Source organism: Muscardinus avellanarius (genome assembly GCF_963383645.1).
Source record: "Muscardinus avellanarius genome assembly, chromosome: 13".
Classification (NCBI taxonomy): Eukaryota; Metazoa; Chordata; class Mammalia; order Rodentia; family Gliridae; genus Muscardinus; species Muscardinus avellanarius.
In genome coordinates, this window is record NC_137799.1 from 8776560 (window position 1) to 8881765 (window position 105206).

The 105206-nt window shown below is 49.0% G+C and overlaps 1 protein-coding gene across 4 annotated transcripts; it reads right to left on the reverse strand.

Moving 5' to 3' along the window:
- Positions 1 to 280: 280 nt before the first annotated feature.
- On the reverse strand, positions 281 to 78402 carry STXBP1 (syntaxin binding protein 1; the record flags this gene model as incomplete). Of its 4 annotated transcripts, none has more annotated exons than XM_080708437.1 (19): positions 281 to 363; positions 8411 to 8565; positions 10786 to 10871; positions 13894 to 13995; positions 16375 to 16484; positions 17302 to 17440; positions 19693 to 19773; positions 20412 to 20477; positions 23394 to 23454; positions 25042 to 25149; positions 26509 to 26639; positions 27488 to 27572; positions 30464 to 30612; positions 32866 to 32960; positions 33956 to 34034; positions 35583 to 35659; positions 37344 to 37425; positions 39034 to 39083; positions 78366 to 78402. In XM_080708437.1, the coding sequence occupies 19 exons, from the start codon at positions 78400 to 78402 to the stop codon at positions 281 to 283; spliced, it is 1776 nt and encodes a 591-aa protein (XP_080564563.1). The 4 variants fall into 4 exon arrangements, with proteins under 4 accessions (XP_080564563.1, XP_080564562.1, XP_080564561.1 ...); XM_080708436.1 differs by having other exon boundaries at positions 32866 to 32969; XM_080708435.1 differs by lacking the exon at positions 281 to 363 and adding an exon at positions 6675 to 6784 and having other exon boundaries at positions 32866 to 32969.
- Between the last annotated feature and the right edge of the window lie 26804 nt (positions 78403 to 105206).

Sequence of the window (105206 nt, forward strand, 5' to 3'; positions counted from 1 at the left end):
ATCATAAATAACGGGGAGGAGTCCACTTGTTCCAAAGAGTCCAAAAACTTCTGCAGCGTGTCACTCGGACATGAACTTCTCCTTGTAGGATACATATATAAGATGCTCTTTTTATAAAACACAATGCATTATTCTCTTTTGCTTCAAACGAGAAGAGGGCGTCATTACACACGGGAACGCAGGCGGCGAAGGCCAGCCAGGGCGTGCAGGGCTGGGAGACGGTAAAGTGACAGGCGTCAGGCCGGGGGAGCTTCGGGCGCTGTGGGAGGGGCGGCTTATTTTAACTGCTTATTTCTTCATCTGTTTTATTCAGTTTCTTCAGCGTGTCCAGCAGTTTCTGTGGGGTGAGAATGTGCGTGGACCCTGGGGGAGGCAGAGAGGTCAGTGAGCTGCGACCCTGGCCTCCAGTGGTTTCCCTTCTGCCTTCCCCGTCTGTGCCTGTTCTCCTCCCCACCCAGGTCTGGATCCAGTGGAGCGGGCTGGGGCTCGGGCTAGGGCGGGGGACCTGGGCCCCTGTCACAACAAGCCTGGAGACAGGGCTGTGGCTAAACAAAACACACCCTGGGCTCTGGCAGGCCCCAGGCTGTCACAGGAGCAAGCACGGCACCATCAGAGCCCAGTGCCACCTGCCGGGTGATGGGGTGGCTTCTCCTCTCTCGCGCTCAGGGGAAGTCAGGGAGAAAACTTTCAGGGAGAAGTTTTCAGGGGCCAGGGGAAAGGTTAAGAATGGGGCCCCTGATGGTAGAGGACCGTGTGTAGAGAGAGTGGTGGCTGGCAGGGAGGCGGGGGTGGCCGAGCCCCTGGGACCCCCTGACTGCACTGCCCAGGTGCTGGGACCTCAGGTGTGCGAGGGAAAGGGCGGGGACCTGAGGCCTTACCTTGCAGAGACCGCGCATTGTAAGAGGTTAGAAATGCTTGCAAAAGTTTAAGCTAATGGAATTAGATATATTTCTAGTGCAAAAGTAAAAAAATAAGAAATAAAAAACATGAAGAAGGCCTCTTTCATAAGGAGAGAGAGATCTAGTAAGTACAGTAAAAATGATGCATGGACCGTGTGGTTTGGACATGGACTGAACCAAACAGAACGGCAGTGACGGGCGGCGTGTGAGCAGGAGGCCTGCACGCATGCAGCAGCGAACTCCAAAGAAAGATCCTGGTGGGCGAGAACTGAACAAAAGATCCGTGCTTGAAAATGTGCCTCCCTGGAGGCCTGGGCGAGGCCTGGCCCTGTGGGAGAGGGAGCAAACACCCCACGCCAGATTTGCATCCAAGGGCGGGCAAAAGGCAGCATGGCTGGCTTGCCGGGCGCGACTCCAGCACCAGGGTCCTGTGCCCTGCCGGCTACTTGCTTGGCTGACCTGGGGCCTTCGTGGCCCGTCCAAACCTGCAGGAAACGTGCCACACCCTCTCTGGTGTGAGAGGTGTCTTCCACTATTCCGTGGTCTGCAGATCAAGCCCGTCCTCCCGCTCCTTGGCCTCTCCCCAGGGCTGCCCAGCCTGCCTTGGCCCCTGCGCTCTCCCTGCAGACCTGAGGCTCCTCAGCAGGTGTGATGCAGGGCTCAGGAGCACACTCCCTCCTTACACCAGTCCTCCCCCAGAGGCCCGCTCGCTTCTGTGAGCTTACCAGTCATCCTACTAATCCTGAAGGAGCTCCCAGGCTGCCCTACCAATGAGAGCAAAGGACACAGGTGTGCCCCAAGTCCTACAGCATGAGCCACTGCAGACCAGGGCCTTCCGGACCCCGAGACAGCTGTGGGCACGGACACTGAATGTCAGCCTCCGCATATGGAGGGTGGGCCGAGTGGGAAGAGTGCCGGTGCCACAGAACAAGGGCCCAAGCCTGCTCCCAGCTCCCCACTGGGTTCCAGGAAACAAGGAGGCAGACTGGACCTCCAGGACAAGTCTAGGGGCTCCTCTGATCAGATGCCTATTCCAAAGTGTTCCCCAGCTTTTTACATGCAAATTCAGGATTTGCAGGAAGCCAAATAGAGGTTGAAGAGTCTATGCTCTAGAAGTTTCTATTATCTGATCACTGACCATTTGGTATTCCGGGTCTTGACTGAAGAACAATGTAGGTGTGAACCTTGGGGACAGCAGTGAGGCTTCTAGGACCCTCAGCCACAGGCGTGTGTTGGGTCTCTACTCACACCTGATTCGTGTGTGGCACTGGGGATTGAACCCAGGGGCATTCTACTTCTGAGCTACACCTCCAGCCCTATGTTATTTTTATTTCAAAACAGGGTCTCACTAAGTTGATGAGTCTCACTACTTATTCAGCCTGTCCTCGAACTTCAGATCCTCAGCCTCCCAAGTACCGGGATTATAAGCATGCACCACCGCACCTGGAACTTGGTTTCTTTAAAAAGAGCAGGCTGAGCCGGGCGTGGTGGCGCACACTTGTAATCCCAGCATCCGGAAGGCTGAGACCGGAGGATCACGGTTCGTGGACAGCCTCAGCTACTTAGTGAGGCCCTCTGCAACTCAGTGAGACCCGGTTTCAAAATAAAGAATAAAAAAAAAATAGGGCAGGGGGTGTAGCCCAGAGGTTGAATGCCCCTGGGTTCCAGACCCGCAAAAAAAAAAAAAAAAAAAAAAAAAGAGTAGGCTGGTTGGTATAAATCCAAATCATGTGAAAGCTGGTTCTTGACACCTGATAATCTGTCTTGTTTTAATGGTGTCGATCAAACTTTCCACCACTAGAAACACTGCGCGCCGAGCCGGGCAAGTCCACAGCCACACCGCGCAGGCGCTTTCATTCTAAACACACAGGGGCTGGCCATGGCGCGCTCCAGAAGAGGACAGCGGCAGGGGCTCCGCTGCCCTGCGGGGCCCTCCTACTCCACACAGATGGATGATGATGAGGTGGGAGCCGTGGTCTCCAAAAGTGAGCTGTATGCCTACCCTTAACCCGCTCTTCCCTTCCCCTCGGCTCCCAAACCCAAATGGCTAGCTAGACATTTTCAAAGCCCTGGGCCAGACACAGCAAGCTCTGGGAGGACAAAATCCTTTGCTGTCCATGGAGAGAATATGGACACCAACGCTGGCTGATCCAGTTGTCCCTGAGTGGGCTGGAACAGATCCACCGACAGAATGCCCAGGAGGCGCCTGACAATGTGCGTGTGTGTGTGTGTGTGTGTGTGTCTGTGTGTGTGTGTGTCTGTGTGTGTGGTACTGGGGGTTGAACCCAGGTGCATTCTACCTCCGAGTCACACCCCTAGCCTTATTCTTTATGTTAAAACAGGGTCTCACTAAGTTGTGCGGGGCCTCAGTAAGTAGCGGAGGCTGACCTTGAGCCCACAAGCCTCCTGTCTCAGCCTCCCAAGCACTAGGGTTACAAGCGTGCGCCACCACGTCCGACTCAGTGTGCGTTTTTAAAGAGCCAGCTGAGCTTCGTGAAGAGCCGGGTCTGGGTCAGTGACCGGCCCACCCGTCCAAGGTGGCAAGGGAGAAGGCCAGAGGGCGGAGGGCTTGCTCAGGGTGGGCTGGGCACGGTGGGGCTCTTGGCCTCTCAATTCTGGGCACGCTGGGGCTTCTAGGAGGGGAGGGGTTGTTCAGTGATGCTTCCCAGCAGCTGGCTCTGAGCACAGATCCAAACTGAGTCCACCAGACAGGAAACTGACCTGCCCCCAATCTGGAATAAAGCAAAATATGCAAACACAAGGTTTCCTCGCAAGGGGCACGTGCCGCAAAGGAGAGCCAAGCCAGCCTACTTCCCTCCCTCGCCTGCCTAACAGTCTCTCCCACAGTCCCTTGAAATTTGTTTTTAGTCTAATCAACAAAAGAGGTTAACATCTACACAAGACGCATCACCTCACAGACAATTTGGAGGCATGGCTGGAGGAGACCAAGACAAGGCTTGGTGGAGTCTGGGCTCCAGCCGTCCACACTGGCTCCCTTTGCCCAAGACTCGGGGGAGCTGCCTGGTGACAGGACAGAGAGGGGCCGGTGGACAGAGCAAGGCACTGCACCCACAGGCTCCCACTCACGGCTGGGCAGGACTCTTCTCTTAAAGACAAGCTGCTACACAACCGATACTGAGGAGAAGGCTCAAGACGGTCTGCGCCGTTCTACCCCTCAGTCACGGGGGCCTCACCAGGAGGCCAGGCCAGAGTTCCGTCTGCTCCCTGACCTTGCTGGAGTGACAACTCGCCTCAACCGGGCTCCGGAGAACCCAAAGCTGCTCTGCAACTACTTCAGAAACCGAGAATATACAACTAAGGTCTATTCCTTCTTTCTCTTTCTCTCTCTCTGTGTTGGCAGGGCCCCTGGGACACTGCTGATCGAATATAAAATAAAGGAAAAGGCTCTGCAAAGGAGAGCTTCTTTGGAAGCAGGCAGCCCCAGAATGAACACGAGCAGGGGCCCTTGGAATGCAAGTCTTCCAGCCCCGCAGTGACCTCTGTCACTATAGTCTTGCCTGAACATCTGTGTCCTCCTACAAGTCTTCAGTACGTCATACAGCAAACGCTACCCACCTACCTCCAAATGCACACACAGCCACATCTCTGATTTTTTTTTTTTTTTTTTTTTTGGTGCTGGGGATTGAGTCTAGAGGCGGGCTACCCCCGAAGAATTACAACCCAGCTTTTTTTACTTTTTGTTTTTAAACAGGGTCTCACCAAGTTCTGAGAGTCTCACTAAGTTGCTGAGGCTGGCCTCAAACCTGTGACTCTCCCGTCTCAGCCTCCCAAGTACTGGAATTATAGATGTGCACTACGAGGCCTGCATCAGAGGTTTTTGATTTAACGGCCTATCAAGGTGCCTTTAAGGAATGATTTTGTTCCTGCCTTTATGACAGAGCACCATTTCTTTATATAAGAAATATATTCTGAAATTATCTAGCCAAAGTTCCAATGGGTCATTCCCCTGAGATTCACCAGAGAGAACCAGATGTACTGGTTCAAAGCATTGATCTGCACTGCTGGATTGTAGGCTGTCAGAGCTCAAAAGGGCCTCGGGGTGCCACACTACAGCCTCCCTGTGCTTGCATGCTGTGGCCCAGAGAGTAGGGGTGACTTTCTAGGTCACACAGGTGTTCACAGAGGAGCAGGGCTAGAGTCCAGGCCTGGCTCCAAGTCCAGACCTCTCTCCACTGCTTAGAGGAGCTCTTACTCCATGATTCACAGGGCCACGTCTCAGCTGAGGGCAAAGGAGAGTTTTCCGTGTCCATCATTAATGTTATACAAGGTCAGGTACCCGCAAGGTAGCCCCATGACAAAGCTGAGGAGTTACTAATGCTGTGATGGGGGGCTTCCCATCGGCCTCCACTTACACACCACAGTGAAGGTGAGAGAGGGCAAGGAGTGGGAGTGATGCCAACAAAAGGGGCATTGTTACCAAACAGACAAGGGCCTCCTGGGGAGCGAGCCAGCATCTGGGAGAGAGATGGTGCTCTTAAAAGCTAAACAGAAGCCGGGCGTGGTGGCGCACGCTTGTAATCCCTGTGCTTGGGAGGCGGAGACAGGAGGATCGCACTGGTTTGGAGCCAGCCGTGCTGGCTTAAGCGACCCTGTTTCCAAATAAAAAATATAAAATATGTCTGGGAGTGTAGCCCGGAGGTAGAAGGGCTTCCAGAAACTCCAGTACCACACACACACACACACACACACACAAACACACACACAAAAAAAGCTAAACAGAATAAAGAATGTGTTTCTCAGCTGGGCGTGGTGGCACACGCTTGTAATTCCAGCATTCGGGAGGCTGAGACAGGAGGATCATGGTTCGAGGACAGCCTCAGCTACATAGTGAGGCCCTCTGCAACTCAGTGAGACCCTGATCAAAATAAAGGATGAAAAATAGGTCTGGGTGTGTAGCTCTGAGGTAGAATGCCCCTGGGCTCCATCCCCAGTACTGGGGGAAAAAAACTGGGTTTCTCCAGAAAGGTTCTAGACCTTACCAAGAGACTTGAAAGGAAGAGAGGTGTGATTCCTGACTGGAAAGATCTGCGGGAGCATTAAAAGCAATCTCCTAGCAAGGAATGACTAGTGCGCAGGACAGGAGCGAGAGCGCCTGTCGCGAGGCCTGGAGTCCCCGGCCACAGTGGGCGGTGGCCGGCCACCCCTTGGAGCTGGTCCCTTGGGAAGCGCCTGTCCTAGGAGTGTCTTCACAAGTCGGCCTCTGACCTGGAGTCTCCGTGCCGGCTGCCGGCTGAGCCTCTTTCCCTGCAGGGCATCACGGATCCCCACGGCTGCCCTCTGGCTGTGCCTTCCCCTGCCTGTCCCGCAGCCTCCTCTCAAGATCCTGAGCCACGCCCCACCAGGCTGCTGAGCGTCCCTGTGGCTGCCCACTAGCTCACTCCTGGGCGGGCAGGCTCGGGCAGCTGCCTCTTCCGGCTACCTCTCAGCCACTGTCACTGTGGTTTAACCCCTGGCTGCAGCTGTCTGGCTGCACAGCGTGTCACCCAAGGCCGTTGTGAGCTGGCGGGTGGCGCCCGCAGGGTTCAGGGCAGGGCCCAGAGGGCAGCACTGGACACATTTTCAATCGGTATTGAGAACTGCAAGCATTTTCTTGTTAAAAGAAAAAAAAAAAAAAAAAAAAAGAAACTCAAAAAGAAAAAAAAAAAAAGAAAGAAAAGAAAAAGAAAAAGAGTGACGGAATAATCAAAGAAAACCCTTCAGAGCGGAAGAGTTTCTTTTCTGTAATAAGCTGCTTTTACTTTGTTTCTTTGGCTCTCACTCCATTGTTGGAGCCTGATCCTCAAAAGATACCCTAGAGGACTCCCTGAAGTCGGGGTGTCTCAGGTCCATGAGAAATTTGGTGGGAGTAAGAATATGAGTAGAACCTGTGGGAGAACAGAGGCCAGCTGACTGCTTGAACAGAGGAACGTTACAGGAACATGCCAACGCGGGCCTACCCTTTACGCAGCCAATGAGGCGTGAGGAAGCGAGACACACGCGCACGGCACACACAAGCGCATGCGCACACGTGGCAGGGCGGCAGGGCGTGGGCATGCACGAGCCGGTGAGGCCACACAGCGGACGTCGGCTGCGGCGCGAGGCTCCTCTAGGAACCTACATGGGCAGCGTTCTCCTCTCCCAGGTTTCCACCTCCCCACCCGGAGCTCAAGGCAGGTCTGAAAGGAAGAGGACATCTACAGCCCGAGCCTGGCTGTGACAGCCTCTGTCCAGGAGAGCTGTGTTTGAGCTCAGAATGACCCACACATCCATGCAACACTTAGGCAAGCGGCACACAGAAAGCAGTCACCGAGGCCTACACCACACAAAGGGAGACAGTTATGGGAGCACCGGTGACCAGACGCGAGGCCCGAGGGTGAGGAGGACGTGCACTCTCCCCATGGCGTGGTGGGAGGGGCTGGCAGCCCCATCCATCCTGATGACCCAGGAGCGCCACACGGGTGGCTTGGGGTGCTCTGGCTGGGCCGTCCCTGGCTGGGATAGTAACTTGACCGTAGTGGGCATCTACGGGTGGAGGCCAGACAGCCTTCCCGGCTGGGCAGCCCTGGCCTCGCCTGCAGCAGTGCACATGGAAACGGCCTGTGAAGCTGCCTCAGACCCTAGAGTGTACTTCCATTTGGGTGCACTGCACAGCTCTTTTCCAAAGGGAGACAGAGCCCCGGGCCCAAGTCTTGCTCCGTGTGGATGTGTTCCCACTGTGGCGGAGCCTGGCCAGGGCGGTACATGTGATGCTCCTGCCAGTAAGTGTCAAGAGGGACCTCTGGACAGGTGCAACCCCATTCATTAAGGGCAAGATGGGACAAAAGGAGGGCGTCTGGAGGAAGCCTCTATCTCAGCCCACTCTCCCCTCCAGGTCTAGGAGCAGCAGCAGCTCCCGAGCCATGAAGGAGGAGGCTCCCGCTGTGTAAGAGCTGCCACGTGAGCTTCTCTTTTGGAAACTAACATGAAACGCTAGAAAGGGTCCTGCAGAATAGAAAGGGTAGCAACTGGTTGGGGACCCAGCCATCAGGCTGGTGGGTCTCAGGCTGATTTACTCACACTGTCCAGCACCCCAGCAGGTGGTGGGATGACTCCCGGCAGGCTGCAGAGCGCCTGGGGCGCGAGGCCCGATGCTGGGACATGTAGCTTCCATCCCAAGGCCTAGCTGCAAGTGTGGGTTGGAGGCCTGCCTTGCTGGGTAAGGGAAGGGTAGCCCGCAGAGGCTGCCACTCACTCAAGCTGGCCCCATCTGATGCAGCCTGGGGCAAGTGTGAGCCTGAGCCTGCGGGCCTCTATGAGCAGGGCCTGCCCGCCTCGTGACGCTGCCTCTCAGTGAAACACAAGGGCAGGCGTGAGGAAAGCCCTTCGCCCCTTTAGCTTCTGCCGCCCACATCTATCTCAGACCGAGTGCTGCGGGGCAGTGGAGGGCCCGAGACAGAATGCGACACCAAAGCGTGGGATGGAGTCGCAGTGCGGGAGGCAGCTCCCTCCTCCTGGGCACGTGCACCACTCACCTATCAGCACCTCCCACTTGCCGTTAGCCTGCGTCACCTCGTATGCGCAGCGCATCTCATTCAGGCTCACGCCCCCGAGGATGAAAATGATGAGGCGGGGGCCGCTGCGGTACTCCCCTGGGGCCTTATTCTTGTGCCAGTGCCCATAGCGGGCGCTGAGAGAGAACGAGAGAGATCAGTTAATGTCTGTCTGCACTTTACTTTTCAATGTAAGTTTAAGAGTCGTCTGTTATTTATTTATAGTTATTGATTCATTCACTTATGTATTTATTGCAGTACTGGGGATGGAACCCAGGGGAAGTCAACCACTGAGTGATACCCCCAGCCCTATTTTTTATTCTTTATTTTGAAACAAGGTCTCACTGAGTTGCAAAGGGCCTCACTAAGTAGCTTTGGCTGGCTGTGAACCGCGATCCTCCTGTCTCAGCCTCCCAAATGTTGGGATTACAAGTGCCATCACACCCGGCTATATTTATTTTTTGCAGTCCTGGGGATAAAACCCAGGGCCTTGCACACAGTAGGCGAGAGCGGTGACACTCACACATTCCCGGCCCGTGTGTCTGCGCTTAGTGTTTAGTGGCTATGTATACATTAGTTCCTACACCTGTGCCCAGAATAGAATCGACGTTTAGTCAGTGCTGGCTGAACGGACTGTGCTGAGTTTCTAAGCCATGTGTCTGGAGGGGAGTCGTCACGGGTGCCCTGCTGTGACCTTGTCGCTCTCCTAGAAGCATACAGGGCTCAGGATGTCGTGTGTCAGGAGCAGCTGCTGCCTCCGTCTTGATGCTTGTGCCGGTGTCACCCCAGAACACAGGTGTGCCTGAGCTTGTCGCCCGCTGCCAGTGAGCGGCGATGAGCCCCAGGGCAGCCAGGCTGCGCATGGATCCCCGAGCAAACACGTACAGTGCAGCTTTGTGCGCGGGGGCCTCTGCATCGTGTCCCCAGAGAGAGACAGCCCTTGCCCATCAAGAGCTGCTGTTTAACAGGGTGTGTGAGAGAGAAGATGGCCTGAACTGTGTTTGCCGGAGAAGGGCTCAGTGGTGGTGGTGCATGCTTGTAATCCCAGGACTTGGGAGGCTGAGACAGGAGGATTGTGCAGGTTCAAAGCCAGCCTCAGCTACTTAGTGAGGCTCTCTGTAACATAGTGAGACCCTGTTTCCAAATAAAATATAAAATAGGTCTGGGAGTATACTCCCAAGGTAGAAAGCCCTTGGGTTCCATCCCCAGTACCACACACACACACACACACACACACACACACACACACACACAATAAATAAAATTAAAAGTGAGAGAGAGAGGGAAGGGCTCAGTGCCTGGGGACAAGCTTGGGGGCCATGTCCAGGCCTCACTGGGGAGTCCATTTCTCATGGTCTTGTCCCTGAGTAGGGACTGGACCTGCTGTCCTCGACCAGCCTGGTTATAGTACTACTTGGGAGTTTGCAGTGTACTCCAAGTTTGGAAATAAATATGTTATCTCTGCTGCCATCAGAGGGGGTGCAATGCCAAGAGTGCCACCCGCGGGCCTCTGACCGAGGCCTGGCAAGCCTAACGGGAGACAAAGGGGCCTGAGAGGATGGGCGGGAGGGGCAGGAGGACGAGCACTGCACAGACACCCCATACTGTTTACCCATGTGTCGGCTGGTGGATTGTCTCCACACTTGAGCTGCTAGAATACCGGTGTATGGTTTTAAACAGAGTAGGCAGGGAAAAATCTGAGGTAACCCTTAAGACCTCAGAAGCTGGCATGGTGGCTCATGCTTATAATCTCAGTACTTGGGAGGCTGAGAAAGAAGAATCACAGGTTCACAGCCAGCCTCAGCTACTTAGTGAGGCCCTCCCCAAATTAGTGAGACTATGTTTTAAAATAAAGAATAAAAAACAGGGCTGAGGTTGTAGGTCAAAGGTAGAATACCCCTGGATCCAATCCTCAGTGACACACACACACACACACACACACACACAGGCTCGGCGACTTGGTAAGACCCTCTTTTCAGGGTTGGGGGTGTTGCTTGGAGGTAGAATGCCCTACGTACAATCCCCAACACCACAAAAAAAAAAAAAAAAGATCTGATGGAACTAAGAGGCAGGCTGTTCAGATAAATCTGGCTGCAGCTGATGTCAAGCAAAGGGAAAGAAAGGGCAAAGGCCCTGAGGCAGGAGCGGGCTGGCTGGTCCAAGGGCAAGCAGGATGATGGACTGAGGAAGGGAGTGTGTGGGTGGGCCGGCAAAGCGGGTGGTCGAGGTGGGGCCCGGTGGCCTGTGGCCGTGATGGGGGCCTCAGGAGGGTCCCCATGGGTCACACTGGCTCAGGCGAGGACGGCCCCATAGCTGACATTCAGCCAGACTCCCGCCCCGTGCCCACAGCGACCCACCTGACAGCGGTGGTGCTAAAGGAGGCAGAGGAGCGGGTGGAGATGTACGGGTAGTGCTTGGTGTCCAGCTTGTCCTCGATAGTGTCCTGAGGAGAAGGAAGATGGAGATCAGGCCTGCCATCTGTTTGGAGAGGGCGATGGAACCAGAGCAGCCCACACCAAGAGTAGAAGCCGGGCTCGTAGCGCCCAGGGCTCCCCCGATTGCTGCCACCGCCAGGGCCGCCTGCGCTGACGTGGGCCTGGAAGTCTGCTTTTTGAGTGTAAAAAGCAAAAGAGCACTAACTTTTCTTGTTTCTCTTCCAATATGCCCTCTTTCATCATCTTTCTGAGGTTACACATGTTGGATTCTGTCCACTGAATTCCTGATATAGGACACCAGCCTGGTGGAGATGAGATGTGGGCAGTCTCCCCTGAGATCTGTTTTGGTTTTGGTGGTGCTGGGGGTAAACCCAGGTACCTTCTACCTCTGAGCTATACCCCCAGCCCTATTTTTTACTTTTAGTTTTAAACAGGGTCTTGGTAAGTTCCTGAGAGCCTCATTAAGTTGAAGAGACTGTACTTGAACCTGCAATCCTCTGTCTTAGCCTCCCAAGTGCTGGGATTACAGGCATGCGCACCGCACCCAGCTTTTCCTAAGGTTTTTCAAGAGTCTAATTATCTGGTGGATGCCGGGCGTGGTGGTGCATGCTTGTAATCCCCGCACTTGGGAGGTGGAGACAGGAGGATCGCGCTGGTTCTCGCTGGCTTAAGAGACCCTGTTTCCAAATTAAAAAATATAAAAATAGGTCTGGGAGTGTAGCCCAGAGGTAGAAGGGCTTCCAGGAACCCCAGTACCACCAAAAAACAAAAAAAAAAACAAAAAAAAACCAGCCGGGCGTGGTGGCGCACGCTTGTAATCCCTGCGCTTGGGAGGCAGAGACAGGAGGATCGTGCAGGTTCGAAGCCAGTCGCGCGTGCTGGCTTAGGAGACCCTGTTTCCAAAAAATGTAAAAATAGGTCTGGGAGTGTAGCCCGGAGGTAGAAGGGCTTCCAGGAACCTCAGTACCACCAAAAAAAAGAAAGAAAGAAAGAAAGAAAGAAAGAAAGAAAGAAAGAAAGAAAGAAAGAAAGAAAGAAAGAAAGAAAATTATCTGGTGGGTGGGTTCCAGCTGTCCACTTCCCATGGCCTGGAAATCCAAATCCACCATCTGAAGCCTGGGTGGGGCAGAGAACAAGGAGGGCTGAGATGGGCTGACTTCACCTGCTCCACCAGGACAAGACATGTTATTGGTTTCTGGATGTTTCCTCTCCACCCATCCTTTTGGTTTGTGAGTTTTAAAAACTTGCTTTAAAAAATAAAGCGAGCTGGGAGTGGTGGCGCACACTTGTAATCCCCGCGCTTGGGAGGCTAAGACAGGAGGGCTGCACAGGTCCGAAGCCAGCCTCAGCTACTTAGTGAGGCTCTCGGCAACTTAGTGAGACCCTGTTTCCAAATAAAGTATAAAATAGGTCTGAAGTATACCCCTGGGTTTATCCCCCCCAGTACCACAAATAAATAAATAATAGAAAGTGAAAAGCCAGGCATGTTGGCCCATGTCTGTAATCCCTTTACTTGGGAAGGGAGACAGGAGGATCACAGGTTCAAGAACAGCCTCAGCAATTAGTGAGAATTTTTATCAATCTAGCAAGAACCTATTTCCAAATAAATAAAATCGGGCTTGGGGTGTAGCTTGAAAGTAGAATGCTTCTGGGTTCAATCCCCAGTAACACACACACAATAGGAAGCAAGGAGCCAGGTGTGGTACACGGTTACAACCCCAGTACTTGGGAGGCTGAGACAGGATTGAAAGTTCATGGCCAGTCTCAGCTACTTAGTGAGGCCCTCTGCAACTTAGTGAAACCATTTCAAAATAAAGAATAAAAAATAGGGATGGGGGGTGTAGTTCAGGGGTAGAATGCCCCTGGGTTCAATCCCCAGTTCTGCAAAAAAAAAAAAAAAAAAAAAAAAGAAGCCGACTCACTCTGCATTTAAAACATTGCTTTTAACATTAACTCAGCAGAATACCTGGGCTGCTATAAATTAATGAAGGGATCCTGGGCAAGTCCCTTCGTTCTCTGGACCCTTGTTTAGTTTTCCTGTTGGGTGCAGAAGTGGAACAGATTATCTCTGAATCCCCACCCCAAAGATCTAGCGCTGCAGGACTCTGCAGGTTTTCTTCCTGCTGTGAGAGAAGGGGGTGACAGCACAGCCGGCTGCGGGCAAGGCTCCGTGTCAGAGGACACGCCACGGCAGTCAAGGCGACAGGATAATCATAGGAGACGATGACCCCAAACTCTGAGCAGCACAGGTACCTGTAAGTTTCTCTGAAACTGAGCGTGGCAACACACGCTTGTAATACCAGTACTGTAAGGCTAAAACAGGAGGATTGCAGGTTTGAGGACAGCCTTAGTAACTTAGTGAGACCCTTAGCAACCTAGGGAGACTGTTTCAAACGAAAAAATAAAAAGGAGGTATAGCTAGGAGGTAGAGTGCCTCTGGTTCAAGCCCCAGTACCCCCGCCCCACTCATGCACACAAAGAAGTTGTTCCCATGTCGTGTGCCTCAAGATTCAGAGGAGGCCTTGGCCTGGTGCTGGGTGGCCACACAGGTGCAGCAGCACATGGACACTGTGGGCCTTGTGGGGAGGCGTCCCAGAGATGGGACGAGCTAGAACAGCAGAGCAGAGGTCTGGCTTGCTGTCACATGGAGGCTCTGGGACGGGAGCAGAGGGGGAAGGGCACGGCAGGGCGGGCTGCAGCCACTCTCTGAGGACCCTCCACACCCGGCTGAGGCATGGCACGCGGCAGTGTCCCCAGTGGAACCCAAGCGCCTCATCTGACCGTGGAGGTGCTGCTGTGGGCCTGGCTCCTGTGGATGTGCGCCTCTGAGCGGCTTTGTCCTGAGACAGGAGCAGCAAATGGCTCTTGGGATCTACACCTGGTCTACACCCAGCAGTCTCACGGTTCAGCTGAGGTGCACCAGGGGCTGGCAGCTCTGGAGGACTGGAGGCTAACCCTCAAGGGAAACCCAGGGGCATCACTGCCACCTGAGCAGGGAATGCTGGGGTACCGGGCGGGCCTGTCGCTCACCTCCATGATGTCCTTAATAATCGGGGTCCACCGTGAAAGCTGGTAGGTCTGCTCGCTGATGCGCTCCTTCCGCTCCGGCTTGCTCCTGCGGCGCAGTGTGGACTAAACGCAAGCACAGGCTAGGTCAGACTCTGAGTGAGCAGCCTCTCAGGCCTCAGTGACCTCTGCTGGCTCCTGGAAAGTCTCTCAAGCTCCCTTCAGAGTCGGCATTAGCAAACAGTGGTGAGGGAGGAAGTTCCCCCAGAATAGCCTCAAATGTGCTCCTTTTAGGAACCTGCAGCAAATGTGGCTCTTTGGAGTCAAGAAAAATGGCAAATGGGTCAAACAGATAAATGCCACTTAAAAAAAAAAAAACAGGTAAGGCCATGCATGGTGGCACACATTAGTAATCCCAGCATTCGGGAGGCTGAGACAGGAGGATCATGGTTTGCGGCCAGCCTCAGCTACTTAGGTCCCTTGTAACTCAGTGAGACCTGGTTTCAAAATAAAGAATAGAAAATAGGGCTGGGGATATAGCTCAGAGGTAGAATGCCCCTGGGTTCCATCCCCAGTACCGCAATAAATAAATAAATAAAAATAAAGATTAAGCCGGGCGTGGTGGTGCATGCTTATAATCCCCACGCTTGGGAGGCTGAGACAGGAGGATCACGCAAGTTTGAAGCCAGCCTCGGCTACTTAGTGAGGGTCTCAGCAACTTAGTGAGACCCTGTTTCCAAATAAAATATAAAATAGGTCTGGGAGTATAGCTCGGAGGTAGAAAGCCTCTGGGTTCCACCCCCAGTACCACCACAAAAAAAAAAAAAAAAAAAAAAAAAAAAGATTAAAAATAAAAAAAACCCAGGTAAGCTGGGCTGGGCATGGTGGTGCACGCTTGTAATTCTAGTACTCAGGAGGCTGAGACAGGACGATCGCAGCTTCACAGCCAGCCTCAGGTACTAAGTGAGGGCCCTCCACAACTTAATTTCAAAATAAAAGAATAATAGGGCTGGGAGTGTAGCTAAGAGGTAGAATACCTCTGAGTTCCATCTTCAGTACCCCCCCTCACACACACAAATATCCAGGTAGTTAAAAAAAAATTTGCTTCCCAGCATTTGGGAGGTCGAGACAGGAGGATCATGGTTTGTGGACAGCCTCAGCTACTAAGTGATGCCCTTTGCAACTCAGTGAGACCCTGTTTCAAAATAAAGAATAAAAAAATAGGGCTGGGGGTGTAGTTCAGAGGTAGAATGCCCCTAAGTTCTATCCTCAGTACTGAAAAAAAAAAAGTTTGCTATTACAGGAGAAAATTCTACTTTGGATATGACTTGGCGTTTTGTTTCATTTCAGTAGCATGGGTTACACTGACTGAGTCACCCAGTGCCATTTTGATCCCTCTGTGAACAAGGGTCTCAGAATGCCAGACCTGCTGGCTGCAGGCTTATGAGGCAGCGACGCGCCAAAGCCTGTCTGACACTCCAGTTCCTCTGCAGCTCTAGGCCTCTTAGCCCGTCCCACAGGCTGGCCGCCTAGAGGTGGAAAGCACAGTGGGACTCCTACAAGAGGGCTCGTTCTGAAGGATCCTGGGGGACCCCGCCCAGCTTCTCTCACAGCACAGCCGTGGCCAGGGGCCACCTGGACAACTCGCCTCACTCGGCTCTTGGCTGACCCCAGTGCTAGGATGGGGTGACAGAGAGCCGGCCTGAAAAGGCAGCCTTCTGATCCTCATGGGAGATGCTGAGTCCAAGGTATCAAAAGCTAAGGCCAGATGGGCTTTGAGATACAATGGGTGAAAGCAGGGTGCCTCCCGTCTTGGTTCTGCGCAGAGACGCTCAGCTAAGTGCAGCTCTTGGAAATGCAAGTCTATTTCCTGACTTTGCACCTTTATACCTTTATCACTCTGATTTTTTTTTTTTTTTTGGTGGTATTGGGGTTCCTGGAAGCCCTTCTACCTCTGGGCTACACTCCCAGACCTATCTTTATATTTTGATTTGGAAACAGGGTCTCTTAAGTCTGTGAGGCTGGCTTTGAACCAGCGCGACCCTCATGTCTTCGCCTCCCAAGCGCAGGGATTACAAGCATGCGCCACCACGCCCGGAGAAATAGGGTCTCTTAGGCCAGGGAGGCTGGCTTCAAACCTATGCAATCCTCCTGTCTCCGTCTCCCAAGTGCAGGGATTATAAGCGTGTGCCATCACGCCTGGCCAGCCCTATTTTTTAATTCTTTATTTTCAAACTGGGTCTCATTAAGTTGTAGAGAGCCTCACTAAGTAGCTGAGGCTGGCCGTGACCCTGCGATCCTTTTGTCTTGGGCTTCCAAGTACTGGGATCACAGGTGTGCATTACCACACCCAGATCATATCTCTCTGATTTTATCTGCTCTCTTTTGATGCTGAGTGTGGGTATGTGAGTGTATCATGAGAGGCCACCCATCAGTTAGGACAGAAGTAGATAGGCCAAGCCAGCCCACTGCCTGCCTCTCCCCCTCTGCGAAGCAGGCCCTTACATCCGTGACGATGGGCACGCCAAGGTGGGCCATGTTGGTGATGATCTCGCTGTCCTCTGGGGGGATCTGGGCATGCTGGATCAGCTTGTTCAGGTTTTCCTCGGTGATGCCTGGGAGCAAGAGACACCGGTCACTCACCCGACCGCTGCCCAACACCACACTCAGGAGCCCAGCCAGCTGCTTCCCTCGCCCTGCTCAGGGCTAACCTCAACTTGAGACAGGAAAAAAAAAATTCCAGTTCCTCCTGGGCCACTCTGCCCTGAGTGAGGACATTCAGACGCTGCCCCCTCATGGCCTGTACCTCCATACATCCTGGCCTCTCGGCAGCCCAACCCCAGCCTGCATCAAAGTCAAATTGAACCAGAGGGTCTTATTACCCATCTTTTGCACAACGGACACTTCTGAGTGACTGTGGTAGATAAAAATCAATTCTTTAAAGGCAGAGATTATAAATGTAATAAAAATTAAAAATATAGGTAGAGGTTGGGGGTGGTGGCACACACCTGTAACCTCAGTAGCTGGCAGGCTGAGACAGGACTGCAGGTTGGAGGACAGCCTCAGCAACATAATGAGACTGTCAGCAACCTAGTGAGGCTGTTTCAGAAACAAAATATAAAAAGGTCTGGGGGTCTTGCTCAGAGGTAGAACAGCCCTGGGTTCAATCCCTAGTTCCCCAGTACCAAAACCAAAACCAAAACCAAAGCAGACAGAGCTCTAGGAAACTGCTATAGAGCGCCCAGCCCCTCTATGTCACCCACGCTCCTTACTTCCTGGTTACTGAGATACTCAGCCCAAGCTGCAGCTGATCTGGCTACAGTACATTCTAGCCTGGGTCTGCTCCCCCTTCCCCTGTCCATATCTTCTGAACCACTTCTCCACTTGTTCTCCGCTCTCAGCACATCCCCTTCTATGCCACACCCTGCCTACCATTCTTCAAGAAGATGTAGAGGAGGATGATTCGGATTTTGTCGTAAGTGCTGACGTTGGCGTCCAGCAGGATGGGGACGATGGCCCTCATGGGGTCCTTGATCTTCTCCCCCTCGGCGTCAGTGCCCATCGCCAGGTCCTGAGGAAACACAGCTCACTGCTCCTTCTTTCTTTCTTTTTTTTTTTCACTACTGGGGATGGAACCCAGGGGCATTCTACCTCTGAGCTACACCCCCAGCCCTTTTTAGTCTTTATTTTGAAACAAGGTCTCACTGAGTTGCAAAGGGCCTCACTAAGTAGCTGAGACTGTCCTCCTGTCTCAGCGGGGATGACGCTGGGATCACAAGCGTGCGCCACCACGCCCGGCTTTCGCTGCTCTTATTTCCAGTAACATTCTAGACAAGGGCAGCTCTTAGAAGCTTTGCAGCATGGCTGGGCAGGCTGTGAGCAGGTCTCCCCGCACAGTGCACTGCGATTGGCATTGGTATCACCAGCACCACTTTCAACAGCCTCAGTGACAGCACACGAAAGCCCAGTTTCTCCTTCCAAAACTGGAAACCCCACTGATTCGCCACCTGTGTCAAGGTGGGCTGTCCCCTGCAGGTGAGCACCTGCACGCCCGTGCACGTGACGCACGTGCACGGTCAGGGCCCTTTAAAGGGATGCACTCCCCATCCAGGAAAGCTCTGGCATGTTAAGGTGCCTCTGCGTGGCTAGATCTTTCCGCTCCACTTCCCCTGGCATGGAAGGACATGTCTTTTGAGTTTTAACTACTGTAGGGGTTTAACCTCTGTTTTTAATCTTCCTACCATTTTTTCAAGAGTGAGAGAAGAAAGGGGGGTCCCAAACCTGCAAGTCCAAACTCAGGGAGATGGAAGAGAGCGGGGCTGACAAAAAGGCTGGAGGTGAAAGAGGCTGAAAGTGAGCAGTCCACTGCCCCTGCACCGCACGCGAGACACAGCCAGAGAGCGGCACGCTGCCCCAGCAAACCAAGAGCCATCTGCCCCAGGTCTGAGAGCCACAACTTCCTCTGTAGCTCTTAGGAGGCTGTCTGAGGTTCATTTTCTTAAGATCCAGGAGTCCATAGGAATGCTGACCCAGGGTGTCCCAGGCGGGTCTGAGGAAGGCTGGACGGCCCTTGCCGGTCCTCTCACCTCCACCCCACCCCAGCCTCGACGGATGCCTTCCAGCAGGACCCTGCCAGCCCTGGAAAGTGCAACTAGTTCAACAACACCTCTGGGCACTTCTGAAAAAATCTGAAGCCTCCAAAGATTAATCCCCAACGGCACCTTTACTGACCTGGGTAGAACCTGCTTTCTGGATGGCTGAGCTCTTTGGGGGTGGACATGCCAAGGTCATCCAAGAAATGGATGGTTATAGGAGGGTTACTTCTTGTAAAACAGATACCAACATAGGATGGATAAGGCTTGCAAAACTAAGTTGAGCCTGGCACATCAATCCAGAGGGTTTCAACTGTAGCTTCACACTGAGAACCTGAGTTGGTATTTTTCTGTGAAAAGAGACTTCCAGCTGAGGCTTCAGAATCTTCTGATGTCCCCTCTCTCTTCCCTTCAAAGTCGACACACAGGGGCTGGGGATATGGCTCAGTGGTAGAGCACTTGCCTAGCATGTGTGCCGGCCTGAGTTTGATCCCAGCAACTCAAAGGAGAGAGGGAGAGAGACTGACACACAGGGTTTGGGGGTGTAGCTCAGTAGTAAAGCGTGTGCTTCGCTCTGGATTCAATCCTTAGCACCACCACAAAAGGAAAAAAAACGGTCACATAGTTTAGTAATGTGACGCTTAAAGAACAGAGGGCCAGGTTTAGGCCTCCTCTATATAATACCTCTGAAAAGTGTGTCAGGACTGTGATTTCCTTTGTGCAAATGAGGAAAATAAAGCAGAGAGAAATCTGCACACTGAGCAAGCCAGAAACAAAGCCAGAGCTCAAATTCCAGCTCTCTGCTCCAGGCCCAGCCGTGCTCCGTGAGGCTGCGGGAGTGCTCCTGACCTGCTTCCGCACCGGCCTCTCTCAGCTCAGGCCTCCAAAGCCAGTCTGCCACAGCAGGAGGAAAACATTCATACGATAAAATTCAGCTGGCCCTGGCAGTAAGGCTCAGAACTGCCTATGACTCTCTTCAGCCATTTCGGGGAAGGCGGCCTATGGAAAGGGCCAGGCATGCAAACCCAAATGCACAGCACTCCAGACCAACCGTCCCTACCATCGGGGCAGAACCGCATTGGCCCCGCGCTGAGACCACAGGAAGCTGCAGGATCTCCACCGCTATTTCCTACGACTCTGCAGGATGTTCAAAGCCAAATGTTAAAAATCGGCTGGGTGAATGTGCGTGGTGGAAGACCTGCTGTGCAGAGAGAGAAGGAGCGAGCCCTACCTGCTCCACTCGGCAGAGTTTGTCTACTGTGCCCTGGTAGTGCTTCATGCAGTCCTCAGCAAGGTGCAGGTGGGTCGAATACTAGGAAAAAGCACAGGTGAGTCGGTGATTCCTACACGCACCGCACTGTGCTAGGCGCTACGGTGGCTCGCCTTACCCACACAATAAAGCGAGCACACAGACATCACAAGTAGAAGGCGTCACATGTCAGGAGACACGGTAAAGCCACGTTCTTAAAAAGTTGAAGGAAGGAGAAATGCTCTGGGAGAGTGGAGGTTTTCCAAGGTGTGCAGAGCTTGGACCCGCCCCTCAGTGGGGAGCTTGATTCCCCTCTCCTGCGTGTGGGCGGAGCCTGGAGACTCCTCGGAAGTGATGTGTGTGATGTTCCAGATCAGGCACAGAGGCCTCTCAGACCACTCACTCTGGGGGAAGCCAAAGGCCCCCAAGCACAGGGCTTTAAAGGCCAGCGTGGCAAGACACTGCGACACCCCCACCACAGTGGGGGAGCAGGAGGAATAAAGGAAGAGACAGAGGTAGAGGAAAAAGAAGGAATAGGAGACAGTTGTCTATCCCAGCCTTTCTTTCCTTTTTTTTCCTAATAAAAATCAAAAGATGTCTAAAAATCTGTAGATTTCAATTAATTGATGAGAAAATTCTCTGGGGAATTTTTTGCAGAGGAATTTTTTTTGGTTCAAATAGATTATTTTGGAGACCCATACCTTGCTGAGCTCTTTCTGGTACTGGGGCATCTTCTTCAGCATCTGGGACAAGTCCCGCATGGTGGTCTGTGAGGGAAAGGAGAGCACACGGTGTCACTCCAGCGGCCCCGATCTACACAGGGCTTTGCAAGGGTGGTGGGGCGGCCAGGAGAGCAGCCACACTAGACTTCCCACGCGCACGCTCTGATGCTCAGAGGGACTCTGCTAAACACAAGATCACACGTATTTAGATTTCTAGGCCTCTGGCTCAAAAAAATTATCGGTCAAAATGTCATGGCTACTGTACAAGTAGGACACTAAACACTAGAGTCTAGCAGTTATGATTGGCTTTGTTTGTTTTTTAGAGGATATCTCACTATGTTGCCAAGGTTGGTCTCAAACTCTTGGGCTCAAGTAACCCTCCTGCCTCTGATCCCCAAATAGCTGGGATTACAGGTGTGTCCACTGTGCCTGGCTTCAACCAGTTATGTTTTATTCTATGTTTACTGGATTAGGAGGTTGAGAAGCCAGATGTGGTAGTACACAACTATGGTCACAACTATTTGGAAGGGATTGGCTGAGGCAGGAGGATCATAATTAGAGGCCAGATTGAGTAACATAGTAAGACCCCATCTCAAAAAGAAAAAAAGAAAAACAAAAAACCAAGAGACTGTTTATCTATTCACTGCTTCTCTGCATACTCAGCCCAAGCACTCTTGACATCAAGTCTGCTCTTCGCCTGCAGCTGCCTAGACAGGTGGGATGCAGGGAGGTCAGAGATGGTGGGAGGCTGCACTCTGACAGGTGAGTTGGGGCTGTATTTTTTTTGTGTGTGTGGTACTGGGGGTGAAACCCAGAGGCTTTCTACCTCCGGGCTATACTCCCAGACCTATTTTATATTTTATTTGGAAACAGGGTCTCACTAAGTTGCTGAGAGCCTCACTAAGTAGCTGAGGCTGGCTTCGAACCTGTGCAATCCTCCTGTTTCAGTCTCCCAAGTGCGGGGATTACAAGCATGCACCACCACGCCCAGCAAGGGGCTGTATATTTTTTAACCATAGCACCCACCTAATCTCTCCTATTTATTCAACAACAACAACAAAAAAATTTTTTTTTTTTTTTGGCAGTACTGGGGATGGAACCTAGGGGCATTCTACCTCAGAACTATACCCCCAACCCAATTTTTTTTTTTTTTGGTGGTACTGGGGTTCCTGGAAGCCCTTCTACCTTCGGGCTACACTCCCAGACATATTTTTACTTTTTTTTTTATTTTGGAAACAGGGTCTCCTAAGCCAGGACACTCAGCTGGCTTCGAACTGGTGCGATCCTCCTGTCTCTGCCTCCCAAGCGCAGGGATTACAAGCGTGAGCCACCACGCCCGGCGGCCCAATTTTTTATTCTTTGTTTTGAAACAGGGTCTCTCTGAGTTGTAGAGGGCCTCACTAAGTAGCTAAGGCTGGCCACAAACCACAATCCTCCTGTCTCAGCTTCCCAAATGCTGAGATTACAAGCATGTTCCACCACACTTGGCTTCCAACAAAATTTTATTGGATTACCACTACACACCAGGTGCTATCAGGTGGATCTTCATGAAGCGAGCCAGGAAAGTTTCCCTGAGCCCAAAGCCAGGTAAGACTCAAGGCCAGAGGGCTCTTGCACGTCTGGAGTAAGAAAGTGGGGCCAAGCTGGGTGTGGTTAGGCATGCCTGTGATCCTAGTACTTGGGAGGTTCTTAGCAGTTGCTAAGTGAAAGCCTGTTTAAAAAAAAAAAAAAGTGGTAGTGGTGCTTGGGGTATAGGTCAGAGGTAGAATCCTCCTGGGCTCAATCCCCAGTAACACACACACACACACACACACACACACACACACACACACACACACATGGGGCAAGGACGTGAGAAGCGGAAAGGAGACAGAGAGGCCTGAGGCCCTGGCCTAGGAGTACATGGCCACCAAAAGGTAAAACTTTATTCTAAGGGGAACCAGGAGGCACTAAATAGTTGTAAAAGAGAAATAGAAAGAGACATAACCAGAGCCACACTTCGGTGAATCCCCTCCCTCAAATACGATGGGGATGCCACCTCTGACCAGGTAACAGGCCTTATAAGTCAGGCTATGAATTAGAGTTCCAACACAAGCTAAAAAAAAAATCTCATGGAAGTTGGGCATGGTGGTACACACTTGTAATACCAGTATTTTGGAAGCTAAGACAGGAAGATCATAGGTTCAAAGCCTTGGCAACTTTGCAAGGCTCTCAGTAACATAGTGAGACCCTGTTTCCAAGTAAGAAATAAAATTGGGCTGGGGGTGTAGGTTGGAGGTAGAATGCCTCTGGGTTTAATCGCAGTACCAAAAAAAAAAAAAAAAAAAAGAAAGAAAAAGAAAAAAAAGTCTCATGGCTCTTCTGTTTTAAAATGAACTAAAATAGCCAGGCATGTTGACACATGCCTGTAATCCCTGTACTTGGGAAACAAGACAGAAGGATCACAGGTTCAAGGCCAGCCTCAGCAAGTAGTGAGACTTGCATCAACCTAGTGAGACTCTGTTTCAAAAATAAGAAATAGCCATGGTGGTGGCGCATGCTTGTAATTTTAGTACTTGGGAGGCTGACACAGGAGGATCCGGATTCGTGGCCAGTCTCAGTTACTTAGTGAGGCCCTCTGCAACTTAGTGAGACCCTGTTTCAGAATAAAGAATAAAATTGGGCTGGAGATATAGCTCAGAGGTAATATGTCTCTGAATTCAATCTTCAGTACCACAAAAAAATAAAGTTGGGCTTGGAGTGTAGCTCAAAAGAGAGAGAGAGAAAGAGAAAAGAATTAAATTAAGATCCCAGACAGTGAATATTATTTCTCTAAGTAACAACAAAAGGCAGCTCTATCAACATAAAGAAACAGCTGCAGTTAAAAACATCAACTGGAGAGAGAAGAGGCTAGCCAGCCCCTGGAGCTCCCGAGAGCAGCGGGGTGGTTTCCAGGGCACTGGAGCACTGGCACGCACTTACCTTTTCTCCAGTATTCATCCTCTTGCTAGAAGAAAAGTCTTTGAGAGACCGGGTGACTTCCCTGGGAAATGGAAGGAAGCACATGTCATGCGCTAGCTTCCTTTAGAGTTTGTGGCAGCTTTCCTGCCTCTGAGGCAAGCATTGACAGTGTTTTCTAAGTGAAGAGAGATACACTGTTTTTCTCTTTCTTTTTTTCTTCTTTTTTTTTTTTTTTTTTTTTTTTTTGCAGTACTGGGGATGGAACCCAGGGGCATTCTACCTTCAAGCTACACCCCCAGCCTTATTTTTTATTCTTTATTTTGAAACAGGGTCTCACTAAGTTGCAAAGGGCCTCACTAAGTAGCTGAGGCTGTCCGTGAACCTCGATTCTCCTGTATCAGCCTCCCAAATGCTGGGATTACAAGTGTGCACCACGACGCCCAGCTGAGATACACTGCTTTTTATGAATATTTAAACCAGTGGTCTTGGTGTACTAGTGTACCAGGTGTTTCAAAGGGCAAAGAAGAAAATATCAAAGCTGTGTGTGAAAGCCCTGGACTGTCATCCCAACTACTCCTGAGACCGAGGCAGGAAGATGGAAAATTCTAGTCCAGCCTAGGTGACTTAGCAAGGCCTTATCTCAAAATAAAATAAAATGGCTGGGATATAGCTCAGTGGTAGAGTGTCCCTAGGTTCAATCCCCAGTACTATAAATAAGGAAGGGAGGGAGGGAGGGAGGGAGGGAGGGGCAGCTGTGGCAGAGAACTTGCCTAGCATAGGTTCAATCCCTAGTACCACACTGAGAAAGGGAAAGAAACCGCCTATTCATGTTTATCACACTCTTTTCAAATGTGTTTGAATATACATAATTAGACATATTTATGCTTGAAACACACACACATATATATTTGTTGAAAATATACATATGAGTGTACTAAAATGTACTGTCAATTCATAAGCAAATTTAATTTCTAGATACATGGGTCAATATTTTTAAGGTTGAGTGGTCGAAAAGGTTGGGAGATCGTTACTCTAAAGAGAGAACTACTAAGGTGAGTGCTGTCTCACTCCTCTGTGTGAACTTCCTCAGGATGTCACCAAGGCTATGTGGCAGAATGTGTCTTTGTAGAAAAGCAGACCAGTTACCTAGAGTTTAAAGGTCTTATAACACTGTTTAAATATTAGAAACATTCCAAAACATTTTCAGAGCAAGATACCTTTCTGTACAGACATCAGCTCTTGCTCAGAAACCACAGGCAAGCAGGGGGGCCCGCATGCCAGCTCTGTAAAAAGACAGATGGAACCGCATGCAGTGGTGCCCGGCTCTTCCAATGGAATGAACCGGCTTCCAATGTTTAATGTTTACTAAGCATTTTTTCTGCTGCGCGTGGTGGTGCACGCTTGTGATCCCAGTACTTGAGAAGTTGAGACAGGAGGAGCACAGGTCGAGAATAGCCTCAGCAAGTAATGAGATTCTCAACAATCTAGCAAGACCCTGTTTGGAAATAAAAATAAGAAATAAGGCTGGGGGTATAGTTCGGCAGTAGAATGCCCCTGTGTTCAAAATCCCTAGTACCACAAAAATAAGTAATTAAATAAATAAATAAGTAAAGAAGGGAGGGAGGGAGGGAGGGAGGGAGGATGAGTGGCGGGCAGGGCAGGCTCTTACTGGGACACCTCCGCGATGTGCTTGTGGCGCAGTGTTATCCACAGGTCGTCGTCCTCGTCCAGGAGCACTTCCTTCACCCGCGCCTCTCCAATGCCGCTCGTCTCATACCTGCAGAGGAGATGGGACTCGGGTGGCACCGCTGTCCACACAGTGCTCACCGACCCCTTGGTTTCTATGACAACAGCAAATACTCCTCGGCTGCCAGGTGAGCCTGTGACTCACGACGCAGCCGTCATCCGAGGTGCCAGTCAGGTCAGCTGGGGCCGTGGGAAAATGAGCTACAGTTTCTCAGGCAGAGACTCAGCCCTCTAAGCAAAGTCGATAAGCTAAAGCTTGATTTAATTTTCCAGGTCTGTCTCATATGAGCTCCTCAGAGCCACCTGGTTCAGGATGTGAGGTTGGGTTTCATGAGGGTTTAGTTACTTAGAGGAAAAAGGCAAAGCTCTCTGTGTGTCCTGCTCTGGAAAGGGCTAGGACATCATCCCCAACGTGTGGCACCTAGATGGTTCCAGCATCTACCTTCAGGAGGCCCTTGGTGTATTATTGTTTGGTGAGAAATAATGGGTGGCCGAAGGAAGCAAAAATTATAGGTATTAAAAGGGACAGGAGAGGCTGAGATAGGAGGAACATAGGTTCAAGGCCGGCCTCAGCAACTTAGGGAAACCTTGTTTCAAAATAAAAAATAAGGCCAGGCATGGTGACGCACACTTGTAATCCCAGCACTTGGGAGGCTGAGACAGGAGGATCACACAGGTTCGAAGCCAGCCTCAGCTACTCAGTGAGGCTCTCAGCAACTTAGTGAGACCCTGTTTCCAAATAAAATATAAAATAGGTCTAGGAGTATAGTCCAGAGGTAGAAAAGCCCCTGGGTTCCACCCTCAGTACCACAAAATAAATAAATAAATAAAAAATAAATAAATAAATAAATGAATGTAAGTAAGTAATAAAAGGGCTGGGGTCTAGCTCAGAAATAGAATGCCCTTACATTCAATCCCCAGTACCAGCCCAGCATGGTGGCACATGCTTGTATCCCAGTACTTGGGAGGCTGCGACAGGAGGGTCGCAAGTTCTCAGCCAACCTCAGCTACTTAGTTTTAAAATGACCCAACAATGGGGGAGGTAAGCAAATTTAATTTTTCAAAATTAAATTTTTGAAAAATTTAATTTTCAAAACAAAGAATAAACAAAGATTAAAAAATGTTTCAAAACAAAGAATAAAAAATAGAGCTGAGGGTGGAGATTGGAGGTAAAATGCGCCTGGGTTCTATCCCCAGTACCAAAAAAAAAAAAAAAAAAAAATCTCCAGTACTGAAAAGAAAGCAAGAGAGAGTGAGCGAGAGAGCAAGAGTGACTAGAGCAAGGCATCCGCTTGTCCTAGAATCATAGCGCCCTTTTTCTTAAGTGAGAGACACTCTCAGTTCATTTGCAAAGCTGCCATCACTCTGCAGTCTGTAGTGCTACACTTACTTGTAAACATCATTTTCAATGGGCAGCAGGTCATAACTCATGGCCTGAAAAGTCAACTCATGAAGCACAGGGGAGCTGGGGTCGAAGCCGCGATCCAGAATCAGGAGCTGCGAGCGGGCCTTGTCTGGGCCCTGGGAGGAAACAAGGAGACACTTGAAAGGCCACGGAGACAGCTCTCCAGCTAGCAGCTTCTCCAACTAGCAGAGCCCCCCTGGCAAAGAAGAGGGCGCTGGGGAGCAAACCTACTGAAACAGCACCCAGAAGTCTGTTTACTGCTTGATAAGGACACAGATAAATCCCAGGCGAGGCTCCAATGTTTGTCTCATAAGGAAGGCCCTTTGAAGTGGACCTGAAATTGTAGCTGGGGCGGAAGGGAGCTTACTTAGAACACCACCCAGGTTCAGCTACCAATAGGTAAACAACCGACCAGCCTAGGACTGAGGGGCTCCCAGCACCCGGAACTTTCCATTTCAAATCCAAATAGTGACGGAATACGTCTGTATCTTTTTTCTTTTGGCAGGGGCTATGAGGATCCAACCAGGGTCTTGCACATGGTAAGCATGTTCCCTCGCACCGAGCCAGGCCCCAGCCCTGCACTTTGATTGCAGTGGTGGTTACACAAATCAATGCATGTGTTGAAACTGCACGGAACCGTTCACACACAGGGCCCATGCAAGAACTAGTGACATCTGAGTGAGTTCTCAAGGTGGCACCAACGTCAACTTTCTGTCTTCGCTAGTGTCCCACTGGGGGCGTCCCTGCATGAGGGGCAGTCAGTGCTAAGGCTGGGGGAGTGGCAGCAAACAAGCTGCTCACCTTGGCTACGGCGGTCCCAAGGGCTCAGCCATTTCCCTAGAGGCAGGAAGCACAGCCTCCACATCTGCTGCGTGGGGCAAGAGGACTGCCAGGTCCCTGGGACTGTCACGCAGTCACTGTGGTCACTTTGTGAGAGGACCTCACAGCCCAAGCACAGACTTACCTCCCCCATTGTTGGGTCGTCAGCTTTGTAGGCATCGAGCTTGTCCTGGATTAGCTGGGCCAGCAAGGCATTGTCCTTGTACTCCCTGACAAAGGAGGAACAAAGCGGTGAGCCGCTCTGCACCCAAACCATGCAGTGGCCCCCCGCAGCACAGTGTGGGGAGGGTCACAGGAGACACGAGCAGTGTCGGCACTAGGTATTTCACAAGAAGAATATGATTACAAGCCGGGCGTGGTGGCGCACGCTTGTGATCCCAGTACTTGGGAGGCCGAGACAGGAGGATCATAGGTTCACAGCCAGCCTCAACTACTTAGGCCCTCCGAAACTCGATGAGACCCTTTTCCAAAATAAAGACTAGAAATGGAGCTGAGGTTATAGCTCGGAGGTAGAATGCCCCTGAATTCCATCCCAGTGCCACACACACATACACACAAAATAGAATATGTTCCCATAGCCGGGCGTGGTGGCGCACGCTTGTAATCCCAGCATTCGCGAGGCTGACAGGAGGGTCTCAGTTCACAAAGAGCCTCAGCTACTTAGTGAGGCCCTTTGCAACTCAATGAGACCCTGTTTCAAAATAAAGAATAAAAAATAGGGCCAGGGGTGTAGCTCAGAGGTCGAATGCCCCTGGGTTCCATCCCCACACCCGCAAAAAAAAGAAAAAAGAAAAAAAAAAAGAATATGTTCCCATATCACATGAGTAGTCAAAGGGAAAATATGATACTTAGTCCAAGGCCTGAAACACAAATTATTGTCTTGTTTCTTTTTTTCCCCCATTTTTCTAGTTTCATTTTATTCTAGTTTACCGGTGCCTTCTAGTGTCACGTCATCACGTAGTTGACTGCAATAGAGCTTTCTAAGTAGAAACAAAAGCAGTCCTTCCAAGCAGCTTTAGGTAAGAGCCACGCATCCACAGAGGGCCTGACCACCCGCCCTTCGCTCGTGACGAGGACGTCTGAACCTGATCCGTGAGGTTCCTTGCATCAAGTCCCTCGGGGCTTGTCTGGTTGGGCTGGCAAGTGACATTTCTGTCCACACGGCCAGAGCACAGAAGTGAAAGGCTTGGAGCCTGTCCCTGGCTGAGCCTGACAGCACTTTCCGGGCCCAGCTGGCTTTGCAGGTGGCGCGCGGTGGCCCACCCTTTGCCAAGCTCACCACCACAGCAGCTCTAATTCCAGACCCAGCTCCTGCTACTGGGTCAGGAGAGCGCCGAGACCCTGCTGCTTCACTTCCACCAGGATTCTGTCAGTGGACACCAACAATGCAGGGAAGCCAGGCATGGGGGCAGCAATGGGGAGGCGCTCCTGCCTTCCTTCTTTCTCTCCCTCTTTCTTTTTTGGTGCTGGGGGTTGAATCCAGAGACGCTCTACCACTGAGCTATGTTCCCAGCCCCTTTTTATTGTATTTTTTTATTTACTTATTTCATGTGTGTGGTACTACCTCCAAACTATACCTCCAGCCCTAATTTGTTTTTTATTTGGAAACAGGGTCTTGCTAAGTTGTTGAGAGCCTTGCTAAGTTGCTGAGGCTGCCTTCAAACCTGAAATCCTCCTGCCTCAGCCTCCCAATTTCTGGGTTTATAGGTACGCACCACCATGCCTGGCCTGCCCTTTTTTATTCTGAGAACACAGTCTTGCTAAATTGCCCAGGCTGGTCTTGAATTTTTGATCCTTCTGCTTCAGCCTCCCGAGTTGGTGGGATCACAAGAATGCACCATCATCACACCCGGTAAGGAGGTGTTTCCCCTTGGCACAAGTCCTAGCAGATGGTGCGGCACTGAGGGCAGTACAGCCCGTGACCTGAGCACGCTGAGCTGAGTCACCTCACTGGATACCCCTGTGTGTTTGTGTGTTAGTAGTTCCTGAGCTGCAGGGAGCCCACACCACACTGGAGTCGTCCTCACCTGTTTATCCTACTTCCCCTCCCCTCTCGGCCCCTCCTGGCTCTGACTGTGGCTCACACCCCTGCCCTCGACCCTCAGAGCGCTGCATTCACTCCCCATCCCAGTCCCCCAGGCGTTTCCAGTGAGACCACCAAAGGCTCCCGGTGACCCCAAACCTGGCCTTTCCAGCCTCCAGAAACGGCTCCCCACTCAGAGCCTGCGCTTAGGCCAATGGCAACAACTGCTGCAGGCGCGTCCTGGCCTCTCACACCCCTACTGAGCCCTGAAGCCGCCCTTCAAGACCTCCCCGAGACGCCTCCTGAAGCCGCCCTCCGTCCTCAGCGGGAAGGGCCTCTGCCCAGCTCTAGGCACTCCCGGTCCCAGCTCGCCTGCCTGGGCACCGGCCTCAGGCTGGCGCTGCGGGAGTGCACGTCTTGCACACGGATTCTTTTCCATCCCTTACCTGCTACTGATCTTGGCTTCTAGGACAAGGACTGTGTGTGTGCGTGTGTGTGTGTGTGTGTGTGTGTGTGTGTGTGTGTGTGTGTGCGCACGCCACTGGGGGTGCAACCCAGGGCTTTCTAGCTCTCAGCCACAGCCCAGTCCTACCTATTTACTTATTTTTCCATACCGGGGAGGAAACCATCCCCAGTACTATTTTTATTTTTATTTTTATTTTATTTATTTCTTTTTTTTTTGCGGGTCTGGGGATGGAACCCAGGGGCATTTGACCTCCGAGCTACACTCCCTGCCCTATTTTTTTTATTCTTTATATTGAAACCGGGTCTCACTGAGTTGCAGAGGGCCTCACTAAGTAGCTGAGGCTGTCCTCGAACTGTGATCCTCTTGTCTCAGCCTCCTGAATGCTGGGATTACAAGTGTGTGCTGCCATGACGGCTAGAAAGTGATGAGTCGGGGGCTGCGGCTGGGCCTCTGTCGTCTGACACTCACATCCTGCTCTTTCAGTAAAACTAAAGGAGTCACTGCAAGGACACTCCCAAGGGAGAGGTACCTAAGTCTTGCCCCACTGACTGCCGGGAGCCTAGGCCCAGGGAGAGGCTCGGGCCGGGGCTGGGGACGGACGCGCTGCCTACCCCCGGTACCGCACAGCCGGGTACTCCTTCAGGGTGGCACACAGGGTTGCGATCTGCTCCGCCAGGCGCTCCAGGATGGGGTTCTTCATCTGGGCCTTGTGAGGACTGTAGAAGCTCTGGAAAGAGTCAGCGGAGTCCAGGGAATACACCTGAGGAGAAGAACGAAAGCACGTGAGGCGTGTGGCCCTGCGCTCACGGTGAGCCCTCAGTCTTCTCTACCAAGGCAGCGCCCGGCGCCAGGAGCCATAAGGGACGTTTGGGAACTATAGTGACCAAAACATCCCTGTCTTCAAGGAATCTGAAATCTGGTAGGAGAGGCAGACATGAGACACGATGAAGAGTAAATTGTAAGCCGGGTGTGGTGGTGCATGCTTGTAATGCCAGTATTTGGGAAGCTGAGATAGGAGGATCCCAAGTTCGAGGCCAGCCTCAGCTACCACTTAGTGAGGCCCTTTGCAACTCAGTGAGACCCTGTTTCAAAATAAAGAATAAAAAATAGGGCTGGGGGTATAGCTCAGAGGTATAATGCCCCTGATAAAAAAAAAAAAAAAAAAAAAAAAAAAGAGGAGTCGTCAGCAAGGGATTGAAGAAGACGAGGCATTTCTCATCAGCTGTGACTCCACAGGGAGGGGGTGAGTGGCAATGGACCAGGGCGGGTGTGCACCCAGGGCGTCTGGTCAGCAGTGAAGAGGCGGGAAGAGAGAAGAGAAGGCTGATGTAAGATATCACAGGCAAGCCAGGTGTGGTGGCGCAGGCTTGTAATCTCAGTCTTTGGGAGGCTGAGATAGGAGGACCACAGGTTTGAGGACAGCTTCAGCAACTTACTGAGATCCTCTACAACTTAGTCTCTGTTTCAAAATAAAAAGTAAAGCCAGGTGTGGAGGTGCACACTTGTAATCCCAGCACTTGGGAGGCTGAGACAGGAGGATCACACAGGTTCAAAGCCAGCCTCAGCTCCTTAGTGAGGCTCTCAGCAACTCAGTGAGACCCTGTTTCCAAATAAAGTATAAAATAGGTCTGGAGTATAGCCCGGAGGTAGAAAAGCCCCTGGGCTCCACCCCAAGTACCACACAAAAAATAAAAATGATTTAAAAAAGTAAAATAGGACTGAGGGTATACCTCAGAGACAGAATGCCTCTGGGCTCAATTCCTAATACAAAAAAAAAAAAAAAAAAAAAATCACCCAGGCCATTATAAATTTGGCTTTAATAAATAAGAGACAAGCTAGAAATTGTGCTATGACCATGGGCAAATAAGGAGGTTTTTATAGGTTTAATGATATCCTATCCATAGCTGGGTGTGGTGGTACATACTAGTAATCTCAGCATTTTGGGGGCTGAGGCAGAAGGATTATGGTTCCCGGACAGCCTCAGCTACTTAGTGAGTCCTTTTGAAACTCAGTGAGACCCTGTAATAAAGAATAAAGCCGGGCATGGTGGTGCACGCTTGTAATCCCCACACTTGGGAGGCGGAGACAGGAGGATCGTGCAGGTTCGAAGCCAGCCACACTGGCTTAAGAGACCCTGTTTCCAAATTAAAAAGAAAAAAGTATAAAATGGGTCTGGGAGTGTAGCCCAGAGGTAGAAGGGCTTCCAAAAACCCCAGTACCACCACCAAAAAAACCCAAAAAAACAAAATAAAGAATAAAAAATAGGGCTGGGGGTGTAGCTTGGAAGTAGAATGCCCCTGGGTTCCATCCCCAGTACCAAAAAAAAAAACAAAAAACAAAAACAAAAACAAAAAACCCTGCATCTCACTAAGTTGCTGAGCCTGGTTTGGTCTGAAAGCTACAATCCTTTTATCTCAGCCTCCCAAGTACTGGGATTACAGGCCGAACCTGGCAAAGTCCTGTTGTTTCTTATTCTTTATTTGCTAAGAGAGGACATTTCAACAAGTCTTGAAAATCCTGAGCTAACGCTGGTGTATCCTCTCACGGCCAGCTTCCCCCGACCTGGTTTAACAATGCTGTTTCCCAAGGGGCAACGTCGCTGCCACAGCCTTTGATGCATGAAGTGTTAACAGCTAGTGACGGAGGCCGCCATCTGTTCCCTGCACGTGACTAGCTGAGGTTATCTCCAATAAAAAAAAGTCTCCTTCGCAGCAGATGGACGCTCTGATCCCTTCCCTCCGCTCCTTCCACGCTGTCTGAGGATTGGCTCCTCCGGGCTATTTAAAGAGTCAGCGGAGGGGAGCGAGCACCGAGCAAGGGCGAAGCACACAGGGAGCAGCACAGCTGACAAGAAGTCAGGAATGGCCGGCGAGCAGAGCAGGGCCACGGTGGCTGCCTACAGAAGGCCCTTTCCATCCGGCCAGCGTCCCCGGAACCACACCTCCCGTCTTCTCGGCCCCACGCCCTCAGCGCCCCCAGCTCGCCTTCCTGCTCCCCACGCGCTCAGCCTCACCTGCGACTCATAGGGGAGGAACGCGATGTTGATTTCCGTCAGCGTTTTGATGACTTTGGCTGCTCGAGACTTTACCAGCTCATTAAACAGGGCGTCTGGACAAGCTGCAAGAATGACAAAGACAGTCGGGTTTCCTTGTGCCTTTGTGGTTTCATCTAACAGCCAAACACGTCCAGTGAAGCCTTCGTTTTATTCAGTTTTTTAAAGGTGACTAGAAAGTTCATCCCATCCTAAAATACCCAGCGCCTCAGGGGCATAAAAGGAATGTCTAACCACCCGCCAGGCCCTTAGCACATCACAGCGAAACACACAGCAACAGACTGGAATGCTAGGAGATGACGAAAACTGCTTCCTGATGCCAAGGAAAACCAGAGTGATTAAGAAGGGATAAGGAAAGGCCTTTCATGTAAACAACCACCACACACCCAACGAGTTTGATAAAGAACAACAGAACCAGTGGGAAACGTGATGCAGGCATTTCCCCAGCACCTCTCTGGAGGCCCCACTGGTGGGGAACCCTGGTTTCCAGTGACTGCCTCAGGCCAAACAGAGGCTGTGGGTGCCCCGAAACACAGAGCTGGTTTATGATTTCTCGAGCCATCTCCCGCTGCCTTTGGTACTCGTATTCAAATGCAGTGAGGTCCTTCTTAGCTATCGCCTCTTAACATTCAAGTGGTGGACCCCCAGAGAGAAAAGCGCAGGAAGGCCTTCACACGCGGGCACTGCTCTCTGCGAGGATCCACGCACAAGCCCGTGGGAAACGAGGAACCGACTCCCGCGCAGCGAGGCAGCCCTATCCAGGACCGAGACCACTGGACCGGGCGCTTTGTGGTTGAAAGACTGATGGAGACACTCCCGATTCAGTGCTCAGTGGACGTGTGCACAAGGAGCGTCTCTAGAAGAGCGCCCCAGTCGGTGGTTTGTCTCTGGGTGTGCTTCTGCTGCGTGTGCACGTTAATTTCTGAAGGAAAAATGAATGGGGGCGGGGGGGACAGCCACGGCAACGCCGCTTTTTCCCTTTCGACTTGCTTGGCTCTGCTCAGCGAGCTGTGCAGAAATGCTGCCCTGTCGGGGCGCACGGCGTACTTACAGTCTGTGAAGAAGACGTGCGCGGCCCGGTACTTGGCCGTGGGTGGGTCCTTAAAGTCGCTGATGAGGCAGTGGACAGACTGTGGTGGAAACAAAAGACGGCGCTCAGTCCAGGCGAGAAGCGAATGGGACCAGTATCTGAACTGAGTTCAATTCAACCTGGTTCCAGGCTCCTCTACAAAACAGCAGGGGACTTTTGGTGTATAGCTTTATTTAACACTCAAGTTTGGCCATAGTGTGTTCTGAGAATTTAAGATTAGGACCATTTCAGAGGTTAGATCATTCTGGAAGGACACTCTCAGTGTCACTGTAACTTGGGGCCTGAGAGGAGACCCACACAAGTGTTCAGAAACCTTCCAGGAGACTCATATTGATGAAGGCCTGACAATATAGTTGCATCTTCAGATATTCATAAGCAAACCAATTTTTTTTTTTTTTGGTGGTACTGGGGGTGGAACCCAGAGGCTTTCTACCTCCGGGCTATACTCCCAGACCTATTTTTTTATACTTTATTTGGAAACAAGGTCTCACTAAGTTGTTGAGAGCCTCACTAACTAGCTGAGGCTGGCTTCGAAACTGTGTGATCCTCCTGTCTCAGCCTCCCAAGCGCGGGGATTACAAGCGTTTGCCACCACGCCCGGCAGCAAACCAATTTTAAAAAGTCAATAGAAATTGTGAAAAACAGAAAAATTTGTGGGTGGAGGGCCACTGGGAATAGAACCCAACAGTATTCTCTGAGCTATACCCCCAATCTGATTTTTATTCCTTTATTTTGAAGCAGAGTCTCACTAGGTTGCTAAAAGCCTTGCTACGCTGTTGAGGCAGTCCTGGAACCTGTTACCTCCTGTCTCAGCCTCCCAAGTTCTGGGAGTACAAGTGTGTGCCACCATACCGGGCAGAGGAATTTTTAAATATAGATTAAAAGAATGAAGGCAACTATAAGCCAAAAGCAAGAAGAAAGATCTTGTTTGCATGCTGATTAGAACTAACCCCCCAAGCTAATAAAACAAGTAAATTTGGACCCTAACTGGATGTTGATGAACAAAGCCTGAAAGCCAGGCGTGGTGGGCACGCTTGTCATCCCCGCGCTTGGGAGGCTGAGACAGGAGGATCGCACGGGTTCGAGGCCAGCCTCAGCTACTTAGTGAGGCTCTCAGCAACTTAGTGAGACCCTGTTTCCAAATAAAATAGAAAAAAGGTCTGGGAATATAGCCCGGAGGTAGAAAGCCTCTGGGTTCCACCCCTAGTACCACCAAAAAAAAAAAAAAAAAAAGAAAAGAAAAAAAGAAAAAAGAAAAAAAGAAAAAGAAAAAAGCCTTAAAATAAAAAAATAAAATAAAAAAAATACCAAAGCCAGAGGTAGAACTCCTGCCAGGCGGGAGCGTGCCCGGGGAAACTAGAGGATCAGGACCAGGAAACACCAGCTCTGCTCTCTGCATAGCTGCCATATTTCAAAAGACTTAACAGGCTTTTCACTTCTTGATGCACAAACACGCCCCACCCAGCCCGCCGCCCCATGTGGACTGCATGCTGAAACGGAGCCGTGTGCTAAGTGCACGCTCCACCTAGAATGCCAGGCGTCTGTGCCGCAGAGCTCTGAGCCCTGCGCGTGTGACCGGGAGACGTACCTTCTCAGAAGGAGTGATGAGATACACCGCCTCCAGGCTCGGGAGCGGCTCCCTGCGCTTGTTGATGTCTTCCACAACTACACAACAAAACAGCTCCGTGAATAAGAGACTAGAGCAGTGTAGACAGGTAAAACGCTAAGGTAAGGGGAGAGCAAAAGAATCACCCCCCCCCACAGTCACACATTCCACTGCGTCCCTGTCTGAGCTGTTGGAAAACCTGAAATCTTATCACACTAGGAATTTCCCACGACATTTCAGACATTCTTTGATCTGAGAGAAAAGGGAAAAGACTCCTTCTTCCCACCAAGGTCCTCTGCCTCTTCTCTTGGCTTTTCTCACTCGTCCTGAACGAGGCCAATTCCTTTAGCTTTTCCATGTTGGGTTTATTTCAAAACGATTGAATGGTTTTATCATTTTCCTCTGCATATCAAGTAAAGACATTCCAAACATATCCTCCATATAATACTGTTTCTCTTGACAGCTCAAAAACAAAATACTCTATTTTGTTAGAGCAAGCCCCGGGCTTTTGGCCTGCTTATTTCCTTTCGGGTCATTATCAAGGACTTCACCCGAGGAGAACGGCTTTGGGGAGCGTTTCCATCTCGCCAGCCACCTGACAGAGCTTAGGGCATCATCTCAGCTGCGCTGTCCTCTGGCGTGGAGAGAGCAGGACAGTCTGTGGATGCTATTCTTCCTAGACAGATGCTCTCAGTTTAAAAAGGCAACACTTTCTAAGTACCCCTTTGCAATGCTATTTTTTGGAACCAAGACTTGAAGCCAGGGGCATTCTACCTCTGAGCTATACCACCAGCCATTTCTGTTATTTTAAAACACGATCTAAGTTGCTGAGGCTGGTTTTGAACTTGCGCTTTTCCTGTTAGTCTCCCAAGTACTGGGGTTACAGGTGTGTGCCGCCGGCTCCGCCGCGGTGTGTATCAGATTCATTCATGTTCTTGTGAGTACTTTGCCTGTTTTCACTGCTGTACCGTATTCTGCTGTGAAACGATCACAAGTTATTTAAGCATTCTCTTCTCTTGTGGGGATGGTGTGTTGCTGGGGATCAGCTGCCTTGACTTTAACTCTCAGTGCTGGCCCTGGTCGCTCCCCGAGCGGGGCTCCTGTGAACAGTGCCCTGTCATCCTCCTGCAGCCCACCCTGGGCACACACACCACGGGCTCGCTGCTCGCAGCGGCGCACACCTTCACTTTACCAGACACTACCAAGGGCTTTCACAGCAGTGGTACCTACTGACCTTTCGTCACATTGGAGTTCCCTTTTCTTTTCTTTTCCTTTTTTTTTTTTTTTTTTTGTGGTACTGGGAATTAAACCCAGGGAAATTCTACCTCCAAGCTACATCTCCAGCCCTATTTTTTATTCTTTATTTTGAAACTGGGTCTCACTGAGTTGCAGAGGGCCTCACTAAGTAGCTGAGGCTGTCCTCGAACCACGATCCTCCTGTCTCAGCCTCCCCAATGCTGGGATTACAAGGGTGCGCCGCCACGCCCGGCTTTTTTGGCCATTGGATTTCTCTTTGTCACGGGTCTGTTCAGGTCTTTTCTAATGGGTAGATTGCCACTTTTTATCAATTTAATCCTCCTTTAGGCATTCCTTTAACTGGTAGCTAGTGAGCCCCGGGCCCTGCATCAGGTGCTGTAGGTTTCTCTCAAGGGCACACAGGTTGTTGGAAGCGTCCGACATCAAAGCAGAATCACAAAGAGGCAAAAACAGAGTGTGCCACAGAGAGGCGGGGCCCCGGCTCACTTGTTATCCCCTCCGTCATGATGTCCGTCATCTTGCAGCAGGAGGAGAGCATCCGCATGCTCAGCTGGTCCACCACCAGCACCTGGAAGACAAGAGCACAGCGTGGGCCCCTCAGCAGCTGACTGCACCAGGCCTCAGAAGGAGCACCAGCCTCAGGATGCGGAAGAGCTGGTCCTGGCCTCCTGTGGACCAGGAGCCTGCTGAGGGCCATGCTGCTTCCACCTCCCACACCCAGACCTAACCCTTGCTCTCATGAACTTGACCTAACTTCACAAACTGTGTGTGTGTGTGTTACTGAGGATTGAGCTACTTTTTTTTACTTTGAGACACGGTCTAAGTTGCCCAGGCTGGCCTTGAATTTATAATCCTCCTGTCTCAGACTCCCAAGTACTAGGATTACAGGGTGTGCCACTGTGTCTGGCTATGTTTGTTTGTTTGTTTATTTATTTATTTTGTGCTACTGGAGGTGGAACCCAGAGGCTTTCTACCTCTGGGCTATACTTCCAGACCTATTTTTATATTTTATTTGGAAACAGGGCCTAAGTTGCTGAGAGCCTCACTAAGTATCTGAGGCTGGCTTTGAACCTGGCAATCCTCCTGTCTCAGACTCCCAAAAGCAGGGATTACAAGCGTGCGCCACCATGCCTGGCTATGGGAATTGAACCCAGGGGCATTCTACCTTCAAGCTACACCCCAGCCCTTTTTTACTTTTTTTGAAACAAGGTCTTACTAGTCTGCTGAGAGTGTCACTATATTGTTGAGGCTAGCCTCAAACCTGCAATCCCCCTGTCTCAGCCTCCCAAGCACTGGGATCACAGGCATGCGTCACCACACCCGGCTGGTGTCAAAGGCTGGCTAGTGGACTCTCGTGCCTGCATGTTTCCAGGCAGTCAAGAGCCCACACATGTTTAAGTTCCCCGGGTATCTGCTGGAAACGACTGAGCTGACTGGCACAGGAGGGTTCTGAAGTCTCACCCTGGCCTGAGAGAGGCTGGTTTTGCCAGCACGTCCATCCTCGCCCCGGGGAGGGCGGCCACGTGGTGGGAACTCTCTGCAGGACTTACCCTTCCCATGTGTAATGGATTTGTAGACAGGGGGATTTTAAACTATTCTCGAGGAAGGTCCTCGTAAAATAAAACGAGTAGCCCTGTACTGCAGCAGCAAGCTTTCTGGCCACACCGTCTGCCCGCATGTGTCTAGCTCCTGTTGCGTCCTCAGCTTATGTTGTTGAGAGGAAAAGCCTTCCCTGCTGGCTTCCTCCTCCAGGGGCTGGATGGGCAGGAACGGGCAGCGGGACAGCGAGGCGGAGGCTTTGCACACCACGCTGGAATGGGCTCGTCCTTCCGTCTGGATGGAGGCTCATGGCTGCCCTGTGTGCATGCATAAGTGTTCTCGTTCCCTTCAGAACAGTGTGCCCCCAAAGTACTCATAGGACTATCTGAGTGTTGGTGCCACGGATGACCCCCTTTTATTTATTTTTTTGCATTTTTTATGGTGTGGGGGGTATTGGGGATTGAACCCAGAGACATTCTACCTCCGAGCTACACCCCCAGCCCTATTTTATTTTATTTTGAAACAGAGTCTCCCCGACTTGCCGAGGGTCTCTGAGCCAAGGAGGCTGGCCTCAGACCCTCCTGTCTGGCACTAGGTCACGGGCATGCGCCACCAGCCCCGAGTGCGCTCCGCTTACCTTCCACTCCCCCTTCTTCTTGACCTTCTTTATCACATCATGCATGATCTCTAAAAAAGAGAAAAGGAAGAGAGAACTTGCTGTGAGGCTAAGGACTCCGCAGGCATCTCGACTCGGTCACTGTCCCCAGGTCTTTGTCTGGGGTGTGCCTTTCAACTCCTCTGCTGACTGAACCCTAATCAGCCCACGCTGGAACAGTTTTCCTCAGCTGAGGACTGCGGAGTGGCCATTGTGTGGGAGATTATCTATTGGTATTTGCCCTACTAAGACTTAAACTGAAACCATTTAAAAATATTGATTCAATTAATAACAAGCCCATTGTATGTTAACATAAAAAGTGTTTGTGAGAATAACCACATTCCCCACAGTGCGAAGTCTTGGGGAGGGCACTGGTGGTGTTTCACATGTTTGCAACCCTCCATCCTGTCTGGGTTCACCCATTACAGCTGGATCCTCCTCTCTGCATCTGCAGCCAGTCTGTCCTGAGCCCTGCGACATCTGGAAACCCTGCACCTGAGAGCGCGAGCAGAAAAGAGGCAGGCGCATCTCGGTCTTGGGGTGAAGACAGTTTATTTTTTGTGGTACGGGAGTTGGAACCCAGGGGCATTCTACCTCTGAGCTACACCCCCTGCCCTATTTTTTATTCTTTATTTTGAAACAGGGTCTCACTGTGTTGCAAAGAGCCTCACTAAGTAGCTGAGGCTGTCTTCGAACAGCGATCCTCTGGTCTCAGCCTCCCAAATGCTGGGATGACAAGTGTGCGCCACATGCCTGGCTTGTAGAGACAGTTCTGACCTCATGAGACCTCAGAAAGGGCTTGGATGTGAGAAGCGTCATCTCTGAATTAAGCCAATTAAAGCTGTGCCGGTGTCTGGGGTCGCACGAGCCCTCCTCAAGCTCCAACGCAGACGTGAGAAGCAGTTCCGCTCTTTCCAACTCTGAACACATCTGTGGCACATTCACAACCCTGAATCCCCAACCTCTGTGGCAGCACGACCACACAGGCGTCTAAACCGCCAGAGAGGCTGCGTGAGAAGTGTGGCCTGGCACTCTGTGAGCCCAGCCCGGACACGAGCCACTGCCGTCCAAACGTCCAGGCCACTCCCTCGGCCGCAGCGGTTCCCAACACTGCTCTCAACCAGCTTCAATGACCTGACATGACCTGTAATCTCAGGACTTAGGAGGCTGAGACAGGAGGATCACACGTTTGAGGTCAACCTCAGCAAGTAGTGAGACTCTTAGCAACCTAGTGAAGCCCTGTTTCAAAATAAAATAGGGCTGGGGATGTAACTCAAAGGTAAAATGCCCCTGGGTTCAATCCTCAGTATCACAATAAAAGAAAAAAAAAAGTGATATGAGCTGGCATGGTGGTAAATGCTTGTAATCCCAGTACGTGGGAGGCTGAGACAGGAGGATTACAGGTTCACAGCCAACCTCAGCAACCTAGTGAGATCCAATTTCAAAATAAAAAAATAAGCCGGGCATGGTGGCGCACACTTGTAACCCCAGCATTCATGAGGCTGAGACCAGAGGATCGCGGTTCGTGGACAGCCTCAGCTACTTAGTGAGGCCCTCTGCAACTCAGTGAGACCCTGTTTCAAAATAAAGAATAAAAAATAGGGCAGGGGGTGTAGCTTGGAGGTAGAATGCCCCTGGGTTCCATCCCCAGACCCAGACCCGCAATAAATAAATAAATTAATTAATTAATAAAATAAGGCTGAAGATATAGCTCACAGGTAAAAATACCCCTGGGGTTCAATCCCTAGTAGCAAAAATAAAAAAATAAATAAATAAAAAAATAAAGTGATATGTCCTAAAAGGTTCTCAGGTTTTCAGGAACTTTTTCTGATATCTCCCTCTCCCTCTCCCTCTCCCTCTCTCTCTCTGCAGTAGACTTGAAAACCTCAAAAAATCATAGAGGAGCCAGGCACAGTGAGCCAGGCACAGCGGTTCAAACCTGTGATCTGAGTGTGTGGGGCTGAGACAGGAGGATCCAGGCTCAAGGTCAGCTTCAGCAACTTAGCAAGACCCTCTTTCAAAATAAAGTAAAATTAAAATAAGAAAGGCTGTTTTCAACATCTGGAAATGGACTGCTTCAGACCCTTTCTCTGGAATGTATATATATATGAAAAGTAAGGGTTGGGGATGTAGCTCAGAGGTCAAATGCCCCTGGGTTCGCTCCCCAGTACCAAAAATAAAAATAAAATAAGACATCTAGAAAATTATAAAGAACAAAACACCATGTATTACTTGTATGTCTAAGAAATAGCAAAAAGAGCCGGGCGTGGTGGCACACACCTATAATCCCAGGACTTGGGAGGCTGAGGCAGGAGGATCGCAGGCATCAAGGGAACTTGTGAGACCCTAAAAAAAAACAAAAACAACTACTGGAGGGGTGTCTCAGAGGCAGACTGCCCCAAGGTTCAATTCCCAGCATCATAAATAAGAAAGAGAAGCAAAGAAACAAAGGAAAAATCATCTCTCATCCTGCCAATTCCATTTTAGCTTATTTGTTATTAGCTTTTTCTACGCACTGCTTCTTGGTTAAGATCACACTGTACACACATTTTCATATTATGCTTTTTTCACTTAACATACTCACTTTCCTATGCTAATAAAAACACATCCTAGGATCTTAAATGTCTGCAAAATTGTACACGGTTTAGTGGAGAATATTCCCAGTAGCCAATTAGATTACTTCTCATGTTTCCATGTGGTGAAAAACTGGAAATAAATGTATACAATAGTGGAGCAGTTGTTAAATCAGGCTACCTTCGTAGGTGGAATACTGCGTATCCATCAGAAGTAATGATGTGGAGAATATGTACCAGGCCTCCACACTTCCATTCAATACACCTCTGCTGCTTAGCCACAGCCTGCGACCTAAGCGAGGGGAGGACACCGGGGACCCTGCGGCCCTGGGGAAGGAAGCAGGCGCTGGAGGACAGGAGCAGCTTCTCCCAAATGCTCCCGGGGAATAAACCAGGCACTGCGGTAGGAAAAACGAAAACAAGGCCCAAACCAAACCAGGCGTGGACAGCTCTGTGGGGAGGGGCCTGGAGAGGCCACTCCGAGGCAGGGGGACCCGGGGAGCTGAGTGGGGAAGGTGAGCAATGGCGGCAGTGTGGAGTGGGAGGAGGAAAAAGCGCAGACTCTTTCTTGGAATGGAAAGTGGTACAGGGTGAGGATGGAGGTCAGACGGCACAGCCCCTGCGGCCCTGGGTAGGCATATGGTTTTGATCTCAAGGGAAAGTCTGGGGAGGTAGGGAGGTGACCTGATGGGCTGGGGGTGGGCTCAGCGGAGACCCCAAGTGGCCCGCGAGTGGCTGGAGGGTGCACGAGGGCAGACGTGATCCAGATGCTGGACGTGAAGCCCGCAGGACTTGTGATGAGTTAGATGGGGAGAAAGGGAAAGACACATGGACAACTCCTAGATTCAGGTGTAAGTAAATAAATTAATGTAGAGGCTTTAGAGCGATTTAGAGGGAGAAAACCTGACCCGTGAGAGAAACACAGGAAGGAAGGAAACAGGAGGAGGAGGAGGAGGAGGGAGAGTGAGTGGCTGGAGGAAGAAGGAAGAGGCTAATGACAGACTGAGGTCCCCTAGCAGGAAGAAGGGCTGGGTGTGCGGCACAGAGGGCCTGGCGAGCGTGGGAGGCAGGGCACCCCGTCACCACACTGCTGGGAAGGGGGGGGACCTGCAGGTGTGCTGGGAGACCAGAGGCACCAAGGCACTGCCGTGTAGCTGCAGAGGAAGGCATCAGCCAAGGTGGGAAGCGCTGTATACAGAGGTTGGGAAAGTGACTTTACCATGTTCTAGCATTTCTGAGCAGTTCTAAGGGCTAATTTGATATTCATGGCATTTACTTACTTATTTATTATTTGTATGATACGGAGGATTGAACTCAGGGCCATTCTATCTCTGGCTACATCCCAGCCCTATTTTAATTTTTTAAACTTTTAAAAAATTTTTTGTGCAGTATTAGGGATGGAACCCAGGGGCATTCTACCTCCAAGCTACACCCCCAGCCCTATTTTGTATTCTTTATTTTATTTTATTTTTTTAATTTTTTTGCGGGTCTGGAGATGGAACCCAGGAGCATTTGGCCTCCGAGCTACACCCCCTGCCCTATTTTTTATTCTTTATTTTGAAACCGGGTCTCACTGAGTTGCAGAGGGCCTCACTAAGTAGCTGAGGCTGTCCGCGAACCGCGATCCTCCGGTCTCAGCCTCCCGAATGCTGGGATTACAAGCGTACCCCACCACACCCGGCTTGTATTCTTTATTTTAAAACAGGGTCTCACTAGCCAGGTGTGGTGGCGCACACTTGTAATCCCAGCATTTGGGAGACTGAGACTGGAGGAACGCAGTTCACGGACAGCCGCAGCTACTTAGTGAGGCCCTCTGCAACTTAACGAGACACTGTCTCAAAATAAAGAATAAAAAAATAGGGCAGGGGGTGTAGCTCAGAGGTCAAATGCCCCTGGGTTCCATCCCCAGACCTGCAAAAAATAATAATAATAATAATAATAATAATAATAATAATAATAATAATAAAATAAAACAGAGTCTCACTGAGTTGCAGAGGGCCTCACTAAGTATTAGCTGAGCCTGTCCTCAAACTGTAATCTTCCTGTCTCGGCCTCCCCAATGCTGGGATTACAAGGGTGCATCCCAACACCCAGCTCCTATTTTTATTGTGAAACAGGGTCTCACTAGGTTGCTGAGAGCCTCACTACTTGCTGAGGCTGTCCTCAAACCTGAGAGCCTCCTGTTTCGGCCTCCAAGTACAGGCATGTGTCACCACACCCCCTTCGTGGCCATGATTTAAAGTGAAACCAGGCAGCTTAGTTGTGAGGGATTCTATCCCCCCAACAATGTTCAGCCATCCAGATGCAAGAAAAAGCAGCTGGTTTCCACTGAAGGAAGAATTTTCTCCAGTGAGTACAACAGAGAGATAAAATGTACAAAATATATGGCTATGGAGAAAAATATGCTACGACCAATTTCTTCTTTCTTTCTTTCTTACTTACTTACTTACTTTCTTTCTTTGGTACTGGGGTTCCTGGAAGCCCTTCTACCTCCAGGCTACACTCCCAGACCTATTTTATATTTTTATTTGGAAACAGGATCTCCTAAGCCAGCGCGGCTGGCTTCGAACCTGCGCCATCCTCCTGTCTCCGCCTCCCAAGCGCGGGGATTACAAGCATGCGCCACCATGCCCAGCTACAACCAATTTCTTAAAGCAGACATACAATGCTGGGTGTGGTGGTGCACGCCTGTAATTCTAGTATTTGGAGGCTGAGATAGGAGGATCACAGGTTTGAGGACAGCCTCAGCAAGTAGTGAGGCTCTCAGCAACCTAGTGAGACCCTGTTTTTTGTTTTGTTGTTTTGTTTTGTTTTGTTTTGTTTTGTGGGTCTGGGCATGGAACCCAGGGCATTCTACCTCTGAGCTACACCCTAGCCCTAATGTTTATTCTTTATTTTGAAACAGGGTTGCAAAGGGCCTAAGTAGCTGAGGCTGTCCTCGAACCACAATCCTCCTGTCTCAGCCTCCCAAATGCTGGGATTACAAGTGTGTGCCGCCACGCCTGGCAAGTGAGACCCCATTTCAAAATGAAAATAAAATACAACTGGAGGTATAGACTAGAGGTAGAATGCTCCCAGGTTCAACCTGCAGTGTTTCCCCAAAATTAATTAATTAGGTAATTAAAGCAGCCATACATATGAAAGTTAGAAGCACTTATACCAAATCGCTGTGAGGTAAAATTATGATGAATCTTTAATTGCTAATTCGTACCTTCTATGTTGTCCCAAGCCTTGTGCGTAGAAAAGCAGACTCCAGAATAACGTGTTGGTGACTATGGTGCCTACGGCTCTTCTTTAGAAGAGCTTTCTAAGTATGAAAGAATGGGTAAAAAGTATAAATGTTCTGGGCTTCTGATAAGCTCTACCGAATTATTTTCCAAAAACAAAGTCACAGCCGGGCGTGGCGGCGCACACCTGTAATCCTCGTACTTCAGTGGTGAAACAGGAGGACCGCAGGTTCAAAGCCAGCCTCAGCAAGCAGCGAGGCTGTCAGCAGCCTAGCAGGACCCCGCTCCAAAACAAGCCCAGAGGACGCTGGGAGTGCGGCTCAGGCAGAACGCCCCTGCGTTCAACCTCCAGGGTCACACACACAAGTCATGTTTTCACTAGTACCGTCTGACTCTCCAGATGAACTGTTAATACTGTGAGGTTGTTCTATTTTAATCTTTGCTACTATAACAGAAAATGGTATGTTTTTCTATTTATTTGTTTATTTATTTAGTGGGACTGGGAATCAAACCCGGGACCTTGTGCATGCTAGGCAAGCACTTTACCATGGGACTGTATCGTCAGCACTCTCTGTCTTTATATGAACTTACTGTATTACTGAGGGTGAATTTTTTTTGTTACTAAATATTAACTTTTATGCAGTACTGGGGATGGAACCCAGGGGCATTCTACCTTCAAGCTATACCCCCTGCCCTATTTTTTATTCCGTATTTTGAAACCGGGTCTCACTGAGTTGCGGAGGGCCTCACTAAGTAGCTGAGGCTGTCTGTGAACCATGATCCTCCTGTCTCAGCCTCCCAAATGCTGAGATTACAAGCGTGCGCCACCACGTCCAGCCTAAAAATTAATTTAAAGGTGCTGAGAAAAACATTTTGCTCAAGATATCTTTTCTTTTTTTTTTTTTTTTTCTGTACTGGGGATGAAACCCAGGGACATTCTACCTCCAAGCCATATCTCCAACTCTGTTTTTTGTTCTTTATTTTGAAACAGTGTCTAAGCTGCAGAGGGCCTTACTAAGTAGCCGAGGCTGGCCTCGAATCTGCAATCCTCTTGTCTCAGCCTCCCAAGTACTGGGCTATAAGCACGCGTCACCACGCCCAGCTTCGAGACACCTTTTGATTGGGTAAGGCAGAGATATATCCAGAAAATCAAACCAAGTACCGCAAGTGTTGAAAGACATAAATAACTGGCGCAGCTGCGATTCTTCCTACAGTTAGTTCCTCTTCAAAATTCTCCAAGTATATATTTGTCCTGGGTATTATTATCAGCCAATTCTAACCCTGCCCTACATTTTTTAATCCAATACTGAAAAGGAAACAAGGATTAGAGTCTATTTTAGCATTTGGAATCAAGGAGCTTGAGCTACTTTCTCACGTGTAATCCCTGGCCGGCACGGTCCCTCTTCTTCCCGGTCCTCTTTATGTGAAGAGAAACGACAGAGCTTTCTGGACCTGGTCCAGCCAGGAGGCCTTGTTCCTGGGCACCAAGCCATGTGCAGACAGCCTGCTCTACCACCCACCTGGTCTTCATAGATGCATGCCACAGTTCAGGGCAGCTTAGATCTCTGTATAGTAATGAGAGCCAAGGTCCTGTGGGCCTGGCTTCCCTCCTGGCCAAGAATATAGGAAAGCAGACCCTTCTCCACCACATCCTCCTGGCCCTGGTCACTCCCAGATCAGTTCTCCCCTTCCCAGATCTGTGGAAAGCATCAGGCAGTCTGAGATTATCTGGGACATCTTCGGATGCACCCAATATCACAACTGGAGTCTCCAAAAGCAGGCTCTAGGATCGATGCCTATGGCTTCCCCAAAGCTGGTCTCTTACAGCCCAGTGATGCAGGCCAGGCACCCTGAGTCCAGGACACAGTTAAACACCTGAAATAGCACGACTAACATTCAATGAGCCCAAAGCTTGGGAGAAGGTAGAGCCCAGTCCTCAAAGCCACGGACAAGTGAAATACTCTCAACTCTGAAGCCCCACAGGGACCTGCTGCCGAGAAGAGGAGCCCCAGGCCTGGAGGGAGGAGGAGAGGCCTTATTTTGCTAGGGAAGTAGGCAGCCTGACCTCACGCCACACTGCCCTCCTCTTACACCATCCCAAGGGCAGGGACACTCCAGAGTGATGAGGCCCCAACAGCAGAACCTCTTTTTTTTTGGTACAGGAATTGAACCCAGAGGCATTCTACCACCAAGTTATATCCCCAACCGGGTTTTATTTTTTATCTGGAAAAGGGATTAAGTTGCTTTGAACCTGTGATCCTCCTGTCTCAGCCTCCCATGTACTGGGATTCCAAGAGTGTGTCACCACACCCAGCTGTAGCAGAAGTCCTCAAAGTGGCTCTCTCAAATTAACCCCAGCAGGCTATTCAAAATCACCCCACCTCTCAGGAGTAATTTTAAAAAATGCCCTGAGAAGCATTAAAGTTAGACAAAATAGGGTTAAAAATTCAGATTCAGGCATTTTCTGGTTATGTAATTATGAGGTTTAATTTTTATCTTTTTGCAGTGCTAGGGACAGAACCCAGGGCCTTGGGCATCTACGTAAATACTATACCACTGAGTGACACTCCTAGCCGTGGGCAAATTTAAAATGTTTCAAGTTTCGCCAGGCGTGGTGGCGCACGCTTATAATCCCCGCGCTTGGGAGGCGGAGACAGGAGGATCGCGCAGGTTCGAAGCCAGCCGCGCGCGCTGGCTTAGGAGACCCTGTTTCCAAATAAAAATGTAAAAATAGGTCTGGGAGTGTAGCCCGGAAGTAGAAGGGCTTCCAGGAACCCCAGTACCACCAAAAAAAAAAAAAAAAAAAAGTTTCAAGTTTCAATTTTATCTAAAAAATAAAAATTATAATAGTTTAATGGCTTATTATGAGTATTAATAAGATAAAATACCTAGTGTGGGCCCAAACACATATAAAACTTTCAACAAAAGGTAACTATTATGATGTCAGTGTCAAAGAATATTACTCATACAAATGAGAAAATTATAAACTCTCACTTCCATATTGGTAGGTGTGGTGGCACATAACAGGTATTGTTATCCCAGTACTTGGAAGGGTGAGACAAGAGAATAGCAGGTTTTGTGGTACTGGGGACTAAACCCAAGGAGGTTCTACCACTGAGCTATACCCTCAACCCTATTTTATTTTTGTGGTACTGGGGATTGAGCCCAGGGGCATTCTACCTCTAAACTATACCCCCAGCCCTATTTTTTAGTTTTTGTTTTCATTCTTTTTTTTTTTTTTTTGGTGGTACTGGGATGGAACCCAGAGGCTTTCTACCCCCAGGCTATACTCCCAGACCTACTTTACATTTTATTTAGAAACAGGGTCTCACCAAGTTGCCGAGAGCCTCACTAAGTAGCTGAGGCTGAGGCTGGCTTTGAACCTGTGCGATACTCCTGTCTCAGTCTCCCAAGCGCAGGGATTACAAGTATGCGCCACCATACCCGGCTTTTAATTTTTGTTTTGAAACAGGGTCTCACTAGGTTGATAAAGAGTCTCACTACATTCTGAGGCTGTCCTTGAATCTGTGATCCTCCTGACCACATCTGGCTAAGAATACAGTTGTTGTTGTGTGTGTGTTTTTGTGTGTGTGTGTGTGTGTGTGTGTGTGTGTGTGTGAGAGAGAGAGAGAGAGAGAGAGAGAGAGAGAGAGAGAGAGAGAGAGAGAGAGAGAGAGAGAGGTATGCCAGGGATTGAACCCTGGGACATTCTACCTCTGAGCTACACCCCCAGCCTGATTTTTTATTCTTTATTTTGAAACAGGGTCTCACTAAGTTACAGAGGGCCTCACTACGTACCTGAGGCTGGCCATGAACCTTCAATCCTCCTTTCTCAGCCTCCTGAGTACTAGGATTACAAGTGTATGCCACCATGCCCGACAAGGAACACAGATTTTAAATAATCACAAATGTTCTGATAGCAAACTATAAGGACATTTCACCAAAAATGTTAAAAAGTCTCTGATTTGCAATAAACATGAGTACATTTTAGAATGATGGCACTATAACATCAGTGTATATAAATCTTAAATGTAAATATAAAATTGAACATAAGGACCCTCATCCCCCTTCTAAGGAGATAGAGTGGCCTCTGGCTGTCTAGGAAGGATGTGTTCATGCTGAAACCCAAGCACAGGCGCAGGAAAGTAAAAGACTTTTAATGTCACTAGGCAGGCACACAGGGCCGCATTATTTAATATCATTTCAAAAATGCGCTTAAGCGCTGGGCATGGTGGCGCATGCTTGGAATCCCAGTACTTGAGAGGCTGAGACAGGAGGTTCACAGGTCCAAGGTAGCCTCAACAGCTTAGTGAGACCATGTTTCCAAATAAAAAATAAAAAGGGCTGGGGGCGTAGCTTGGAGGTAGAACGCCCCTGGGATCAATCTCCAGTGAAGAGAAGGAAGGAAGGAATCACTTAAGATGAGAGAACAAATGAGTTCTGTAAGAAGGATGCGGAAAACTATCCATCTGCAGAAATCAAAACTATCAGAAAAATTGAAACATTTAGTAAGGCGGCAGGAAGAAACTAAGTATGACAGGGTAACAGTAACCAGACTCCAGGAGGGCCGCCACCCGGCCCAGGCTCGCGGGCCCTGGAGACTCCTGCGCTGCTGAGCCCAGAGCCCAGAGCCGCGCGGCCTGCACGCCTGCCCCTTCCCCTGGCAGCGAGCGCTTCAGACGTCTGAGGACGGCAATCAGGTGAGAATGCTGTGTGCTGGGCGGAAGAGTCTCCTTGCTAAACAGCCGCGTCTTCCCAGGGGAGGAACCTACCAGCCAATGGGATGGTATGAAACACTCGAAGGACGGAGGAACAGCCTTCCAAGGACTCTGCTTTCCTTAGAAGTGCCCACGCAGACACAAACTACTGGTGGCTAATTATAAAACACTTTAATGTTTGGCCCTTAGAGGTGTGTGTGTGTGTGTGTGTGTGTGTACAGGAGAGATTGAACCCAAAAGTGTTCTACCTCTGATCTATAACCGCAGGTCTTTTTTTTAAATTTTGAAACAAGATCTCATTAAGTTGCCGAGGGTCTCACTAAATTCCTGAGGCTGACCCTGAACCTGAGGGCCTCCTGTCTCAACCTCCCAAGCACTAGGATTACAGGCATGCTCCACCACACCCAGCTTACCATGTGTTTTTAAGCTACATAGTTTTCCATAATACAGACATATATTAAGCTCTATGTACATCTTTAAATATATTCATAACCCTGGCAGCCTCTACTTAGAGGCCTGGTGATTTAATTCAATTGATTTAATGAGAACTTTAATATAAACTTCAACACTGAGATTGGAGGTAAGTAAAATTTTTTTATTTAGGAAGCATATTTCATCCTGTGACCTGGAGAGATGATGTAACTTTCAATGATTCTAATTCTCTGGGGATTAAGAACTGCCATATTGCCAGGCGTGGTGGCGCACGCTTGTAATCCCTGTGCTTGGGAGGCTGAGACCAGAGGGTCGCACAGGCTCAAAGCCAGCCTCAGCTACTTAGTGAGGCCCTCAGCAACTTAGTGAGACCCTGTTTCCAAATAAAGCATACAAAATAGGTCTGGAAGCATAAGCCTGGGAGTAGAAAAGCCCCTGGGTTCCACCCCCAGTACCACAAAAAAAAAAAAAAAAAAAAAAGAACTGCCATATTGGAGCCAAGTATGGTGGCTCATGCTTGTAATTCCAGTATTTGAGAGGCTGAGACAGAAGAATTGCAAGGTTTGTGGCAAACCTCAGCAACTTATGGTAAGGCCCTCCACAACTTAGTGAAACCCTGTTTCAAAATAAAATAGGGCCAGGGGGATAGGTCAGAGGTAGAACTGCCCCTGGTTTCCATCCCTAGTACCACAAAAAACAAACAAACAAAACAGAGTGAGAGAGAGACCCTGAAGTGCTGGAGAACCCTGGAGATCATCTCAGGGCAGGCTCCAGAGCCTCGTGTGGGGAATGGGGCACTCCTTGCCCGCAGAGCGGGTAGGGCCTGCTGCCGGCCCTGCAGGTGCTCTTCCCACCATACACCCATGCTGGTGTCTCTTTGGCACTAGCATGGCCTAGACTCAGAAACCTAACCCAGGTGTCTTTTTTTTTTTTTTTTTTTTTGGCGGTACTGGGAACCCTTCTACCTCCGGGTTACACTCCCAGACCTATTCTTATATTTTTATTTGGAAACAGGGGCTCTTAAACCAGCAAAGCTGGCTTCGAACCTCCTGTCTCCACCTCCCAAGCGTGCGCCAACACGCCCAGCACCCAGGTGCTGGGCGTGTTTTCTCTGTTACATTGCTATCCTCATCCTGTACAGTAAACCAAAGTGAATCAATGAATCGATGGGTTTTGTAGTCAGACAGTTATAGTTCAAATCTCTGCTCCCCCATTTGCTAGCTGAGACTCTGGGCAAGGGAGGAAATCTAGCAATTTCCCCGTCTGTAAAATATGACTGACCACACACGCCTTCTAAGGCCACTGAGGACTAAACGAGTGATGTGTGTCCAGCACTCCGCTCAGGCCTACACTGGTGCTTCACTCCGCTGGCTGTTACCATCACCATTAACGCCTCTGTCTCCCTAACAAGGAAGCAGTAGTGATTTCCAATAGGTTTCTTTCTGGTGTGTTTCGTTTTTGTTTTGTTTTGTTTTTGGTGGTACTGGGGTTCCTGGAAACCCTTCTACCTCCAGGTTACACTCCCAGACCAATTTTTATACTTTTTTATTTGGAAACAGGGTCTCTTAAGCCAGTGAGGCTGTCTTGGAACCTGTGCAATCCTGTCTCCGCCTCCTAAGCGCAGGGATTGCAAGCGTGCGCCACCACGCCCGGCTTCCAATAGGTTTCTTATTGCTCCCTGGAGTTTATAATATATGTCCCCAGGGTGTTTCTCTGCCGGGGATCAAACCCAGGGTCTTGCACATGCTAGTCAAGCACTCTGTCACTGAACTATATCCCCAGGCTCTGCATACAATTTTCTTCATTATTCAACAATATTTACTCAATACATGCTATATGCCAGACATCTTCCAGGCATTCCAGCCTGTGAAGATCAAGCTAAACAAAACACCTGCTCCTCCTGGACATGGTGGCCTACATCTGTGATCCCCGGACTTCTTGCTAAAACAGAAGGATCACAGTCTTGAGGCCAGCCTCAGCAACTGAGCAAGGAACGAATGTCAAGCATGTAGCTCAAGGCCTACAAAGGCACTTCACACTGTTGGCTGCTACCATCACCACTAGCACCTAGGTTAAGTGCTATTTTGACCTTGCTGAGTGAGGTAGCTCACTCGACAACCTAGTGAACCCATTTCAAAAACAGAAAATAAGATGGGCTGGGGGTGTAGCTCATTGCTAGAATACCCTGGGTTCACTCATCAGTGTAAAAGAAAAACAAAAACAAAAAAAATGCTGCTAATGCGCTTAATATTCTCATGTAGAGAGCCAACAAAGAAAGAAACAAAATCACCCAGTCAGTGAAATTAAAAAGTTTAATAGAGCTGGGCGTGGTGGCACACACTTGTAATCCCAGGATTTGGGAGGCTGAGACAGGAGGATCTTGTTTTGCGGCCAGCCTCAGCTACTGAGTGAGGCCCTCCACAACTTAGTGAGACCCTGTTTCAAAGTAAAGAATAAAAATTAGGGCTTGGGCCGGGTGTGGTGGCGCACGCTTGTAATCCCCGCCCTTGGGAGGCAGAGACAGGAGGATTGCGCAGGTTCGAAGCCAGATACGCTCACTGGCTTAGGAGACCCTGTTTCCAAATTAAAAAAAAAATTAGGGCTTGGCTGTAGCTCAGAGGAAGAATGCCCCGAGGTTCCATCACCCCCAGTACCACAAAAAAAAAAAAAAAAAAGGAAGAAAGAAAGAAAGAGGAGAGAAAGAAAAATAGGGCTGTGGGTGTAGCTTGGAGGTAGAAAGTCCTGGGTTCCGTTCTCAGTTCCGCAAAAAAAAAAAAAAAAAAAAAAAAAAAAAAACCACCCACAAACGTTGTGATGCTTAGCGTGGAAGTGTCCCATAGCACCTTCATCTGAAGACAGCTACTCAGGTTTATCCCTATAAACTATCCGTTATCTAACATTATAATTCATTCTTTGTATCTAAATTGTACTTGGCACAAGTGGAAACCACAAACTGTCAGCCGCAGGCCAAGAACAAGGTAGTGTGCTCCCATAAGCGCTGAGCAACCGTGTGCAGCCAGTTTGAATCTGAGAGCGTTCCTGTCTGGGTTTGATTTGGAAGTGGTGGGGAGTGGGAGGAAAGGATGGGCCCATTGATTTGAAGTTGTCACAAGCTCTAAAACGTAGAGCTGGGTTAACAATGGCTTCTTACACTGCCTAGTAAACATACCCAGAGATTGCATAAGACTCAAACGTCCAAGGTTATGACATCCAAAACTTGGGCTGCTGCCAACGTCCAAGGAGCGCATGATGATAAATGTCTGACATCCGAGAAACAAAATCCTACCTGTAGACCCATAGGGAGGCTGGGTACAGTTACAGAAATGACCTCACTTTCTCTTTCAAAGCAGAGTCTCGTTTTTTATCTTTTATCTTATTTTCCCCTGTTTTATAAGGTCTAATAATACAGCCAAAAGGTTAAGAAGCTAGAGAACCTCTAAGCAAAACCTCAGAGACCTAGAAGCTGATTGGTACAAAGGGAATCTCAAATCTGGTCCAAGGAAGATAAAAAACAGGAGTTCCTCAGCATCCTTCTTTTTTTTGGGGGGGGGCAGGTCTGGGGATGGAATCCAGGGGCATTCGACCTCTGAGCTACACCCCATGACCTATTTTTTATTCTTTATTTTGAAACAGGGTCTCACTAAATTACAGAGGGCCTCACTAAGTAGCTGAGGCTGTCCACGAACTGCGATCCTCTGGTCTCAGCCTCCCGAATGCTGGGATGACAAGCGTGCGCCACCACGCCTGGTCCTCAGCATCCTTTTAAGAATCAACACTCTATTTCAGGAGTGCTATTTGGGGGGCTAAGGCTCAGTTATAGTGTGTTCTTAGTATGAGTGAGGTCCTAGGCTCAATCCCCAGCACAAAAAAAATATATATATATAAAATAAAATAGAGCTCCTTTCTTCCTAAAGTTGCCTAAAACATAATATTCTGGGAATAAAAGGAACTATAAAGTTAAAAATATGCACAAGTAAAAAAATCAGTTAAAAATGGAAACCAACATAATTTAGAAATCTTCTTAGTCAAATGTGATTTAGTTGATATTCTGAACTAAAAGAAAAATTATGAAATGGCAATTAACCTTCCAAGAGAGAGCGTACTATTATTATCTCATTAGCACTGTCAAGTGAGACAGCTTTGAAAGGCAGGGCTAAAAAATGAGGGGGCTTTTGTACAAGGCAGTGACACTAGCATTCTGTTTCCTGGGAAGCATTTTACAACTTGCTAAGAGAGCCAGTCATGGTGGCTCACGCTCGTCATCCCAGTATTTGAGAGGCTGAGAGAGGAAGATTGCAGGTTTGCAGACAGCCTCAGTTACTTAGTGAGGCCCTCTGCAACTTGGTGAGACCTTGTTGCAAAATAAAGAATAAAAAATAGGAGGCCGAGCGTGCTGGTGCGTGGCTTGTAATCCCAGCATTTGGGAGGCTGAGGCAGGAGGATCTGGTTCACAGCCAGCCTCAGCTACTCAGTGGGGCCCTTTGCAACTCAGTGACACCCTGTTTCAAAATAAAGAATAAAAATAGGCCAGGGGGTGTAGCTTGGAGGTAGAATGCCCGTGGGTTCAATCTTCAGTACCACAAAATAAGAAAAAAGAAAAAAAAAGAAAAGTCACTGCCCTTGAAGGTGACCCACCGCGGCAGACCTCAACCGCTGGAGCCCAGCCAACAGTCTGCGCAATTCTCTGCAAACAGCCCCAGCTCCTCCAGCTCAGGCTGTGTGATGACCACCGCAAATCGTCCTCACACGGAAGAACCCGGGGCGCACACATCGCGACTGGCAGGAACCCAAGATGTGGCCAGTACCTTAAACTTGTAGATGCCCCATCTACGGGCTCCAAATCAGTCTTCATCTGGAACGGGGGTTTCCTCGAGGACTAAAGGGTCAGGGAAACACTTTGAAGAGAGAGGCAAAGAATGGAATGTTTCAGATAGCTGGAGAAACCCAGAGCAGACAGGGAGTCCGGTGGCTTTCAGCACGGAGCAGCCGTGTCCCCCAGGAACACTCGGGCATGTCTGGGTCTCCTTTGGCGGTCGCCGCTGAGGACGTGCAGGCATGTGTCTCATAGAGAGGCCGGGACGCCGCTCCACAGCCCGCGTATCGCGCGTCCTCAGGCTCCTCTGCCCAAATAGCAACAATGCCAAGACTGAAGCCCGATCTGGTCCACTTGATAAAGAAACTGAACCCAAGAGAGAAAAGGTGACCGCCCGTGAAAGGAATCATCTTATTTTCAAGCCCAAGATTCTGACCAACTCTCTGTTCTGCTGTGAGATTCAAAGTGCTTTAGGCCCACAGATCTGAGATATCGTAAGAGGTGCCGTCCCACGCACCATGACAAGGCTATAGTTCCCTCTGGAACCTTCGATACAGCCATTCTATAGGTGTCAATGTGACATAAGACAAAAGCCTCGGGGAAACTTCTAGAAGGCAGGAAACGTCCCCCACACCCAACACAAACACACAAAGGTCCAGTTTCAGGAGGGCTGCTTCCGTTCCCAAATCCACGGAATTGATTACAATAAGATACCAGGAAAAGAAAACATCCTGCTGGGGCTTGGGCCCAGCACCAAGCCCAAGAAGGTGGCGTTCTGAGAGAGAAGAAAGGCTGCCACCCAGAGAGAAAGGGCAGAGAGGACACACTGCCACTGAACGTGCAGGCTGGATGGTTTTCTCAAGCCCGCTTTCCAGAGTCTGCTGAGAACCTTGTACTTCACATAAATTTCTTGTGTGTGTGTGTGTGTGTGTGTGTGTGTGTGTGTGTGTGTGTGTTACTGATGATGCAACCCAGGGACCTTCTACCTCTGGTCCTCGATTTTTTATTTTAAACAGGGTCTTGATAAGTTGCTGAGGCTGGCTTTAAATCGGCCACCCTCCTGTCTCAGTCTGCATATGCCACCACACCAACTCTGCCGTGTGTGTGTGTGTATTTTTTTTTTTTTTTTTTTTTCTTGTGGTACTGGGGATGGAACCAGGGGCCTTCTACCTCCGGGCTTACACTCTCAGACCTATTTTATATTTTATTTGGAAACAGTGTCTCTTAAGCCAGCTGAGGCTGCCTTTGGATCCTCCGGTCTCCGCCTCCCAAGCGCGGGGATGACAAGCGTGCGCCACCACGCCCGGCGTGCTTTTTATGTTTTAAAATTGGTTTCTAAGTGCTGTGTGCACGTTTGTCACTATCAGTATGAATTACACTATGATGTGCAACTATAAGGCACCAATAAAAGTATAAACAAATAAAAAAGAAACTCTACACACAGAAGGAATTAAAAAATAAAATAAAATAAAACTGGTTTCTCGTCAGGCATGATGGCACACGTCTATGATTCCAGTATTTGGAAAGTTGAGACAGGAGGATTGCAAGACCCTCCTAAGATAAATAAATAAATAAATAAATAAATAAATAGGGCTGGGGTGTAGCTCACAGGTGGAATGCCTTTGGGTCCAATTCTCCAGTGCCACAAGTAAAACACTCACTTTCTTGCTGTGGGGTGCTATGGCTCCGTGTCTGCACTTTGGCCTGGCTGGGCCATTTCTACCACCTGTTCCCTTCACACGCCTCCCACCCTGGCTCTTGACTCACAGCTGTTATTGGAGAGCATTAGAACTGTGCTCTCGTAAGCTTAAGAATGGTCTCTTCTCCCGGAGTAAATTCTTCATGTGGGCCTTTGCAGTGTTTCTTTTTTCCCCTATAAAAACGTTTAGAAGTTGTTGTTTTTCCCACTAAAGTCACCTAGACCAGGGGCAGTTCTCTCTGGCCGTGGGCCCGCCGTCTCTGGCTCCCCTTCCTGTGTTCCTGGGCGTTATCTGAATGCTCTGCCAACAGGTGGTGACAGCTGTGCGGGAGAATGGTCCTTACTGCCTCCCCTCAGCTGGGAGGGTGGATAGACAATGAGGACAGAGTTGGTCTCTCCACACAGTGGCTGGTGATCCAAACCTGGGACCACTCTGTTGAGGAAGTACATTGGGACCTGGTAGGGTATGAAAAACGCAGTCGTAAGAAATTACCTTGGCCTGGGTATAGTGGCAAATGCTTGATATCCCAGTACTTGGAAGGCTGATACAGGAGGATCCCAGGCTCAAGGCTAGCCTCAGCAATTAAGCAAGGCCCTCTGAAACGTAGCAAGAATTTATCTTAAAATAAAATAGGTTGCAGGTTCAGACATTTGGTGTATGCACTTGGCTGAGAAGCCACTGGGGCAAAGCTGTCATCTGTGTGATTATAACTGAACACATCTAAGAGAATTCCATCCAGGTGGAACAATCGGGCAGCACCCAAGGATCCTGGGTTGGCCCTAGATAGCTGGTCCCCATGGTCCCATATCCACACAGGGGAACCGAGGCACTCTGGAACCAGCCCTTAGTCCTGGGAAACCTGGTACGGCCGGAAAGGGGGCCACCGTCTTGCCGTCACACAACACTCTGTGGGGAGCCTGACACTAAACCATTCATAGACACCCGGCTTCTATTGTTGAAACCCTGGCAGGGTTTCCTACGTAGCAGAGCAGCTCCCTCGCTGCCATCTATTCAAAGTCAGCCCTGAACACAAGAGTTTGTAAAAGATAAATAATTTTAAAAAATTGTAGAGCTGGGCATGGTGGCACACACTTGTAATCCCAGTACTTGGGAGGCTGAGACAGAAGAATACGGGTTTGTGGCCAGCCTCAGATACTTAGTGAGGCCCTGTGCAACTTAGTGAGACCCTGTTTCAAAATGAAGAATAGTACTTGGGAGGCTGAGACAGGAGAATTGTGAGTTTGACGTCAGTCTCAGCAAGTACTGAGATTCTTATCAATTTGTGAGACCATGATTCCAAATAAAAAATAAAAAATCAGTCTAGGGATGTAGCTCAGATATAGAATGCTTCTGGGTTCATTCAATTCCCAGTACCCCCCCACACACACATGCACAAATTAAAAATAAAAATAAGACTAGCGTGGTAGCTCATGCTTGTAATCCCAGCATTTGGGTGGCTGAGACAGGAGAATCATGGTTTGCGAACATCCTCAGCTACTTAGTGAGGTCCTTTGCAACTCAGTAAGACCCTCTTTCAAAATAAAGAATAAAAAATAGGGCTGGAAGTGTAGCTTGGAGGTAGAATGCCCTGGGTTCCATCCCCAATACCACAAAAAAATAAAGAAAATAAAGAATAAAAAATAGGGCTGGGGGTGTAGCTTCGAGGTGGAATGCTCCTGGGTTCCATCCCCAGTACTACAAATAAATAAATAAATAAATAAATAAACAAACAAACAAACAAACAAACAAACAAGAAATAGAGCCCAGCATGGTGGAGCACACTTGTGATCTCAGCATTTGGGAGGCTGAGACAGAAGGATCCAGTTTCGAGGACAGCCTCAGTTACACAGTGAGGTTCTTTGCAACTCAGTGAGACCCTGTTTCAATAGGGCTGGGGGTGTAACTCAAGAGGTAGGATGCCCCTGGGCTCTATCCCTAGTGTTGCAAAAATAAGTAAAATATAATAAAATAGGGCTGGAGGTATAGCTCAGAGGTAGAGGTAGAATGCCCTGAGTTCAATTCCCATTCCCAGTACCGAGATTGGGGGGGGGGGGGGATGGGAGGAGGAGGAGGAGGAGGAAGAGAAAGAATAATGACCTTGGGGTTCCCTGGACGCCTTGCTTCAGCGTGGTGAGCTAATAAGCCAGTGCAGTATGGGAAACTCCTGGATATGAGCATCCCAAATACTTGCGTTCAGACTGTCTTTGGTCAGGCTTCTTGGCTGCCCTGTCTGCTCTAGAGTGCTGGGAGACTACCTCTGCAGCCTAGGAAGTGAGGGCATGGTGGTCCATGGCCTTTGGCTGGAGGCCACCCCCTTCTTCCTTCCTTGAATGCAGTTCTTAGCAATGATAAAGTCTTATTCTTAGATTCTGGGTCTGTGGTCTTGCTTTCCACAGTAGATGTGTGGAGACCGACTTAGCAGGCCCAGGAAAGCTGCACCCATCACAAGTGGGGGACGCAGGGCGCTCTGGTGCACTCAGCAGGACCCGCGCCCTTGGGGCGGCCTCCAGAGCTGGAAGGAATGGGAAGGGCGCAGGCGTGCTGATGGACAGTCGGTGTTCCAGAAGCAGCGGCCCATTGCTGGGTGACTGTCCTTTCCCCAATATGGCAGAATGCTGGGGTCCCCAGGCCAGGGCACCAGAAGCACAGTGAGAGGTGGCTGTCAACCTGAAAGCAGAGGACTAAATGACCTATATACACGGCTCATCAAGCACCGCCTTCCCGCCATCAGTCCTCTCCATCCACTCAGTTTCCAGACTGCTAACTCCCAGGCAGGAGACAGGAGGAAATTTCGCAGGAGATCTGAGCCCAAGAAGAAAAGCCTAAAGACACTAACACTCGGAGTTCCTCAGCAAACAGCCCACCTGGAGCAGGCCCAGCCCCAGGCTGAGAGGTCCAACTGGCTTCTATATCTCCTGCTCTTAATCCAAGCGGACAAGCAGGGTTTCTGCACCTTTCAGGGACGTTCCTTCCCAGGAAACAGACTAAAACAAACAAAACAACCACAAAAATCCTAGAGGAAACTGAGACTACGAACAGACTTTTTGTTTTTAAAGATAGTTGGAGCTGGGAGTGATGGCACACGCTTATAATCCCAGCATTTGAGAGGCTGAGACAGGAGGATCACCGTTCAAGGACAGCCTCAGCTACTTAGTAAGGCCCTTTGCAACTCAGTGAGACCCTGTTTCAAAATAAAGAATAAAAAATAGGGTTGGGGGTGTAGCTCAGAGGTAGAATGCCCCTGGGTTCCACCCCCAGGACTGCAAAAATAAATAAATAAATTAATTAATTAAAGATAGTGGGGGTATGCTGGTACACACCTGTAATCCCAACACTTGATAGGCTGAGACAAGAGGACTGAAGGTTTGAAGACAGCCTCAGTGACTTAGCGAGAACCTGTTTCAAAATAAAAAATTTTGAGGGGTATAGCTCAGAGGTAGAATGCCTCTGGGTTCAATCCCTAGTACCACTGAGAGAGAGAGAGAAAGAGAGAGAGACTGAGAGACAGAGAGAGACAAAGAGAGACATAAAAGAAGATATTGCATCCACAAAACAAGAACTGGGAGTTTTAAAAAAAGAAAATTCACAAGAGCTACTGGGTGGCTCACCCATAGAGTGAGGAGGCTGAGGCGGGAGGATCAGAAGTTTGAGGTCAGTGTCAAAAACTTAGCAAGACCCTGTCTCTAAGTAAATAAATAAATAAATAAATAGGGATGGGAGCCAGGTGTGGTGACACATGTCTGTAATCCCAGTACTTAGGAGGCTGAGACAGGAAGATCAAAGTTTCACGGACAGCCTCAGCTACTTAGTGAGGTGCTCTGCCACTTAGTGACCCTGTTTCAAAATAAAGAAAAAAAATAGGGCTAGGGGTGTAGTTTTGAGGTAGAATGCCCCTGGGTTCCATCCTCAGTATCGGGGGGGAAAAAAAGCTGCTGGGAATTTTAAAATACATGGCAACAGAAATGAGAAAATTAAATATAAAGCTAGAAAGATAAAGCTGCAAAATCACAGAAAACACTGAAATCTCATAGAATTTTTTTAAATTAGCAGACCTACGCATGAAGCCCAACATCCAAATAGTAGGAATTTCATGAAGAGAAAAACCGAGAGGAAGTCCTGAGTGAAGCCTCTTGTGGCTGGGGTACTGGGGACTGAACAGGGCATTCACCTCCCAGCTACATCCCCAGCCCCATTTTATTTTTCTTCTGAAGCAAGGTCTCCACACTAGCTTGATGACTCTCACTACTTGCTGAGGCTGTCCTCGAACCTGTGATCCTCCTGTCTCAGCCTCCCAACCAAGTACTAGCATTACAGTTGTGCACCACCAGGCTCGCAGGAGTGAAGCTCTCGCAGTGCTAATCCACCCCAGGACGACCTATGGACAGCTAGCTGGGGAGCGTCTGAGCCACACGTTACTTATGTGAAGCCCTGAAGGAGCCTGCCTCCACGCCAGGCAAGCGGAGCCTGTGGGTGGGTCATTTGTGAGGGTTTTGTCTCAGAGTAGCCTATTATTCAAAGCTCATAATGCGAGCTAACAGTGGAAGAAGACTCTCTCAGCTCTCAAGCTTTATTTTCTTCAAATCCCTAGCAACGAGTGCCAGCAACACCCATGTGTCCAGAGACCAGGCTGAGGGCTTGTTTGGGAGGCTCTCCTAGCCAACCAAAGCAAAAGCTCAGAGCAGAGATCAACGGGATCTGGATCATGGGGCCACTCCTCGTCTGGGGCACTGAAAACCACCTAAACCTATGAGCTCCTCCTTTTTGCCGAGCCAAAGCAGTCTTGTTCCTCCTGTCATTAAAGGATGCTCACGCGGATCGTCTGTGACTGGATTAGAAGCTACTAGAAAATCCTAGGTGCGCCTAAGCGCAGCATAAGCAGCCTTAGTGACCTGCTGTTGTAGCTCTTCTCGGGGCTTACACCTGTCACCGTGAGTGACACTGGCACGAAACAAGAGAATAATGCTGTCTGTCCCCACAGAGAAGGGAAACACCTGCTACAATAATTCACCCAACAGACAAGCACAATCTGACTTCTTGCTCTGAGTGAGAGTCCAACCTGGGGCATGGAAGATCCCTTCCAGAGCCTAGAGTCGACAGTTTGTTTTGGTTTTGTTTTGGTTTTGCAGTACTGGGTATGGAACCCCGGGGCATCCCACCTCCTAGCTACACTCCCAGCCCTATTTTTTTTTTATTTTTTATTTTTTTGGTGGTACTGGGGGTGAGACCCAGAGGCTTTTTGCCTCCGGGCTACACTCCCAGACCTATTTTATACTTTATTTGGAAACAGGGTCTCACTAAGTTGCTGAGAGCCTCACTAAGTAGCTGAGGCTGACTTCGAACCTGTGCGATCCTCCTGTCTCAGCCTCCCAAGCGCTGGGATTACAAGCGTGCACCACCACGCCCGGCACCAGCCCTATTTTTTATTATTTATTGTGAAACAGGGTCTCACTAAGTTGCAAAGGGCCTCACTAAGTAGCTGAGGTTGTCCTCAAACCACAATCCTCCTGTCTCAGCCTCCAGAATGCTGGGATCACAAATGTGTGCCACCATGCCCGTCTAGAGTCTACAATTTAGTTTTTTGTTTTTGTTTTGGGGTATCGAGGATGGAACCCAGGAACATTCTACCTCCTTAGCTACACCCTTGGCCTTACTTTTTTTTTCCTTTTATTTTGAAACAGGGTCTCAACTGAGTTGCAAAGGGCCTCGCTAAGTATCTGAGGCTGGGCAAACCGCCATCTTCCTGTCTCAGCCTCCCAAATGCTGGGATTACCACACCCAGCTTAGGGTCTACAATTTGATACCACCTCATAAAATCTAATTCCTTTAAGTTTTGCTTTTTTTTTTTTTTTTTTTTGGTGCTGGGATTGAACCCAGGGGCATTCTACACCTCCAGCCCTATTTTTTATTCTTTATTTTGAAACAAGGTCATACTAAATTGCAGAGGGCCTCACTAAGTAGCTGAGGCTGGCCGCAAACCTTCGATCCTCCTATCTCAGCCTCCCAAGTACTGAGATTACAAGTGTGCGCCAGCACCACGCCCGGCTCTGCATTTTGACTGACTATAACATTTCTGCTCTTCCTCTTTAAAGACTGTGAGCAATAAAGTTAATCCAGGCTGATGCTGACTAAGAGACCGGGGAAGTACAAGAGAAATACTTGTGAAAAGTTCCCAACTGCCCAGCGTCCTCGCCTAGAGAGAGGAGGCTGGTCCTCACTGAAGACTCCCAGCTGGCTGAAGGTCACTCGAAGCCAAGCCAAGCGACCTGTGAGTCACAAAATCATAGACACTGCCCTGCAGGACCTGCTTGCCCGCGCAAGCCTGCTGGCTGCTCCTGCTGGCCCATCTGGTCAGTGTCCTCTTCCTCCTCAGTCTCCATCCTCCCTGTCTTCTGCCCTGCCCCACGCGCTAGCATTAGAGGAGCGCTCTGCCCAACTCCAGCACACCTGCCCATTAGCACAGAGAGGCAGCAGGGTGCCTCTTAGCATCTCCCCTTACACGGTCCACTGGCACCATAACTCGATGCCCACAGAACTCATCCTCCTGCAATCCTGTTTCTCTTGCCCCGTATCTCCCAGAGAACAGCACAACCTTCTTTCTCCTCCTCCTCCTCCTCCTCCTCCTCCTCCTCCTTCTTCTTCTTTTTTGGCAGTACTGGGGATGGAACCCAGGGGCCTTCTACCTCGGGGCTACACTCCCAGATCTATTTTATATTTTATTTGGAAACAGGGTCTCTTAAACCAGCTGAGGCTGGCTTCGAACCTGTGCGATCCTCCAGTCTCAGCCTCCCAAGTGTGGGGATTACAAGCGTGCGTGTGCCACCACACCCAGCTCAGCACAATCTTCTGACTGGCTGCCTGAGCCAGAAAACTGGGACTCTCCTGACACCTCTTCCTCCCCTCCCCTTTCACACCCAGTCACAAGACCTGACCCTTGACTCTCTAGATGCCTTTCAGTCCACCTCCCTCTTTTCCCTATCTGATGCTCTGATGCGGATAAGTATCCTTGCCACCAAGACCCCCATCTGAACAACCACCTAACTCCTGCCTCCTGTCCAGTCTCCACACAACAACCAAGGATCTTTAAAACTACTCTAGCCGGGCGTGGTGGCGCACGCTTGTAATCCCAGCATTTGGGAGGCTGAGACCGGAGGATCGCGGTTCATGGACAGCCTCAGCTACTTAGTGAGGCCCTCTGCAACTCAGTGAGACCCTGTTTCAAAATAAAGAATAAAAAATTGGCCAGGGGGTGTCTCTAGGTTCCATCCCTAGATCTGCAAAAAAAAAAAAAAAAAACAACCAAAAAAAAAAAAAAAACTACTCTAGCCGGGCGTGGTGGCACACGCTTGTAATCCCAGTTTGGGAGGCTGAGACAGGAGGATCTCACAGGTTCGAAGCCAGCCTCAGCTACTGAGTGAGGCTCTCAGCAAATCAGTGAGACTCTGTTACCAAATAAAATATAAAATAGGTCTGGGAGTATAGCCCGGAAGTAGAAAGCCTCTGGGTTCTACCCTCAGTACCACAAAACAAAACAAAACAAAACAAGACCAAAAAAAACCTATACTCTAGCCGGGCATGGTGGCGCACACTTACAATCCCAGCATTTAGGAGGCTGAGACAGGAGGATCACCGGTCAAGGACCGTCTCAGCTACTTAGTGAGGCCCTTTGCAACTCAGTGAGACCCTGTTTCAAAATAAAAAATAACAAATAGGGCTGGGGGGTGTAGCTCAGAGGTAGAATGCCCCTGGGTTCCCTCCCCAGTGCTGCAAAACAACAACAACAACTATATTCTAGCCTGTCTTCTCCAGACTTCAAACCTTCAGAGGATTCCCTGTCTCCTAGAATAAAGGGGAAATTCCTTCAAGTTAAGGAAGCCCCAGCACCTCTCTCCTCCCCCTCCAGATCTCCTGTGGCCTCCCTCAATCCCTACCGCCCTGCCCAACATCTCCCATGATGCCCCTGTCAGGGCAGGTCCTCAATATGTTGCCACTGCCTGTCTGGACTCCACAAGGACCAGATCTACTTATCCACCATAGGTCCGCTGCCCTCTGTACCGGTTCTAGTGAGGAAGGGAGGGTGAGAGGAAAGGAGAGAGGGAGGGAGGGAGGAGATACAGTCTACATAGTGCGGAATAAATAGAAGCACGTGACCCCAGACTCCTCGAGGCCTGCTGGGATGGAAATTCGCCAGGCTCTGTGCTCCTGAGGTTCTCTGGCATCTCCCAAGTGCACCACACAAGGAGAAGCTGCTGGAGACGCTGATTCAAATCTGCCCCTTCATGGACACCATCCAGTTGGGGGCTGTTTGTTCTATTTTTCTTTACTTCTCTATTTTTGATTTTTTCTCCCCTAAGAATAAAAAAGGTTTTCCTGGTATGATAAATACTTAATATCTTATTCATTTATTATAAGGTCAGCTTACACACCAAATAATTAGTAGGTATTTAAAGTAAAGTATCGAGCCGGGCGTGGTGGCGCACGCTTGTAATCCCAGTACTTGGGAAGCTGAGACGGGAGGACTGCGCAGGTTCGAAGCCAGCCTCAGCTACTTAGTGAGGCTCTCAGCAACTTAGTGAGACCCTGTTGCCAAATAAAATATAAAATAGGTCTGGGAGTGTAGCCAGAGGTAGAAAGCCCCTGGGTTCCATCCCCAGTACCACAAAAAATAAATACATAAAAATAAAGTGAGCCGGGCGTGGTGGCGCACGCTTGTAATCCCCGCGCTTGGGAGGCAGAGACAGGAGGATCGCGCAGGTTCGAAGCCAGCCACGCGCGCTGGCTTAGGAGACCCTGTTTCCAAATAAAAATATAAAAATAGGTCTGGGAGTGTAGCCTGGAAGTAGAAGGGCTTCCAGGAACCCCAGTACCACCAAAAAAAATAAAAAATTAAAAAAATAATAAATAAAGTGAAATATCAGCTGAATGTGGTGGTGCATGCTTGTAAGCACACTACTTGGGAAGCTGAGATGGGAGGGAACACTGGTTCAAGGACAGCCTCAGCAAGAAGCGAGATTCTCAGCAACCCAAAAAGACCCCGTTGCCAAGCAAAAAGGTTATTTTTGTTGTTGTTTTGTGTGGGGGGGGTTGTTGTTGTTGTTGTTGTTGTTGTTGTTTTTGCAGTACTGGGGATTGAACCCAAGGGCATTCTACCTCTGAAATACACTCCCAGGCCTATTTTTATTCTTTATTTTGAAACAGGGTCTCACTAAGTTGCAGAGGGTCTCACTAAAGTAGCTGAGGCTGGAGGTGAACCTGCGATCCTTCTGTTTCAGCCTCTCAAGTACTGGGATGACAAGCCTGCACCACCATGCCTAGCTTCACAAAAAGTTTTTAAAAAGGGCTGGGGATGTAACTTAGAGGTAGAATACCCCTGGATTCAATCCCTAATACCACATACACACACAAAAAGTGAAATATCAGCAAGGTGTGGTGGCCTATGCCTATAACCCCAGTGCTTATGATGCTGACACAGAGACAAGAGGATCACAGGTTTAAAGCCAGCCTCAGCAATTTAGCAACTTTGGAAACTTGTTTTAAAACAAAAAATAAAATAGGGCTCACGGTGTAGCTCAGAGGTAGAATGTCCCCTAGGTTCGATCCCCAGTACCCAAAAAAGTAAAAATAAAAAAAAAAAAAGTGAAGCCGGGCATGGTGGCTCATGCCGGTAATTCCAGGACTTGGAAAGCTGAGACAGGAGGAGCACAGATTCAAGGCTAGCCACAGCAACTTAGTGAGGTCTTATCAACGTAGTGAGAACCTATTTCCAAATAAAAATGTTAAAAAGAGCCAGGCGTGGTGGCGCACGCTTGTAATCCCTGCACTTGGGAGGCTGAGACAGGAGGATTGCACAGGTTCGAAGCCAGCCTCAGCTACTTAGTGAGGCTCTCAGCAACTTAGTGAGACCCTGTTTCCAAATAAAATATAAAATAGGTCTGGGAGTATAGTCCGGAGGTAGAAAGCCTCTGGGTTCCAGCACTAATACCACCAAAAAAAAAAAAAAAAGTTAAAAGGCTGGGGTTTGGCATGGAGGTAGAATGCTGCTGGGTTCAATCCCCAGCACCACAAAAACCAAAAGTAAAAATAAATAAAATGAAGTGAAGTATCAGTAGCACCCTAGAAGCAGAATGGAGCAATGGCGAGCTGCCCCATGGAGTTACTCCAGCCTCAGGGCCGAGGTGCGCGTCAGGATGAGACCAGTAAGCTGCTGCGAGTCAGCCCCGCAAACCTCCAGAGGTGCATCAGGGTGGGCGGCGGATGGCTGTTGTTTAGTGATTAGATCGCATTTCTGTGAAAAGTACGAGCGTTCATTTCCTTGACTCTTCTAATGACTTGGTAACCCGGAGCAGATAAACATCTCTCTAATTATCTCTCTACAATATTTATAGCCCCTTGTGTTGGCTCTTTATTGTTTTCCAAGTAATTTTTTGTATACGATTGTTTGGGGGTATTAGAGAACCCAGGGGCATTCTATCTCTATCTCTGACCTACACCCCAGCCCTATTTTAATTTTAAATTTATTTATTTATTTATTTAGGATCTGGAGATGGAACACAGGGGCATTCGACCTCCAAGCTACACCCCCTGCCCTATTTTTTTTTTTTTTTTTTTTTTTGGTGAATCTGGGGTTCCTGGAAATCCTTCTACCTCCAGACCTATTTTATACTTTTTAAAATTTGGAAACAGGGTCTCTTAAGCCAGCAAGGCTGGCTTTGAACCTGTGTGATCCTCTTGTCTCTGCCTCCCAAGCACCAGGATTACAAGCATGGGCCACCACACCAGCTGCCCTATTTTTTTTTATTATTTATTTTGAAACAAGGTTTCACTGAGTTGCAGAGGGCCTAACTAGGTAGCTGAGGCTGACTTCATCCTCCTGTCTCAGCCTCCCGAATGCTGGGATTACAAGTGTGCACCACCACGCCCGGCTCTTTAATTTCATTTTGAAACAGGGTCTTGTTCAGTTGCAGAGGCTGACCTCGAACATGTGATACTTCTGTCTCAACACCCTAGGTACTGGATTACAGACGTGTGCCACCACACCAGTCTTGCATATTGTTTAAAAGAATTCTGTGTGCCAGGCATGGTAGCACAAGCCTGGGAGGCTGAGACAGGAGGAAGCAAGTCTGAGGCCAGCCTCAGTAACTTAAAGACTCTCAGCAACTTAGTGAGACCTTGAGAGTTAGAATCAGACTGTCATCTGGGTACTCTGAGCTCAAGTCCAGAACTTTTTCTACTACCCAACACTGCTCGTCACTGATGTATGAACACTTCAATAACAGCGTGGAGAAACTAAAATTCATATTTGCTGGTACAAAGCTGGCGTCTGAGGCCTAACTTTATCACCATCCCTGCACTGAAGCCCCTGACCAGGCAATCGGGGACTCGAGGACGGAGCAGGATACCGAAGCACGTCTCCCCTGGCATGCACAGGACGAAGGCTCAAAACTGCAGCTGCCGAGTTGCCAGAGATAACCATAAAACGTGGCCTGGCCACTAAGGAAAAGATATTTATTAGCTGCCAAACACCCTTTCGTCTCAGAGGTGCTGTCCAAAAAAGCCAGAGGAGGAACCTTGCAGTGTACCTTAAATAAGCTCTTACTGGGTACTGGGATAGAAACACACCCTCTCATCTCTGATGCACAATACAGAGATGATACTTGAGCCATAGACCACTTTCAGGCGGAAATTTTGCAATAATTTAAACTACTAATCACCCCACGGAAAGAGTGATACCTAGTTTAAAACAAAGGACTATATTTAGAAATAAATGGCAAGAATATTGTATATCCGTGACTGTGGAGGGCTGAGTGTGGTGGCCCATGCCCGTTATCTCAGCTACTCAAGAGATTCAGGCAGGAAGATCCCAAGTTAGAGACCAGCCTGGGCAATTTTTTTTTTTTTTTTTTTGGTGGTACTGAAGGTGGAACCCAGGGGCTTTCTACCTCCGAGCTACACTCCCAGACCTATTTTCTATTTTACTTGGAAACAGGGTCTCACTAAGTTGCTGAGAGCCTCACTAAGTAGCTGAGGCTGGCTTCGAACGTGCGCGATCCTCCTGTCTCAGCCTCCCAAGCGCGGGGATTACAAGCGTGTGCCACCACGCCCGGCTCAGCCTGGGCAATTTAGCAATACCCTATCTCAAAGTAAAAGGGCTAGGGGTATAGCTCAATGGGAAAGTAGCCCTTGTTTAATTTCCAGTACCCCTCCCCACAAACATACACACAGCAACAGATTTAAGTAATTTCATTGATAAATCAGCTCTGTCTTTCAAGGAAAGGAGTTTCCATGTGTATATGATGTATCCTGGAACATTCAAACATAAAATTCCCAATTCATTTAATGACAGAGATTTTGATACAAAAGATTTGGGACCGATTTTAAAGAAGGAAGCTAGGCATCGTGGTGCACACCTATAATTTCAGTATTTGGGAGGCTGAGACAGAGGGTTTGCAGATTTGAGGCCAAAGTGCAATAATTTAGTAGTAGTCTGTTAAAAAAAAAAGAAAGAAAAGAAAAGAAAAGCTGAGCGTGGTCGCACGTATTTGTAATCCCAGAATTTGGGAGGCTGAGACAGGAGGATCGCAACTCAGTGAGACCCTGTTTCAAAATAAAATAAAAAACAAATGGGGCTGGGAGTGTAGCTCAGAGGTAGAATACCCCTGGGTTTAATCCCTAGTGTCAAGATAAATAAATAAATAAATAAGCTCTACTTTTATACTTAAAAATTTAAGAGTTTAAAGAAATCTTAGGCCAGGCGTGGTGGCACATGCCTGTAATCCCAGCATTCAGGAGGCTGAGACTGGAGGATCATGGTTCGAGGACAGCTTCAGCTACTTAGTGAGGCCCTCTGAAACTCAGTGAGACCCGATTTCAAAATAAAGAATAAAAAATAGGGCGGGGGATGTGGCTCAGAGGTCGATGCCCCTGGGTTCCACCCCCAGACCCGCAAAAAAAAAAAAAAGAAATCTTAGGAAGCTTGGCAATGGTGGCACACACTTAAAATCCCAGTACTTGGGAAACTGAGACAGGAGGATCACAGGTTCAAGGCCAGCCTCAGCAACTGTTGCTTTTCTGTTCTATTTCTTTTGTGTGTGTGTGTGGCGGGGGGGGGGGGGGGGGGGTGCTAGGGCTTGAGCCCAGGGGCATTTTACCTCCAAGCTACATCCCCTGCCTTATTTTTATTTTTTAATTTTAAACAGGGTCCCCCTGAGTTGCAAAGAGCCTCACTGAATAGCTGAGGCTGTCCGCAAACCCGGATTCTCCTGTCCTAGCCTCCCAAATGTATTTCTTTTAAAACAGGGTCTTGTTAGGTTGCTGAGTCTCACAAGTTGCTGAGCTGTCCTTGAATCTTTGATCCTCCTGTCTCAGCTTCCCAAGTACTAGGATTACAAGTGTGTACCATCACACCTGGCAAGATTCTGTACAAAAAAAAAAATAAAAAGCCCTGAGGGTATAGCTCATAGATAAAATGCCCCTGGATTCAAAGCCCAGTACAAAATAAAAGAAAATTTTAGCTGGTGTGGTGGTACACACTAGTAATCCTAGTACTTGAGAGGCTGAGACAAGAGCATTGTAGTTTAAGACCAGCCTTAGCAACTTAGCAAGACCCTGTTTCAAAATAAAAACCTGGGCTGGGGGCTGTAGCTTACAGATAGAACACTCCTGCGTTTAACTCCTAGTACCACAGAAAAAAAAAGTGTTTTAATTATTTATTTATTTATTTTTGCAGGTCTGGGGGTGGAACCTAGGGGCATTAGACCTCCAAGCTACAACCCCAGCCCTGATTTTCATTCTTTATTTTGAAACAGGGTCTCACTAAGTTGCAGAGGGCCTCACTAAGTAGCTGAGGCTGTCCGCGAACCACAATCCTCTAGTCTCAGCCTCCCGAATGCTGGGATTACAAACGTGTGCCACCACACCCGGCTGTTTTTTAATTTTTTAGAAAAAAAAATTTAAGTGGCACAGAGGATGAAACCTAGGGGCCTTCTACCTCTGGGCTATACTTCCAGACCTATTTTATATTTGTATTTGGAAACAGTGTCTCACTATGTTGCTAAGGGCCTAAGTAGATGAGGCTGGCTTCAAACCTGCCTGATCCTCCTGTCTCAGCCTCCCACTTACTGAGATTACAAGCGTGCACCACCATGCCTAGCTAGAAAAAAAAATTTAAGAGAAAAAAAAAAAAAAAAAAAAACAAAGACTGCATCTCTGGTCCTGGCCCGGCATCACTAGGAGTTCCCCAGCTGTGCCTGCTCCCCTCACAAAGATAACTATTAAATGAGAATCCACCATGAACCTGGCACTACACTAGCCAAAGTTACTCTGAATGCTCAGTATCCTAAGTAGACACAATATCTCCGATTTACCCATGGGGAGCGAAGACACAGATTAAGCCATTCTAGCAAGGCTAGAATGGAAATCCAGTTTTCCCTGGCTCTACGAGGATGACCTCTCTTCACTAGACTAGCCACCTGGCCTGAAGCACTCTGCTGGCCACTGGCAGGGAGGGCGGGAGGCAAGCCACCGACCCCCCCAAGGGAGATTTGAGGCAGACTCTTGGGCTAAAGAACTCGCCAACCAGATGCACCGAAATGTTCCTACGCAGCCAGGTTCTTCTTGGCATCGATATTAGAACGAGTTGATGTCCTCAAGTTCTTGGCTTCACACCATGCGCTTTCAATAACAACTGGTTCGTAGCCATAAGAGTTCCGAATCACGGGGACAAGAAAAACTTACACATTCCCATCACCCAGTGTCCACACCTCTATTACTTCCACAGATTATTTATTTATTTATATTGCGGGTCTGGGAGTGGAACCCAGGGGCATTCAACCTCCAAACTACACCCCCTGCCCTATTTTTTATTCTTTATTTTGAAACTGGGTCTCACTGAGTTGCAGAGGGCCTCACTAAGTAGCTGAGGCTGTCCGTAAACCGCGATTCTCCAGTCTCAGCCTCCCAAATGCTGGGATTACAAGCATGCACCACCACGCCCGGCTTAATCCCCAGATTATTTATTGACCAAAATCAGATGTTCTCTCCCTATCTCTGCTTTTCTCCACAGGGAGATGAACTCAATAGAAACCTCTGCCTAAGGACTGAACCCCTCTCCCTCTCTTTGGGTCCAGCAGTCCTCCTGAAGAGCTCTTCTCTGATCAAATTGCAGGAGGGAAGCGGGTTTCAGAGGTGTCCAGCTAGGCCTACACATGACAGATTCTCCTCTACTGTCATCTCTTTCTCACTCCCCCTCTAAATAAACATCCTCACAGAGAAAGCTTTGAAATCTGCACTTGCCAACTCAATTCACTCTTACAAGGTGGACTCATTATTAATATTAGTTGAAGTTGGAGGTTAAGAGAAATTGGTCTGAACCTTAAATATAAATCTAAAATTTATTGCTTTAAGCCGGACACAGTGGCGCACGCTTGTAATCCCAGCATTTGGGAGGCTGAGCCAGGAGGATCGCGGTTCGCAAACAGCCTCAGCTAACTACTTAGTGAGGCCCTTTGCAACTCAGTGAGACCCTGTTTCAAAATAAACAATAAAAAAAAAAAAATAGGGCTGGGGGTATAGCTCAGAGGTAGAATGGCCCTGGGTTCCATCCCCAGTACCACAAAAAAATAAAAAAAATTAAAAAAATGATTGCTTTGTTTACAATGAAAGTGTTACAATGAAAAGTAAGTCTATCAACTACCTACCAGGTGCCAGGCTGTGTCCTGGGCAACTCATATGGTTCAAGTAATTTAATGTTCACAACAATCCCATGAGATACTATCATTGAGGCCCAGAGAAGTTAGGGTGGGTCATCGGGGATACGTATGTCGTTGTCATATGACTGCAATATGTATATAGTTTTCAACATGTGCCAAGCCAGGCGTGGTAGTGCATTCTTGTAAATCCTAGTCTTTGGGAGGCTGAGACAAGAAGATCGCAGGTTCACAGCCAGTCTCAGCTACTTAATGAGACCCTCTGCAACTTAGTGAGACCCTGTTTCAAAATCAAGAATCAAAAACAGGGCTGGGGGTGCAGCTCAGAGGTAGAATTCCTATAATCCTCCTGTCTCAGCCTCTCAAGTACTGGTGTTACTGGACTGCACCACCACACCTGGCTAGGTTTAATCCTCAGTACCACAAAAGTAAATAAATAAATTTTACCCAGGAAGTCTAACTTCAGAGTCCTTCATCTACTCATTAGTTAGACTCCATGGGCATCCATTCAGCATGAACTGGGTGTCAGGCACGAGTTGTGCACTGAGGGTAAACATAAGAACAAGACAAGATCTACTCTCCCCAGAAGAAACTTCCACCTAGGGTTGGGGTAGAGTGCTTGCCTATAACCCAACTAGGTTATAAGATTTTTGTAGTGCTGGAGATTGAACCCAGGGTTTGAAAAAGATCATTTCATTCATGTGAATTGCTATGAAGAATTTTTTTTTTTAATTGTGTGTGTGTGTGGTGTTTTACTGGGGAGTGAACCTAAGGGCATTCTGCCTCTGAGCTATACCCCCATTTTTTTTTTTTTTTTTTTTTTTTTTTTGCGGGTTTGGGGATAGAACGCAGGGGCATTTGACCTCCAAGCTACACCCTCTGCTCTATTTTTTATTCTTTTATTTATTTATTTATTTTATTTATTTATTTATTTATTTATTTTTTTTTTTTTTTTTTTTTTTTTGGTGGTACTGGGGTTCCTGGAAGCCCTTCTACCTCCGGGCTACACTCCCAGACCTATTTTTACATTTTTATTTGGAAACAGGGTCTCCTAAGCCAGCGCGCGGGGCTGGCTTCGAACCTGCGCGATCCTCCTGTTTCTGCCTCCCAAGCGCGGGGATTACAAGCGTGCGCCACCACGCCCGGCTTTATTCTTTTATTTTGAAACCGGGTCTCACTAAGTTGCAGAGGGCCTCACTAAGTAGCTGAGGCTGTCCGCGAACCACGATCCTCAGGTCTCAGCCTCCTGAATGCTAGGATTACAAGTGTGTGCCACCACGCCCGGCCATTTTTTTTTTTTATTTCTAAACAGGGTCTAAGTTTCTGAGGGCCTTGTTAAATTGCTGAGGATGACCTTGAACCTTCAATCCTGTCTCCGTCTCCAAAGTACTAGGATTACAGGTGTGCATACCTATGCCCAGTTTCATTTTTTTTCTGCTTTTTTTTTTTTGAACCCAGAGGCATTTTACCTTCAAGCTACATCTCAAGCCCAATTTTATTTCTTATTTGGAAACTGGGTCTCACTAGGTTGATAAGAGTCTCACTATTTGCTGAGACTGTCCTCGAACCTACCATCCTCCTGTCTCAGCCTCCAACTACTGAGATTACAGGCATACCCATGTCGGGTTTATTTTTATTTTTATTTTTTCTTCTTGATACTGGGGATTGAACTCAGGAGCATTCTATCTTTGAGCTACACTCCTAGCTCTTTTTATTTTTTATTTTGAATCAGGGTCTTGCTAAGTTGCTAAGAGTTTGCTGAAAGTTGACTTCAAATCTGTAATCCTCCTGTCTCAGCCTCTCAAGTACTGGTATTACTAGCAGAGTGCACCATCACACCTGGCTAAAATTTTATTTTTGTACACTGCAGTTTTGCTTTATTTCAGAAAAGAAGCTCTGGCCATACTACATATTGATTTTGTTTTTGTTTACCTTTATGCTAGTTTCTAAAAGAGGCAAGGAGAAAGGACTAGAGAGCCACCTGCATAAACAAAGGCCCTGACAAAAGGATGCAAAAACTTGACTTCTATGGCAATTAAGAATTTTTTTTTTTTTTTTTTTTGGTACTGAGGGTGGAACCCAGAGGCTTTCTACCTCCGGGCTATACTCCCAGACCTTTTTTATATTTTATTTGGAAACAGGGTCTCACTAGGTTGCTGAAAGCCTCACTAAGTAGCTGAGGCTGGCTTCGAACCGTGTGATCCTCCTGTCTCAGCCTCCCAAGCACGGGGATTACAAGCGTACGCCACCACGCCCGGCAACAATTAGGGATTTTATCTTTGAAGTGCAATATTGAAATATAACATTTGAACTGGCCACAATAGTGAATGCCCATCATCCTAGTATTTGGGAGGCTAAGACAGGAGAATGGCAGGTTTGAAACCAACACAAGGCCACTTAGGGAGATCCTGTTTCAAAAAAAAAAATAATGAAAGCCGGGCGTGGTGGCGCACGCTTGTAATCCCAGCATTCGGGAGGCTGAGACCGGAGGATTGCGGTTCGCAGACAGCCTTAGCTACTGAGTGAGGCCCTCTGCAACTCAGTGAGACCCGGTTTCAAAATAAAGAATTAAAAATTCAGCAGGGGGTGTAGCTTGGAGGTCAAATGCCTCTGGGTTCCATCCCTAGACCCGGAAAAAAATATAATAATAATAATAATAATAATAATAATAATAATAATGCCCGTGTGGTGGCTGGTGTATTTCTGTACTCGCAGTAACTGAGAGGCTGAAATAGGAGAATGGCAGCTTCCAGACCAGTTTCAGCAAACTAGAACTTCTAAACAATCTACAGAGACCCTATTTAAAAAAAAAAAAAGTTCAGGCCAGGCGTGGTGGCGCACACTTATAATCCCAGCACTTGGGAGGCTGAGACAGGAAGATCGCACAGGTTTGAAGCCAGCTTCAGCTACTTAGTGAGGCTTTTAGCAACTTAGTGAGACCCTGTTTCCAAATGAAGTATAAAATAGGTCTGAGAGTGTAGCCCGAAGGTAGAAAGCCTTTGAGTTCCATCCCCAGTACCACCAAAAAAAAAAAAAAAAAAAAAAAGTTCTGGGGTATAGCTCAGTGGTAGAAAGCCCCTGGGTCCAATCCCCAGTACAACAAATAAAATAAAATAGCCAGACAGGGCATGGCGGTGCACACTTGTAATCCCAGTACTTGGAAGGCTGAGAAAGATAGATTGCAGGTTCATGGCCAGCCTTAGCTACTTAGTGAGGCCCTTGGACCCTGTTTCAAAGTAAAGGATAAAAAAATAGGGCTGGGGGTATAGCTTGGAAGTAGAATGCCCCTGGGTTTAATCCCCAGTACAATAAAAAAATTAATAAATTAATTAATTTAATTAAAGGGTCTGTGGTAGTGTGTCCTTGGGTTCAATTCCCAGTACTACAAAAAGAAAATATATACATATGGAAATTTGAAACAATGTAATGTAATATTCCATATTTTATAACCCTTTAAAAGGGTATTAGAAGCCAGGCGTGGTGACACACACTTGTAATCCCAGCATTTGGGAAGCTGAGACAGGATATAAATTCACAGACAGCCTCCGATACTTAGTGAGGCCTTTTGCAACTCAGTAAGAACCTGTTTCAAAATAAAGAATAAAAAATAGGGCTGGGGGTGTAACTCAGAGGTAGAATGCTCCTGGGTCCCATCCCCAGTACTGCAAAAAAAAAAAAAAAGGTATTCGAAGGGGGGAAATGTTATTAGAAGGAAATGGTATATAGAGAATAATGAAGCTGGGCATGGAGGCACATGCTTGTAATCCCAGAATATGGCAGGCTGACACAGGAGGATCACAGTTCTAAGCCAGCCTCAGCAACTTAATGAGATGCTGTTTCCAAATAAGAAATAAAATCAGGCTGGGAGTGTGGCTCAGAAGTAGAATGCCCCTAAGTTCAATCCTCAGTGCCACATACACACAAAAATTAAGAGTTATTTTTTTTTTACTAAGGTTGCAAAAAAATAGACACCAGGTTTTTAAAAATTAATTAATACTGATTTTAGCAAGTCATTTAACTGCTCCAAACCTCTACTTCTTTCCCAAGGGTAAAATAAGGATTATTTTGACATGAGGATCCCTATGGATCCTCCAGCATTAAACACTGATTTTCCTCAGAAAACAGACAGTATCAGAAGCTTCATAGCGTGAGTAATGCTAGTGGTGTTGTGAGCATTTTTTTTAAATGTTCATCTGGAGCCGGGCTTGGTAGCGCATGCTTGTAACCCCGGCACTTAGGAGGCTTATACAGGATTGCAGGTTTGCAGCCAGCCGCAGCTACTAGTGAGGCTCCTGCAACTTAGTGAGACCATATTTCAATTAAAGAATAAAAAAATAGGGCTTTGGGTGTATAGCTCAGAGGTAGAATGTCCCTGTGTTCAATCCCCAGTACCGCAAAAAAAAAAAAAAAGTTAATCTGGGATTCAACTGTGTGTGTGTGTGTGTGTGTGTGTGTGTGTGTGTGTGTTGCTAAGGATAGAATCAGAGGCTTTTTACCTTTGAGCTACACTCTCAGCCCTATTTTTAAATTTTTATTTTTGAAACAGGGTCTCACTGGATTAATGAGAGTCTCACTACTTGCTGGGGCTGTCTTCAAACCTTCAGATCTTCCTGTTTCTGCCTCCCAGGTACTGGGATTATAGGCATGCGTCACCACACACCCGGCTGGTGGTTCAGTATTTATAACAGTTCTCTTCTGATGTAATAGGTCGGGTCCTCTGTAAGGAGCTACAAGATTGCTCAATAGGAATACTTCCAATATTCTAATACAAAGAATAAGGAAGAGAAAAACAGCTAAGGATGCTCAATCAGAACACTCTACATAGCCGAAAGCATTGGAGAGGGAGGGAGGGAGGGAGGGAGGGAGAGAAAGGCACCCGGCAAGGCTATTCCAGGAGAGAACCCCTGGAAAGGAAACTGTAAATTTCCACCATTTTTATTTCCTTTTCCTTTTTTATCCTCTCCTACAGAGGAAAGCCCAGTTTTAATTTTCTCTTAACTCAAAGAGGTAGCCAAAGCCACAGCAATCCTTACAAATTTCGTTATAAAGAAACGCCAAAAATATGGAAGAGGCGCTATTTTTCTGCACATAATCACATTCTCATTTAGTACTCAGGAGGCCGATTTCCAAATATTCCCCCACCATCAGCCCTCACTCTGCTGCAGCCGACGCTCACCACCACCCCATTTTTAAAGAATCCCTTGGTGCTGTGCCTTTCATCCAAGCCCATAAACAACCATTTCCTCCCCGCAGCAGGGTCTGAGCCGCCTGAGACCTCGGCCAAGCCCGGGCTGAGTCCCGCAAACAGGAGACTGCAGACTGCGGGGCTGGGCAGGGCCACTCCTCCCGCGGCCGGGGAGCCCCCGCTCCGGAGCGATCAGAGGGGGTTCGCGACCCAGGCAGGCCCCCGCCCTGGAGGGCAGGCCCGGGGAAGGGGAGGAGGCCCGAGGCGGCTCCGCCTGCAGAGCCCGGCTCGGGAAAACAGGCGTCGCCCGCGGCGGCCGCTCCCAGGTGGGTCTCCGCAGCCGGGACCGCGGCTCGGCGCCGGCAGGGGGCGAGGAGGACGGCGCGGGCCGGGGTGTCGCCCGTCACGATTCCCGCGGGAGGGGGGAAAGGGGAGGGCTTGGAGACAGAAAAAGGAGTGGAATCGGGGAATAAAGAAGGCGAGGAAGGGGAGAGGGGAAGTCGGGGCAAACGCTGAGAGAGAAGACCTGGGGTGCAGGGGTGATGCTGCAGCGGAGGGCGGCGGGAGGGGGGAGATAAAGGGGGAGGGGAGGCCTGGGGGAGGAGGAGGTGGGGGAGGGGAGGGACCGGGAGGAAAACGGGGTGATGGGCGGGAGGAAGGGGCATGCAGGTGAGAAGGGAGGAGGGATGCTGCTCCAGGAGAGACTCGGGGTGACGGGGAACGGGGCCGCGGGGGGGAAGCGGGCGGCGCGGGGGATGGAGTGCGTGCTGGGGCGGGGGGATGGCGGTCGAGGAGCGGGGCGGAGGGAGGCTGGGGTGAAGAGGGGCGGCGGGAAGGGGGAAGCGGGCCGGAGGGGCTTCCCTCCCCGGAGGCGGCCCGGGATAACGGGGCCCGCCGAGCCGGCGGCCGGGCGCTGCGGCCAGGTGCCGCGCCCGCGCCTCGGGAAGGACCCTGACCCCACTTACTCTCTCCCACCACGGCTTTGAGGCCAATGGGGGCCATGGCGTAGCGCGGGCGTCCGGGCCGCGACCCTCCTCACGCCTCCCCGCGGCGCGCCCCGCCGGCTGCAGCCCGCCGCCCGCCGCCGCCGCGCTCGGGACCGACTGACGCGCGGACTCGGCGCGGGGGCGCGGCGCGGGCCAGAGCGAGGCTGCGGCGCCGCGCGCGGGGGGCGGGGCCGGGGCGGGGCCTCGCGCCCGCCGTCAGCGTCACCCGCGCGCCTCCGCCAATCGCACTGCGGCCTGGCGCCCGGCCCCGCCCCCCGGGATGCGGCTCGGGGGAAAGGCGGCCCCTGGCTGGTGCGGAGCCGCGCGCGCCCGAGCTGCCGCGCGCGCCCGGGCGCAGGGTCCTAAAGACCCCCTCCATCACCCCGCTGCCCACCAGCATCTCCCTAAAACCCCCGCCATGGTCCTAGGGGCCTGTCTTTGCTCTTCCTGGGAACCTTACATTTTCCCCTGCCTGTGGAAGCAGATCTGTTAGTAGTAGTACCCTCTCCCAGCCACAACAGAACCTGAGGTACATCCATACCATCTGTATGTCTCTGGGTGCCTACATCCACATATCCAGTTATTGAACTCACATATGTCACGCTCTGTGTCAAGCGCCTTACAGACAAGATCTCATAAAACCCACAATAACCGGGCTCTTTTTTTTTTTTTTTTTTTTTTTTTAGTGGTGGTGGTACAAGGACTGAACTCAAGGGTGCCCCACAGCTGAGTTAAATCCTCAGCCCTTTGTATTTTTGAGTCTCGCAAAATGGCTCATGATGGCCTGGAACTTCCTATCCTTCTGCCTCAGCCTCCCCATTTGCAGGAATTACAGGCAGCTGCCACAGCACCCAGCGGGCATTGTTGTGTGTGTGTGGGGGGGGGTACTGGGAGGGAACCCAGGGGCTTTCTACCTCTGGCTACATTCCCATACCTATTTTATATTTTATTTGGAAACAGGGTCTCACTAAGTTACTGAGAGGCTCACCAAGTTGCTGAGGCTGGCTGTGAATCTGCGATGCTCCTGTCTATTCTGTCTCTTCTGGGCACTGGAGCTACAACCATGCACAAGACAGCGCCATTGATCTTAGTTTACAGTCTAGAAGTTTCTAGTGCCAAATCTAAGAGGAATGTGCTATGGAATCAACTCTGGACTCTGCATCTCCTTCCTGGAGTCCACATTTACCAAAGTGGCCCCAGTCCGTTTTCAACAGAATTTCTTTGTTGATAGGAAACATTGCTTTTGAAATATGGACAAGGTCTGAGAATGTAGCCCAGTGTTAGAGTGCTTGCCTAGCAAGTACAAGGCCTTGGATTTGATCCCTGGCCGTGGGAGAGAAAAGAAAAGCAAGCAAGCAAGCTAGCTAGCTAGCTCACTTCTGACTTTATATAAAAACAAATAAGGTGAGCCAATTAAAAATTAAAAAGAGCTGGGCGTGGTGGCACAGGCTTGTAATCCCAGCATTTGGGAGGCTGAGACAGGAGGATCGCAGTTCACAGTTTGCAGACAGCTTCAGCTACTTAGTGAGGCCCTTTGCAACTCAGTGAGACTCTGTTTTCAAAATAATGAATAAAGAGAGCCTGGCATGGTGACACACGCTTGTAATCCCAGCATTGGGGAGGCTGAGACGGGAGGATCGCAGTTCGTGGACAGCCTCAGCTAATACTTAGTGAGGCCCTCTGCAACTCAGTGAGACCCTGTTTCAAAATAAAGAATAAAAATAGGGCTGGGGTGTAGCTCAGAGGTAGAATGCCCCTGGGTTTCACCCCAGTACCACAAAATAATAAAATAAAATGGAACTGGGTGTGTTCCCAGTAGCACAAAAAAGGCAACTACCTATGTCCTTCACCTTCAGTGGTAGAGCTTTTGCCTAGCAGGTGCAAGCCCGTGAGAGAGAGAGAGAGAGAGACCCCCCCCCAGATGCCCTATTCAGTCACAAACCCTCCCCTGTGGCAAGCCCATTTGACCGTCTTCTCACCTGTACCTCAGTCTTACCTCAACAGAACCTTCGCCTGGCTTCATAGAGAGATAAGGTGCTACTGTTCTCTTCCTGTCTCCACCCTGCCTTTGGTCACAGAACATCCTGCCTAGCACACAGTCCTGAAGGCACGTGCTCCCTCCCGAGCCAGCTGGCGCCACAGCTTCAGCACCACCATGAGAGTTTAAGTCAGGAGCCATAAAATTCCTTTGCAGTTAAGGAGAAGGGTCAAGGAGGGTTCCTTGTGTGCCGCCGAGGCCCAGGCCATGTGCTGTGGGTGAGATAGAACTGCTGAGGAGACAGACAGGAGGCAAGGAGTCATGCCGAGCATTGCAAAGCTCTGCGGCAGCAGAGGGGGCTGGGGGAGTGGGTGGCAGGGCATCTGACCCAGTGGGCTGCTCCGTTGGGGTCAGCAGGCTTCCTGAGCTGAGTGAAACATAGCATTTGGGAGGTAAATATCTAGGAAGTGCAAGACCCAGTGGCAGAAACAAGTTTGGCTCTAGAGGGGAGGGAGCCTGCAGGGTGGGGTGGGGGCGAGGGGAGCCCCTAAGGGTGGGCCTGGCTACAGGAATCAAGGACCTCTGGGTAGCCTGGGACCTGTGCATGGGGACCTCCTCAAAGGTCACAGCAAATAAAATTTAGCAGATCCTTATTTTCTGCAGAAAGGAGGATAAAAAAAGAAATCCTTTCCTGCAAATGTGTACCTGAGATGTTCACTGGGGATGGCCAATCAGAGAGGATGCTATTTTAAATAGGCTGGTTCACAGAGGGTGAGGGGTGACAGACTGTGAACTTGCCCAGGAGCCCCTGACCTTGCAGTGTTGGGTTGGAATCACACCAGGTGTGGAATGGAAGATATCCTGATATCTCTGAGCGCATGACACTACCCTCTGCTTCGTATTCTTAATTCGCATTTACTAAGGGCTTGATACATGCCTGGCACTGTGCCAAGGGGAATTTTCACTGGACTCTCCCTCCATCTCTCCATCCCTAAGAGGGAGCCAGAGAGCTATTATTATTATTATTTTCCCTGGGGCGCAGGGAGCTTCAGTCACCTGCCCAAAGTCATAGGGCTCTAAGCGCAGACCCGTGACTCAACCCGCGCTCTGTCTTCCTGTTCCACCTCTCAGGACGCAGCTCCAGGCCCCTGACCCAAAGCCAGGTTTGAAGGTGCAAACAGCCTGTTGGGAGAGCATAGGCAACGAGATGCCGAGCCCCTTGGGAGATTGGGCCTGTACGATCCATTGTCCACCTCCCCACTGCAGCATCCAGACCAGAAGCAGCTGCAGACACCTGACGCTCAGGGTTCGTCCCAGGCCCCCGCCCCCGGCGCGCAGGTGCGTCTGCATCTGCGCATGCGCGGCCGGCATCCTCTGCAGAGCCGACGGGCGCGGGCCTGCAGCTCCAATGGGCAGAGTCCTGTGACTTACTGACGGGTCACATGACGGCGGGGGGCGGCCAGGTGGACACAGGGAAGTGAGGAGAGACCAGATGGGGGCAACTGAAAGGGACCTGCGGGAAAGAACTGAGAAAGAGGAAACAAGAGCAGGAAGCCCCACTGGAGTGGAGCGACAGGATGCACCGGGCGCTCAGCGGGGACCAGAGTCTGGGCTGCTTCTCCCACTGCCTTGAGCTCTCCATAACTCCCTTCTGCTCTTCCCCACTCCCTGGGCGGGGGATTGGAGCCTGGGCCCTGCCCTAGGTGTTAGGGTTTAAATGGTGCTGGGGGCTCTTTTCCTTATTCAACTAAAGTGTGTTGAATAGAAAATTTAAAACTAATAACTTGGTGCAGCTTTAACAAGTCTTTATTACAAAATCAGTAGGAAATAGAGAAGAGAAGGAAAAACAGCCTGAAAATGGAACTCTGGCCCATTTTGGGGGACCCCTGCCTTTAAATAGATTTTGTATTGGTATCTTCTTTTTTGTGTGTGGGTCTGGGGATAGGACCCAGGGACATTCGACCTCCAAGCTACACCCCCTGCCCAATTTTTATTCTTTATTTTGAAACAGGGTCTCACTAAGTGGCACAGGGCCTCATTAAATAGCTGAGGCTGTCAGCGAACCGCGATCTTCCTATCTCAGCCTCCCAAATGCTGGGGTTACAAGTGTGCACCACCACGCCGCCTGTATTGGTATCTTCTTATCAGTGTTACCAAGGCAATGGGCTAGTAACTTATTTCTTAGGCAGGTGGGGCCTCTTTGTCACCAGACAGTGCACTAAGTGCGGGGTTCAATAATCTACCTGGCCTTTGCCTCTATTGTACTGGGCAGTATTGGTTGCTCATCAACTAGAGGTGTTCAAAGCGGCACATGGAGTTTACCTTTCCTATACACAGGCCAGGTCACACAGCAGAGGAGGTAAACAGGCATGGATGGCCTCTCTATATTTTTAGGGCTAAAGGCTGCAATTGACTCTAGGCTTTTACTATAGGTTAATCATTAGAACTAAAGGCAAAGAGAGAGGAACTCTACATTGTAACAGCTGCCGCCTTTCCCTGCCTGAGAGCCTGCACAGTGCCCAGGCTCTGACCACTTTTTGCATTTTTGAAATTAATACCAAAGCGATTTTCCAATACTGGCACACTGTCCCCTCAGCCCCTCCTGCTTTTTTTTTTTTTTTTTTTTTTTTTTTTTAACAGGCAGTCCTTCTGTCTCAGCCCCCAAGTACTGGGATTTTTTTTTTTTTTTTTTTTGGCGGTACTGGGGATGGAGCCCAAGGGCATTCTACCTCCAAGCTACATCCCCAGCCCTATTTTTTTATTCTTTTATTTTGAAACAGGGTCTCACTGAGTTGCAAAAGGTCTCACTAAGTAGTAGCTGAGGCTGTATGTGAACCGCGATCCTCCTTCTCAGACTCCCGAATTCTTAGAGTACAAGTGTGTGCCATCACGCCCAGCCAAGTAGTGGGATTACAAGCGTGTGCCATCATGCCTGGCTACCAAGCACTATAATATAACAACAACAACAATAATCTGGGCGTGGTGGCACACTCGTCTAATCCCAGTACTTGGGAGGCTGAGACAGGAGGATTGTAGATTCATTGCCAGGCTCAGCAACTTGTGAGGTCCTCTGCAATTTAGTGAGACCCTGTTTCAATATAATGAGTAAAGCCGGGCGTGGTGGCACACGCTTGTAATCCTACCATTTGGGAGGCTGAGACAGGAGGATCGCAGTTTGGGAACAGCCTCAGCTACTTAGTTGGGCCCTTTGCCCAACTAAGAAACACAGTGAGACCGTGTTTCAAAAGAGGAGGAGGAGGAGGAGGAGGAGGAGGAGGAGGAGGAGGAGGAGGAGGAGGAGATGATAGGGCTAGGGGTATAGCTCGGAGGTAGAATGCCCCTGGGTTGCATACTAAAACAACAACAACAACAATAATAATAATAATAATAATTATTATTATTATTATGAGCCCCCTCCCTCAAATGCTGAAGCTTCAGGTGGCAAGAAACCTGGATCCAGTGGGGCGTGGTGGTGCATGCTTATAATCCCAGTGTTCAGGAGACTGAGACTGGAGGATTGATGGTGGTTCTCGGACAGCCTCAGCTACTCAGCGAGGCCCTTTGCAACTCAGTGAGACCTTGTTTCAAGAAGAAAAAAAAAAAAAAAAGACTAGGGACCGGGATGTAGCTCAGTGGCAAAGCACCTGCTTTACAGGTGTGGCGCTCTGGGTTTGATCCCCGTTCCAAAAAGACAAAAAAAAAAAAAAAAAACCCTTTAAAAAATAAAAAGACTAAAAGAATAGGGCTGTAGGTGTAGCTCAGAGGTAGAATGCTCCTGGATTCCATCCCCAGTACCACAAAAAAAAAAAAAAAGGAGGAGAAGGAGAAGGGGGAGAAGGAGGAGGAGGAGGAGGAGGAAGAGGAGGAGGAGGAGGAGGAAGAGGAGGAGGAGGAGGAGGAGGAGGAGGAGGAGGAGGAGGAGGAGGAGGGAAAGAAGAAGAAACCTGGATCCGAGCTGGGCGTGGTGGCACACAATTTTAATCACAGCATTTGGGAGGTTGACACAGGAGTATCGTGGTTAGTGGACAGCCTCAGCTACTACTTAGTGAGGCCCTCTGCAACTCAGTGAGACCCTGTTTCAAAATAAAGAATAAGAAATAGGGCTGGGGGTGTAGCTCGGAGGTAAATGCCCCTGGGTTCCATCCCCAGTACCACAAAAAAGAAGAAACCTGGATCCATCTGGGGATGTAGCTCCGTGGGAAAAGCAATTGCCTAGTGAGCACAGGGGCCTGTGAACAATCCCTAATACTGCAAAAAAAGGGAAAAAAATCAATCTTAATGTCCTGCACAGTGGCCCACACCTGAAATCACAGTGACTCAGGAAGTTGAGGCAGAAGGATCGCAAGTTCCAGGCCAGCTTCAGCTCTAAAAAGGGGGAGGCAGTGATGTAGGTCAGTTGTCGAACACCCCTGGGTTCAGTCCCCAGGGGGGGGCACGAAATAATCCTGGCTCCACCTGGCTCAGTGGGTGGCTAGGAGGATGGGTGGCCCATCATTAGATCCAGGAAACATCGTGGTAGAATAAGATAATTACCTAGCACTACTTACCCTCTCTCCAGCTGGGTGACGGGGCGCCCTGGGCATCCTTGTCACCGCCCTCCACCCACTCCCGCCCCCAGCACCAGGGTCCTGAAATGCTCGCAGCAGTCTGAGAAAGCAGGGTGCCTGCCCTCCCAACCCACATGAAAGCAAACACAGGCTGTCTTCTGGTCCCCAGGCTGGCTGCCTCTCCTCTCCGCACAGCACATCCTCCCTCCCTCTCTCCTCCTTTTGTCTGCCATCTTCCCACCTCCGTTTCTCCCCGCTCTTGCTCTCCCACTCCCTGACAGCAGCCACCTTCCCCTCACTCCGCAGTCAGGGCCCCGACCCTTAGCTTTGGGGAGCCAGCAGCCCGGCGTGCCAGCGCTTGCCTCTTGGTGGCTAGCCAGTTCCTTCTCCCCTCTGGGCATCAATATCTTCATGGTCCATTTACACATACCCAGACCCTTGTCCTGAATCTCACCAGGAGTCTCTGGTTCTCCCCGAGTCAGAAAACAGGGAGATGGGGAGGCACGGGAGGGAAGGGGTGCATGCCGGGAGCTGGTCCCCTTCTTACCATCCCTGCACTCTGGAGGAATCTCAGGTGCCATCGATAGTGAGAAGGGGAGGCAGGCTGTGGGGCCCTGTTCTGAGCCCTGTGGACCCCTGTCCTCCTCTTCACAAGGACTGCCCTCTTCCTCTGCTTGGTCTCCTTAACCTCCAACTCCCACCCTCCATTTATTTATTTATTTATTTATTTATTTATTTATTTAATTGTTTGTTTTGTTTATTTGTTTGTTTGTTTGTTTGTTTTTGCTACTTGGGATGGAACCCAGGGGAATTCTACCTCCAAGCTACACTCCCAGTCCTATCTTATTCCTGAAACAAGGTCTCACTAAGTTGCAGAAGGCCTCACTAAGTAGTTGAGCCTGGCCTCGAACTCGTGACCCTCCTGTCTCAGCCTCCCAGGTACTGGGATGACAAGCATGCGCCCCCACACCGGCTCCCACCCTCCCTTTCTTCCAGGCTGGAATATAAGTCCCCCTGAACACATCCCAGGCACACCCTGTGTACACAGAGAAGCTATTGGAGCAGATGTTTAATATACAAAACAAAAATATCAAAAGGGAAAAAAAATCCCAGCTATTTCGTTGAATGGCTCCCCAACAATCTGGATCTGAAGACATCTGTTTGTGACATCCCACCCCAAGGACCTAAAAATACCTTCCGTGGAACAGCACAGCCATCCAAGCTCTGTCTCAGCGGATTTATAAGTAGTTCTCTGCCCCGATTCACCAACAGGCTGCAAGCACACTCCCACACTCAGTCTCCCTGCTGATGAGGCCCCACGGAGGGGAGAGAAGAGGCAGAGTCCTGGCTTGCAGCGTCTTTTCTTTCCCTCCGCCCTTACTCCACCCAAGTGCCTTTAAACCAGACGTCACTCTGGACAGGATCTCCTGTTGTTTGCCCTCTTTGTATCAAATCTCCCACTAACCGCAGCTGGACCCACTCGGGCTAAGGGTCCTCAGAAATCAGAATCAAGCCCTCTGAGGCCAGGGCCACCATCCCATTCCTAATTCCTGGAAGCTGAGCTTGTTGCAGGTGGACCACAGCGGCGATCCGGACTGCCACAGGCGCCTGTTTTGCGGGCGTGGTCTCCAGTACAGCAGCGGCACAGGTGGGTTGTGGGGAGTGATCTGGAGGGCTCTGACTGCTTCAATAGAGAGAAACTCCTATTCGATGGCATTGTTTGGGAGGTGGTGGAGACTGTAGGGGGCGGATTCTAGTGGGAGGAAGTGGGTCCCCAGTTGAGACAGGAGATGACAAGCTCAAGGGCAGCCTCAGCAATTCAGTGAGATCCTGTTTCAGAATAAAAAATCAAGCCACGCATGGTGGCTTGTGATCTCAGTGCTTGGGAGGCTGAAATAGGAGGTTCGCGGGTTCGCAGCCAGCCTCAGCTACTTAGTGAGGCTCTCCGTAACTTTGTAAAACCCTGATTCAAAAATAAAGAATAAAGTAGAGGTCGTGGCACACCCTTGTAATACCAGCATTTCGTTGCAACTCAATGAGACTCTGTTTAAAAATAAAGAATAAAAAAAAAAAAACAGGTGTGGTGGTTCATGCTTGTAATCCCCGTGCTTGGGAGTCTGAGACAGGAGGATCGCACAGGTTGGAAGCCAGCCTCAGATACTTAGTGAGGCTCTCAGCAACTCAGTGAGACCCTGTTTTCAATAAAATATAAAATTGGTCTGGAAGTGTAGCCTGGGGGTAGAAAGCCCCTGGGTTCCATGCCCAGTACCACTAAAAACAAAACAAAAAACAAAAATAAAAAATAGGGCTGGGATGTAACTCAGAGGTAGAATGCCCCTGGGTTCCATCCTCAGTACCACAAAAATTTTTTTTAAATAAAAATAAAATAGCTGGGCGTGATGGCGCACGCTTGTAATCCCCACGCTTGGGAGGCAGAGACAGGAGGATCACACAGGTTCGAAGCCAGCCGCGCGTGCTGGCTTAGGAGACCCTGTTTCCAAATAAAAATGTAAAAATAGGTCTGGGAGTGTATCCCGGAGGTAGAAGGGCTTCCAGGAACTCCAGTACCACCAAAAATAAATAAATAAGAAAGAAAGAAAGAAAGAAAGAAAGAAAGAAAGAAAGAAAGAAAGAAAGAAAGAAAGAATAGAAAACTGGACTGGGGTGTAGCTTGGAGGTAGAATGCCCTGGGTTCAAACCCCTGTACTGAAAATAATAATATTGATGAAGATGATGATGATGATAATAATAATAATAAGGCAGAGGTTTGCCGGGTGTTGGTGATATACGCCTGTAATCCTAGTACTTGGGAGGCTGAGACAGGAGAATTGTAGGTTTGAGGCCAACCTCAGCAACTTAAAGAAGCCCTCAGCAACTTAGTGAGACTTTGTTTCAAAATAAAAAAAAACAAAAAAAAACTATAGTCAGAGCCAGGTGTAGGGGCACACACTTGTAATCCCAGCATCTGGAAGGCTGAGACAGAAGGATCTGGGTTTGCGGACAGTCTCAGCTACTTATTAAGGCCCTTCGCAATTCCGTGAGACTGTTTCAAGATAAAGATTAAAAATAGGGCTGGGGATGTAGCTCAGAGGTAGAACGCCCCTGGGTTCCATCCCCAGTACTGAAAAAAAAAAAAAAAAAAAAAAAAAGGAAGGAAGGAAGGGAGGGAGGGAGGGAAGGAAGAAAATCCGACTGGGCATGGTGGTGTATGCTTGTAATCCTAGTACTTGGGAGGCTGAGACAGGAGGACTGCAGTTTCGAGACAGCCTCAGCAACCTAGTGACACCTTGTTTCAAAATTAAAAAATAGAGCCAGACGTGGGAATGAATGTAAATCCCACTACTTGGGAGGCTAGAAAAGAGGATCACAAGTTTGAGGACAGCCTCAGCGAATAGTGAGACTCTCATCAACCTAGCAAGACCCTCTTTCAAAATAAAAACTAAAAAAATAGATTTGGGGGTGTAGCTCAGAGGTAGAACGTGCCTGGGTTCAGTCCAAGTGCCACTATAAATAAATATTTAGTTAATTAAAAAGAGCTGGGGTGTAGGTTGGAACGTCCCTGGGTCCAATCCCCAATACCACAAAAAATACATAAACAAATAGGGCTAGAGTGTAGCTTGGAGGTAGAATGGCCCTGGGTCTAACTCTCAGTACCACAAAAAAAAAAAAAAAAAAAAAAAGGCAGGGCTGGGGACATAACTCAGAGGTACAATGCCCCTGGTTTCCATCCCTCGTACCAAAAAAAAAAAAAATTAAAAAAAAGCAATAAAGACAAGATAAAATCTAGTATTATAGCTGGGCAAGATGATGCACTCTTGTAATTCCAGTACTTGGAAGACTGACCTAAGGATCACAGGTTCAAAGCTAGCCTACGCAACCTAGTGAGACTCTTAGCAACTTAGTGAGACTTTTTCCAAATAAGAAATAAAATCAGGCTGGGGGTATAGCTTGGAGGTTGAATGCCTCTGAGTTCAATTTCCAGCACCAAAAACAAAACAAAACAAAAAAACAAGCTGGGCTTGGTGGCGCACATTTGTAATCCCAGCATTTGGGAGGCTGAGACAGGAAGGATCGTGGTTCATGGACAGCCTCAGCTACTATTTAGTGAGGCCCTTTGCAACTCACTGAGACTCTGTTTCAAAATAAAGAATAAGCCGGGCGTGGTGGCACACGATTGTAATCCCCGCACTTGGGAGGCTGAGACAGGAGGATTGCGCAGGTTCGAAGCCAGCCTCAGCTGCTTAGTGAGGCTCTCAGTAACTTAGTGAGACTGTTGCCAAAAAAAAAAAAAAAAAAAGGGTCTGGGAGTATAGCCCGGAGGTAGAAAGCCTCTGGGTTCCACCCCCAGTGCCACCAAAATAAAGAATAAAAAATAGTGTTGGGGGTGTCACTCAAAGGTAGAATGCCCTTGGGTTCCATACCCAGTAACACACACACACACACACACACACACACACACACTCTCTCTCTCTCTCTCTCTCTCTCTCTCTCTATCTATATGAACTAAAGTTCAGTAAAACCATTAACTTCTTCGTCGCACTGGCTACATCTCAAGTGCTCAAGAGCCCTCCGTAGCCAGTGGCCACTGAGCTAAACAGCACTCATGGAACGTGGCCATCACAGAACGTTCTCATGGACACACCAGAGAAGGTGGTGTGTTTCAAAATAAAGAATAAAAAATAGGGCTGGGGGTGTTGCTTGGAGGTACAATGCCCCTGGGTTCCATTCCCAGTACCACAAAATTAAAAATAAATAAATAAATAAAATACAGCTGAGAGTGTAGCTCAGAGGTAGAACACACCTGAGTTTTTTCCCCAACATGAAGGAGGAGGAGGAGGAGGAGGAGGAGGAGGAGGAGGAGGAGGAGGAGGAGGAGGAGGAAAGGAAGGAAGGAAGGAAGGAAGATCTTAGGCCCCAGACCCTTACAGACAGGAAAATTGAGTTCCATAAAGGGGATGGGACTCAGACAAGGTCACAGAATGCCTTTACAACCAGATCTGCACACCTTCCTTCCTTCCTTCCTTTCTTTTTACTTTTGTTCTTCTCCTCTTTCTTCTTATTTATGTGCTAGAGGTTGAACCCAGAGGGATTGTATCTCTGAGCTACATCCCCAGCCCTATTTCATTTTTTAAATTTTGAAACAATGTCTTGCTAAATTGCTGAGAGACCTTGCTAAGTTGATGAGGCTAGCCTTGACTGCGATCCTCCTGCCTCAGCCTCCTAAATTCTGGGATTACAGGCATGCATCCATCCTTCCTTCCTTCCTTCCTTCCATCCTTCCTTCCTTCCTTCCTCTTGGCTGAGGATCAAACCCAGAGCCTCACACATGCTAGGCAAGCACTCTACCACTCAGACCTCTAGAAAGCCCGTGTCAGCGGGAGGCCGCTTGGCCCAGGCAGCAGGCTGACCCACCACCACCACCTGCAGGTCGCAGGGAGGAACAGCAGGAGCCCGAGGGCCAGGACTAGACCAATGGGATCCGTTTTGTGTTTGTTGTTTGGTACTGGAGATTAAACCCAGAGATGTTTTACCACTGAACCACTGATTTTTTTTTTTTTTTAAAGACAGGGTCTCACTATATAATACAGGATAAACTAGAACTTTTTTTTTTGGTACTGGGGATTGAATTCAGAGGCATTCTATCTCTAAGGTATGCCCCCAGTCCTATATATATATATATATATATATATATATATATATATATATATATATATATATATATATATTTTTTTTTTTTTTTTGGTGGTACTGGGGTTCCTGGAAGCCCTTCTACCTCCGGGCTACACTCCCAGACCTCTTTTTTACATTTTATATTTGGAAACAGGGTCTCCTAAGCCAGCGCGCGCGGCTGGCTTCGAACCTGCGTGATACTCCTGTCTCTGCCTCCCAAGCGCGGGGATTACAAGCATGCGCCACCACACCCGGCCCCCCAGTCCTATTTTATTTTTTATTTTGAAATAGAGTCTCAAGAGTTGCTGAGGGCCTTGCTAAGTTGCCCAGGCTGGCTTTGAATGTGTGATCTTCTAGTCTCAGCTTCCCAAGTACTGGGATTACAAGTATGTGCTACCACACAAGGCTACAACTTTTGATCCTCCTGCCTCAGCCTCCCTAGGCACTGGGGAATCCTTTTTACTTATGTATCAGGGTACAGCTTCAATATGGCTTCGTACAAAGCTATTACACACCTTAGTTTGGCTTTATTTTTATTTTGTTTAGCTAGACATGGTGGCACACATTTGTAATCCTAGTACTTGGGAGGCTGAGACAGGAAGATCACAGGTTTGTGGCCAGCCTCAGCTACTTAGTGAGGCCCTTTACAACTTAATGAGACCCTGTTTCAAAATAAAGAATAAGCCGGGCGTGGTGGCACACGCTTGTAATCCCCGTGCTTGGGAGGCAGAGACAGGAGGATCGCGCAGGTTCGAAGCCAGCCTCGCTGGCTTAAGAGACCCTGTTTCCAAATAAAAATATAAAAATAGGAGATGGGCATGGTGGCATACGCTTGTAATCCCAGCATTTGGGAGGCTGAGACAAGAGGATCGCGGTTTGCGGACAGCCTCAGCTACTTAGTGAGGCCCTCCACAACTCAGTGAGACCTGGTTTTAAAATAAAGAATTTTTAAAAAGGGCAGGAGGTGTAGCTCGGAGGTTAAATGCACCTGGGTTCCATCCCCAGACCGACAAAAAAAAAAAAAAAAAAAAAAAAAATATATATATATATATATATATATATATATATTAGGTCTGGGAGTCTAGCCCAGAGGTAGAAGGGTTTCCAGGAACCCCACCAAAGAAAAAATAAAATAAAATAAAATAAAATAAAATAAAATATGGGACTGGAGGTGTAGCTCAGAGGAGTACGTTTTATTTTGTGCTGGGGAACTTCAGTTCTCCTGAATGTTGACCATGTGTTCTACCACTAAGATATATCATCAATACCTGAGTTAAAAGTTTGATATTTTTTGCCTGGCGTGGTGGCGCATGCTTGTAATCCCAGCATTCGGGAGGCTGGGACCGGAGGATCACGGTTCACAGCCAGCCTCAGCTACTTAGTGAGGCCCTCTGCAACTCAGTGAGACCCTGTTTCAAAAAATAAAGAATAAGAAAATAGGGCAGGGGTGTAGCTCAGAGGTCAAATGCCCCTGGGTTCCATCCCCAGACCTGCAAACAAACAAACAAACAAACAAAAAAAGTTTGATATTTTGGCCAGGTGTGATGGCACATGCTTGTAATCCCAGCATTAGGAGGCTGAGACCAGAAGATCGTGGTTCGTGGACAGCCTCTGATACTTAGTGAGGTTCCTTGCAACTCAGTGAGACCCTGTTTCAAAATAAAGAATAAAAATAAAATAGGGTTGGGGGCATAGCTCGGAGGTAGAATGCCCCTGGGTTCCATCCCCAGTGCCAGAAAAAAAAAAAAAAAAGTTTGCTATTTGGTTCATTGTGCAGTGTTTTATATGGGGTTTTTTTTTTGTTTTTTTTTTTTTTGTTTTTTTTTTGGTGGTACTGGGGTTCCTGGAAGCCCTTCTACCTCGGGGCTACACTCCCAGACCTATTTTTACATTTTCATTTTGGAAACAGGGTCTCCTAAGCCAGCGCACGGCTGGCTTCGAACCTGCGCGATCCTCCTGTCTCTGCCTCCCAAGCGCGGGGATTACAAGCGTGCGCCACCACGCCCGGCTTTTTTTTTTTTTTTGTACTGGGGATGGAACACAGGAGCACTGAGCCTCCAAGCAAACACTCCCAGGCCAATTTTAAGGTTTTTTTTATTTTTTGTTTTATTTATTTATTTATTTATTTATTTATTTATTTATTGGGGGAGTCTGGGGATGAACCCAGGGGCATTCGACCTCCGGGCTATACCCCCTGCCCTATTTTTATTCTTTATTTTGAAACTGGGTCTCACTGAGTTGCAGAGGGCCTCACTAAGTAGCTAAGGCTGTCTGCGAACCACGATCCTCCAGTCTCAGCCTCCCGAATGCTGGGATTATAAGCGTGCGCCACCATGCCCGGCTGTCTTTTTATTTCTTGAAATGGGGTCTCATTGAGTTGCAAAGGGCCTCGCTAAGTAGCTAAGGCTGTCCGCAAACAGTGGTGGTCCTCCAGTCTCTGCTCCCGAGTGCCGGGATTACAGGCATGCACCACCATGCCCGGACAGTAATTTTTATTTTTACAAAGTATTGCATTCAATAGCCAAACATGGTGGCACACACTTGTAATCCCAGCATTCGGGAGGCTGAGACAGGAGGAGCGCGGTTCACAGACAGCATCAGCTACTTAGTGAGGCCCTTTACAACTCAGTGAGACCATGTTTCAAAATAAAGAATAAAAAATAGGGCTGGGGGTATAGCTCGTAGAATGCCCCTGGGTTCCATCCCTGGTACCCCCCCAAAAAAAATTGAAAATGACTAAGGATATAGCTCAGTGGTGGAGGATATTTGCTGAGCATATGCAATGCTCTGAGCTGGATCCCCAGCATGGCAAAAACCAAAACAAACAAAAACCCACACACAAAAATGGTATCGAGAGAGAGAGAGAGAGAGAGAGAGAGAGAGAGAGAGAGAGAGAGAGAAAGAAGTAGAGAAAGTCAGGCAGATGGGATATTTCTGTAATCCTAGTACTTGGTAGGCTGAGATAGGAAGATTGCAGGTTCAAGGCTAACCTCAGCAAAACTTAGCAAGAATCCATTTCAAAATAAAAAATAAATAAATAAGCCGGGCGTGGTGGCACAATCCCAGCATTTGGGAGGCTGAGACAGGAGGATCATGGTTAGTGGACAGCCTCAGCGACTACTTAGTGAGGCCCTTTGCAACTCAGTGAGACCCTGTTTCAAAATAAAGAATTAAAAAAGAGGGCTGGGGGTGTAGCTCGGAGGTAGAATGCCTCTGGATTTCATCCCCAGTACCTCAAAAAATATAAATAAATAAATAAATAAATAAATAAATAAATAAATAAATAGGCTAGCAGTGGAGACAGGCGTGGTGGTGCACGCTTGTAATCCCAGCATTTGGGAGGCTGAGACGGGAGGATCGCAGTTCCCGGACAACCTCAGCTACTTAGTGAGGCCCTCTGTAACTTAGTGAGACCCTGTTTCAAAATAAAGATAAAAAAATAGAGCAAGGGGTGTAGCTCAGAGGTTGAATGCTCCTGGGTTCTACCCCCAGACCCGCAAAAAAAAAAAAAGCTAGAAGTGTAGCTTGGAGGTAGAATGCCTCTGGGTTCAATCCCTAGGACCAAAAAAGAAAAAGAAGCCAGGTGTGGTAGGGCATGTTTATAATCCCAGCATTCGGGAGGCAGAGACCGGGGGATTGCAGTTTGCAGACAGCCTCAGCTACCTAGTGAAGCCCTTCGAAACTCAGTGAGACCCTGTTTCAAAAATAAAAGAGTAATAACTAGGGCTGGAGGTGTAGCTCGGAGGTAGAATGCCCCTGGTTCCATCCCCATTACCACACACAAAAATAAAATAAAATAAAGAAAGAAAGAAAGAAGAAAGAAAAAAGAGCAGTGCATCTAGCCATGTAATTAACATTTGTAAAATCTATTTTATGTAACTTTTTAAATGTATTACTTATTTTACTGAAATAAGTAATACATTTACTGAAATAAGTAATACATTTTACTGAAATAAGTAATACATTTTTAATGCGGGGTGTGATGGTGCACACCTGTAATCCTGGTACTTGGGAGGCTGAGACAGGAGGATCACAGGTTCACAGTCAGCCTCAGCTACTTAGTGAGGCCCTCTGCAATTTAGTCAGAACCTTTTTCAAAACAAAAGAAAAAGGACTGGCGTGGTGGCTTGTAATCCCAGCATTTGGGAGGCTGAAACAGGAGGATCAGGGTTCGAGGACAGCCTCAGCTACTTAATGAAGCCCTTTGCAACTCAGTGAGACCCTTTTTCAAAATAAAGAATAAAAAATAGGGTTAGGGGTGTATAGCTCAGGGGTAAAATGCCCCTGGATTTTATCTCCAGTACTGCAACAAAAACAAAAGGAAAGAAGAAAGAAAAAAGAAGGAAAGAAAGAAAGAAGAGAGAGAGAGGAAGGAAGGAAGGAAGGAAGGAAGGAAGGAAGGAAGGAAGGAAGGTCAGTCTAGGGGTGTAACTGAATACACACACACACACACACACACACACACACACACACACACTTTTTTTTTTTGGCAATACTGAGGATGAAACCCAGGGGCATTCTACCTCTGAGAGACACCCCCTAGACCTACTTTTTTATTCTTTATTTTGAAATTGGGTCTGAGTTGCTAAGGGCCTCACTAAGTAGCCAAGGCTTACCACGAACCACTATCCTCCCGTCTCAGCCTCCCAAATGCTGGGATTACAAGCATGTGCCTCCACGCCTGGCCAGAAATACATGTTTAAATAATCACCATTGCTTTAGTACAGAGGCAGAGCTGTGATCCAAACAGGATGCAAAGAAGCCAGCTGGGAGCGGGGGCAAAGACCCAGGAGAAGCAGTGGAGACCCCACCAGAAGAAACAGCAGAGGAGGAGCGCTGGAGATCTGGAGGAGAGGGAAGGGGTGTGAGGGCGAGCTCACGTTCAACATCTGGGTGGCGGTGGTGCTGGTGACTGCGATGGGGTTCTAGGAGAGGAGCCGGGCCTCTGGAACCCCTCTCCTCAGAGCCGGGTTCACCGGGTTGAATTCTCTGCACGGAGTGTCCAGGCCACCACCAGGGGGCAGTGGGTCCCTTCCCGAAACCTGGTGCTGGGATGGGGCGGAGCAGTCCCCGCGAGCCCAGGGAGCCCTCCCCTGCCCGCCCTGGTGGAGCTCCGCATGGCGGCCTCAGATCCAAGATTCTGGGCTCCTTGCAGAAGAATCTTATAAGAGGGAAGAGAAAAAATTTAAATCCTAAAACCCTAGAGTCTGAAAATCATGAGCTGTGATTCCCCTTCTGCTTAGGAAAGCAGCGGGCTCCTGATCATGAGCTCTGTGAGTCCCCTTCTGCTTAGGACAGCAGCGGGTTCCTGAAGATGGCCCCAAGGTCTTGCTGGGGACCTTCCCCACCTAGCCCGCCTCCACTCAACCCCAGCCCGCAGCAGGGAAGGGATGGCACTTCTGGAGCGCTCCCTGTCTCACACAGGCAGGTGCTTCAACCTGACATTCCTTTCTCCACTGGGCATCCTGCATGTCCCTCCAGGACCCTGACTTCATCCAGGCCCGGGGTCTTGCCTGCCTCCCCTTCTCCCATCATACCCCTCGCTTCCAATGCTCCAGCTCATCTGTGCTTCTGAAAGGCGGGCCCAAGACTGTGTGGCCTCAAGAAATACTTGTTGAACAAAAGACAGCCGGGCATGGTGGTGCACACTTGTAATCCCAGCATTCGGGAGGCTGAGACGGGAGGACCCATCCAGGGTTCCATCCCTAGTACCAAACAAAACACACACACAAAAAAAGCAAATAAAAAACCCTAAAAAACAACCTGTTATAACTGGATAAGAAGACATTTACTGTGATTAAAGAGCTCACGAGTAGCAATCCCCATATTTGAATGCTGGTTTCTTTGACTTTGAAAGCTTAGGTTGATGAGCTGAAAGTCCATTCTTTTCTTTCTTTCTTTCTGTCTGGGGATGGGACCCAGGGACATTCTATCTCTGAGCTACACCCCCAGCCCTATTTTTTATTCTTTATTTTGAAGCAGGGTCTCACTGAGTTGCAGAGGGTCTCACTAAGTAGCTGAGGCTGTCTGCGAACCGCAATCCTCTTGTCTTGTTTTTGTTTTATTATTTGTTTGTGTGTGTGGTATTGGGGGTGTAACCCAGGGGCTTTTCTACCTTCAGGTTACACTCCCAGACCTATTTTATACTTTATTTGGAAACAGGGTCTCACTAAGTTGCTGAGAGCCTCACTAAGTAGCTGAAGCTGGCTTCGAACCTACGCGATCATCCTGTCTCAGAAGGAATGAAGCCAGGCATGGTGGCGCACGCTTGTAATCCCAGCATTCAGGAGGCTGAGACAGGAGGACTGAGGTTCGCGGACAGCCTCAGCTACTTAGCGAGGCCCTTTGCAACTCAGTGAGACCCTGTTTCAAAATAAAGAATAAAAAACAGGGCTGGGGAGCTGAGTGTGGTGGTACATGCTTGTGACCCCAGTACTTGGGAGGCTGAGACAGGAGGATCACACAGGTTCGAAGCCAGCCTCAGCTACTTAGTGAGGCTCTCAGCAACTTAGACCTTGTTTCAAAACAAAATATAAAATAAGGTTTGGAGGTGTATCCTGGAGGTAGAAAGCTCCTGGATTCCATCCTCAATACCAGACACACACACACACACACACACACACACACACACACACAAATAGGGCTGGGGGGTGTAGCTTGGAGGTAGAATGTCTCTGGGTTCCATTTCCAGTGCTGCAAAAATAAAAATAATAAAAAATAAATAAAAATTTAAAAAGGGATGGTGGTACAGCTCAGAGGTAGAATGCCCCTTGGTTCAATTCCTAGTATGAAAACAAACAAATAAAAAACCCTCACTGAGGCCAGGTGCCACTAGTGGTGCATTTGTAAGCCCAGAATTTTATTTTATTTTATTTTTAAAGGGTCTCACTAAGTTGCTGAAGGTCTTCGCTGGCCTCGATCCTCCTGCCTCAGCCTCCCAAGCGCTAGGATTACAGGCGTGTGCCACCACGCCAAGCCAAAGCCCAGAATTTTAGCAAGACTCAGTTTCAAAAATTAAAAAGGGCTGGGGGTGTAACTCAGTAGTAGAGTGCTCCCAGGTTTAATTCCCAGCACCACAAAAAATAAATAACTCATTGTAACTTGTGCATTAGTTATCTGTATGTTAGGCTCCTATGAATAAAAGAAAAAAAGAGAGAGAAGGCCACACCCATGTGACCAGCACTTCCAGTTATATCCGCGCCCTAGAGACCCTTGTTCCTCACCTGGAGCCCCCAGGGAGTTTCCACAGATCCACGCTCTGCGGCCCAGGTGGCGCACCTGCGGCACAGCCTCTCTCCTGGCTCTGAGCACCCAGCTCATACACCACTCCTCCCCAAGAAGCCTCAGGCCACGCCCTCCTGGCTGGGGGCTCCCGGGGACCTTGGCTCCAGCCTGGACCACGGCGCCTGGTCTCTATCAGAATTGGAATTCAGTGGGTCTGGGGAGGATAACTCAGAGGTATTCCCCGGCATGAGAGAGAGAGTCAGGCAGGCAGAGACAGAGAGAGAGACTGACTTAGAATCCAGCCTGCCTTCCACACTGGAAGTTGCCAATACGCAAAAAAGCAGCTACCATTGTTCACAGGGCTGAGTTCTGTGAATGGGTGATTTCATCATCTCCCGTCAACCAGGGCCCCCCCCACCTTCTCAGTACAGAGGATGGAGCCCAAGACCTCAGCAAACACTAGCCCTGAGCCACATCCCTAGCCCACCTCCCTCCAGCACACACACACACACACACACACACACACACACACACACACACCAAGGGCATTCTACCTCTGAGCTACATCCCCCGTTCTTTTTATTTTGTCTTGTTTTGTTTTTGGTTCTGGAGGATGAACTCAGGCACATTCTACCTCCAAACAATACCCCTGCCCTTTTATTAATTTTTATTTTCAGACAGGATCTCACGTAATTGCTGAGGCTGGTCTGCAACTTGCGATCCTCCTGTCTCGGTTTCCTACATACCATACATACTAGGATTACAGGTGAGCAATGCCATGCCTGGCATCATCATCATCATCATCATCATTATTGTTATTATTATTTTGCAGTACTGGGGATGGAATCCAGGGCCACTCTACCTCTGAGCAACACCACCAGACTTTTTTTTTTTTTTTCTTGCGGTACTGGGGATGGAACCCAGCCCTATTTTTTATTCTTTATTTTGAAACAGGGTCTCACTGAGTTGCAAAGGGCCTCACTAAGTAGCTGAGGCTGTCTGCGAACTGCGATCCTCCTGTGTCGGCCTCCCAAATGCTGGGATGACAAGAGTGCGCAGCCATGCCTGGCTTATTTTTTTGTTTTTGAAACAGTATCTCCCTAGGTTGCTGAGGGCCTTGCTAGATCGCTGAGCCTGGCCTCCATCCTCTCATCTTGGTCTCTCAGTCCTGGGATTACAGGCCTGGGCCACTCTGCCCAATGGAGACAATGTATCTTCAAAGCACTTAGAACCTTAGGAAGGTTTTCACAAAGTGGCAGTCAGTAGGATCCTTGCTACAGTATAACTGGGCAGCAAAGGGATCTCAGCCCTGGATTTGGGAGCAGGGGGAAGATTTTGTTCCTAGTCAGGACCTGCTTGTTTGGCAGAATGCTTAGTGTCCATGACCTTCAGACACTAAATGCCAACAACATCTCCACCCCTCCCCTGTCAGCAGACTGACAATTCAAACATCTCTCTATACACATTTCCAAATGCCTCCTCACCTGGGGTCTGGGGGGGTCAGGTGACAGGGGCCAGATCCTCGCTGTACTTACCAAACTGGCTAAGGCCTGGCGTGACTATGTCCAGGACTATTGTCACCGGTTCTCCCTGTTCTCAGGAGGTGCTGCGTGAGAAAGAATGGTCCAGCCCTCACCAGCTCCCTAGCCAGACTTTTTTTTTTTTTTTTTGGTAGTAGGGATTGAACCTAGGGGCATTCTACCTCCAAGCTATGAACCTGCACTCTGCCTATCTCAGCCTCCTAAGTACACCTTCAGGCCAGTCCTTAAGCAGTGGCCAGGCCCCACCCCAAGCCCTGCCTCTCCTCCATTTCCCCGGCACCTTCCTCCTGGCCCTTCTCTCTGTTCTCGCCCAGGCGGTCCCCATGAAGGTAGGGACCAAGTCTCAGTCCCCCTGACACGCTTGGCACTCAGGAAATATTTTTGGAATCCAGCATTATCCTCTTTGTCCAAGAAGGCCGGAGGCTAGAGTACCAAGACTTGAGGGAAGGAAGGGGGGACCGACTGGGGTGGGGCCAGCCTCCGCACAGCTTAGTCACCCAGAGGGCTGCCCCTCCTAAGGCTCTGAGTCACCAGCTGGTGAGGAGCGACTGCTGCCAGGCAGGAAACCAGGGGACCGTGGGCGGGGAGCTGGGTGTGAGTGTCCACAACCTCTGCAGCTCTCTGCCTCTGCAGCTCTCTGCCCTGCACTGAGCTGGGAGGAGTCAGACCCGGCTGATCCTCCCAGCTCTCCTCTGGAGGATAGTACAGGTTAGGAGGTGAGGCCTGTGCCCAAGTCGCCAGGACACAGGGAGTCCTTGGCAAGGAACACAGGATGGGCACATGGCAAGCGCCTGGGCGCTGTGGGCAGATATAACTGCCTTGGCCCAGGATTGGTCACCATGTATCAAAGCATTTTTTTTTTTCAGAACTGTGGATTGGACCCAGGGACATTCTACCTTCAAGCTATACCCCCACCCCAATTTATTTATTTATTTATTTTTTTTTTTTGGTTGCAGTACTGGAGATGAAGATGGAACCCAGGGGCATTTTACCTCCGAGCTACATACACTCCCAGCCCAATTTTTTTATTCTTTATTTTGAAACAGGGTCTCACTGAGTTGCAGAGGGCCTCACTAAGTAGCCGAGGCCATCCGCAAACCTAGGATCCTCCTGTTTCAGCCTCCCAAATGCTGGGATTACAAGCATGTGTACCACTCCTGGCTTGCAGTAGCAACTTTTTTTTTTTTTTTTTGGTGGTACTGGGGTTCCTGGAAACCCTTCTACCTCTGGGCTACACTCCCAGACTATATATATATATATATATATATATATATATATATATATATATATTTTTTTTTTTTTTTTTTTTTTTTTTAAGCAGGGTGTCTTAAGCCAGCGAGGCTGGTTTTGAATCTGCGCGATCCTCCTGTCTCCGCCTCCCAAGCATGGGGATTACAAGCGTGCGCCACCACGTTCGACTTGAAGTAGCTACTTCTGACTGGTGACTGCTGCCATAGAAGCCGCTGGACACCCAGTGAGGGGGATCTGATTGGCAAATAAGTAAATAAATAAATAAATGCCGGGCGTGGTGGCGCACACTTGTAATCCCAGCATTTGGGAGGCTGAGACCAGAGGATCACAGTTCATGGACAGCCTCGGATACTTAGTGAGGCCCTCTGCAACTCAGTGAGACCCTGTTTCAAAATAAAGAATAAAGAATTGGGTCAAATGCCTCTGGGTTCCATCCCAGACCCACAAAAAAAAAAAGTAGCCAGGCGTGGTGGCGCACGCTTGTAATCCCCACACTTGGGAGGCAGAGATAGGAGAGGATCGCGCAGGTTCGAAGCCAGCCTCAGCTGGTTTAAGAGACCCTGTTTCCAAATAAAATATAAAATAGGCCTGGGAGTGTAGCCCTGAGGTGGAAGGCCCCTGTGTTCCATCCCCAGTAACACACACACACACACACACACACACACACACACACACACACACACAAGTAGAAAGCCCTGGGTTCCATCCCCATCCCCATCATCATCATCATCATCATCGAAAGTTAAAGATAAACAAATAAAAATAAAATGAAGAATAAAAAACAATTGGGCTTGGGGTATAGGAGATAAAGCAGATGCAGGGGTACATGCCTGTAATCCTAGTGACTCAGGGGGAGGCAGGAAGATCAAAAGTTTCAGGCCTGAGCATCTTAGTGAAATTCTGACATAAAATAAAAATACAAAAGGGGCTGGGGTGTAGCTCATTGGTAGAGCACATGTATGAGGCCCTGAGTTCAATCCCCAGTACCCAGTACACACACGTAGACACACAGGAAATCAGTTAAGGATTTGTCAGTATGGAAAGGGGTTCCTATGATATCGCTAAGTGGCAGGTGAAACGGGTGAATCAGTGGTGGGCACAGCAGAGCATCCACCTGTGTTTGAGAAGCACAGGAGGGCATCGGCTGGGGAATGGAAGGGCGCTGTGTGTGCTGTGGTGTGTTGCAGCTTTGAAGCAGGAAGAGCTTCTAGGGGGCTGGCCTGCCTTCTTTCCTTCCCGCCTTCCTGCTGGGGATGGAACCCAGGGCCTTGCACAGGGTAAGCGCATGCTCGACCACTGAGCTGCAAACCCAGTCCTATTCATGGGTCTCCCCTTCATCGCATCCTAGCTGTGGGGCCTCAGACAAGTCACCCAAGCTCACTGAGCCTCAGTTTTCTCCACTAGATTAAGATGCGTGTCCGCAAGGGCTGTCTTCACGGAGTTGTGGCAAGATTCAATGAGGCAGAAGGGAGCCCAGATCTGAGTACAACCTAAGAGGCCACCAGCGAGGCTTCTGTCACCCACATCATCCTACCTTCCTGCCTACTCACTGGCCCTTTAACACCCCTTGCCTGGCTTCAGGGCTGTGAGACCAATCCATGGGGTCATCATGACTTGGGAAGGTGGTGAGCGCCTCCTTCGTGGAGGTATGCAAGCAGAGGGTTTGCATGCAGAGACACGATAGGATGGGCTTTTTACCAGGTGAGGTGGGCATGGCCATTGCAAGCCTAATTATGCCCAGGTCTACGAGCAAGTCTCTTAAGTCCCAGGCTACGGCGGCCCCTCGTCAGTTCCCTCCGGAGCCCAGGCCCATGCTCACACAAGCTCCCGCAAGCTCTCAGGACCTCATCAGAGAGGTCATGTTGAATGAGGAGTCCTGGTGTTTAGAGAGGAAGAGCTACTTAAATAGATAATCATAAACTGGGAGCAGTGCCGCACGCTTGTAATCCCAGTACTTGGGAGGCTGAGACAGGAGGGACACAGGTTCATAGTCAATGAACTTGGCGAGACCCTGTTTTAAAGTTAAGAATAAAAAATAGGACTTAAATAGGCCGGGCGTGGTGGCGCACGCTTGTAATCCCTGCGCTTGGGAGGCTGAGACAGGAGGATCACACAGGTTCAAAGCCAGCCTCAGCTACTTAGTGAGGCTCTCAGCAACTTAGTGAGACCCTGTTTCCAAATAAAATATAAAATAGGTCTGGGAGTATAGCCCGGAGGTAGAAAGCCTCTGGGTTCCACCCCAGTACCACCAAAAAAAAAAAAAAATAGGACTTAAATAAAAAATAGGAGGCGGGCGTGGTGGCGCATGCCTGTAATCCCAGCATTTCGGAGGCTGAGACCAGAGGATCGCAGTTCGTGGACAGCCTCAGTTACTTTAGTGAGGCCCTCTGCAACTCAGTGAGACCCAGTTTCAAAATGAATAAAAAAAATAGGACAGGGGGTTTAGCTTGGAGGTTGAATGCCCCTGGGTTCCATCCCCAGACCCACATACACACACAAATAGGGGTATAGCTTGGAGGTACAACCCCTAGGTTCAACCCCCAGTTCCACACACAAAAAGATAATAATATACAAAATAAAAAAATTTGGAGTGTGTTGATTGCAATAAAGGGGAGATACAGATACTTGGGGAATAAAAATAGTAGACCTGGCCTAAACTGGGGACCAGGGGATAGAAAGGCTCTCTGATGAAGGGTACTTTCAGCTACAGGATGAACGGCATTTGGAAGGACAAGAGAGGGGGAGGGAGTCAGGATGGAACGTGGCTAGTTTGAGGATGTGAAAGTTCAGGGTAGCCGGAGAAGGACGAGAGGAAGAGGGACAGAGGGGAGGCTGGCAGGATCCCAAAAGGCCACATTTAGGAGCCTGACTTTATCTCAAGGACAATGGGAGCCACAGAAGACTTCAGATAGGGGAAGGACATGGTCACATTTGTGATTTCCAACAATCCCAGTGAGGAATAAATGGGAGACTGGAGGCAGGGAGTCCAGAGAAGCTCTGGGAAGTTCCTGAGGATGGGAATCATAGCACCTGGGACTTGAGCTTGGTGGTGGAGCTGGGCAGAGGTGACAGCCTGCTGGGGGCCAGGTGCCAGACACGGGGTGTGAGCTGTGGCTCCTTCCACCATCCCACAGGGATAAGAGGGGAGGTCTGGGCCGGGCGCCAGGGCCCCTTCCGCACAGCCAGCCCTGCCAACTGGGCAAACAGAGGCGGACACATGATATTCCTTAAAAACAAGATCCTGATTCATTCGCACCCTGCTGTTTACTGAAGGTGTTTTTTTTGTTTTGTTTTTGTTTTCTCTCCTAGTCTGTTTCAGGTCTGACAGGTTTGCGGGGAGAGCAGAGCTGGGGCTCAGAGCCAACAGAGAGGGAGAGGGACCAACAGGGTGAGGAAGGGTGCGCCTTCTCCCTAGGGGCCAAGGAAGGGGTAGCTATTGGCCCGAGACCCCGCTGAAGGCCGTGGGCAAACCCTTTCCCTTTTCTGGGCCGTAGCCCAGGTTCTGGCTCCAGCCTTCTGGACCTTCCCTTTCAAAGTAAAGCGTTATTCTTCTTCACCTTTGGGTCCCTGTTTCCAAAGGCGCTTCAGGGTGGGGCGGGCGGGGCGGCCCTGCAGAGAGGCAGCTTGGCAGAAGCTCCTTCCTGACTGTGGCTGATGAGTCAGTGGCTGGAGGTGGCATTCTCTGTTCAGGAGGAGACAGACCCGGGCCGTGTGGGGACCATTCCTACCCTTCATCCCCATCCCTGGTGTGGGCCAAGGAAGGGGCCGGAGAGCGAGGTGGCTAGTTGGGATTCAGAGTTCTAGAAAAAGAACCCACCCTCATTCCCGTTGCAAGTTGAGGAAGTCTTACTATAGAAAGAGTTCTTACAAATCAATAAGAAAAAAGACATTTTCAGCAGCAAAGTCAATAAAACCCCACAAAGGACCAGTAAGTGTGGGTGAAAAGATGCCTTACTGTATTCAAAACAAAAAAATAAATATCAAAATGGCCTGACACATAAAGGCAGGGGTTGACAACACTTTAGAGTTGAGAAATTCTTTGCTGTCTAACTTCCTGGAATCCTTCATAGTAATGCTGATGACTACATTTATTTTTTTCCCTTAAGAAAAATAAATAAATAAAAGCCAGGCATGGTGGTGCATACTTGTAATCCCAGTATTTGGGAGCCTGAGACAAGAGGATCATAGGTTCTTGGCCAGCCTCGGCTACTTCTTGAAGCCTTCTGCAACTTAGTGAGATCCTCTTTCAAAATAAAGAATAAAAGCCAGGCATGGTGGTGCATACTTGTAATTCCAGTACTTGGGAGGGTGAGACAAGAGGATCGCAGGTTCTTGGCCAGCCTCAGCTACTTATTGAGGCCCTCTGCAGCTTAATGAGAACCTGTTTCAAAATAAAGAATAAAAACTAGGGCTGTGTGTATAGCTCGGACGTAGAATGCCCCTGGGTTCAATCCCCAGTACCACAAAAAAAAAATTAAAATTAAAAATTAAAAATAGGCTGGGTAGGCCAAAAGCTGGGCGTGGTGGCGCACGCTTGTAATCCCAGCATTTGGGAGGCTGATACCTGGAGGATCGCGGTTCGCGGACAGCCTCAGCTACTTAGTAAGGC